At 41.9% G+C, this 144,179-nt stretch overlaps 1 protein-coding gene across 1 annotated transcript; it reads right to left on the bottom strand.

The window, feature by feature from the left end:
• Nucleotides 1–31,499: 31,499 nt before the first annotated feature.
• On the bottom strand, nt 31,500–139,220 carry LRGUK (leucine rich repeats and guanylate kinase domain containing). Its single transcript, XM_043589553.1, is given in 21 exon segments — nt 31,500–31,798; nt 35,644–35,795; nt 43,025–43,147; nt 45,472–45,560; nt 57,184–57,323; nt 77,098–77,193; nt 78,052–78,253; nt 81,113–81,226; nt 84,992–85,088; nt 90,718–90,837; nt 96,510–96,588; nt 96,591–96,615; nt 98,380–98,466; nt 100,078–100,158; nt 106,202–106,345; nt 110,571–110,695; nt 121,158–121,239; nt 124,843–124,943; nt 128,570–128,651; nt 131,170–131,277; nt 138,481–139,220. Coding segments are annotated over 21 exon segments (2,490 nt in total). The 5' UTR covers nt 138,778–139,220; the 3' UTR covers nt 31,500–31,652.
• Between the last annotated feature and the right edge of the window lie 4,959 nt (nt 139,221–144,179).

Below are 144,179 nucleotides of genomic sequence, written 5' to 3'. Positions count from 1 at the left end.
GCACAGAGGAGCTCATTAATGCCTCAGTTAATCTGTATGTGTCGGAGCTGGGATTCGAACCCATGAACACAGACTCCAGAATCTACATTCTTAATCACAGCACTATGCCAGCTCCAAAATCTTAGTAAGAGCCTGTTTGGTGTAGATCTCTGTACGCTAACAGCAATTAGTGTTGAATCAGTTTGGCCGCCGATAATGTTAACACGTGTCTTTGAATTCGTATCTCGTTCTCTACCTTTCCTCTGAGAGCTTATGAACGTTCTGTGATGCAAGCAAGAAAACAAAAACCAGAAAGTTAGTAGCAAAACAGGACTCTGAAACCGTTCTGGTTCATCAGAATGTCTCCGTTATTCCCGGTATCTGAACCACAGGACTTTCAGGTTAATCAATAATATCAAACATGCAGTATGGAACCTTAGGTCATTAAATCACAAGGCCTTTATCAACAATTTGCTTCAGTAGCTATAATTTATAGAATGCTTAATGTGTGCATTAACCATTCTAGTGTCTCCAAGTTCTGTATCAGAAAGCATTTAAATTATGTTATCTCATCTACCTGGATACATGCCATCCCTGAATTATACTTTGATAATAAACCTGCAACCATTATGCAAGGATCATTACAAGAGTGTTCGTTTTCAGTGATGCACTATCTTTGGCACAAATGGAGTAACGCGCCATTCACTATCCACGGGATTGTCTAATATGCCCCTCTCAAACAAGAATCGGTGTTTCAGTATCGCTCACATTTGAATTCCAGAAAACACCGGTCTCTGCAGATGTGTTTGCACGTGTAATTTTAGCAGAAAATGGAACCTGTCATCCTTTTTATTCAAATTTTATCAGGATTAGGTTTAACTGCGTGTAATAGAGACCCAAACCACAGAAGCTTAACCTGATGGCTTATCTTTCCCAGGAGGTAGGCAGCCCGGGGCTGCTTCAGCCACTCAAGGAAGGCAAAGTGGAGGCTGCTATGCAATGGCACATGTGGATTCCAAGACCCCCAAACCCTCTGGTACCGGGGAGAGATCAGAATGAGAGGGGGGAACGGCTGCATTGCTCACAGGGGACCCAGCACAGTCTGCCCCACGGCCAGACTGTAAACTAGTAATATTTAACTTGCAGGCAAACAGTCGAGCGAAGCAGCCCGCTTCTGCCTAACATGATGGGCCATCTCATCCAAAGGTGCCATCTCCAGTTCAGCTACAGTTCCCTTCCCTGTCCTCTAACCTGAAACCAAAGATCAAGCTAACCGCCCCGTCTTATGTAAACCACGGAAAGGGGGAGGGATTTGTCGCCGAGGAGAAAACGAATTCGCTAATGTTGATGCACTAATATATTCCTAACAGGGCAAAGAGCAAAACAGGCGGGCTGGGGAAAGTCTTCATTTCAGAAACTGTTCTCGAGGCCACAGTTGACGTTTACAACTTTCTTATTCCGCCTCCTGTGCTGTGTCCCCTCTGCCTGCTCCCCAGCTTCTCAAGGGTCTGTACTGTGTCGGAACGACCCAAACCTCACTCCCGCAGTGCCTACACTTTGGGGGCTGCCTTCCATTAACGTGAACCTCCGGACACGTGAGTCCCAAGGAAGTTTCCCAGGGGGCGCCCCGAGTTGCCAACATTTATTTCTTACCCTCGTGGTGTGGCAGGACCTTGTTTCCCCTTCGTACTCAGGATCCAGATTCCCCCAAACAATGATCGCAGTCCTTTCGCCCACTGCCCCGGGGACCTAAGAAGCCAAAGGCGACCAGGTGGCATTCTCGACTTCCTCCCCAACTGGACCTCTGTTGCATCCCTCGGGAAAAGGTTTCCTCCCTGGGAATCTCTAACTTCTAGACCAGCGGCCCTTAAAGCTGTGGACACAAGAAACAAACATTTCACAAGTTTTGTGAGGGGGTAAAGGGGTGGGCCCCCATCGCATCTGTCCCAATTTTTGGTCCCGCGGTGTCTCTCCGCGGGCGAAAAGGGACCATATGTTGGTTATTGGTACAAGATACTGCATCTTGCAGGACGGTAGGGTTTACGTGCTCCTCCAACACCTGGCGGCTGAACCAGGCAAACCAGGGAGCGTCGACTTCCCTAGATCCTTTTCTTCTGGCTGCCACACAGGCAGCCGGTCTCCCGTGTTTGTTACTGGTTTAGGCCAACGTGAGTGACACAGAGTTGGCCCGGCTCCGTCTGTCTGTCTCTGGCATCTTCATCAAGCGCAGCTTAAACACATGCAAATGAGCGCACACATTTGCAGTGTTTCTGGTGCGAATCCAGAAAGCTACATACTGTCTTTTTCTTTTGAAAGCTCCCCATCCCTCCCCCCGCCCCCACTCTCTTTCTCTGGTGGGCCCGCTTTACATATGTTAAATCTGGGAAAAGATGTCATCAAAGGGAGAAAAACAGGTGGGGAAGGAAGAGATGAACACACTCTTTGACAGTTCACTTCTGTTTTGCAGCTGCGAGGAGAGTCGCGGATTTGAATGACGTCACCTCCCTCAACAAGCTAATTAATTCTCCTTTTAAAACAAAACAAAAAAAAAAGTCTCCTTCCTTCAATCAGTGTCAACAGCCAATTGCAATCTTTCATCACCCGGTGTAATAACACAAATGTTATCAAGGAAGAAAACAGTTGGACCGACAAGATTAGCAATTCACCCCTTCTTTCTTAATCTTGTAATCACACGGGATGCAGTTTACAATAATATACACCCAAGTTTGCCAGTAAATTACCCCATAGAGGCTGTGCGTAAATTCCCCATCATGTCATGTCTACTTTTGGCACAGAAGCACGTGTCTTCCTGTAGGAGACATGGGATAAATTAAGACCAACTCCTCAGAGAGCTTTTTCCTCATCCATTAACCACTGCGGAAGGTTGTTAATTATGTAAAGAGGGGCCTACTTGGGGGAATATATAACCACGGATGACATTTAGGGGCAACAGAAAACTGAGGCATCTGACAGTGACAGAAGGTAGTTCGCCACTGATAAGATTAGCACTTTGCTGTCATGTGCTAGAAGACAAAAGGCTTCTTGCCTTGTTGGGATTAAACATTTGTTGACATGATTTGGGTTTTTTTCCCCCCTGACATTTTGGCTATCACTGCTCAAAAACCATACTCCCTACCACCCCAGGGGTTGTGAGTTTAATGGGTGTGAATTTTAGACCACAAGCTGCATTGTGAAAGCAATGTCGCTTAGAACTGATCTAAAGAAATTGACTTAACTGATTCCCAACCCCATTCCTGTTGGGCTGGTGGGTGTGTCTCATTCTCCATCTTGGTTACGGCTCCTGCATCTTCTTGGGGTTGAACAAAAAGACCCAGGAGGCCCGGGGCGCCTGGGTGGTGCAGTCGGTTAAGCGTACGACTTCAGCCAGGTCACGATCTCACGGTCCGTGAGTTCGAGCCCCGCATCAGGCTCTGGGCTGATGGCCTGGAGCCTGTTTCCGATTCTGTGTCTCCCTCTCTCTCTGCCCCTCCCCCGTTCATGCTCTGTCTCTCTCTGTCCCAAAAATAAATAAACGTTGAAAAAAAAAATTAAAAAAAAAAAAAAAAAAAAGACCCAGGAGGCTTATGTGATGTCTAGAGAATGGATGAGGGGTTCTGATCTCTGTCCATCCTTGGGTGTTGGGGTTCCCAAAGCCCAGTGACCCTGCAGTTCCAGTGCCTGCCCTGGACACACTGTCTTCTTTTCCCCTTGGCTATGTTACTCTTAGTATTTCTCGGGGCCAAATGCCTAGGTTAACCTCAGGCGGGGGAGCACAGGACCTGGAGGGGTAATGAAGGAAAAGACTGGGAAGGCAGAGGCGAACAAGACTCTGCGAAACACTGTGTAAGTGCAGATGCTGTTTCTCCCACCTTAGGAGAAGAAGAGCTCTTGGTTTAGAGCCCTCTGTCTGCCCGATATTCTCCTAGCTTCCAAGAGAACTCTCACCTTCACCGTCACCTCAATCAGAGCAGGGTCCAGCTAGTGCCCGGTGTGGTCCGGAGGCCCCTCGGCTTCTGCTGCTGCATCCGTACTTGACTGTAGACCTTGAAGGAGCATTTCTCCTTCCTGAGCAGCTAGAGGAATTTTAGATCTTTTCTGAGAGCCACACTTCCTTCAGACCCCCTGTATTGGGGAAACTAGAATACAATTCCTACTTTCCCAAAGTCCTCCCCCTCATCATTTCTGCCCAGAAGGACTTGCGATCTGTAACTGTAAAGCCCAGGAACGCAAGAAGCCGACCCCACAACCAGCCACCGTTGGGAGTCACATGCTTTCCACACAGGATCAGATCCCAGTTGTGTGAAAGAAACATCAAAATGGATGGGGCGCCTGGGTGGCTTGGTTGGTTAAGCGTCCGACTTCAGCTCAAGTCACGATCCTGTGGTTCGTGGGTTTGAGCCCCGAGGCGGGCTCTCAGTGCTGACAGCTCAGACTGGAGCCTGTTTCAGATTCTGTGTCCCTCTCTCTCTGCCCCTCCCCTGCTCATGCTCTGTTTCTCTCTGTCTCTCAAAAATATATAAATGTTAAAAAATTAAAAAAAAGAAAAAGGAAACATCAAAATGGAGTCACCATTGCTAAGAGAGCCATTTAAAATGGAGCCAGGAGGCTATTAAGGAAGCCGAGTTTATGCACATCCTCACCTGAAAGAAAAGATAAACTTCAAAATAGAGGTCTCTGCCAAACTACAAAGATCCCAGGGCACCAGAGGCAATGCTGCCATGTCCAGAAATGAACTTTTTTCTTCTACTTAGAAACAGACTTTTTGCTTAGTGATAGCCCTTAGCAACCAACCATGTAGAGATAAGAATAGATTCAGCTTGTCAACACCAATCGGAATTCCTGACATGCAGTTTTACGTGGCTTTAGTGAAAGTCTCCTCGTTGCCTTTATAAGCCCGCCTCTTTTCTCCCTGCTTTGGAACAGATTTTCAACTCCTGCTCATCTGGGTCTCCCAAACTGCAATTCTCGGGCCCCGAATAGAAGCCTTTAGTTTGCCTTCCAGTCTCGTGGCATTTCTTGTTCTACAGCAGTCAACGGGTAATACGACAAAATCAGAATATTTCTTAATGGAAACATATGTCCCCAATCTCCAAATCATCCTTAAGTAGCCAAAACGCCATCACCATAGATAATTTATGGAAGGCATTGCAGAGCTCAGCACGCTTAGTGCCTTGTGTTTGACAATCTCCCACCAGAAATGAATGGAAATATATCTATTTCCAATCAAAGATGCACACGCACCGCATGCTGAGTTCATTTCACACAACTAAGGCATAAATTCCACAAATACACTTTGTGGTGACAGCCTGCAGGCATTCAAAGGCTGGTGAAAAGTATGTTATGGGCCTCTGTGCCTCTGCCATTTCCAGGATCCAAAATGCCTGGGTAGATGTGGCTGGCATGGCCCACCAACCACCTGTCTGCAAGCAGAAATATATGATAAAAAATGAAGTTTAAGAATACGTGATCAATGACAAGTTATTGAAAATGGGCTCCAACGGATTAAGAATTCTTACTGTTTTTAAGTGCATTATTCTAATTAACCGTTGAGTACCATAATTCACAAGTGCAGTGCTTAAACTAGAGCAATACCAAGCTGTTAGAAACTTGGTACTAATTTTAAGGCGTTTACAGTCTAATGCGGTAATCATGCTTTCTGGTGATTCTCACCACCCAAGACAACTACTGAAAAATATTGGTATATTTCTTTCCAGTTTTCTCTATGCCTGCATATCATATACCAAAATGAGGATCACGCTACATATGCAGTTCTGTGTTCTGTGTTATTTACTTAACGCTGTTTTGTATGCATTTCTTGTATTTTTTTGGAAACGTGAGTTTTAATGACATCATGACGTTTTATTATGTGGATGTCCCGTAACTATTTGAACAAAACCCTTATTGTTGAACATTTCACATTTATGTTTCCAAACTTCTCAATAGGGACTGTATAAACATCCTCGTACATAAATCTGCCCGCATTAATCAGACTTCTTTCTTAGGATACATGCCTTGAAGCAGATGTATTGGTTCACAGCCTATGAACAGTTTTAGATTCTAAAAGATAAATGGCCAAATTTTTGTGGATCTAGACTGCACATAGTTGAGTAGGCAAGGATTTTATAAACCAGCTATTATGTGCTGCAGCACGAGGAATACACTAGTGAAAAAAATCAACAGGGTCTCTCTCCTTAGAGAATTTATAGTTCACTGAAAGAGAGTTTAGATCTAACCTGAGAACTGAAAACAAGAATCTTTGTAGATTTCATGTGAAATTTCATGCAGAATTAAGAACTTGGCAGAAGGAAAAATAAGAACAAAATGAAAACCGTGACGCTCAGAATGCCACTTATGCAAATGACTCTAACAAATGTTATTAAAATTTGCTAAGCATTATACAGCTGTCAAATTGCCCAAAAATTATGCAATCACCCGTAAGTTATGTGTTCAGTTAGTTAAGGTTTTAGAGGAGTATTAGAAATTGGTTTAATCCCAAATGGTACTCAGCGAAATAAAAAAATAATTATTTTACTTCCACAATTTAAGAATGAAAATGAATGACTCACACACGTCCAACAAGTTGTCTAGTTTTCCCAAATGTTATCTAGGAAAAGCTGCCCAAAATGCTAGGAATGGGAAAATTTAAGAGGCAGAGTCTACTGGGAATTTCTGTATAATGTGATGGGTTGAGCTGACATGGACTGTTTCCCCTCTTGTTCCAAACCCATAGATATTTTGGGGAACAGTAACAAGGAAGGAAGGGAGGGAGGGAGGAAAGAGGAAAAGGAGAAAAAGTAGGGTAGAAACGAGGAGGACATGTTTGTAATATATTTAACCGATAATGGATTAATATCCAGCATTTATAAAGAGCTCTTGAAATCCGTAAGGAAAACACAAACAACTGAATAGAAGAACAGATGACATGAACGGTATTTCACGGAATAAAAAAACACCCAATGGCCCCTAGACATGAAAGGATGCTCAATCTCATTCCTAATTAGGGTAATGCATCCTAAAAGCAGAGCGATATATCATGTTACATTTATCAGACTGACATTGAAAAGTCAGAAAAAAGCCAGTGTAGACAAGGATTGGTACAGCTGCAAATTGGTACAGCTGACTTGGAAGATAATTTGGCATTCTCTTTTAAATCTGAAAACGTGTCTATACTAGGACCAGAAATCACTCCTGGCTATACCTACAGAGAAACAGAATAGCTTTCCCTGCCTTTACTGTGTTTCTTTTTCTTTCTTTTATCTGGCTTTCTGAATCAAATATTGATTGGGTTTTTAAGAACCTGCCTCATTTACAAGCGAACAGAGTTCTTATTGAGGTAAAATTAGTGGCCCAAGCAAAACCTTTATTTAGCAAAACTCATGGTTAGATCAAGAATTTTGCCACAATTTACAAGGACTGCAATTTCAGGAAAAATTAGATTGGATCTCGGCACCTAATCTCAAAGATCCAGTAAATAAAGAACTTAAATATTCCACAGTGGCAATTGAGGATATTTTTGACTTTGCATGTGGTAGGAATTACTATTTCTTATAGGAGTTAGAGAATTAGAGGTATGCATTAGGGTAACAGAATTTTCAAGAGAACCCTATAAACTAGGATGAAATTAGATTTGGGGCTTTAATGTCTCGGATTCTAATTTAACATGCTGCAGAATTCACCTCAACAAATTGCTGAACTAATCTCTCATGCCAACAACTGCTTGGGTTAATAAAAAACCGAGAGCTTTTCACATGTTAATAAATAAGAGAAAATATAAAATCGGAGACCTTTCTCCTCCTTAAATGCAAGCAAGTGGTACGTGACCTTAGCTGAGCCACTGTGATTTGATGGAGGCATTCTAATTAGTGGATCAAATTGCTCTCATTTACATAGTTCTTGTTCAACAAAACTTGCTGCGTATGCTTTTTTTTTTTTTTAAAAAGCAGTGATACACCATAGATTCTGTCTGGTGCTAGGCTGATTATTATACTGAGGAGTTTTTCTTTATGTGTCAATTTCACCATCTTTGTAAACAACTTCATTATCAACATAGCTTGGGATTGGAGTGCTTGCATTAATCAGACACTTTAGGTTTTTACACACGACAACTTTTCAAAAAAGTCTGAAAACAAAACCATACGATACCTATGCATTTGGAGATCAAAGCAACACAGATTCAAATATGCAGTGTCTCACCAACACCGTTATGAGAAATCTTTAAGATGTTTAATGGGATTGGGGAGAAGAGACCATGTGATTCATGTACAGCCAGGGAATTTTATTCTGCCGACTATGCCAACTTTTGAGGAGGAAGAATTTCCTCTGCGCTTCAAGGTCCTTCCAGCTGGATTAAGTATCAGATTGACATGAGACAGATTAACAGATGAAAATCAAATTTAATTTCCTAAGTGCAGGGAATCCACACCGACATGAGATTCCAAAGGCAGTCAGACAGAATGAGGTATATGTCTCATTGTGAACTAAGGAGAAGGGGGCAGAGGTCTGGGACTTTAAAGGGAAGGAATATAATACATACACAGGAAGATGAAAAAGAATAAATGTTTGATAAACACATGTTTTCTGGGGCATAGACTTTGACCAGACAGGCCTTGCTAGGTTCCTCCCTGTCTGCTATAACCTAGTTTTATATCATAATGTAGTTATCTATGGTCATGGCTGTCTTCCTTGAGCCACTCCTTTTTTTTTTTTTTTTTTTTAATGTTTATTTATCTTAGAGAGAAACAGAGTGCAAGCGGGGTAGGAGCAGAGAAAGAGGGAGACACAGAATCCAAAGCAGGCTCCAGGCTCTGAGCTGTCAGTGCAGAGCCACGCGGGGTGGAACCCATGAACCATGACACCATGACCTGAGCTGAAGTTGGACGTTTAACCCACTGAGCCACCCGGGTGCCCCAGAGCAGGTCCTATTTACCTAAGTTATTTTTAGGCAGTTGAGGGAGAGGTAAAGAGCTTTTGCTGAATCTTCTGGGTTTTGATTGTTTTTAACTCAAAAATAATCTTCATGCCAAAGTGGCCCATCTTGGGGCAGCCTTTCCTTGACCCCTTCAAGAGCCAGGTCATTCTCTGGGTGCCCTCATGCTACTTCTCCCCCACCAGGGACTCTGCTTGGCCCCTGCACTGTGAGAGAGCCCCCCTGACCACAGAGTTGTTTGCTGTTTGCTGACGTCCAGTAATGCCCTAATTTTTATTTTTTCCCCATTCTCTTTTAGTTTTTGGCTTATTCTACTAAAGAGAAAAATATGATGTATATATAAATATATTATAAATATAAATACATATGTGTGTATTATGTACCAAGATATGTATTATTTTAGTGACTTTTTCTGGACCTATTTTTATTGTTTTGTTTTCTATTTATATTCTTACCCTGTTTTACAACTTATTTAATCCTTGGGTACTTTGTCTTTTAATATTTATCATTACATGTCTTAATGTAACACTTTAAAAACACTTATTTTGAAATCTTATTAAAATTTTTTTCTTTTAGTGTCTCAAATGCTTTTCATGTAACAAGTCCAATGTGAAAATTTGTCTACTATGGTATTTATTTATTCTTTTCTTTTCAATTTGTTTTTCTTATTCCCAATTTCCTGGTTTTGAAATTCTTGTTCTTAAACTTTTAAGTATCTTCCTAATTTAATTTTTATCCTTCTATATTTAAATTATTTTATTTCTTACATTGTATTAATGGAAGTGGAAAAACTGACCTCACATAACCCACATGTAGAGTGATCATTTAAATTAGTATCTACACTAGGATGATTTGAGAGTGAAAGTGTGCCCCACTTATAATTTTGCTGGGACAATAGGCATAAAGTGAGACTGCCCCAAGCTGAGACACTTGATCACTCAACCCACAAGGGAATTTTTAGGTCTTCCCCTACCCCAGCACTCCCAGGCACCATGAAACAGAATAGTATTTCTGGTTTTCCATAATAGAGCCTTCCTATCTTCCAAACTGTCTTACCAAAAATACTTCTAGAAGTAAAAATAGCTATGTTTATAGAGCATTTATCATTCGATAGACATTTTACGTGGACAATTCTGGAGGGAACAGGGTGTAAACGTCCCCTGAAGGTAGATATAGCCTCTTTCCAAACTGAGACGGTATAGCTATTCAGTCTGCCCTTCCCCTGCAATGTGGGGTTTTGTGTGCTCCAACACAGTAGTCTCTGATATTCTTCCTGTTTGACTTGGGGCCAGCCTTGCCAACAATGTGATACCACACAAGAGGGAAAAGTCAGAAGAAAAGTCTACTGGCAATGACTTCTCAATAGTCCTGGCTGACTTGACTTTATATATATATACACACACACACACACACACACACACACACATTTATATATATATAAATATATATATACATTTATATATATAAATACATATATATATGTACAAATATATATGTACAAATATATATATGTATTTATATATTTATATATATATAAATACATACACACACACACACACACCACCATAGGGAAGTGGCATTGGAGAGGACCCAAACAGGCTGTCCACTTGCTCTTTACCTTCCTCTAATCACATATTCTTGTGTTTATTTGTGGGTTCACTCTCCTCCCTTGTTGACAAAAGGAGTTTCCTGGTACATGCAATTCCTTCCCTTCATTATGAGGGACTTGGAAAAGATGGACAACAGACGACTTAGCCCCAGCAGGGCTTCTTCATAAAATGGGAGAGCTATGTTTCTGAACACCTTCTCTGACAGAATCCTACCTGGACAGCTGCAGCCCTCTTAGATTGCCAGAAGTGCAGAGGGATCCATTCTACCTCCCCAAACAGATCTTGGCTGCCTCTGAGGCAAAGCTGGTCTCTTACAATAATTATCACTACCATATTTTATTGAATCTAAGATGTTATAAATTATAATATATAACATCATTTTATATTCCACCAAGAAAGAAAAATAATGCTGCCAATTCAACAATGGCATGCCATCAATTTTAAAATGTGCTTTATTTTCAAGATATTAAAATGCAAAAAATGTGCTCCTAGAATCAATACTTTTTTTTCCTTCAATTTTCCACCACCTGATTATTAATTTTCTTCTAAAACCCACCATGGGGGATTGGGGACTTGAGGCTGGAAACCTGCAGAGTTTTGTACAACTGATTCATTACATCCCTTCACCTTGCCCCCATGCCACTCTCAGTTCTGTGAAGTGACATTTCTCTCAGTCCCTCCATGACTGAGCCTAGCAGTTGAAGAAACAGAGTTGAGTAAATTGTCTAAGGTCAAGATGACTTCACAGGTGAAAAGAAGAGTTAATACCTTTTCTTCTCAAAGTATTCCAAAAAATAGAAAGAAAGGAAGCCTTCCAAATTCATTCTATAAGACCGGCAGGACCCTGATACTAAAACCAGACGAAGATACTACAAAAAAGAAAACTACAGGGCAATATCTCTGAATATAGATGCAAAAATCCTCAATAAATTATTAGCAAACTGAATCCAACAACACATTCAAAAAATCATTCACCACAATCAAGTGGGATTTATTCCAGGGTAGCAATGGTGGTTCAAAATTTGCAAAATCAATCAATACAATATATCACATTACAAGAAAAAGGATAAAAACCATATGATCATCTTCATAGATGCAGGCAAAACACTTGACAAGTTACAACATCCATTCATGACAAAAACTCTCAACAAAATAGGTTTAGAGGAAACATATCTCCATTCATACCTACATCCCTTTTCTACAAAAAGAAATACAGAAGTCATCCAAACTGGTAAGGAAGATGTAAAACTTTAGCTATTTGCAGACCACATGATACTATATATAGAAAACCCTAAGAACTTTACTAAAAAACTACTAGAGTAATAAATGAATTCCGTGAAGTAGTGGGATACAAAATTAAAATATATAAATCTATTGTATTTCTATACAGTAATAATGAAATGGCAGAAAGAGAAATTAAGAAAACAATCCCAATTACAATTGAGCCAAAAATAATAAAATACCTAAGAATAAACTTAACCAAGGAAGTGAAATACCTGTACTCCAAAAACTAGAAAGCATTGATGAAAGAAATTGAAAATGACACAAATGGGTATTCCTTATTCATGAATTATAAGAATCAATATTGGTAAAATGTCCATACTACCCAAAAGAATACACAGATTTAATGCAATCCCTATCAAAATAACATTTTTCACAGAGCTAGACCAAATAATAGTAAAATTTGTACGGAACCATAAAAGACACCAAATGAATAGCCAAAGCAATAAAGGAGAACAAAGCTGGAGATATCATTATCCCAAATTTCAATATATCCTACAAAGCAGTAGCAATCAAAACAGTATAGTACTGTCACAAAAACAGACACATAGATCAATGGAACATAATAGAAAGTCTACAAATAAACCTATGCTTTTATGGTCAATTCATCTACGACCACGGAGGCAAGAATATGCAATGGGGAGAAGACAGTCTCTTCAACAAATGGTGTTGGGAAAAGTGCTCAGTTATGTGCAGAAGAATGAAAATGGACCACTTTCTTACATTGTACACAAAAATAAACTCAAAATGGATTAAAAATCTAAGCATGAGACGTGAAACATAGAAATATTTTCCTACATATGTCTCCTTAGGCAAGGGAAACAAAAGCAAAATTAAACTATTGAGACAAGCTTTGTACAGTGAAGGAAACCATCAACAACACCAAGAGATGCCTACTGAATGGGAGAGGATATTTGCAAATGATATATCTGGCAAGGGGTTAATATCCAAAAAACATAAAGAATTTATACAACACTACACCAAAAAGACAATCTGATTAAGAAATGGGCAAAGGACCTGAATAGATATTTTTCTGAGGAAGACATACAGATGACCAACAGACACGTGAAAAGACACTTGACATCACTAATCATTAGGGAAATGCAAACCAAAATCGCAATGAGACATCACTTTACACCTGCCAGAACGGCCAGAATAAAAAAAAAAAATCATAAAAAAAAAAAAAAACGTTGATGAGGATGAGGAGAAAAAGGAACCTTTGTGCACTGTTGGTGGGAATGCAAATTGGTGCAGCCACTTGGAAAACAATATAGAGGTTCTTCAAAACATTAAAAATAGAATCATCGTATGACCTAGTAATTTCACTACTGGGTATTTATACAAAGAAAATGAAAACAAGAAATCAACAAATACAGGTGCCCTATGTTTATTGCAGCATTATTCACAACAGCCAAGATACGGAAGCAGCACAAATATCCATTGATAGATGAATGAAGAAAATGTGGTAATATACATACATATATATGTATATACATATACATACGTATATATGTATATACATATACATACATATATATGTATATACATATACATACACACACATATTACACACACACAACACTCAAATACAGAGCACAGAGCACAAACTGGTGGTTGCCTAAGGGGAGCTAGGTGAGGGAATGGGTGAAATAGATTAAAGGAGATTAAGAGTACACTTATCATGATGAGCACTGAAAAATGTATAGAATTGTTGAATGATATTGTACACCTGAAACTAATATAATGCTGTATGGTAATTGTAATACAGTAAAAATATTGCCTGAGGTCAGAACCTAGCAAATGGCCGAATCAGAATTTGAACTCAGGAATTCTGACCGCAGTCTCCCATCACTGTGCCAGAGTGCTTCCCTACATATTTAGACAACGCTTCTAAAAATATGTTTTTGTTTGAAGGGGAGGGTGGCACGCGGGCATTATGATTCTGTATTACATAGTCTACACTGGAGGATACCACAAGAAATAGCTGCGTCACATTCAAGACTATTTAATGCCTGGAAATCTGGAGGATGTGGCCCACGTTTACACAGTGCCCCCTTTGGGAGAAGTGGGGAGAAATGTCTCTGAAGTCTCACTGTACAGAAAAGCTGTGCTCCCCCAGGCAACCATTTGACTTCATCTCAAGGTCACTGCGAATCCTGACACTATGGAAGTGATCAGGCTTCCTTTTTCACAGTGACTACTGGGAAGCTTACTTTTGTGACCCATCTCTAATAATGTGGGCTTGCATTTGATACGTTAAACACAGTCTCTTTTTCTCTTTGCCCTAATATCCTTACTTTTTCATGTTCTGTTGATGGAGTTGCATGGACCACAATTTTCATGGCCTCAAACCTTTTTGGAATGCGGTGGTATACAATACCGACATACATTTTCATGAGCTCTTTAAAAAGGTAATGCTTTCTAGAAATGGAGGTGCAGGTGTCCAGGTTAATATGGCAGCATATAAGCAGCTACCTATTCTAACTTCGCATTCAATGGATTCTGAAAGACAACCCCCTTATAAAATCCAAACAAAACAACAATAACAAAGGTAACTGGCACTAGGAATGAAATCTAAAGGTAAGCCCATATGCCCAAGTCCTGTTCTTATCCACTGCATGCAGCATCCTGGGGAGACCAGAAAGAAAAGAGAAGAGAAAATATACCCTGGGAATAGAATAAATGTTAGCAAAATGTTAACAAGTTCAGTCACCTGTCACCTCTCATTTCTTCTACTGGAATACAGAAATCAAGCAGATTCTTCCATTACTGTAGGACTATTTTCTGAAATATTCCCCTTCCCTCACTTTCCCTTTGGGCTTTTAGTGTAAGAATTCGACAAGGAGAAAATCATCATATACATCAACTGGTAGTAAATACTGAAACTACTGAAAAATCCAGAGAGAAATGAAAGAACATAAATACTGAATATAAGGCCGAAACAGCTCTTGAAGATTTATTTGGCAAAAAGAGGGGTCATCGCCTGTAAACTGAGTCCTAATTAAATTTATAATTATGGGGATAGTAAAGGATGGGGCGAGGGGAATAAAAACATTTTAAATTCCACGAATCACATCAGAGTAGTGGAAAACATACCTTCCAAATCACTGTAAACGGAAAGAGCAAAATAAATAGCAAAAGACAGAAACCCACAAGTGAAACAGCAAAAACGCACAGTCTCAAACTCACCATAAAACATATAAAATGAAGTGACAGAAATAGGACTGCATTTATCTGCATTAAAAAGAAATAAAAATAGCTTTGCTTCATAACTGAAGAGGCAGAGACTCCGAATGAGTTAAAGAACATCCAACTGTATGGTTCTTACAACAGTGAGACTAAAATCAAATTACATAGAAAAAAATTAAAAAGTGGAATAAAATGTATCAGGCCAACAAAAATAAGAGGTGGCACCAATATTGTCAAAGGAAAGTTCAAAGCAAAAAGGATTCAATGAAACAAACAAGGATCCCTATATACTGTAACAAGTTGAAACCCGTAATAACATAATAATCCTGAGCGTTTATGAGTTGATAAACATAACCTCAAAATTTACGTAGCAAAAAACTATTTGCTAAGAAGAGACAGAAATAAAACTACAGTGACATGCTAAAATGCCAGTATCATCTATGACAGAGCAAGTTAATAAAGAAGATATATCTTAGTATAAATAATGTAATTAGTAAAATTGAATGTGTAAAGGTAGCAAAGTTTTATACCACGGACTTTCTATTCGATGCCATTGATGATTTCTTAATAATATGTTTACTTATTTTTTAATTTACATCCAAGTTAGTTAGCACATAGTGCAATAATGATTTCAGGAGCAGAATCCAGTGATTCATCCCCTACACGTAACACCCAGTGCTCTACCCAACAAATGTCCTCCTTAATGCCCCTTGCCCATTTAGCCCATCCCTCCACCCACAACTCCTCTAGCAACCCTCAGTTTGTTCTCTATATTTAAGAGTCTCTTATGTTTTGTCCCCCCCCCACCGTTTGTATATTATTTTTGCTTTGTGTATATATATATATATATATGTATATATATATATATATATATATATATACACACACCACATCTTTATCTATTCATCCATCGATGGACATTTGGGCTCTTTCCTTACTTTGGCTATTGTCAATAGTGCTGCTATAAACATTGGGGTGCATGTGCCCCTTTGAAACAGCACACCTGTATCCTTTGAATAAATACCTGGTGGTGTAATTGCTGGGTCATAGGGTAGTCTTAGTTTTAATTTTTTGAGGAACTTCCATACTGTTTTCCAGAGTGGCTGTACCAGTTTGCATTCCCACCAGCAGTGCCAGAGAGATCCTCTTTCTCCGCATCCTCACCAACATCTGTTGTTGCCTGAGTTTAATTTTAGCCATTCTGACTGGTGTGAGGTGGTATCTCATTGTGGTTTTGATTTGTATTTCCCTGATGATGAGTGATGTGGAGCATTTTTTCATGTGTCTGTTAGCCATCTGGATGTTTTCTTTTGAAAACTGTCTACTCATGTCTTTTGCCCACTTCTTCACTGGATTATTTGTTTTTTGGGTGTTGAGTTTGATAAGTTCTTTATAAATTTTGGATACTAGCCCTTTATCTGATATGTCATTTGCAAATATCTTCTCCCATTCCGTTGATTGCCTTTTAGTTTTGCTGATTGTTTCCTTCACTGTGCAGAAGGTTTTTATCTTGATGAGGTCTCAATAGTTCATTTTTGCGTTTGTTTCCCTTGCCTCTGGAGATGGAGATATGTGTTGAGTAACAAGTTGCTGCGGCCAAGGTCAAAGTGGTTTTTGCCTGCTTTCTCCTCGGGGATTTTGATGGCTTCCTGTCTTACATTTAGGTCTTTCATCCATTTTGAGTTTATTTTTGTGTATGGTGTAAGGAAGTGGTCCGGGTTAATTTTTCTGCATGTCGCTGTCCAGTTTTCCCAACACCATTTGCTGAAGAGACTGTCTTTATTCCAGTGGATATTCTTTCCTGTTTTGTCAAAGATTAGTTGGTCATACATTTGTGGGCCCATTTCTGGGTTCTCTATTCTGTTCCATTGATCTGAGTGTGTTTTTGTGCCAGTACCATACTGTCTTGATGATTACAGCTTTGTAATACAGCTTGAAGTCCAGGACTGTGATGCCTCCAGCTTTTTCTTTTTTAGGATTGCTTTGGCTATTTGGGGGCTTTTCTGGTTCTATGCAAATTTTAGGATTGTTTGTTCTGGCTCTGTGAAGAATGTTGGTGTTATTTGATAGGGATTGCATTGAATATGTAGATTGCTTTGGGTAGCATTGGCATTTTAACAATATTTGTTCTTCCTATCCAGGAGCATAGAATCTTTTTCCATTTTTTGTGTCTCCTTCAATTTCTTTCATAAGCTTTCTATACTTGTCAGTGTGTAGGTTTTTTACCTCTTTGGTTAGGTTTGTTCCTAGGTATTTTATGGCTTCAGATGCAATTATAAATGGGATCAATTCCTTGATTTCTCTTTTTGCTGCTTCATTATTGGTGTATAGAAATGCAACGGATTTCTGTGCACTGATTTTATATCCTGCAACTTTGCTGAATTCATGGATCAGTTCTAGAAGTTTTTTGGTGGAATCTTTTGGGTTTTCCATATAGAGTATCATGTCATCTGCAAAGAGTGAAAGTTTGACTTCTTTCTTGCTTATTTGGATACCTTTTATTTCTTTGTGTTTTCTGATTGCTGAGGCTAGGACTTCCAGTACTATGGTGAATAACAGTGGCGATAGTGGATATCCCTGTTGTGTTCCTAACCTTAGTAGGGGGAAAGCTCTCAGTTTTTACCCATTGAGGATAATATTAGTGGTGAGTCTTTCATGTATGGCTTTTACGAACTTGAGGTGTGATCTTTCTATCCCTACTTTTTTTGAGGGTTTTATCAAGAAAGGATGCTGCATTTTGTAAAATGCTTTCTGTGTCTACTGAGAGGATCATGTGGTTCTTGTCCTTTCTTTTATCACTGTGATGTATCACACTAATTGATTTGTGGATATTGAACCAGCCATGCATCCCAGGTATGAATCCCAATTGATCACAGTGAATAATTCTTTTAATTCATTGTTGGATCTGGTTGGCTATTATCTTGTTGAGAATTTTTCATCCATGCTCATCAGGTAAATTGGTCTATAGTTCTCCTTTTTAGTGGGGACTTTGTCTGGTTTTGGAATCAAGGTAATGCTGGCCTCATAGAATGAGTTTGAAAGTTTTCTTCCATTTCTATTTTTTAGAACAGCTTCAAAAGAATAGGAGTTAACTCTTTTTTAAATGTTTAGTAGAATTCCCCTGGAAAGCCATCTGGCCCTGGACTCTTGTTTTTTTGGGAGATTTTTGATTACTAATTCAATTTCTTTACTGGTTATGGGTCTGTTAAAATTCTCTATCTCTTCCTGTTTCAGTTTTGGTAGTTTATATGTTTCTAGGAATTTGTCCATTTCTTCCAGATTGCCCAATTTATTGGCATATAGTTGCTCATAATATTCTCTTATTATTTTTGTATTTCTGCAGTGGTGGTTGTGATCTCCCTCTTTCATTCTTGATTTTATTTATTTGGGTCCTTTCCTTTTTCTTTTTCATCAAACTGGCTAGGGGTTTATCGATTTTAATTCTTTCAAAGAACCAGCTCCTGGTTTCATTGGTCTGTTCTACTGTGTGTGTGTGTGTGTGTGTGTGTGTGTGTGTGTGTGTGTGTGTTTTATTTCGATATCATTGATTTCTGCTCTAATCTTTATTATTTCCTGTCTTCTGGTTTTGGGTTTTATTTGCTGTTCATTTTCAAGTTCTTTAAGGTATAAGGTTAGGTTGTGTGTCTGAGACCTTTCTTCCTTCTGAAGGAAGGCCTGTATTGTTATATACTTCCCTCTTATGACTGCCTTTGCTGTGTCCCAGAGGTTTTGGGCTGCCGTGTTATCATCTTCATTGGCTTCCATGTACTTTTTAATTTCCTCTTTAATTTCTTGGTTAACCCATTCATTCTTTAGTAGGATATTCTTTAAGTTCCAAGTGTTTGTTGTTTTTCCAAATTTTTTCTTGTGGTTTTCAGTTTCATAGCGTCTAAAAATACACATGGTATGATCTTGATCTTTTTGAACCTGTTGAGGGTTGATTGGTGACCCAGTATGTGATCTATTCTGGAGAATGTTCCATGTGCACTCGAGAAGAATGTGTATTCTGCTGCTTTAGGATGAAATGTTCTGAATATATCTGTTAAGTCCATCTGGTCCAGTGTGTCATTCAAAGTCATCGTTTCCTTATTGATTTTCTGTTTAGATAATCTGTCCATTGCTGTAAGTGGGGTGTTGAAGTCCTCTACTATTATGGTATCATTATCAATGAGTTCCTTTATGTTTGTGATTAATTGATTTATATATTTGGACGTTTCACGTTGGGAGCATAAATGTTTATAACTGTTAGATTTTCTTGGTGGATAGACCCCTCAATTATGATATAATGCCCTTTTTCATCTCTTGTTAGTCTTTATTTTAAAATCTAGATTGTCTGATACAAGTATGACTACTCCGGCTTTCTTTTGGTAACCATTAGCATGATAGTTCTCCATCCCCTTACTTTCAATCTTAAGGTGACTTTAGGTCTAAAATGGGTCCCTTATGAAGAGCATATAGACAGATCTTGTTTTATTATCCATTCTGTTAACCTATGCCTTTTGATTGGAACATTTAGGTCATTGACATTTACAGTGAGTATTGAAAGATATGAATTTATTGCCATTGTGTTGCCTGTAGAGTTGGAGTTTCTGGTAGTGTTCTCTGGTCCTTGCTTTTGGTCTTTTTTGTTTTGTTTCATCTTTTCTCCTCTCAGAGAGTCCCCCTTAAAATTTCTTGCAGGGCTGACTTAGTGGTCACAAACTCCTTTAGTTTTTGTCTGGGAAACTTTATTTCTCCTTCTAGTCTTAATGACAGTCTTGCTGGATAAAGAATTCTTGGCTGCATATTTTTCCATTTCAGCACATTGAATATGTCCTGCCACTCCTTTCTGGCCGGCCAAGTTTCTGTGGATAGGTCTGCTGCAAACCTGATCTGTCTTCCCTTATAGGTTAAGGACTTTTTTTCTCTTGCTGTTTTCATAATTCTTTCCTTGTCTGTGTATTTTGTGAATTTGACAATGATATGCCTTGTTGATGGTTGGTTTTGGTGAATCTAATAGAAGTTCTCTGTGCTTCTTGGATTTTGATGTCTGTGTCTTTCCCCAGGTTAGGAAAGTTTTTCACTATGATTTGCTCACATAAACCTTCCACTCCTTTTCCTTTCTCTTCATCTCCTGGTAGTCCTATGCTTTGGATGTTATCTCTTTTTAGTGAGTCACTGAGTTCTCTAATTCTTATATTGTGCTCTTTGCCTTAGTTTCCCTCTTTTTTTCTGATTCTTTATTCACCATAATTTTGTCTTCCATATCACTGATTTGCTGCTCTGCTTCATCTATCCTTGCCACTGTGGCATTGATTGAAGATTGCATTTCAGTTATGCCATTTTTAATTTTGTCCTGACTAGATTTTACTTTTTTTAAAATTTCTGCATAAAGGGATTCTATGCTTTTTTAAACCCTAGCTAGTATTCTTATTATGATTCTGAATTCTAGTTTAGACATCTTGTTTATATCTGTGTTGATTAAGTCCCTGGCTGTCATTTCTTCTGTTCTTTCTTTTGGAGAGAAGTTCTTCATTTTGTCATTTTGGAGGAAGAAAAGTAATTAATAAAATAAAAAATGAAATTTAAAAAGATTAAAAACAACAAAAAAATCAAATCAAATACCTAGATCCTAGGTATATTTTGGTCTGGTTGTTAGAAGAAGTTCAACTGAATAGAGAAAAAAGGCAAAGAAAAGAAAATGAAAAAAAGGTAAGAAAACATTTAAAAATTAAGAAAATGTATACAATAAAACAGAATGAAATGAATTGGAGAAGGTAAAATAACATAAAAAATAAATTTCCAAAAAATATAGTAAAAACATTTTTAAAAATTTTATATAAAAAAAGAAAGTAAAAATAATTTTTCTCTTTCTGTATCAAAAAATAAGAAAAGAAAAAAAAACACAAAACAAACAAAAAACCCCAAATAGATGGCCCAGTGAACAGAATGAAATCTGAATGAAATTACATCCAGTTTTCCCTAGAAGTCAAACTATGAAGCACTTTATAGTCTATACACTAAGCAGACGGAGAGACTTGTGGTGGTCCTCTAGGGCTTGGTTGGTGCAGGTGGATGAGGCGTGGTGTAATGGCTCTGTTCTCCATTAGGTGGTGCTGCTTAGCTTGCTGGGACAGATGGGTGTGGTGCACATGTGCATGTGTGCACATCTGCAGTAGAGGTGAAAATGGCGTCTCCCAGCTTCTCAGTCTCTAGCATGAGAACTCTGTGGTCTCTCCCACAGCAATCAAGCACCCCTTCTGTTTATCTGGCTTCCGTCCACTCCCCACTTTTACACTGTCTGCCTCTAAGCAGTCAGCCTGTCAGGTGGCACCTCCCTTCTGAATTTTATCTCAGATGGGGCTGTGTTTCCAAACTCTTCACTTCTGAGGGCTGTGCAACTTGGGCTCGCTCCAACCCTCTTGGGAAGGGACTCGCTGAGCAATGATGGGACAGGATGCTGCTGGCTTGCCCCCAGGAACATTCCTGCAATCACGCTGCTGTAGAGGCTCAGAGGTTGTGGCTGGATGCTTGCCCCAGAATAAGTTCATGAGATCGTGTAGTGGCAGAATTTCAGGGATTAGGGTAAATCACAACACACAACTCAGGTTAAGTTTCACTGCACCCTGGCGTTTTTGTTCCAATACCAGCAATCGTGTTCTCAAGGGTCCACTGGGAGCTTTGCCTGTGGGGAGGCCATAAGGCCTCCACTATCTGCCCTCCTAGCAGGGTAGCAGGGTAGCAGGGGAACTGCTTCTCCCTGTGTGGCCAGTGGGCCCCTCAGACCTCACTTTCAGCTCCTGGGGATTTGCCTCTCCCACCAGAGCCCTGCCAGGTATTGGGCTGTGGATTTTCTGATGATATGCCCTGTTTATAGAGTCCTAATGATATTGAAACCCTCTCCTTTCCCCTTTCTCCCTTTCTTGTTCAGGCACTTGTGGGTGCTTCCACTCTTTCTCTCCAGCTACTTTTGGGGGGAGTACTTTTCCTGTACTCTCCCCCCTTCTCTGTCCTCCTTCTGCAAATACTGCTCCCCACCCTCCGCAGTTTCTCTCTCTCCCCATTTCTGTGCCATGTACCTGCCAAGTTCTGGGGCTCAAGTTATGCAGATTATTGTGTTAATACTCAGATCAGTTTTCTAGGTGTGCAATATGGCTTGATGCTGATCTAGCTGCATTTCAGGGATGAGAGAATCAGAGAACTTCCATGCTGCTCTGCCATCTTGCCTCCCCCCCTCCCCCCGCCAGGCTCATTGATGATTTTTAAAAATTGAGTACATGCCAAGGCATAATGAACATGGATAAAGTTTGTAAAATATAGTAACATAAAACATATTTTCATTTCTTCATTATAATTCACTGAAACTACAACTTCTAAGGGAAAAAAACCTCTCAAAATAACTGTCAGGCCAATAAAACCCCAAAATGTGATGATAGACCCTTTTGAACTGTACTATTCCATATGATAACCACTAGTCACATGTGGTTATTTACATCTAGATTAACTAAAAGTAAAATTAAAAATTCAGTTCCTTAATCACACTAGCCACATTTTGGTCTTTAACCATATCTTAGTCACTCCATAGCCACATGGAGCAGTGGCTACCATATGGGACAATGTATATATTTCTGTGCCTTTCCATCATCACAGAAATGCTTTTAGAAAACAGAATTTATGATAATTAATGGAGACCAAATAGTTAATATTTAATAGACATAGCTCTCACAAGAATATAAAACACTAACATCTCAGGATAAAAATGTAACAAAGGCATGAACAATAATTCATAACAAGGAAATACTAAACAAAAATAAGCATACGAAGAATATTAAACATAATCCAAATAACAAATCATTTGGCAATTATCCAATGAGTAGTGATAAAAAATTATAACACACTTTATACTAATTAGAGTGTGGTAAAACAGTCACTCGTAAATGGATGAAGGCAAATAAAAACTTTTGAGAAAATCATTCCAGAAAGCACCCCCCCCCCCCATACTCCTCAGTCATTCTAGAAATTATCACTCTAGGAGCAGTGGTTCTGAAATCTGGCTCTACCTTAGAACCACTCTGGGGACTAAAAAAAAAAAAAAAAAAAAAAAAAAAACACAATGCCTGAGCTTCCATACCCACAAATCCTTATTTAAATGACTTGAGATGGAGCCTGGGCATGAGAGGTTTTCAAGCTTATGGCGAGTAAGCAGACCATGGTGTAGAGTTATAGAGATATAGAGTTATATAGAGATATAACCTCAGGGTCTGGGATGTAATAAAAATCTCATTTGAGTGCGAGGCACTTATGCCCACTGTTTGGTTTCCCATTATGAGCTGTACCAGGTAGCCTGTCCATGGAGTCTCTAGTATCCCCATGTGGTGGGAGCTCATCAGGAAAAAAAGACTGTGTGAATGTCAAGGCAGAGAAGGCCTGAGACAATCCTCTAGCCCCGGAATGACACAAGGAAGAAGCTGGTTTATTACGTGCTTTCATGAACACAACAACGTTACATAAAAAAAGACGGCTGACATACCTGGAGCGGCCAGAATGAAGGGTTTCAGCAGGAGATACAGGCATGGATGCTGGAGAGCAGGTAACAACCAAGGCTTTCATATTAATGCAGGAAACAGACGCCTCCTCCCATGTCTTGAAACTCTGTAACGTCTGGAAGTGGGATGCAATCCCAGGTTAAAAAAATAAATAAAGGGGCGCCTGGGTGGCTCAGTCGGTTAAGCGTCAGACTTCAGCTCATTATCTCATAGTTCGTGGGTTCAAGCCCCACTTCAGGCTCCGTGCTGATGGCTCAGAGCCTGGAGCCTGCTTCAGATTCTGTGTCTGCCTCTCTCTCTGCCCCTCCCGTGCTCATGCTGTCTCAAAAATAAATAAAAAAACATTAAAGAAAAGTTTAAAATGTTTTAAAATAAATAAATTTTAAAAAAGCAAAAGAGGAGAAATGGAAGTGATTGACAGTGTTCTGATCTGACTGAGAATAAAATAAAATTTCTTTCGCTTTGGATGTGGGCTTAAAATGAAAAGTTTATGGTCTGAGATATTCTTACTCACTACACATTATCTAGTTTACTCATCACAAGAATCCCAAACAGGCGCTCCTGCTTTAAGATGATAATGGTTTGATTCAGATAGAAAATAACTTACATTTCTAACACTTTTTGCTTTATATACTTTGATGTTATGTGATTCAGTTCATAAGGACTCCTGACTGTTATATCTTAGTAATGGGATGCACCTGGTTTAATGTAAAGGGTGTTTTATGTATCATTTAATGATTTTTATCCTGACTTCTTACTTTGATTATAATATATATATTCTGATTATTTTTTTATTTGTGGGATCTTACTTTTGATGCTTCTATAAGCATTTCTTTTATGTACCACTAATTTTTTTTTTTATAGTCAGCAGGTAATCCAGGAAGGGAAGGAGGGAGGGAAGGAAGCGACAGAAACCCAATCACTGTAGGTTTTTTTTTTTTTTTTAACATCTCAGTAGGAGTAGAAAAAAACTAAAAGGAAATAAATGGTTTGAATAATTAATATCATTAAATTATTAAATCATTAAATGGTTTGAATAATTAATATCATTAAATTAATACATATCTCATTTTTTATACTCTAAAAAGAAAACTTCTTTTCTATACTTCTTCATGGTAAAATTCATAGTAAACCAGGAATTAAATGAGGAATTAAATGAAACATTTTTTCCAAAAAAGTTTATCTGCCAAAAATCTAAAGCAAATCTCATACTTAATTGTGAAACATTAGAAATATATATATTTTAAAACCAGAAGTGAGATTAGAATGCTCACTATCACTGTCTTGTATTCAACATTGTATTGAAGATCCTCTCCAGTGCAGTTTTTTAGAAGAAAAAAGAAAAAGAAAGAAGAGAATAATAATAGGAATAGAAAGAAAGGGGGGACAAATGTCATTTTTGATGATGCTATGTGGATGGAAATCCTGAAATAATCTACAAAAGTGTTGTTAGAATAAATACCCATGATTTCTATACACCGTTCACAGAAAATATAATCAAAGGATATTCGAATTACAATAACCAGAAAAAAAAAAGGTACCTAGGAATAAATCTCAATCTCACTAAAGATACATGTGTCCTTTAAAGAGAAAATGATACAACTTAAAGAAATTAAAGAAAACCTACACAAATGGAGCATGTTTATAGACAGAGATATCCAATATCATAAAGAAGACAAGCTTCCTCAAATTTATGAATGAAGTGTAATCAACTCCAAGCCAGGGCATTTGCAGACTTTGAAAAACAAATTCTAAAATTACTTGGAAAAGCAAAATGCAAAGAACAGCCAAGATAATTTTAAAGAATATGAATATTCTTATTGTCCTACCATGTTGTAAGCCTTATTACAAATATATAGTAAATACAAGAGTAAGTTAGAGCAGCGAGCCCAAAAAGAGACCCAAGCATTTATGAAAACAATATATGAAAGAAATGGTTTTACAGATTAGAGAGAAAAAGGGATGGGACAACTGGGAAAAAAAAATTCAATCCTACCTCATATCATACACAAAAATCCACTCCATGGAAAGTATAGACCTAAATGGGAAAAGCAAAATTAAAACAAAAAGAATTTAGAAGAATATCTGGGAGATTATGACTATGGGATTGGGAAGGAATCCATAAGATATAAAAATTAAACATGCAAGCCATATAGAAAAACACTGACAAATTCAACCATATTAAAAACCTTTATTCATTAAAAGATACTATTTTAAAATGAAAAGACGAGACATAGCTTTGGAAAAAGACACCTGTAATACACATAGTTAACAGAGAATGAATAACCAGAATTCTGAAATAAATCTTGTAAATTGATAAGAAAAACATAGTAATCCAATTTAAAACAGGCAAAACATAAATAGGCAATTCACAGAAGAGGAGCCATATGGGGCCACTAAACTTACAAAAAATGTTCAACTTCATTAGTAATTGGAGAAATTCAAATTATATACAAAAATGAGTTGACATTAACAGTCAATGGACTAGCAATAAAAAGACTGTAAATTCTACTTACTAGTGAAGATGCAGGAAAATAGGAACTCTCTTAGATGTTGGGGAAGGTGCATTAGAGTAACCAACATGGGAGTATCTGGTAAAGTTAAAGATTTGCATGCCATCATTCAGCAACTCACCTCCTAGACAAGAATGTTTTTAGCAGCATCTTTTGTAATACGGGGGAAAAAAAGAAAAGAAAAGGAAGCAAATTTAGCATTAATAGGGAAATGGATAAACTGGTGTAGTCTTACAGTGGGATATTATACAACAGTCAGAAAAAAATTAAAACTAAAACAATACAATCTACATGGATTAATTCCACACATATGATGTTGAGTAAAAAGTTAATTGCTGAATATTACAGTATAATATGAAGTGTAAAATCTTAGTGAACAAAAGTATATATTGTTCAGGATAAATACATATGTACAAAAGTCTTTATCAAGTTGAGGAAGGCCTCCTTGATTTCTAGATTTTTACCATAAGAAGGTGCTAGACTTCGTGAAACTTGATTTTTCTCATTTAGCCTCTTATTACAGTAGATTCCATTGGTTGCTTTCAACTACTGAACCAAGCTTGCATTCTTGGGATAAACCCCACTTGGTCACGGTGTATCATTCCTTTTATGAATTGCTGAATTTTATTTGCTAATATTTTGTTAAGGATTTTTTCATCTATATTCATGAATATTAGTCTGTGGTTTTCTTTCTTTGTACTGCCTGTCTGATTTGGTACCAGGGTAATAATAGCCTCATAAGATAAGTTGGAAGCCTCCCTTCCTTTTCTTTTTTCTAGAAAAGATTGCAAAGAATTTGTATGAATTCTTCTGTAAATATTTGGTGGAATTCTCCAATGAAACCCATCTCCAATGAAGCCTGGAGATTTCTCTTTCAAAATTTAATTATAATTCCTCAATTCAGATTAATCCTTCAATTTCTTTAATGTATTTTTAGGGTTATTCAAATAATCTATCTCCTAGTGTGTGAGCTGTGGTTTGAGGAATTGGTCTGTTTCATTTAAGTTGCCAAATTTATGTCTGTAGAGTTGTTTGTAGTATTATCCTTTTGATGTCTGCAAAGTCTGTGGTTTCATCCCATTTTACTTCCAATATTGGTAATGTGTGTGTGTGTGTGTGTGTGTGTGTGTGTGTGTGTGTGTGTTTTGTCAGTTTGACAAGAGTGGGGCTGTCAATTTTACTAATCTTTTCAAAGAACCACCTTTTTATTTTACTAATTTTTCTCTATTGTTTTCTGCTTTCATTTTCAATTATTTCTGCTCTTATCTTCATTATTTTCTCCTGCTTACTTTGGGTTTATTTTGCTTTTTCTAGATTCTTGAGGTAGGGTATCCTTGATTTGAAAATCTTCCTCTTTTCTAATGTATGCATTCAGTGTCATCAATTTCCCTTTCAGCACTGTCTTAGCTGCATCCCACACATCTCGATATGGTATATTTTCATTTAGTTTGAGGCAGTTTTAAATTTCCTTGAGAGGTTCTCATAGACCCACGGGTTAAAAAGGAGTATGCTGTTTAGTTTCCAGATGTGGGAGATTTTTCTGTTATCTTTCTCTTATTCTAGTTTGATTCTATTGTGATCAGAGAACATACGTTGTAGGATTTCAATTCTTTAAGTTTGTTAAGGTTTCTCTCATTGTTAGGTAATAGACCTCTCTGTCTCTGGTAGAAATCTTTGCTCTGAAGCCTACTTTATGTGATACTAATATCAGCACTCCTGCTTCCCTCTGATTAATACTTGCATGATATACACAAACATCCTTTTACTTTTGACTGACTTACCTTGTTAAGTTTCAAGTGAGTTTCTTGTATAGCATATAATGGGGTGATGTTTTTTTAAATCTATTCTGTCAATCTCTACCTTTAACTGGTTTATTTAGACCATTTACTCTAAAGTTAATTGTTATTATATAAGGGCTTAAGGCTGCTTTTGGTTTTTTGTTTTTGGTTCTCTATTTTCTTTTTCCTACCTTTGTGTTACTAAAATGTCTTAAATTCCATTTTATTTATCTATGGTGCTTCTTGAATGTAACTCACAAAGTAGCTTTATTAGGTAAGTATTAAGTATTACATTATTCATATGACTTACACAGTCTATCAGTGTTAACATTTTAAGACTTCCAGAGAAATGTAGAATGCTTACCTCCATAGGTCCCTTTACTCCTGTTTATAGTTGCCTTAAATTACACATAACTTCTACATATACTGGGAACCACATCAGATGTTATCATTTTTCCTCAATCATCAAACCTAATTTAGACTACTCAAGATGAGAAGAAACTTCTATTGCATCTATCCTTATTTTTACTTTTTCTATTGTTCCTTTTTCCTTCCTGGTGTTCCAACTTTCCTTTTATTATTTTCATTGTTTCAAGAATTTTCTTTAGCTTTTCTTTTAGGATAGGTCTGCTGGCAACATAGTCTCTTCATTTTTCTTCACCTGAGAATGTCTTGATTTCTCTTTCATTCCTAAAGGACATTTTCACTAAATATAGAATTTTAGATTGATGGGTTTTTCCCTTTTAGCACTAGCAAATGTTGATCCACTTCCATGGTTTCTGGTGGTACCATGATTTCTAATGAGAAATCCACTATTATTTGACTTGTTATTTCCCTATAAGTAAGATATGTTTTCTCTCTCATTGCTTTAAGATATTTTCCTTTGTCCTTAGTTTTTAAAAGTTTTATTATGATGTGCCTTGTTGCAAATTTATTTGGGTTTATCCTGTCTGGGTTTCATCATCTTCTAGAATTTGTAGATTTTTAGCTCTTGCCAAATTTGGGGAATTTTCAGTCATTATTTGTTTGAATACTTTTTTAGCCCCATACTCTTTTTTGTTCCTGGATCTCTAATGACATAAACATTAGATCTTTTCATGTAGTCCTACAGGTCCCTGGGGTTCATTGTATCTTTTAGTTTATTTTCTTCCTGTTGTGCAGATCAGGTAACTTCAATTGCTCTGTCTTCAAGTTCACTGAATGTTTTCCACCTCCATCCTTTCAATTTTACTGTTGAGTCCATCCGGTGAGTTACTGTGTTGTTCAGGTATAAAATTTCCATTTGGTTCTTCTTTATACCTTCCATTTATTTGTTAAGATTTTCTATTTCTTTGCTGAAATAGTCTTTTTCATTTTTTCCAATGTTTATAAGTGCTTCCTTCTTGAAGCAGTTACATGGTAGCTGCTTGAAAATCTACCAGATCATTCCAGTGTCTGTTTCACCTTGGCATTCACATATGTTGATTCTCTTTTCTCATTCAGGTTGAAGTTTTCTTGATTCTTGGACATTTGGGACAGTATGTTATGAGAGTCTGGATCCTATTTAAATCTGTCTCAGCAGACCTTCTCTGACACCATGACTCATTCCTGCCAAGTGGACATGGAAGTCTAAACTCTCTAGTTGGCCTCTCTTGACACTTAGGGTGGAAAAGGGGGAATTATGCCTTATTGATACTGGGGGGGGGGGGTAGAAGTTTAGGGTCCCCACTAGGCCTCCAGTGACACCACCTTGGCTTAGAGGAGGAGGGCACTCTTTACTTTTCTCCACATAGCCTCCTCCACTGATGGTGCAAGAAGACAGATCAGTGGTAAAAGTCCTGGATATCCACAGGACCTTCTCTGATACTATCCTCCTGGGAAGGGAAAGAAGTGCCTCATTACTATAATGTAGGGAATGGAAGTCCAGGCCCCTATATGACCTTCAATGACACTGTGGGAGGTGGCTCTCATTAATACTGGGTAGTCATGCAAGGGCTGGCTGCCCAAAAGAACTTCTCTGACATTATCGCAGCAGGGAGGAGAGGAGCCTCATTATAGCCAGAGAAGCCTTTGCTTACAGGGTAGGGAGTAAGGGTGGGGCCACAGTTTTATCCACGGTGTTAGACTAAAGTAGGCAGTTACTGTCTAAAAGTTTTCTGTCTTGCTAGGCTGCCTGTGTCCTAGTCCTTTAGCTAGAGAGCGGAAACTTTTTGCTGGAGCTTTTGTTGTCTTTACCATTAATGTTTTGGGACTGTAGCTTCTCCAGCACCCAGTTCAGGATATTTGAGCTAAAAAAAGAAAAAGAAAAAGAAAAAGAAAAAGAAAAAGAAAAAGAAAAAGGAAAAGGAAAAGGAAAAGGAAAAGGAAAAGGAAAAGGAAAAGGAAAAGGAAAAGGAAAAGGAAAGGAAACAGAAAAAAATAAAAAGAAACCCAAGGAACTCACCACTGTGTGTTACTCACGCCCCAAGCTCCGCAGCTCATCTGCCTTCTTCTATCCACCTCTCCATCTCCTAATGTTTGTTTTAGATACAATTTCTAGGATTTGACCGTACTTTGTGGAAGAAATAGGGACAAGTACATCTCTTCCATGTTGTCTGAAATTGGAACTGTTATTTTTATATCTTCTGGTATGTCTAAAATATTTCATAATAACTTTTTAAAAGGTCAGATGATCCTGGTGAACATTAAAATATCCCACTCTCTGCCTCCTTACTTCTTCAGAGAGGATTGACTCCCTTTTCCTGCTCAGCCTGTCCTTTTCTTCACGTTCTGCCCTTCCCTCCCACCCCACTCCTGTCCCTTCCCGCCAAGCCCAAGAAAAGAACTTCAAGCGGCTTCTGTTGAGACTGCTTAGGGCTAGGTGGAAGACAGATGCCAATAGCAAATCATGTCACATCCAAATGTGATAATGGGAGAAAGGGTTATTAAAAGGGGTTTTGATATTTTTAAAAGGGAAGTCATTAGAGGGGTTTTGGTATCTTAAGTATGTAACAATTAGTATAGTACTATATGAAAGCTCCTGTTCCCATGAATCATCATGTACAGAGGATTCAGAGAGGAGACAATATACCAATCCAAAGATGTGTGTCAATGTTTTACGAACCAGGATAATCTTACTGGCACATATCAGCTGAATACTAGCCTTATCTATAAGTACCCAGTGTTTTTTTGTTGTTGTTTTTCTTTTTTTTCCTTTCTTTCTTTTCGCTGCAAACAGTAGGTAGTGAAACTATACAGATGATGAAAATTGTTTAGAAATATGTCTAATGACGAGAAGCACATAATCAGAGTCAGGAAAGGGTGAACTAAAATAAATATATGATAGTTCTTATTCCTTCATATTGCTAAAGCAAGTCATGAACCATGAACCATGAAAAAGACATGAATTAATTCCCTTTGAGAGATGCAGTCGATATCCTATTGGTCACAAGTTAAATGGAACTCTACAACACTTCCATAATCAGAAGAACAAAATATTTCAGTCCCCCTAGAGTATACACTAATGTTCTAAATGGGCGCATTGAAATTTCAAAAGCAGAATCCCAGTTGGATATATCCAAAAATCACTATGTACATAGCAATGCAGAGATCTTGGGAGATTTTGCCACCTGATGTTTCAGAGCAGGAAGCAGCTGGAGAAATCATTAACAGCTTACGAGAAAAACTAAATTACATTTCTAAAAGCTAAGAATAATTTACATGAAAAAAAAAGACACTACTCAGAGAATCACAAAAGAAATTGATTGAGAGAATTAAGGCCTACAGAACATTCTTTTGTAGGTAATTGGTTGAGTGGGAAACAGGATCCATGGCCAGGTAAGACAAAGGGATTGGACATGATCAGAACAAGTTTTACGTGTTAAGATCAAATGTCAACCATTGGTCCACTTGCAGCCCTGAGGGATTGGAGGGAGGATGAGTTTGGTGTTGAGACCTGGTTGACTGACAACTGAAGTCATCATGTGTCTTCTGTGTTTGACAGACACTTTTTCATGTGGAAATGACTGTTTACGTAGAACTGTAAAACATTAAGAAAAAAAGACAGTACATGTAGTTAACCTCTTGGTACACTAAACAAAAGAAAATAAACATTGCAATGTTGTAAGCACCACAATATTGTTTAGAGTTAATTCAAAACAAACTACAGGGAACAAATGATATCCAAGCAATAAAAAAATCAGAGTTTTAACATATACCCTGTGCATGGTTAGACGAGACTGGGGTTGTGTAGACTTGCCCAATGATCAGAAGGTTGCAAAAGTAAGTAATTCCTATGCTACTCTTGTATCCTGCTCATACCCTCTGTAACACTGCCTGGCATCATATTCTTTTACAATCATTCTTAACCAGACTTGGCACAGACATACAAATGCAGACATGCACCTATATACCCTGAAGTCCTTCCTAGTAAAATCTCATATACTGTGCTCTAAGGTTGGTCTGTTCACCAAGGATGAAGACAGCAAGGATGGGCCACGGAGCTAGGTTCCATTGGACACTGTGGGAAGCAAGAGGACTTTGGAAGATAGAGACTGAAGGTTGAGCATGGCAGCTGCTGGCTGAGGAAGTCGAATTTTCACTGGGGAGAAGCAGCATAGTGGGGATTGAGAAAGGGAAGCACGGTATTCTACAGAGTGAGAAAAATGGTGTGATCTATACCAAAAGATCAGGAAGACTATCTAGGGGGCATATGGAAGCAATCTGAATCACTGAAGGGAAATGGGCCTTTTTAAGGTATATTCAGAGCAAGAATGGCATGCTCCCTGAGATATTATGTTAGCAGAGGACCAAAAAAAAAAAAAAAAAAAAACAAAACCAAAAACAAACAAACAAACAAACAAAAAAAAACGGAAACCTCTCCCCTTGTTTGCTGTTTTTTCTTCTTCCCCACATACCGCTGCCCCCTCTCCGCCTACGTGGAGGTATTTTTTTAAACTGGAAAGGGTGACAAAAACATCTTAAGAGAAGAAAGGCCCTGAAGAAGAAAGAAGACAGTAGAAGAAGCCTCCTTTCTAAATCAGTTCACACTTCTACACGCAGGTAAGTTGTATCCCACGGTGCTGAAATAACTCCAGAAGTGCTTTTGGAGTGTTTGGTCTCAAAGAATGCACGAACAGTGAGAAAAGTACTGGAGACAAATAACATTGCCATTTTTAAAATGGGAACCAAGATTTATAAACCAGTACACTTGACTTTAAACCTTAAGCAAATTCAAGTTTATGCAAGAAATGGTTGGTGCATTTAGAGAATACCAGAGTGAGTGGTAAGTGTTGGAAGGGATTTGCAAAAAAAAAAAAATTATTTCAAATTAACTTAATTTCCCTTTTACTTGGGCAGGGGTCAATATATTTATAGCCCATAGGTCTGCAGTGTGTTTTAGCAAATAAAGTTATTGGAACCCAGCCCATGACCATTAGTTTGGTCCATACTGTCCATGGCTGCTCTCACACCACAATGGGAGGGTTTAGTACTTGCAGAAAAGTCTGATCCTTTACAGAAAACTTGCTGACCTCTGAGTTAGAAAACACCACTGAGATAGTCTGTCTTAATTTCTGCAAGGCATATATCAAAGTTTCTCACATAAAGACACTAGAGAGATATGATTAGGAATCACATGCCAAGTAGAATTGAGTCTCCAGACACTTGTCACAGGGCACTATCCTTGGCCAAGTCCTGGATCCTATTGTTGACAGTGACTATGACAAAGGCATAGATAGCAAACATGCTGGTTTTACAGAAACCCATAAAGTAATAAATATGGAAGATGAATCAATATCCAAAATGATCGAATTAAACTAAAATGTGGGACTGAGACCAAGATTATAAAAAGATGAAAATAAAAGTTGCATCCACGGAAGAAAAAAATAGATTAGATAGATAGATTAGATGAAGGAAACCTGGTTTGGCAGTTCGTGTGGAAAAGATATGAGAGCTTAAGTGACCCAGAACCAGTCGTGTGATGTAGTGCTAAGAAAACCACCCCAGAGAGACAATGGCAAGATGGCAGACGGGGAAGCTCCTGGCCCTTGTTCCCCCATGCAAACACTGACCGACAAGACGAACGAAAACAACTCTGTAAGAGCTCTGGAAATCAGTGGAAGAGCCGTAGCAAGCAAGTGAATGCCCAATCAAGAAAAAAGCCGCATTAAAAGCAGGAGGCGGGCACCTAGGTGGCTTATTCGGTTAAGTGTCTGACTCTTACTTTCAGCTCAGGTCATGATCTCAAGTTTTGTGGGATTCTGCTCCGACTTGGGTTCCATGTTGACACCACAGAGCCTGCTTGGGATTCTCTCTCTCCCCCTCTCTTTCTCTCTGCCTGCCCCCACCCAACACACACACACACACACACACACACACACACACACACACCTCAGTAGGAAATTTCAAGGTTGGTCTGTTTGTTTTAATTCACCTTTGTCCCACCCTCCTCCTGCGAAAAAGAGAGAGTAGAGCAATGTTCTGACCTGTCTGGGTCACCTAACTCGGGTTTCAGAGGGCCAAAAGTGGCACAGCTGGGATCTCACACAGGTGAAGCCACAGGAAGCAGTGGGCATGGCTAGTGAAAACCCACAAGGTGGTCGTGGGGAAGACAGACCCACGTACGCCTAGCGTAAGAAATTACTACTTGAAGAATGTAATAGAACGTCTTCATTAGGCCCCAAGAAGAAGCTGGGGTGAGACTATTAGGGAAATTAAGACTTGAAACAGTACCTGTGTACAGCGGAGAATTGGAAAAAAAGTACACACAGTGGTCTGGGAAAGGTACATGCCCGGAAAAGGACCGGAAAGACCATAAGCCTTCACACTGGGCTGACCCCGGGCTCAGAACACCCCCTGCTAATAATTAGTGACGGTCTTCTCCGGCCCTCAGTGCAAGGTGCAGAGTTGGAGAGGTGGCTGTTTTTTCAAATGCTCAGTTTTCAACCGAAGATCACATGGCACATAAAGAAAGAGGAAAACATGGCCCGTTCAAAGGAACAAAAGAAATCTCCAGAAACCATCCTGCAGAAAATTACCACAATCTTCTGCTCGTGTGTGTACAACGTTATAATCATAATGCCTGGTATCTAGCACTTTACTTCTTTCTCACACCACATCCAGAGGGCTTTCTTCTGGGCTCAGGCAGAACTTGGCCACCTACCCCAGGCTACAAATGGCGGCCCCGTGCCAGCTTGCAGGTCCTCCAGAATCCCCCAGTGTACTCACCGCCCTATCCGCTACTCACAGAGTATAGCCTTCTATCCCAACACTGGGTTACTCTCTCCCTTTTTCACATCCCCTCTAGCCCTTCAGTCTCCTCGCACTGTTCAGGGTCTTTACTCGCTGTCATTCATGAACATTGCTATGCCCACAGACAAAAAGGCAATGCCCGTCTTGTTGGTGCCTGGAGATACCCGTTCACATGTGTGTTGAGGAACAAGGGGGCACAGACGGGGTGATGTGGGTAGGCCAGAGCCTTAAAATCTAAAACCGTCAGGATTCTGCCAGGTTCCCAGAGCAGGAGATGGGCCAGCAATCTGAAATCTTCCAGGTTTTTCTTCACCTTCACTGAAAGGGGCCTAAGTCACCAAAGCCCTGCCGCAGAGAGCACAGGCCCCTTGGCCCCAGAAGACCCTTGCAGGCAGTGTATTCTAAGCCCATTCTGAGTAGCCTAAGTAAGTGACCCTGGACATATTCCCGACCTTTCTGAACTTTGTTTCTCATCTCTAACAATGGGAGACAAAAACCCCGTCCACCTCAGAGGAGAGATTCTGGCTTAAAACACTCATTTAATTTAAAAAAAAAAAAGCAGGAAACAATGGGAAACAGATATAATTATAACATTAATATTTCTATGAGAACCATATGTAAAATGACTCATACCTTTTAGGGTCTCATCTGCCTCACTTTCGCTTATTCCTGATCCTACGTATGAACAAATGCTGCCCTCTGGAGGCTGAAAAGACATTTTTTTGGACCACGGAGAGGCATGAAATAATGTAGAATAGCTCTTGATGATGTGGGACTCCTTGCCACTGGAAAATGAAAAGTGAATGATACCTTTGAGATGAGAAACTACCAAGGGCCAGACAGTCTATGCCTGTGGCTTCACTGGGTTACCGTTACTGGGTCCTTTCAGTAGTCGGTGCACATCCCTGTCGAGCTAAAGTTTTCAGCGGTATCTGTAGTAGGAGGAGCTAGATGGCAGCGGACAGGGGAAACACCGTGCGTAGTAGCATAAACTTCCCCTACAATCTACAAACATAACCGAACACCTGTTAAGAGCAAGGCATCGTGATGGATGCTGGGGTGTTCACAAGATGAGCAAGACACAGATACTAATTCCTAGGGCTTCGGAATCAAGTGCAGTTTGTATACGGCGGCTCCTGCTACTTCAAGGATAGAGGAAAGGAAAGTGTATTAGGGGGGCCTGATCTGGATCATGCAATGGGCACACCCAATGCTAGTTTTGGGGGGGGGGTTGTGATTTCGTTGCCCTTTCCGGGATAAGGTTGGGTGGGATTGGGGTGTCCGATGTTCCTGTCTTTGGGCCAGTGCCCATCCTGCCACCAGGTTACCCCCCTTTGGGGTTCACCTGCTTCTCAGCTTCCTCCCAGGGGAGGCAGGTCCATGGAGGGGAGGGGAGGGGCTCAACATGCAGAGCACTGGGACGTAGCTGGGCTTTGCTGCTTTGTTCCCACCAAGATTCACCAGTCTTTCTGAATTTTAAAATTTATCCATTTGTGAATTAGCTTGTCTCCTGTCATTTGTAAACTGTCTTCTCCTCATTGATCTTTGGAGGATCTATCTTCCTGTTTGCCATATCGATTTGCGTGAATTCTACAGATCGAATGTTAACGCTTGTGTTATATTTTAAAGAGTTTGCTCTTTCCCTTTTACATGTGTTTTGGACTTAGAGAAACTTGAAATGTTTATAAAGTCAAAACGTACTCATCTTGTCCTCATATTTTTTCTTATTTCTCCAAACACGTTTCCTTAACATTTTAAGCAACTTACTACAGCTGACCCTTGAACAATGTGAGGGTTAGGGGTGCTGACCCTCAGTGAAGTCGAAAATCCATGCATAACTTTTAACGCCACAAAAACTTAACTACTCACAGCTTACTGTTGACTGGAAACCTTACTGATAACACCAACAGTTGATGAGCACATAATTTGTAGTTTTTATGTATTATGAACTGCGTTCTTACTCTTCCGATAAAGGAACATAGAGTAAAGGTTATCAAGAAAATTATGGGGTGGGGCGCCTGGGTGGCGCAGTCGGTTAAGCGTCCGACTTCAGCCAGGTCACGATCTCGCACTCCGTGAGTTCGAGCCCCGCGTCGGGCTCTGGGCTGATGGCTCGGAGCCTGGAGCCTGTTTCCGATTCTGTGTCTCCCTCTCTCTCTGCCCCTCCCCGTTCATGCTCTGTCTCTCTCTGTCCCAAAAATAAAAACGTTGAAAAAAAAATTAAAAAAAAAAAAAAAAAAGAAAATTATGGGGCGCCCGGGATGGCTCGGTCGGTTAAACGTCCGACTTCGGCTCAGGTCATGATCCGCGGTCTGTGAGTTCAAGCCCCACGTCCGGCTCTGTGATGACAGCTCGGAGCCTGAAGCCCGCTTCAAATTCTGTGTCTCCCTCTCTTTCTACCTCTCCCTTGCTCACGTTCTCTCTTAAAAATAAATATTGAAAAAAATTAAAAAGAAACTAGTAAGAAAGAGAAAACACATTTACAGTGCAGTATACTGTACTGCAAATAATCCATATATAAATGGGCCCATGTAGTTCAAACCTGTGTTGTTCATGGGTCAACTGTATATTCATATAATTAAAACTAAGTGATATCATATAGAAGGACTTATAATAAAAAGCGACAATCCAAGCCTTACCTCTCCCGATATCACTTTTACTCTCCTGAGGGCCAACCATTTCTAACCATGTCTGTTTTTAGATATTCTGACAATAATCTTATTGCTAAATGTTACTGACCTCTTTTGACTTACTGGTTTTAAGCTTATCTTTGGCAGATATGGATTTCTGCTATGATCGGAAAGGATTCAGCTCACTTACTAACACTTCCCCTATTTTCCCCCCAAATAGCTCTATCACTATTTTCACTTCTCCCGTCTGTCAGAACTACATCTCCATGTACTGAATTTAAAATCCCCATTTTCTTGTTCCATCAACGACAGATGATGCATATTAACTTTCCACCCCACCTCCTCAACTGTCATTTGAGCTCTAGGTTTCACTGCCAATGTTAATGAGATGAAGTTTTGTATTCATAGTTTTGTATTTTTATGATTTAGCCAAAGAACAATTTAAAATGTTGAGGGGAGCCTGGATGGCTCAGTCGGTTAAGCTTCAGACTCTTGATTTCGGCTCAGGTCACGAGTTCATGGTTTGTGGGTTCAAGCCCTGGGTCGATCTCCATGCCGAAAGCATAAGCCTGCTTGGGATTCTCTCTCTCTCCCTCTCTCTGCCCCTCCCCAGCTCATGCTCACACACACACACACACACACACACACACACACACACACACTCTCTCTCTCTCTCTCTCTCTCTCTCAAAATAAAATAAACTTTAGAAAAAACCCTAAAAAATAAATAAATAAAATGTTGAAAACTAGTAGGTAATTATTCACTGCAGAGCCTGGTAGTTGGCCATGATTATGCTTTCTTCTCTGCAGTTCCAATGTGATAACTACTCTCTTAGCACAGAAGTACATTTCTAGGATCAAATGTCAAATTCAGGGTGACCTCCACTCATTCACACGTCACATTTAACTTACGTTCACATCTGGCAGTAGCAAAGGCTGACGCAAATTGGGTCTATTCAGGACAAAGCTTGTCATTTAATGAGGGTGTCTCTGTCTACCAGGGTGATATTATGATGGTAGCAGAGATCAAAACTGTAGAAGCGAGTTTTAATGAGGTGTCCCCAGGAGTTCAAGGCCCCCTTCCTAGGAAGCGCAGTCCAATTAGTTGCCTGGGTGTGTCCTTGACCCAGGAGGAAATGTAGTGGGTGACGTAGGCATACTGAGGGACACATCCAATGTGAGGACACTCATGCTGTCTGTGTTATGTTTGAATGGCAAGCAGAGGCTGTAGCACTTGGGTGGTAGTCCACGGCTGGAATCCAAAATCAGCTTTCCCACCCTGGGCACAGACACCTGCCTTCTGCTTAACCTTTCAAACCACAGCTGGGGCTAGATGGCCCCAACGTTCCCAGGCAGAGACAGTCCAGGACGGAGCAATGTACCTGCAGCCAGAGTTCTGCTTAGAAGTGTTGGGTACTTGTTATCAACAGATGGAAAAGCTGAACTTTTTGTTTGAAGGAGCAGGTCCCTCTTATCAGCTTGGACCGAGTTCTTGGGTTTGTCTTTTTTTGTTAGACAACAGTTTTTGGAATCCCTTCACAGAATACTAGTCCCCCTTCAGGTAGATACCCATGCTCCTACAAGACTTTGTTTTCCAATCTCTTGCTCCCACATAAGGTAACTGAGCTTATCTAAGAAGCACTCCCTAAAGAATTGAGATCAATACTTTTGGATTTCCCAGTGACTGAGCAATTCTTTCCTCTTGCAGTGGGCAAGTGCCAGTATTAACCCTGTTTGGGCGCTTCTGTCTAGAAGTATAATAAACTGAGTATTGTTCTCCTAAATACAATGTTAGATGCATTTATGTTTTATAGGCTAGATCTTCTATTCCAAACTATAGAAGCATAAAGATATTCTTCCTTCTTTTAGGAAAAAACACAATAATCCATAGATCTTATGGCCAAATCACTAAAGTAATACAAATGTAGTATGTTGAAGGAAGCACAGAAAGAAAATATCAAGAAACACAACACATGGATTTTTAATACATATCATATTAGTTTGTTAGGGCTGTTGTAACAACATACTGTGAACTGAGTGGCTGAAATGCATTGTCTCACAGTCCTGGAGTCTAAAAGTCTCAAGATCAAGGTATCAATAGGACTGGTTCCTTCTGAGGGCTGTGACAAAGAATTCTAGGCCTTTCTTCTAGCTTCTGGTGGTTTTCTGGCAATCTGGTGTTCCTGGGCTTCTACATCACCCAAGCACTCTTCTGTGTGTATGTCTGTGTCCAAATTTCTCCTTTTTATGTGGCCGTATTGCATTAGGGGTCTATCTTACTCTAGTATGACCTTATCTTAACTAATTACATCTTCAACAACCATATTTCCAAGTAAGGTCACATTCTGAGGGGGTTAGGAATCCAGCAGGTAAATTTGGTGGGAGGCAGGATACAATTCAACCCATAACACATGTTTTGGTCTCTTATTTTTGAAAAAGAGTATGTGTGCATTTAAAGCACACACCAGGGGCACCTGGGTGGCTCAGTTGGTTAAGCGTCCGACTCTTGATCTCAGCTCAGGTCTTGAGTTGTAAGTTCAACTTACAGGGTTGTAAGTTCAAGCCCCACATTGGGCTCCATGCTGGGCTCCATGTTGGCCATGGAGCTTACTTAAACACAAGTAAACCTTTTTTTGAAAAAAAAAAAAGGGGGGGGGGTTACAGAGCAAGTTCTGTCTCTCAACAATTACTCTTCCTTTGTATCAAAGAAAGCATTAAATGAAAATGCTTTGAAAGACAGATGTAAAAGAAGTATAAAGAAATATCAGAGTTGAAAGACAACGTCTATTACAAGTGAACATTCAGACTTGAGGGTAGGCCTGACCCACCCTTTTCACCTGGGGGACAGACGATGAATAAGCCCAGTGCAGCCTGTTAAGTACTCTTTTTCTCTCTCTGTCATGGTCTGAACGTGTCCACTCCCCTCCCTTTAATTCAAATGTTGAAATCCTAATGCCAATAAGATGATATTGGGGTGGGGTGGGGGTGGGACCTGCCGGAGTTTGTGAGGAATTGGATCAGAGCCCTTATAAGAAGAGACACAAGAGCTCTTGCTTCCTCTCTCTGCTCTCCACCACGTAAGGAAGAGGCAAGACGGTGGCCATCTGCAAACCAGGAAGAGGACCCTTACCAGAATGTGACGATACTGGTCCCCAATCTCAGACTGCTTAGCACCCAGAAGTGTGAGAAATGGATGTCTGTTGTTCAAGCAACCCAGTCTACAGTAATTTGTTACAGCCGCCTGAACTAAGACCTTCTCTTTCTCACTGGATTCTCATCAACCTAGTGCACTAAAACTTCAGAGCTTGAATAAATCCTCACAGATCCACAGTTTCAACACTATCAAAGAAAGTTAACTTGCTAATCATAATACTAGGTCCCCAGTATCTGGCGAAATGTATAGGCTTGGAGGAACCATTTAGAAGGGATAGTTGTTTTTCATCATCAAGCTTATGAAAGGACATCCAAATGGTACAACAATAGAACTCAGAAATAAAGGAAAACATCACTCATTCTTTAAACTGTCATTCTTATCATGATACATTCCCTTATAAAATATCCTTTGCTGTGGGCAGAGTTTTAAAATAACTTTTTAAAGTTATATTAATACTTCAAAATTGATTAAATGTTCACCATTGAAAATAAGGGAGAAGAACAAAGAAAATAAAAATTGGTCATAATCTCATCACCAGAAGATACTATTCGGATATTTTCAGTATTTTTTTTCCTATACATATGCATGAATATCTTTAAACCTAATTATGTTGGATATACATATGCATTTCAATTTCAACACTTATTATATCATAGGCATTGATTTGTATTTAACTCCTTATACCTTAACTAACATTTGTTTTCACATGTGAGAAACTTAATTGTGTGTAATGGGCCAATTTTTTCCACTGACGAAATATTTCATCAAATCATCATGGATTCTTTTTTTTTTTTTTTTAATTTTTTTTTCAACGTTTATTTATTTTTGGGACAGAGAGAGACAGAGCATGAACGGGGGAGGGTCAGAGAGAGGGAGACACAGAATCGGAAACAGGCTCCAGGCTCCGAGCCATCAGCCCAGAGCCCAAGGCGGGGCTCGAACTCACGGACCGCGAGATCGTGACCTGGCTGAAGTCGGACGCTTAACCGACTGCGCCACCCAGGCGCCCCTCATCATGGATTCTTAATAGTCTTTTTAGGATATAAATATAAAATACATATCCAGTGCACACAATTTAGAAGGTACAGAAAAAGGATAAGAAGAAAATAAAAATAACTGATAATCTTAGAGAAATATCCACTGTTAATATTTTAGTGCACTTCGTTCCCATCACATTTCTTGTCTATACATTGCCATGTATTCAGACACTCCAGAGAGACTGCCAAACCCACACACCCCGTCTGAAGAGTTCTCTACTTGGTTCTCTGTCATTGGTCTGTCTGGCCTGGCCACAGATAATCGGATAAAGGGTGGGTGCTTGATATAGGTGCAACCAATGTGAAAACCAGCTTATTTCCTACAGATCTCTATTCAAGGTTGGCACCCCTGCCAGGTGGTTATTGACCCAACCAGGCAGATCTTTGCTTGGGAAGTTTGGATTCAAGACCGAAGGAGAGATGGTCAATTGTAGAAATAGACGTGGCTGAAGCAGCAGCTTTATTCTGTCTATTACAGAATATAATAGAACGCTTGCTAAGGCCAAGCATTGAATTCAGTGGGGGAGTGTCTGCTGTGGTCTATATGTAGTCTTCACCTTAACACATATTCAGCTTTTGAACCACACTTTGACACATTAAGCAATGGAACCCTGAAATGCCCCCCTTTTCCTTTAATGTTAGACATCGGCTGGTAAACATTTAGAAACACAGCACTACATTAATCAGAGATGTTGATTGCAGATTACAAATACCAACTCTGGCTAATTTTAATATTTAAAAGAGAGTTATTGAAAAGCTATTGCATAGTTTATAGACTTAATGGAAAACGGAGAAATCACACCTAAAACCCAGGCAGGAACCAAGGTAAGCCAGGTACCAAGCTCACAGCCAGGTCTCAATATGGGAAGAGATTGGTAGATCATCACTGCTTGCACTCCACAATGGATGCTTGATCTTCCACGACTGGTGTCTTGAATGATCTCTAACTGCCCTGCATCTTTGTGTCACTCCCTTAAGATTTAAAATCCCAGAAAGAAGCTTTTAACCATATGAACACAGGTTATATGCCTGTGTCCTCCCTAGAGGGCCAGGATCTACTCCTCTGAAATTCCAGAGTGGACGGTGGGGCCCTGCTTCCCAGTTTTAGGATTTCTCTGAAGCTTAGGGATGAGTGCCATGATTTTAACTAATCATCAGAAAAGAGCCAATTATATCCAACAAAACTCAACTCACCTCTTTTCAGAATACGGTCCAAAGGGGGTTTTAAAATAATCTTCAGAAAGGTCAAAATTTTTCTGTAATTCGAAAGCTGTAAAATAATGTAGACCATTGATAATAGGTGCTGGTACCAGACCCCTGAAATCAGAAAAAGAAAACCTGCAAGAATTTTGTAATGATACCAAACATATACACATGTAATACCTAAATACTGACCAATGTTATCCACATGAATGCAAATGCTAATAAAATCTATTTGGAACAATGTACTATACCAACTGCAACATTTACTCCAGAGCTTGTCTTAAAACACTAACGTTATTACATTCTAATTTGTAGATTAAGCAAATTTGTATTGTTTTGAATCTTCCTTATCCATTAAGTCACTAATATAGGCAAATTATCTTCCTACTGATAGGACGTATTCTACGTATTCTATTATAAATCCTAGTCCATTTGTTATGTGAGGCCCAGCAATGTATCAACTGCTATTAAAACTGAAATAGATATTTTTGAATTTTGTTTACAATCCAATGCTTTGAAATGATACCAGAATAAAATATCTCTAAAAATGCTAATGTTATAATCTCAACTGAACTTTAGCGAAAAATATTTTTTCATCTCTACTAGCCTGTCTCCCCAGAGTGACTTGAAAGAATCATTAACCATTTTCAGCAAAAAAAATCCCGTCTCTATTCCCCTCAGACTTGCTAAATAGAGTTGCTGTGTGCAAAGTAGGCCAATTGCACATAAATGCATGCAAATTCAAAGCATCTCTCTGTCCTAGTATGACCCATTTGGAGCTCATATTTCAAACTGCTTAGTTGTCTATCCCCAGTGTTTTCATAAGCATGGTCCTGCTGCTGGTCAGAGGTCACACAGACCCCGGTTTTGATGCTTTGGAGGACACTGCCTACCTCCTGGCCATCACCCCCCTGGCCCTTCAGTAGAACTCCATATATACGGCACAGCCAATCTTTTGAACCAGATTATCCAAAGATAGCCTACTAAGATGGAGAAAATTCATCACACTTTTTGGATAGGTAACAAATAGACAAAACTTGGTTTCATTTATATTGGTTGAAGACTTTCCACAGCTTAAAATTATAGACAATGAAAAGAGCTGAAATTGAAAAAAAAAATTTTTTTAATGGCTTCTTTATTCTGCTTCCTTGAATCACTGCATTCTAAAAAGCTTTTTTAAATGCTATAATTAAGGTCTTGTCAATGTTCTTACTAACTTTCTGAAAACAGGGACTTCACTTTATTTCTCAAATTTTCTAAAGTGACATAGAAAAGAGAATTCAGAATATCAAAACCTGTAACATTAAGGGGCGCCTGGTAGCTCAGTAGGTCAAGTGTTGGACTTTGGTTCAGGTCATGATCTCAGGCTTGTGAGTTTGAGTTCCTCGTCAGGCTCTGTGCTGACAGCTCAGAGCCTGGAGCTGCTACAGATTCTGTGTCTCCCTCTCTCTTTTCCCTACCCAGCTCATGCTCTGTCTTTCTCTTTCTCTCAAAAATAAACAAACATTAAAAAATTTTTTTTTAATTTTTTTTTCAACGTTTATTTATTTTTGGGACAGAGAGAGACAGAGCATGAACGGGGGAGGGGCAGAGAGAGAGGGAGACACAGAATCGGAAACAGGCTCCAGGCTCTGAGCCATCAGCCCAGAGCCCGACGCGGGGCTCGAACTCACGGACCGCGAGATCGTGACCTGGCTGAAGTCGGACGCTTAACCGACTGCGCCACCCAGGCACCCCTAAAAAAATTTTTTAAATGAGACTGCCATTACTTAAAAAAAAAAAACCCTGTAACATTAATGAGAAAATTGCAAACATTTTGTAGCCATCATATGACCTAGTTATTCATTTTGAGCAAATATTAAAGCCTAAATACGCCTCTTAATACACAACAATTAGTAGTACAGTAATTACTATAGCCGTAACATCACAAAGACTACTATGCAGAATGAACTAAATAAAACCTTTCATATTAAGAACTGAGAATTCATAGATTAATAGAGACAATAATTCCCACCCTCATGGAATTTGCAGTTTAATATGGGGAGGATGCATTAAATAAATGACTTCACAAATAATTAACTACTATTGTTTTGAGAATCGTGATGGACAAGAACAAGATATTCAGCAAGATATAATTAACCTTCAGTCATGAACAGCTTTGGTGAAGGCTGATATATGTATTCAATTCCACCTGAAATACCATTTTTTTAAAAAACCATCAGTTTCTAGGAGCTATGAACATATTACATCTTTTATAAAAATATATAAATGAAAGGAAAATACCACTTATAGAACCAGGTTTACTACTCATTCACCGGATCTACTTTAGTACAGAGGCCCCCCGTTAGGTTGATGATCTGGGATTCATGGGGTCTATTTGGATCCTAGAGAATCAATGTAAAGATGCCCAGGTGTAAATAAATCTGATAAATCACTACCTTTGAAACAAAACGGTGTGATGAGGAGGTATCTTTCCCATCAGGGCCTGCCGGGCTGTCTCATATTGTCTCTCCATAGAATCTCTTTCCTAGGCAAGAAATATGATGAGAAAAAAATTATACTGCTGGTAAAAATACGTCAGATGGTAAAAGTACCCATAATCACTGTCTTCTTACAAGAGATTGTCAAATATGTGGAAAGAAAAAGGGAAAGAAGGCCTAAATAAACAACCGGTATTGGTTCAGTGGAAAGAAAAAAAAGTTATAAATAAAAAATAGTTTTATGAAGACCACAGTTTAATGTATTGACTTTATTTGATATCTAAATAATAGTGTAGCAATTTCTTATTAATGTTTATACATATTTTTTTTTATCTTTCCCATGAGATTATCTCTCAAGGATATATATTATTATTGTCTCTTTAGTCTTCCCAGATCTTGGCACACAGAGTAGTTAGCAGATGGGCTAAATACGACCCTGAAATAGGACAAAGCGAGAGCTCTTTCTCCCATGTTTCACCATCACATCACCATCATTACATGCTTAACCATTGGATGGGAATACAAAAACATAAAAGACACAATCTCCACATTCAAAAGATTTATACTTTGGTGGCAAAAGGGGATTTAAAAAGATGGAGAAAAGGGGCTCTTGGGCGGCTCAGTTGGTTAAGTGTCTCACTCTTGATTTTGGCTCCGGTCATGATCTCACGGTTCATGAGTTCAAGCCCTGCGTGGGGCCCTCTGCTGACAGTGTGGGTACTGCTTGGGATTCTTTCTCTCCCTCTCTCTCTGCCTCTCCCCCGCTCATGCTCTCTTTCTCTCCCTGTCAAAATAAACTTTATTAAAAATATTAAAAAATTAAAAATGAAATAAAAATAAAAAGATGGAGAAAAAAGTTAGCAATGCTGTTTTATAAATAGTACATGTATCTACATACAGAGCATCTAACAGAGTGCGATCTTTTTAGCAACTGTCCGTTTACAGGATTTGCTCACTTAAAGCAAATCTGACATATAAAATTCTTAATTTACAGGAAAGATAGATTAGCAGGTGCTTATTTGTTTTACATAAAAGACCCATTTGTAAAGGGATTTATAATAGCATTTGTTTAAACAGCAATCTTCGCTTGCAGAAACTTAACATGAAATAAACCTGTTTTGACTTTAATGTCACTCCCAGCCTCCTCTCTACCTTGATATTTAGTTAAAATCCCATAGGAAATGACAACAAACCAGTATTCCAGTGGAAGAATAATGCCAAAGGCATGGTCGTGAGCCCACACCTCCAGGCTAACACCTAGTTTAGCCTTGGGGGCTAGCATCATATCAAGTGGTTGCATGTGTTTGGGGGAATTCTTCAAGAATTGATTTTTAGGGGTTAAGTTGATGTGATTCTAAAAACACCCTTGAAAACTGTTTAAATAACTCCATAAATACACCTAAATTGTTTCATACTACTATAAAATTACTATATATTGACCAACTTTGCTGCACTATTCACTCTCAGGTTATTTTGTTATTATTTTTCCTCAAATTATCTCTATAGCAGCACATATATTTTCTATTGTGGTTTTGCTTTATACCATCTTTATTTTTTCTATATTAATTAGTGATTTAAATTATATCATGACTAGGAAGATGACGTACCAGTGGAAGCACAGTTTGGATCTTTCAGAATTCCCACACAAAAACTAGTTACAGCAAGCAGACAGCAAACTAAAAAATATATCAAAATATTTACAAGAAAATTAGGTGGCAAGATATCCCCTACAACCCCTAAATAAAGGTGATCATAGCCACAACACCGCACGGTACCAGTGTCCATGTGAGAGGAAGCCAAAGGAAGCAACAGGGGGACTAAAAGAGCTGAGAACAGGAGAACTTCAAAATGGTCAAAAGTATTCACTGGAAAGAAAAGCAGCACCATTGGGCATCACAGCTGGAATACAGGGGGGCCCGTTCTCACTCCAGTAGTGGGTAAGGATAAAGGGTCCACAGTGAGTCCTGTAGGAGCTGGATGAACTGTGACTTTTTTGTAATGTTTTTATATGTTTGTGTATTTTTGAGAGAGACAGAGCAAGAGTGGGGGAGGGCAGAAGAGACGGAGACACAGACTCTGAAGCAGGCTCTGGGCTCTGAGCTGTCAGCACAGAGCCCGAAGGGGTGCTCGAACTCACAAATCGTGAGATCATGACCGGAGCCAAAGTCAGATGCTTAACCAACTGAGCCACCCAGGTGCCCTTCAACTGTGACTTCTTTTTTTTTTTTTTTTTTTTTAATTTTTTTTTTCAACGTTTATTTATTTTTGGGACAGAGAGAGAGCATGAACGGGGGAGGGGCAGAGAGAGAGGGAGACACAGAATCGGAAGCAGGCTCCAGGCTCTGAGCCGTCAGCCCAGAGCCCGATGCGGGGCTCGAACTCACAGACCGCGAGATCGTGACCTGGCTGAAGTCGGACGCTTAACCGACTGCGCCACCCAGGCGCCCCTCAACTGTGACTTCTTGACACTGACCCACTATGGTTCTTTTCTAAGACAGGACCCTACACTAAAGAAAAACTGATGGGAGCAGAATAAAAATCAGTTAGGACAGAGGAAACAGAGACAAAGAAAAGAGAACATCTAGACCAAAGTGGTGGAGGGGAACAGAGCCAGGAAACCCCTAAAAGAAGACTGCTGTATATTTTAACACAACTTTAAAGAACCATGCTTCCTTATAAATGTTTGAGAGAAGTAATTTCCCATAAAAATGAGAAACTTTTGGGACGCCTGGGTGGCTCAGTCAGTTAAGCGTCTGACTTCGGCTCAGGTCATGATCTCGTGGTTGGTGGATTCGAGCCCCATGTCAGGCTCTGTGCTGACAACTCAGAGCCTGAAGCCTGCTTTGGATTCTGTGTCTCCCCCTCTCTCTGCCCCTCCCCTGCTCTAGCTCTGTCTCTCTCAAAATAAATAAACGTTAACAAATTTTTTTTTAAACTTTCTAGTAAAATCCCAAAGCTATTATTTTAAAAAAGAGAAAATGGAGAATAACACTTCTACATACAAGGAAAGCATGCTCACGAAACAGATAAAGTCTGTAATCTACCATTTCAAAATTAACTAAAAGACATTAAGGAAATGACACAAAACATTAAGGAACAAATAACTTACAAATTTTAAAAATGTTTATTTTGAGGGAGAGGGGCAGAGCAGAGCCTGACGCAGGCCTCGATCTCACGAACCAGAAGACCATGACCTGAGCCAAACCATGAGTTGGACACCTAACTGACTGAGCCAGCCAAGAGCCCCACAATTTTTAAAACTTCTAAGTGAGGTGACAGAACTCAAGAAAGAACTAGAAATAGGGGGGGGAAAAGAGTCACCTAAGAAATGAAAACTAAACCAGAAGGAATATAAGAGTGAATAACACGCACACATAATGCCTTCAGAGGAACAGAAAGTGAATGAAGGAAATTTTTTAAACTCAAAAAGAAATGAAGAAAGAGGTAAAAAGATTCAAGAGAAGATGACAAATATTAAAGACAGGCAAAAAAGATCCAACATACACACAGTAAGAGCCCTTGAGAAATAAACCAAAACAAGGAAACCCGTTAGGTCGTAAAAACTACAATTCAAGTCTAAAGTATGACAGATGCTCATCGGCAGGCAATGCTGTCCCCACAGCCCTTTCTGGATCTAGCAGAGAATAAGCCTCGACAACAAAACTAGTAAAGACACTGGCCTGAGGCCTAATGGTAAGTATCAAGTGTGCGCATACTTGAGAACTAATACAAAATGAGAATTAAAAGGGAGCGAGCACATGACTGTGCATGAGAGTGTCGCTGTAGCCCCGCCATAAACAAACTGGGGTGGAGAACATTTGCAAACAAAATACTTTTAACCGTTTTCTGTTTTTATACTGGGGGCTAGTAGCATTGGCATTGTCATCCTGAGATGCTTCTATACGTGATCTAGAAAAAACAAGGGAGAAGTTTAGTGACATTGGAGTTCTATCATCTCCCACGTCTTTCAGAATCAGGATTCTCAGTGTGGAAGAAAGATATGTCATAGAGGAGAAGATGAGTAAAAATCCTCACGTCTTGAATCTGAATTGGAAATACTAAGTTGAACTCATGAAATATTTTATCTATCCACAGAAAAGGGCTAGAAACAATGACCACCCCAATAGCAATGAGCACTCTGTTCTTAGCGACTTGCATTACCATCTTCTGCTTAAAGGAACCAGAGCTTCTTGGAGAATAGGGGGGGTTACGGGTTGGAGTAGGTAATGAACAAAAGAGCGTAGAATATCTGGTCCCAACAGAAAGCAGGACGGCAACCCAAGTCGACATAGGTCATGTTAAAGGACACAGGAGCCAACCTGAAGAGGCTCACACTGGCCAAAGGGAGGATAATTTGAGTTTCAATAAGGTTACAAAATGCAGTGGGTAGATACCGTTCAATATGCACAAATCAAGAACAGAATGATCACAAATAATATTTAAAAATTAATTGGTCACCTCCAGAGACTAATTAATAGGAAACCATTATCTTGAAAAAAGCACTTAGACTGCTGATCCTATCTGACCTGTGTCACTTGGTGACCAGGTGGCAGAAGAGAGTAGCATCTCTTTGTAGTACTATTGCATCTAATAAATCCGGTGGACGTAGAAAGCGCTCTTCTTTTGGAGTCAAAACAGACATTGCTAAGCTGCGTGATCTTGGACAAGCTCCCTGAGCTGAGCTTCCTCCCAGTCTCGAAAGGAAGTGGTGCTTAGTGGATGCTGGTGCCCAATATTTTGCCACCACAGATTCCCCTTGTCAATGGCTTTCATACAGTCGGGTACTTTGTAGGACTGGACTGGCCTCGTCTGCCCCACGTGTACATTTGCTAAATGGGCTTTGAGTGAATCAATCATTCAGCAACTTCTTTTCTGGAGAATCGGCTCTCAGTAAGCCGGCCTGCCCCACGAGTGAGGGTGTTCCCTAAGAGAGTCAGAAGACCCGGCTGAAGAAACGCACAAGTGAAGGCCAAGTGAAGGTTGAAAATCGAGCTGCTTCTTTCTGGAAGGCAAAGATGTCACCACAGTTCCAGAGCAGAAAGTGTTCACCAAGCCATCATAACCTTCACGTATGCGTTCCAGGGAGCCAGCCATTGAAAAAGGGGTTGTGTCAGCGAGGGAAAATGAGGTATAGTGTTATCTGACAAAACGCAAGAACTCTGACTTCTGTAATCAATAGTACTAAAGTGAGTCTTGTATAAACAAAAACCTCTCACTGCATAGGGTTTGTTATGTACTTTTTGCAGCAGTAAGAAAAGAGCTGTGCACCTTTTTTTTTTTTTTTTTGTACTCAAACCTTAAACGAAAATTGTGTTTAAGAAGTAAGGTTGATCAAAATTTTATTTACAGTTCTCCAGGAATCTTTCAGAGAAGTTCAAATTAATATGCTCTGGGAGTCACTCGGAAAAGTAAGTACCATTTAAGCTGAGAAGAGAGAAGAAATAAGGCAACAAGGATTGTATAAGCAAGGAATAAGGAAATAAACTGAATACTTTATTACCATTTAAACTCCTGTGAAATTATGGTTATATTCACTGAAAGCATTTTATATTGATAAGCTATGTAGAGTCACAAGCAAGAAAAATGATGTTAGCAGATGTTTTTCAGACTTGAAGAACAAAGAATACTATTCTTCGACATTTCTTTTCTAACAAAGACAAGCCATTTGGGTCCCAGGGATCCCAGAGATGAGGAACAAAAAACAGCTGTCAATATATTAAGCAGAGGTAATACTGAGACTATCTCCATGCTCCATTGGCCCATTTTCTACTCAGAGAAAGAAGGCAGTAGAAGGGCTAGAGATACACTGACGAGAAGAGACTAGAGGGGTCTCTACCAGATGGAACATTCGGTAAGCACAGGGATGAGTTCTACTTCATTCTAGTGTCTAGAACAGGGTCTGTTCAAGCAAATACCTGATATGTACTGAAAAGCAAATCCTGATCCTATATACATGGTAGGAATTCAACAGATTCAAGACGTGTGAGAAGAACAGAAGATATATCAGTGAGAAGGAAGGCAGGGGAAGGGAACGCATTAGGGCAGGAAAGGGGAAGGGAAGGGAGCCTTCTGCAAATGGGAACGGATTGGATGGCTAGGACAGCAAAGGCTCTTCCCAGGCTTGCTAAATTCGCAATGACAGACTGAACTCAGACTCCAACAACTATCACTCAGACTATGGACACTACTTGCACACATGGCCACACTTCCCTCAGCTCATTATTCCCCTTCTCCCAGATCTACATCCAGTGGGACAGGAAAGTAAATCTCAGGTCTTAACCACTCCCACCCTACTGTGGCCTACTGCTGTGGTCTGGATTCCTCACTCTCTTCAAACCCTTCAGCCCGATTGTGCAGTTGGACCTTTGGTTTTGATTGCAGCATCACCCTCGGACTACCCCCTTGTAGACTGCCCTTGATTTTTCAAGCTGCAGGAAATCCCACTCACCCCCAGAGAGGTTAAGTAACTCACAGGCTGGTCCAGCTAATGAACAAACAAATGACATTCATTCTACTGCACCAGGTGCCCTCCTAAACCCCACAAGTGCCAGCATCCCTCACATCTTTTTCAACCTTTACCACCTTCTTCCCCCTCCCTAGATAAGCACTCTCCCGACTTTATGGTATCCGATTTTTTGTTATACTTTTGTCACCTAAACACCCTAAGTATTATGGTTTACTATTGCCAATTTTTTTTCAAAAAATTTTTTTAATGTTTATTTATTTTTGAGAGACAGAAAGAGCATGAGCAGGGGAGGAGCAGGAAAGAGCGGAAGACACAGAATCTAAAGCAGGCTCCAGGCTCTGAGCTGTTAGCACAGAGCCCAATGCAGGGCTCAAACTCAAGGACCACGAGAACATGATCTGAGCTGAAGTCGGATGCTTAACCAACTGAGCCACTCAGGCACCCCTAGTATTGCCAATTTTTAAACTATGTATTAATAGAATCATACAGTATGTATTCTTTAGAGTCAACGATTCGTTGGCTCAACAGCATGTTAGCAAGATACATCCATGGAGCAAAGTTGGATCACTTTCATTACTGCACATATTTCACTCTATGAATATTCAAAATTTTATTCGGCCAATCTACTGCTAACGGACACTTGAGCTTCCAGTTTGGACACTGCTGTGCACAAGGGTACCATAAACATTCTTGCACACATCTTCCGGTGCCCATAGGCACACATTTCTTTTGGAATACCACTGCCGAGGCATAGGGTACAAATGTCCACCTATTCTCTAAAGCGTACAAAGTGAACCTTCTATCAGTTGTCTTACAAGCATTTCCACTGCTCCACATCTCAACAGTCAGCTCATAATTTCAGCACTTCTGGTTTATGCATAGTGGTATCTCACTGTGGCTATAATTTGCATTTCCTGATAATGAGGTTGCCTATCTCTTCACCTGATTATTGGCCATCTAGATACTATCCTTTGTGAAGAGATTCTTCCCTGAGCCATTTTTTCTTAATAGTTTATAAAAGTTCTTTATAGATCCTAAGTAAAAGTCTTTGGCCAGTTTTGGTTATTGCAAATATCATCTCCCTCTGTGTCGTTTGTCTTTTTTTCTCTTTAATACTGTTTTTTTTTTTAATTAACAAAAGTTTCTAATTTTAATGGTCCTCAACATTTTAAACGTTTAAACTCTTCCTTCGTAATTAGTATTACGTTTAAGGAATCTACACCTGCCTCAAAGTCATAAATATCTTCTTACCTTATCTTCTAGCAATATTATTGCTTTGTCTTTCACATTAACATAGATCATCCACCTTAAATTTTGTAATCACACCTTGCAGTTAGAAACTGTGCTCAAGAAAAGGTGGAGTACTTGAATACAGGGATGAGACAGAAAGGCGTCGTGTGCACGGAGAGTTTGGGTGGGTATGAGCACAGAGGAAGACCACCGTCTTCAACATGAGAGGGAAGGAGCTTCAGAGAAACAGGACCCAGAAAGGAAATTTCCACCTATCCATTACTGTCAAATGGCTCCCTTGACAGTTTCTAAAGGCGAATATGAACACATTATATCTACAGTTAAGAGACACCAAAAAAGCACAAAAATTTCTACTTTTTTTTTTTGAACAATTTACGATACAGGTTTTTGACAGGAAGTTGCAATTACTTTCTTCAATCCACTAAAAAAGGCTTCAGAAATACATGGAAACTTATGTTGGGAAAGTAAAATGAGGAAAAACAACATCTTCTCCAAAAGGTTACAGTGAAAGGTATGGGAGATCATTTACATGAAAGCCCTTTCCAAATTACAAATGTGTGTAGGGGCTACTTCTGTTCTCTAACATAACATGGTAACATCTCTATAGGCTTCTGCTGTCATGTTGCTCCTTTTGCATTGTTAACAGCCGTGCAAAAGGTTAATAACCTAAAATCTGATAAATGCTTACAATTTAAAAATAGCATTGAATTCATAAGCTTTAAAAGAAAATAAGGCACTAAAAATAACTTTAAGCACATTCGCCCCATATATATGACAGCGTAGTTTAGTATTTTGCTAGTATTTTGTGTGTATTTCTGAAGAATGTAGCTGTTGGCTGTGGGGGGATGTGATTTGCTTCTTTGTGAAGCTATTGTTACATTGTATCTCTACCAGCTCCCACGGAAAAGATACCAGAACCTCCAGGCTGCAAGGGGTTTGAGCGATGTTACCATCCTGGATCGGTCACTGCCAACCCTCTAACACCATACATGTTCCAGACCAGACCACGGATGCTCTAGATTACAGGGCTGAATGATTTCTCAGGGAGGTGACTGCAGGTAAGGAACGACCTGGCTAAAAGTTCACGAGGCTCCTTTTGACCACAAGTGGTAGGTAACACCCCACCCCTTCTCCATGTACCACCACCAAGGTGGCCCCTTCTACCCTCGCATTGCCTTTTTATCATATCCTTCCCTCTCCAGTTTCTCCATACTGTTCGTTAATTTCATACTGACATGTTGGCCAGGAATTATAGCTAAGAACACATAGCGTGGGGGGAGGGGGGTTCCCCCGCTCTGTTCTTCTTATCCTTTCTTCTCACTCCTAAATACCTGAGTGCCCCTGACCAGACAAAAGCTATCTTTAATGAAGCCTGAAAGTTTTCTAACAGGTAAAATTCAGACTGGTCGTGTTGAAATAAATCATGAATACCCACTAACTGGCAGAGGGGTGTGAGTTTCTCCTCCGTGTGGGGGGGGGTTGTTATGGCAGGACAGCAGAACTGGGATGCGAGCTGGTTGGTGACGCTGCCAGGACATGGACCCATCATGAAGGACTAAGTATGGCCAAGGATTTGTGTTCTAGAGTTTACACTATGGATACGCCATGTCCTGGGGACACAAAGGAGAATATACATTTGAAAATCTAAGCCCCAGGGGCGCCTGGGTGGCTCAGTTGGTTGGGCGTCCAACTTCGGCTCAGGTCATGATCTCGCGGATCGTGGGTTCAAGCCCCGCGTCGGGCTCTGTGCTGACAGTTCAGAGCCTGGAGCCTGCTTCAGATTCTGTGTCTCCCTCTCTCTCTCCCCCTCCCCTGTTCGAGCTCTCTCTCTCTCAAAAATAAACATTAAAAAAAAGAAAAGAAAATCTAAGCCCCAACAAGCATAAAATCATACTATCCAAGGACAGGATAACAAGGGCAGAGAGAAAGGGGTAGACTGAGCTGAAAGGAGCTGGATTTCCCAGGATGGAAGGATCGAGGCTGGTAGGCTCCTCGTGGAGAGAGAGGAGGCAACTCCTCTTCCCCAATTTTCCAGGATGGGGTAAACCTCAAGATCCTTGAACTTGATCCAAAGAATGGGAGTGATCCTGGCTGCTAATGACTGATATTTGACTTCCCACAGATCCTGGTGAATGGGAACGATTCCAGATCTAATCTATTTTGGATAAATATGATGTTTCCTGCACTTAAGTCTCATGACACGAATTCCTTTTTTTTTTTTAACTTATTTATTTTTGAGAGACAGAGAGAGACAGAGCACAAGTGGGGGGAGGGGCAGAGAAAGAAGCAGACACAGAATCTGAAGCAGGCTCCAGGCTCCGAGCTGTCAGCACAGAGCCCGACGCGGGGCTCCAGCTCATGAACTGTGAGATCACGACCTGAGCCAAAGTCGGATGCTTAACCGACTGAGCCACCCAGGCGCCCCAACGAATTCCTATCATTTATAAATGTTTGGAGTGCACCCACCCTCTGTGCCTTTTAAGAAGCCCTCATCCATACCTGTGCCTTTTGCCCCGCCCCAGGTGACTGGACAGTTAGGTTCTCTTGCCTTCTACAATACGAATTCAAGAGACAGAGAGAAGTGGCCAGGAATTGTGAGCACACAGCCAAGAGGCCATGGAGAGTCAGGGCTGGTGTGCGTGAGAATGAGTTCATGTTATGTGCGAGGGAAGCCTGAGTGAGTGGAGGAGGGTGGCCAGGAGAGAGAAGACAAAAGGAGAGAGAAATAGGGGCAGAGATGACAGGAACTTGATGCCTCTGGAAGGCGGAGGAACCCCAGCACCTCACTTTCTAATCCTAGCGCTGGTCGGCTCCTGTGAGGTCTATACCTCATCTATGCTCGTGACGCACTGTGAATCCACTCGTTCATGTGTTTTATATGGAACGACCTCTTACTGAAGCTGACTTGAATGGATATCTGTGTCTTGTACCCGCAACACTGTCATTTTATGACTTAATCCAAGTAGGCTGCAGAGGTACACCTGTATACACTGCAGCCCGAGACTTTTCGTCTGAAGTAACCAGTCTGATTCTCTTGACCTGCCCGCGCCTCTGACTTTAGAACGTGATATAATTATTTGCTTAGAACAGCCTAGCCTTGGGGCACTTGGGTGGCTCAGTCAGCTGAGACTCTGACTCTTGATTTTGGCTCAGGTCATGCATGATCTCACGGTTTGTGAGATCGAGCCCTGTGTCGGGCTCTGCGCTACATACAGCCTGCTTGGGATTCTCTGCCTCTGTCTCTCTCTCTCTCTCTCAAAAGTAAATAAGCAAACACTAAAAAGAGGAAGAGGAAGAACATTTTAGCCTTAAGGAAAAACAAAGTAGGACCTGACAACCAAAAGCCAAGTCCTGTGGAATCGGTGATGACGGCAGTGGCCATGATCTAGGCCTCTTCAGATTCCCAGACTGTCCTATGAAACTATTAGGTGGAAAATGAGCACAACCTAATTTCCATGCAGAGCCAACAATGCACTCCATACTCCCGCACACACTGATTTTTCTGAGTTGTCAAAGAACTGAACTGGGGCAGAGTCACATGACGGGCTTGTGTGCTGCAAACTTCTACACCGTGGCCTCTGAGCGGGCTCGCTCTGAAGGCTTGGCACGACAACACTCAGAAACTTACCGCAACAAGAAAGCGAATTTTCTCTCAAAATGCGTATTTTACCGCGTTTATTCTGTTGCAGCACTTTTTCTATTCTTGTAACTAGGAGAGCTGAGTTTTGCCTGGGAAGCTGGGAAAAGGTAGTCACCAAAGCCACACTGGATGCCCTTTGTAGAGCCCACGTCTATTCTCACAAGTGTAGAAAGAGGCCAAAAATTTGTCTTCAGCCGATACCAGAGAAGAACTTTGGCAAAAGTTGGTCTCAAAATGCCAAATCTCCTCCGGGCCCGACCCGTGTAGTGTTCAGTAGGGGCCCAGCCCCCTCCACCCCTCCACCCCTCCTTACCACTGGGGTTTTTTTGGCTGAAAGTTTGGCCCACAGTTTCACAAAGTAGTTTCTGTCTGTAGCATCCAGGAAATCACACAAACTGGTGGCAGTGAGCTTGCTAGAAGCCTCTTCAGATTTCAGCTGGGGTGTCTCCACATCTGGGAGAGAAGGAACCAAGGTTTAAAAATCAAAAGGCATGAAGATAAGGGAACTTTCTGAAGGAAGAGAAATGCCTTATCTCTGGATGGGTCTAAAACACAGCAAAACTGAATATTGAAAGTCTGTGCGTTTCAACCTGAAAAGTGAGATAATTACAGATATGTCTTAGAAAACAAGGTAATAGTTATCGCTGATTATAATAAAGTCAGGCCACAGCACCTAGTAGACGTGCCCGGGAGTATACTTAGTGCTCATCAATGCAGGCATATAAAGGGCATTGAAGTAAACCTTGGCTCATACAATACCTTCCAGATATGTAACTGAGAAGTCACACTGATAATTACTTTCCATTCAACAAAATTCTTCTAAAGGGCTAGAAGAAAATAAAGCATGCAATGCTGAAAAGAAACTTAAAAAAAAGAATGCAATGGATACTGATGTGGTCACCACTTAACAGAATTTACTCATAAATAATGCTGAAAGTTTCCTTTAAAACATTAGAATGTCCAGCGACCTAGAATATAAAGCTAAAATTTTATTACCATTCATCTATAGAGAGCCTTAGTGTAAGTGCCTTTGGATATATACAAACATTAAAACTTTCAGGAATATTGCCTTAAAAATGCTAAAATAGGGGCACCTGGGTGGCCCAGTTGGTGAAGCATCTCGACTCTTGGTTTCGGCTCAGGTCATGATCCCACAGTTCATGAGATTGAGCCTCGTGTTGGGCTCTGTGCTGACAGCTCAGAGCCTGCTTGGGATTCTCTCTCTCCCTTCCTCTCTGCCCCTCCCCCACTCATGCTAGCTCGGGCCTGCTCTCTTTCAAAATAGATAAACTTAAAAAAAAAAAGAAAAGAAAAAGCATTAATTTTTTTTTTAATCCTAAAATAAATGATTTCCACATGTCCACCGTCTGCTCTGAGCAGACGTGGGAAGTTCTCCTCACCCAGAGACAACAAAACACTAGATGATGTGCAACAAGAGACTTGTTTTGTACACATAGCGAAGCTGAGAAGCCAAGGAAGAAAAATTTCCTCGTGCTGGAGGTAAAGGTCCCAAGTCAAAAGAGTGGGAATCAATGTCAAGAAGTCGGAGTGCTTCGGGGACTGAGGGAGGCCGGTCCGTGTTCTTGGTGCAGAAGACCTGGGCTCTTTGATAAGGGGGGGGAGCTGGAAAGGGGGCATCTGGAAGTTTCGGCCCACAGACCCAGGGACTGTGCTCGGACAGAGAGTCTCGCCTGGACCAGTGTCACCTGGACCGAGGGTGGAAACACCTGGGGGAAATCAGGCCTCTGATCGTGTGTTGTGTTGCATGCTGGTATGGAATCTGAACTCGAACTCCTACCAAATTGTGTGGCTATCGTGTGCCAATAAAATAAGGAAAAAGCTGTTGCAGATGAGTGCAAGTAATCACGTAGGGGACGCTCAAGGTCCACACCCCAGCCCCTGCCTCGAGTGAGAGACTCAGGAGGTGCAATGAATGAGCAAGTCTACGCCCGAAGGATTCGAGTCTTCTTCATTAAATCTTCATGATGGAAAAGCCGTTCGATCCATATTTGTTGAGCATGTACCAGACAGTGCTCTGGAGGCTGGGGATATAACAGTAGACAGAAGGTCCTGACCTGTGGGAATTACATTCTAATATTGGACACAAATAACACATCAGATAACGTCAGGTGCTAAGAAGTGCAACGAAGCAATGGGAAGCCAGATAAGGGGATGGAGTGAGAGATGGCACGATGGTCATAGAAGTCCTCTCTAGAGGAGCGACATCTGGACAGCGATCTAAAATCACAGGAAAATCATTCAAGTAGCTGAGGCAAAACCATCTCACATAGAAAGAGGTGCTTTGTATAAGGACCCAGAAGCGTGTTTAACATAACTGAATAACAGTAAAAAAAAAAAATCGACATGGCTGAAGCAAGAGGGAGAAAGTGAGGTGGAGAGGTTGGATTCTGTGTTCATTTAAAAGAAAGAGAGCCAGAGCCAGAGAGAGAGAGAGAGAAAGAGAGAGCGAGTGAGTGAGCTTGTTCCCTGACGGGACCCTAAGAACAGAGAGCATTGTGGAAAAGACCAGATGAATTTGAGAAAAGTTAAGATAAAAATTAAATAGAAGCTATATTCGTTGAGGTAATTTCCACAAAATTACCATATGTATGTGTGTGTGTGTGTGTGTGCGCGCGCGAGAGTGTGTACACACATACACACAACATACACACAGGCACTTGCTCAAAATACAGTATTAGTGTCAGGGTTCCTTTTTCTACCTTTCTGAGAGGGAAGCAATCTGTATTATGGTGTGTGAACAAGTTAAGTTCAATCCGATGATACAATGTAGCTACAATTCAACAATATAATGGCTTTATGGTTTCTCAATAATCAAACATTTTGGGTAACGATAATGTGTTTACATTCCTATTAAACTACATTGTAATGCCACCACTTTAATGACTTGGAACTCCCATAATGAAGAGTTCCATACAGTTCTTAAAGGAGTTTCTAATGTCTTAAGAGATCCTGCTTCTCAATTTAATATCTATGTGTATATTACCAATGTCATAACACCTTGCAACAACTCTTCTTAACATAATCTTCCTCAAAGTATCTAAATTAAAGACAACCTTGAGGCAACATTAAATCTATATATACAGTCCATAAAAACAACCAAGTTCTTCAGTATAAAGGTTAATTTTAACACCTACAATGAAGCACAACTGAATTCAATGATGCATGACAGATTTTAAAGTTATTTTATGGATTAGTATCATTATTAAATGCAGGAAAATATAAATGAATTACCCGGAACAACCAGAAGTACATCTCAAATTAATTCTAAGTGGCTTAGACCTTGTATTTAGACTTCTATCCCTTTGCAGTCAAGTGAATTAAAATAATTTGCATAAATTTTAAAAGAAGCATAGAAGCCAACCTAAATAACAAATGCGATTGGAGCCATGTACCTCAGAATAAAGCATTTTGAGTATATATTTAGTATCATATCATCCCATAGACTAAACAAGGGCTTTTACTGCATAAAAGAGAAAATTAAAAATGTTGATGATCTGACATTACTGGCACAGAGCCATGTCAAGAGTAATAAAATTAGAATGTGGGGATCAGACAGTGAATATTTTGAGAAACAAAAATCCCTATTTTAATGGCCAATTTTTCTACATTCATAAGATTACTTATAGAGCAAAACAACTAAGTCCTTTTCCTGTTCAAAAATATGAGACTAAACACTTTAAATTATAAAGGTTTTAACATTTAAACGAGACCTTGGGGAGAAAATGAATCAACACTAGAATTTGTCTCCTTTTGGAAACAATTAGAAATGCATGTCTTGGAGGGGTGCCTGGGTGGCTCAGTTGGCTGAGCATCTGACTTCGGCTCAGGTCATGATCTTGTGGTTTGTGGGTTCGAGCCCCGCATTGGGCTCTGTGCTGACAGCTCAGAGCCTGGAGCCTGCTTCAGATTCTGTGTCTCCCTCTCTCTCTGCCCCTCCCCTGCTCATACTCTGTCTCTCCCTCTCTCTCAAAAATAAATAAACATTAAAAAAAATTAAAAAAAAAAAAAAGAAATGTATGTCTTGGAAATAGGCTTTTTTTTTTCTAAAAAAATTGTTTTAAATGTTTATTTATTTTTGAGACAGAGACAGAGCATGAACAGGGGAAGGGCAGAGAGAGAGGGAGAACCAGAATCTGAAACAGACTCCAGGCTCTGAGCTGAAAGCACAGAGCCTGACACGGGGCTCGAACTCACGAACCGTGAGATCATGACCTGAGCCGAAGTCGGATGCTTAACTGACTGAGCCACCCAGGTGCCCTGATAGGCTTTAATTTTTCAAACAAAAGTTCTCAGCCAGATTTCAGTATCATTCATCTTTTCCCCCCACTCAAATGGGTTTTTAAAAAATGTTTATTTAGTAACAGTGAGGGTATTTTTTAACAAGAATAATATATCCCTACCATGATTAAATACATACACATACATAAAATATAAATACTTGTAAAATCACTGTAACAGAGTCTCAATACATAAATATGTAACCATTAAAAAGGCCAAAACCAAATTAAAGCAAAGTAACCTGTGATACAGTATTTATTTTTAATGAGACAGTTACATAATTTGTAGCAGAAAATTAAAGAAAATCTCAGTTCATTAGGAAGTATTATCACAAAAGTAAATGTTCTGAAAAAAGCGATTTTTCTAGGACAGAATTAAATCTTGAAAGTCTTGTCTATCTGTGCTTCCAAGAAAGGAATAAAAGCAACCAAAAGAAAGTCATTTCACACGGTACCCATAATAATTTTCCATAGCAAAATAAGGTTTTATAGTAGGAAGCTACCATCCCAGTCTAAGGAAGTAGAGTAATAATGTTCATGTAAAATGAATATACTTATTAAGATATTCTAACAGTCAAGTGCTCTTTTTTTCAGTTTCCAATCAAAGGAATAATCAGTGACTTAAACAGGGAATGGCTTCTGTATCAGGACAAAGCAAAGTATGTGAATGTGTATATTCACTCAGAGAGAACAAGGTACAAAATAAAATGTTTCCTTACATTGAACTTCACACTTTCAAACCTCCTCAGTACAGCTGAACTAATGGACTCAGTACTTGCATCCTGTATTTAGAATGTCCTGATTAGAACATAAAACTGGGGTGCCTGACTGGCTCAGTGGGAAGAGCATGGAACTCTTGATCTCAAGGTTTTGAGCTCCACGTTGGGTGTAGAGCTTACTGAAAGGTAAGTAAATAAACTTAAAATAAAACATAGGACAATAGTACCCTGAATTTCAGGGTTGTTTTTTTTTTTTAATTTTTTAATGTTTATTTATTTTTGACAGAGAGAGAGACAGACAGGGCATGAGTGGGGGAGGGGTAGAGAGAGAGGGAGACACAGAATCCGAAACAGGCTCCAGGCTCCGAGCTGTCAGCACAGAGCCTGACGCGGGGCTTGAACCCACAAACTGTGAGATCGTGACCTGAGCTGAAGTTGGGCTCTTAACCAGCTGAGCCACTCAGGTGCCCCAGGGGTTTTTTGTTTTTGTTTTTATTGGACGAGTTTATTGTGGTAAGTTTCAAGAGTGGAAACATGATACGTAAGATCTGCATGTGTATAGCATTTGGGCAAGAGGAAGGAGAATCAGGAAATAGGAAAGAAACCTTCAGGGAGCTTGAATACACACGAAAGACTTCTTCTCCTTTAAGTATGATGTTTGATGATGAGGCTGATGATGAGGCTGGTGATGGGATTCCACCCAACTCCATGCTCTAGCTCCTGTTAAGTGCGAGGTACTTCCTGAAGGCTCATCCTTGAAGAACAACTCTTTCAAAGATGTTACTTCATTGGTCAATTCCTCTAGGAAAGACTTTTTTTGGGGGGGAGGGGTTTCTTCACTTTACTTTTCTTTGTCCAGGGAAACTGAAGGTCTTTGGATGGAGTAGCTTGTAGAAGTCAGTCTTTGTCTCAACCCACTACAAAAGGCAAACAAAACGCCTACAGTCTGGTAGTCCATTTCTGAGTCAAATAACGTGACAGCATTTACTGTCTAACCAAACTGAAACATAGAATATAAATGGCTTTGATTTTACCAATAAGGAAATAACAATAGTAAAGATAATAGATAACATTTATTAGCAGTGGGTGTTGTATGGAAGCTAATTTGACAATAAAGTGTTTTTTTTTTTTTTAAGTTCATATCTGATACGAAAAAAACATTTATTGAGCATGTACGATGGGCCAGGTGCTATGAAAAGTGTTTCATGTGTCTATCACAAGTAAATTTCATAATAAGCTCAGAACTGGTGTTTCCCTCAACTCACTTCTCCAAGCTGCGTGTTAACGCCCATGAATCTCTTGATCTCAGTTACATTTTGCTTCTTCCCAATATTATTCTAATTCTGTTTAAGCTCCTTAATTCGATCAAGGTTGTTTAAAGTTTTTTGTTTTTAAAGGATTTTCAGAGAAGACCATCCTTTTTGCCAAGTATTTCTGCCTACTTTGAACAGTGTTGTTAAATCCAATTCATGATAAAATGCTATTTAAAATGTTCTTCCCGCTTCCATGTTAACACTAACACTCATACACACTCTTACTATAAGCCAGATGTTGGTTTTCAATATATGAACTCATTCAATACCCACAATAATCTTGAGGTAGGTAGCGTTACTGTCCCTACACGAGAACTTTGTAACTTACCCAAGGTCACAACGCTAGATTGTATTAGTGCTGGAATTTCCAACGATTGACTGCTAGTGTCGATTTATGAATTCCTAAGGTTACAAACTTAAAAAAAAAAAAAAAAGGCCTCCAGCTTTTGCTTATCTTTCCTGCACTCTCAAAACCAGATTTGGTGGTCTGACATCATTGATCTATCATCAACACAAGGAAATGGTTAGGCTTTTCTCCTCTTTTTTGAATGTCTGGTCAATAAAGAAAAGTGATTTCCAGAATTATGTCTTTCACATTGAACTAAGCTATTAATTAAATTCATTTATGAACACATTGTGCTAGGTAGTATATAAATAGTGCAATTATCTAAAGTGGAATTCGGGGCATCTTTTATGTTAACAAGATGATTTCAGGGTTGTCATGGAGCAAAAGGAAAGGGAGTCAGCTAAGTCCTTAGTGCAGAAAACACTATTGATCGAGATTTTTTTGGAGGTTTTTTTTTTTTTAAACTTTACCTAAGAATTTATTTTTTTGCACATGAAGTTTGGATAACATTTTCTCTGGGGTCTACCACTGACAAAGACCAAAACTGCCAATACACTGGATCCTTGCTATTGTCCCAGAGAGAATTCCGCAGAAATCATGTCAACCCATCCCACTTCACGGGGAAGCATCTGGTCAACAGCCTCCAGGAACAGCAGCGGAGCAGAGCTCCAGAGACCTCAGGGTTTTCAAAGTGCAGGTTGCAGCCTGAATATAGAATCTATTTAGTAGGTTACGTATGACCAGCAGTTTGAAAAGTGAAGACTGAGGAGAACAGAAAATATCAGGGTGTATCACTGTAGTGAGGATGTTTTATACTTCTGTCTCCTACGTGCGTCTGTGTGTAGGTCATGATATTGTAAAATCTATTCCCGGTTATGGATTTTGGATCTGAAAGTTTGAAAGCCACTGTTCTAATGAGTACTAACTGCGTGTGATTTCCTAGTAGTAAGCGCTGTATTCAATAAGAGACTGCTGGGTTCTTCAGAGCCAGCCAGAAGAGCCAGTTGTAGTAAATGGATCATATCAAAAAGGGAACCTTAGATTTTATCCAGTGCAACTAATCAACCAACATACGGAGGCTTCCTGTACAATTCCCAGCACAGAGCCTGTAAGTTCTACAGAAAGCCTGTTTGTTCCTTTGCGCATGACTTCTAACTTCTAGAAAGTTCTTCATTACGCCAGATTGAAATAGAACATAAGGTTGCTCTTTCACACAACAGATTTTCATATGTGTGAATTTAATTCTATATAACCTTTTCCGAATAAACACAGGTTCATAGACAATTTAGAAAATAGTAAACAGCATAAATGAGAAAATAAAGGTGACCACTAATCCAACAACCCAGAGCTAACAACTGGAACCATACTGGCTATACCTCCTTAACCTTTCTCCGTAATCTTGGAACAAATATTGCACTCTTCTCTATATTCTTCTACAACATGATTATGATGGCAAATAGCATCCTCGCATAAGGCTATTCCAGAACTTTTTTCCATAACTTATTTTTACAAATCTCAAATGACTAGACTATTTCCAGATTTTAATATAAAGACTATTTCCAGATCTCATTATAAAGACATTAACGATGCTTCTACATCAATTTCTTCCTGATGGTAAGTCTTAGATTAGAATTACGAAGTTAAAGACAGTCAAAATTTAAAGGCTCTGAGGGGCACCGGGGTGGCTCAATTGGTTAAGTGTCCCGACTTTGGCTCAGGTCATGATCTCATAGTTTGCAAGTTTGGGCCCCGCATCAGGCTCTGTGCTGACAGCTCAGAGCCTGCAGCCTGCTTCAGATTCTGTGTCTCCCTCTCTCTACCCATCCCCCATTCACATGCTGTCTGTCTCTCTCTCTCAAAAATAAACATTAAAAAAAATTAAAGGCTCTGACAGATATTGTAAAACTGCCCCCCCCCAAAAAGTTGCACCCATTTACTTTCTCCGTTATGATATGGAAAGTGTGTTTACCCTGTATTTCACCAAGAACAGGCATTAATTTGCTTTCCATCTTTGCCAGTTTGGTATTCCCCCAAAACTTTGTTTTAACTTCTAGAAGGAGTGGAAGTTATATACTTTTTGACATTTATTTTGGCCATTTTTCTTTCCTCTTTTCTGAACTACCCAGTCATACCCTTTGCCCAATTCTCTTTTGAGGCTTGAAAATAACTGATTTAGTTCCTTACATATTCGCAGACGGTTCTTATGCCCAATGGAACTATTATCTCTGTTGATCTGAATACTAGGTCCCAGACTTCCCTGAAAAAGCTAAAGACTGTATTAGCTAATAGTGACTAATGCTTGCGATGCTTTTGTTTTCCCACAGAGATCATTTTGCCGAGGAATATAGCAAATAGAAGTGATACGAGCTCTGTAAATGTAGATGGAACATGACAATTCTTAGACAACTAAAAACCAGAGGTTTCCATTACACTGAGAAAGTCAATACACGCAGTAAAAACCGCTCACCGCTCACCACGGAGGAGTTGATGATCTTTTTGACTCCCTTCCTCGGACTACAAACGCAATGCTGCCCAGCTGCATTGAACTGGGGACACTTTTATATACTAAAAAAACAGAAAACTGAAACCATCATGAACCCCGCAAAGGGAGCTAGAGCTTCCTGTAAGTCAAACAAAGGGAAACTTGGCTTCTCATTTCCCTTTAGAACACTAATAAAAATGCAACCCCAGGGGTGCCTGGGTGGCTCAGTCAGTTGAGCGTCTGACTTCGGCTCAGATTATGATCTCACGATTCGTGAGCTGGAGCCCCGTGTCGGGCTCTGTGCTGACAGCTCGGAGCCTGGAGCCTGCTTTGGATTCGGTGTCTCCCTCTCTCTTTCTGCTCCTCTCCTGCTCACACTCTGTCTCTCTCTCAAAAATAAAGATTTAAAAAAATAAGAAAAAAAAAATGCAACCCCAAATGCTTAACGAGCCTCAGAACCAGTTGCCCAAGGAGGAAACCTAGTATTTTTCTCAAGTTCTCACCTAAGTGAGGTATTGGTGGGTGTCTCTGAAATGCCCCACTCACAGCTCATTAAAAAAGGGGTAATTATCCTTTTTTCTCTACCTCCCTTTTACCATCTGTCCTCCTCCTGGGTCCAATCCAAATACTTCCTCAATCTGTCCATTCCTGCCACAGTGCCTTATTTCAGGCCCTTACCACCCTGTTAGGACTATTGCAATAGCTTCCCAGCCGTGCTTCCTACCCTCTGTATTGACTACCTTAAATTTATCCTCTATACCAAGTCTAGACACATGCCTCTAAGATAAAAATTTAACTATTCAACGGCTCCCCCTTGTTAGAAGATCAAGTTTCCAAGCTCATTAGCATAGCGCAAAATGCCCTTTGGATCTACCAATACCTACCGCCCTCCTGACATCCAGGTCCTTATAAGAAACGCTGTGCCTGCTCTTACCACCATGCTTAAGCACACGCTGTTCCCTCTTCTAAGAAACCATCGCTCTGTCCCATCAGTCTAATTTTGCAACCTTGATGACTTAGCTGAAAGAGGACCTCCTCTTGGAAGTGTTTTCTGATCCAATTCTCACGTCCCAGGCTGAATCCAGTGTCCTTTCTTGATATCCTTATGACATTCTGGAAAAGTTAATAAATGGGTTTGCCTGTCTATTGGACCCTAAACCTAGCCCAGCATGCTGCGAGGCCTCCTAGTGTCCGGATCACATGGTGTTGTCATTGACCCTCTTAGGTCTCCCTTGACAAAAGAGCTCCTTGAAGTGTCCTTATCATCCCACTATGTCTAGCAACTATCATAGTGTCTGGCACATAGTAGATGCTCAATCAACGTTTTGGATAACTGAACTAAATAAAAGTTATGACATGTTAAAAAAATTCCTTATTACTGTCATCTTTGACAAACCAGATAAATCAAACGGTAATTATTGGTATAACAGAGGCTTTTCCAAGAGGATTTCTGCATCCTGGATTTTACATATTGAGGGCATTTCGTCCTCAAATTTTTGTATTTTCTAAATACAGGATGCCAAACACAGTTTAGGATGCTGCTACACACATAGTAAGCGCTCGTTAAATATCTTTGCAACTTTTTAGGAGCTAAACCTTGGGTTGGCTGCTTTGGTCGCAATTACCGTCTTCTGGGAATGTAGCCTCCGTATACCTGACAGGGGGCGGGAGTGCCTGACGGTTACATGTATGTGACCCTGTCTCTGGCCAGAGTAGATTAATTTAAGAATATTTAATTTAATTCAAGCCAGGCCCATCTGTCTTTCGCTGAATTTTTTTTTAAATTTCAGGATTAAGGAACATGTAAATTAATCCTTTTCTAGTAGTGGGAGCTGCCAGATGTAAAACCAGATGTAAAATTTGAAAGGTATTGGCAGCTATGTTCCCAGCCATGAAACAGAAATGAGAAATGACGAGTCCAGTCGGTGACAGAAAATACCGGAGATGACAGGAGTCCGGGTTTTTCGATAACTTGTCCCCACTCGAAGGCTCTGGTGCACCTCTGTTCTCCCCACGGTCTGCTGGTAGGAGATATTCCACTCCCTTCCAGTAGATTCCCGTAAGCTGGCTCAGGCTGGATTCCTGTCCCTTGCTGATGGTATGAGTCGTTAAAGAAAAAGTGATTCCCCTGAATCTTCTCCCCAGGAACCCTTTTAACTGATTCAACCGGGTGGTTTGGCATAATGAAGGCAGGGGCTAATTTACATGAGGTTCCTGTTCAGGGAGAGAAGGAAGGTATTCATTTTGAAATACATTTCAAGCAAAAGTAAGTTTCAGGTAACACAAGCCAACGCAAATCTGAAGCTCTCATCTATCACGGTGTCATATGCGTAAAGAACTTGCCCCTCTGCCCTTTCGAAGACGTTCACAAATTAACTGTGGGTTTGGAATCTTTGCGGAAGTGACAAAGACCCAGAAAGTGCGAAGGCTCTCTTTCTTGGAGCTCTCCTCCCGGACCCCTCGAATATGCAAGCGGCATGCGAGAATGTTCTCGTCTAGAAGTGAAGTTTCCTAATGAGTAACACAAAACGTAATGGCCACAGGACGTTGCTTCAGCCAGAGTCGGCACGCATATTGCAGTTCATAGGAGTGTAGACACAAGGGCTCCCCACTGACCCTAACCTTCAGGACCAGCTCTCCGGCTGGCACAGGGACACGACTGGCTGGTGGATCCCACTCTAGGGGCTGCCCTTCTGGACTACAACGGCAAGCCACAGGAAAGGCACACAAACGCACAGACTAAAAACCCAGTGGCTGGGACGGTGCTGGAGCCCACCCCCACGCTTACTGAGTGGCTCCGGAGATGGCTTAAACCTTGCTGCTCTGACTGCCCCGAGCTCGCAGCCTCCCCTTCCGGCTGCCCGGCTCCTCGGCAGACACCTGATTCTGGGCTGCGGCAGAGCTTCGGTCCTTGGGTGCTCCCCCGTGTTTCTCGGTGTGTTTCTCCTTGGCTTGCCGCCTGGAGGCACCATCCCTTTGGACAGAACTCTCTCTGGTCTGACTGGGCCTTCGATGGGCTTGGGTCTCTCTGACAGGCTGCTGGGTGGGGGCCTGCTCTGGGGAGTCCAAAGGCGATTCTCTCTTCTGAAATCTTCCCCTCGTATGAACCTCTTCTCTTCTCCCTGGATGCTCCCTGGGAGCAGAATCATCTGGTCTTGACTCTACAGAGGACATTGCACTCCGGAGAGGACCCCTGTGCAGTTGCCTGCCACTGAGGGTGGCTTTATTTCCTTGAGATGATCCTTCAGAATTCTTTTTCAACAATGGCCCTTTTTTGGACCCAGCTACCTTCTGAACCGGGTCATCTGGGGGGAGGCTGGCATGGGCCTTTTCCCTGGAATGATGCACCCTTCCCTGTTTCTCTTCTTGGAACTGGGGATCCGTAGGCAATGGTTCAGCATGGGGTGGCTCAGGAATTTCTGGCGCGTTGAATTTTCTTCTCTGGGTCCCCTGAGGACTCTGAGGAGGGCTAGGGTTCGGGTGATGGGGTACCTTTGGGGGAGTCGGCTTACTCTGGGATTCTGGCTGCAAGGCTGTCTGATGGCTTCTAGGAGGTACCTTTTTCGGATGCCCTGGTCCTTTAATTGTCTCTCTTTGGATAGGGAGTTTTTTTTCCCTAGCTCCTGTCCGCTGCACCGGCTCTTGGTTTGGGGGTAAGGCCTGCACATCTGAAATCTTCTTGCTGGAGGAGCGGCCTGCTTTGGGGGCCTGCCTTTCCTTTGCAGGCCTCAAATCACGGTGAGCCCCCGTGTTGTGCGGCAGCTGCTGTTCGGAGAAGGGGGTGGGAATGTGCGGGAGCCTAACCGCCCGAGTCCCCTCTTCCTCAGGGGGATCGGGGGCGGGATGCGGTGCATGCTCCTGGACGGGGGGACTGATAAGAGGGAGTTTCACCTCCCTGACCTTTTCTTCCTGGACTTGCTGAGGGCTGTGGTCCTGATGGGGACTCAGACTTTGTGGTGGTTTGGAATGAGGAGGGCTGATGGGAGGAAGTTTACTGGGGTCTCCTTCCTGAGCTAGTGGAGGCCTCGACGAGGGAGTCACGGTTTGGTCTGAGGCTGTTCCGAAAGCTTCCTCCCTGCTGGGTGAGAGGAGTCTGGGTGTGGGCCTCCGACTCTGGAGCGGGGCGAGGACCCGAGGCTGGGGCAGCCTGGTGGGAGCCAGCCGGCTTCTGGGGAGCAAAGTCATTGGGTTGTCCCTGCCCTGGGTCTGTTCGATGTCTGTTGAGTCCTGAGGATGTGGCACTTCTGGGTAAGGAGTGCTGACCTGAACAAATTCTTCCTTTGGGGATCCCTCCACTGGAGGTTGCTGAGAATCTTCCAGAGGTGGTCCCGGTATTTTGGCCCCGTTAGGGTGGGAAGGGTCTCTCGGAGGCTCATGATGGGCACCGTTGGGTGGCAGATTGGCTGACTCAGTTTCCTCACCCTGGGTTCTCTGGGGGCTGAGGGATGTTGGGTCAGACTCCTGTAGAGCCTCAGATGGTGGAGGGAGAGCGAGGGTGCCCTCGGCCTCCCCTGACTCCTCATCCTGGTCTGGCGGAGCTCTGTGCGCTGCAGACGGCTCAGGGTGCCGACCCTGGTCAGGGCGCCCTAGGGAAGGAGTGATGGAAGCCTGCCCTATGTTACCTGCTTTCACCTCAGATGTCCGAGACTCGTTTTCAGGGAGATTTGTAGTTACGATTTGTGAAGAAGGATCCAATTGTTGAACACCCCCTCCCCTCTGGTCTGGGGATAAGTCTCGGGCCTGCGGGGGAGGCTCGGCACTGACACGGCTGCTGGGAGAGAGCGCTTGGTGGGCGGCTCCCTCCTGAGTCGGCGCTTGGTCCTGGGAGGGAGCTGCGCTCTGATTTTCGGGGGCCTGTGCACGAATCTGCATTCCAGAGTGATGCTCGGTTAACTGGCCATCTGCCTGCAGCTTTGCCAAGCGCCTTGGGGATGGGACCAGGTGGGCGGGCACCCCAGAGGGGGTCTTCTTGCTAGAGGGAGCTCCTGCTTTAATACAAAAAGAAGTTAGCTAAAGGCATCTGAACACATACTAAGTAACCATGCAGCTTTAGAAAGAACAAAGAATATCTTTTCCTTCTCGGATGCGCATAGGCCCTTGAAAAGAATAAAATGACACATCCAGGAGCACTGTCACCGTGCCTTCCCCTTGGGGATACTAGGTGCCTAGACTCCTCTTACTTAGAACTTGGAACCACCGTAGTCAATCGAAATCATGAGCTTCAATAAATAAACATAAAGAGGCTCATCCACAGAACCAAACCTTACATCCAGGGCTGAGAGTGGCAAGAACAATCTTTAAGTGAATGGGATTTAAAATTTTCACCACCTTACGTGCCACTGCTGCTTGTGGGGGTAGAAACTAGAGGATGGACATCTGAGCTGGGTGAAGTCCCGCTTGTGTCCTTGTTTAATGGCAGTCCCCTTCAGGAAACTGAGCTCCAGGAAGAATGATGTCAGTTTACCAATACCTAGGAGGCACGGGAAGCTGGACGGGCACTTACTTATGACGGAAGCCCTGCCATATTCTGGTGGCCCCTGTAACATCCTAGCCCGGTCCCAAGGACATGGCTCCGAAAGGCCACTGGTCAGAGGTGGCACACCAGTGTGGAACAGCTTTGAAGAAACTAGTCCCCGCTCACTCTGGGGGGAGACCTGATACTCAGAGGCTGCAAACCAAGTCAGACCTCCAAGGTCACCCAGGGTGGTCCATCCCCAGAAGCGAACCAGGCTCCTGGCCACTGTTCCCCTCTCCTCCAAGAAGCAGGATGACAGCTTGGAATACTCTGGGCCCTCACTGAACCTCCTAGTCTGGGCATGTACCCTGTGGCTCCAGTCGAACCACATCGTCTCTGGAGAGGGGCTGGGGAAGAGTGGGGACAAGGAAAAGCTTGCTTCTTGGTGGGGTTTCTGTGGGGCTGCCCTGCTCATCATTCCCGTCTCCCTATGACAGTTATAAGTTAAACACAAATTTAGTCAAGAAACAAGGTCAAAAAAATAGAAGAACAGTGGAAATATCTAGAGTTGGCAAAGTCACAGAGACGGAAACAGATTAGAGGTTACCAGGGGCTGGAGACAAGTCATTGCTTAATGGGAATAGACTTTCTGTTCGGGAGGAATGAAAACTTTTGGAAACAAGTAGCCGTGATGGTGGTTATGAAACACTGTGAATGTAGTCGAGGCCATTAAGTCATACACTTAAAGTGGCTAAAATGGCTAATTTTATGTGTTTTGGGGTTTTTTTTTTACCACAAAAAAGTAATTAAAAAAAACCAGAAAGATGTGAGAACAGCAAAATCCAATGCTAAAGGCTCTTTCCATTTGTAAGCCCTCCCGGTTTCCCAGGATCAGACATACAAGGATTTTTCCCCCATTTTTACAATTTAACAACTCACATCATTTGGCAAATGATACCCTGCTCTTTATTAGAGATAAAGGCACCACTTACAGACTAGTAAATTGCTCAATTTCCCCGTTTGACTCATCATCACCATCATCATTTTCCTCCATCATTAGTCGGAATTCTGAATAATGATTTGTAAATATAATTTTACTTTATGATCTCTATAGCAAGAACTCAGGGTGGCTTTTTAAAAGCTTTATTGGAAGCACCAAATAAATATTCCAGAAATAGGTTGTACAAAGACAAACGGAGGAGAAAGACATCCCTGATACTGAAATGTGAATAGAGTGAGTTTTTTTCTTTTTACAAAAACTGTATTGTTTGCTCGGGATTTTTTTAGTCTTCATGCTTTAGAAATGAATATTATCTGAATTACTATAGGGGAAAAAATAAGATACTCTGTACCATGGTTGATAAACATTTTTAATTAACGGTATATCTCAATACCTTGAGGTTTTATAATCACTCTGTAGCTCAAGTTTCTATTTTGTACGTGCATCTAATGGAGAAGCAATGTATTATTGCAATTATCTAAAAATATTTTTCAACTGGTACGATACAGGATTCCTGCTTCCTTGAAAAAAATGCCACTGGCCACCAAATTTCTATTTGTACTGAAGTCTAACATAAAGACAGTCTAAGCTAACTGGGAAAAACCTCAGCAAATTCTAAAATATTCCATAATATTTTACGGAGCTGGCTTTGTTTTTTAGAAATGGGAATTCGGGGCACCTGCGTGGCTCAGTCAGTTGAGCATCCGGCTACTGATTTTGACTCAGGTCACAATCTCATATTCATGAGAACCAAGTCCCTGTCGGGCTTTGCACTGACAGCATCTCCGCCCCTCTCTCTGCTCGCTCGCTCGCTCTCCCTCTCAAGATAAATAAATCTAAAAAAAAGAAATGGGAGTTCGAAGTGATTTCTCTAATCAAATTAATGATCACTGGCAAAATTTTGAATACAAAACTAAGTCTTCCCATTTCTGGTGCAATTTTCTAATCGCTTGGACTGTCTTTCAAAGAATTCTTTTTATTTTCTTACCTTTGGCAGCTCAATTATATATTGAAAACTATTCCACTCTACTAAAATGATCTTTTCTTGTAGGGGTCCCATTTACATCCACGTAAGTAATGTATGTCTTTACGTAAACCTACCTAAACTACAGAACTTAAAATCAGAGTGACCCAGCTCAGAGCGGAAGCAAGATAGAGGGGTGATCCAGGCCTGTGGCGGTGACCCTGCTGGGGCTCTGGTCCTTCTCAGGGAGTCCTGACGTCATTTCCAGGAGGTTATGGTTGGGCCCCGCTTTCCTGTGGGGAACCTGTGAATGTCTGGCCCGTCTCCACGGCACATACTTCAGAGCCCAGAAACTCAAAGAGGCCACTGGCTCTCCTCTTGAACCACTAGAGATCCTTTAACAGGTGACTCCTCATTAGAATCTTTAAATACTCACTTGAATAATGTCCGGACTTCACGAAGTCACTTTATGTGCAAGTTTATCCTTTTTTTTTTTTTTAAAGCTTATTTTTGAGAGAGTGTGCTAGCAGGGGAGGAGCCAAGAAAGAGAGAAGGACAGGGGGTATGAAGCAGGCTCTGCACTGACATCAGAGAGTCCGATGTGGGGCTCGAACTCATGAAACATGAGAGCATGACCTGAGCCGAAGTCAGGTGCTTAACTGACTGAGCCACCGGGCGCTCTATGTGCAAATCTATCCTTAAACCACAAAGTGAAAAAGGTAACTTCCTCCACAGATTAACTATTTAAATAAAATGAGGTGTCCGGCTTCTTGACACATTATTTTCCAAAACGCTAAACCTGCCAGGAAAACGGGGGTCTACTGAGGCCAGTGAATTGATACATTAATTATAAACCCTCCCATCTACACTTCATTTAAAAAAAATTTTTTTTAATCTTATTTTTGAGAGAGAGGGAGAGACAGAGCACGAGCAGGGGAGGAACAGAGAGAGAGGAAGACCCAGAATCAGAAGCAGGCTCTAGGCTCTGAGCTGTCAGCACAGAGCCCAATGCGGGGCTCGAACCCATGAACCGAGAGATCATGACCTGAGCCGAAGTCAGACGCTCAACCGACTGAGCCACCCAGGCGCCCCTCTCCCATCTACTCTTTAAAGCTGAGGCTCTATTAGTTGATAACTGAGAGACTCAGTTTCCGTTATTAAATGTATCGGAGAGGGATAACGTTTTAACAAGCTCTGTAATTCATACTTCTCATGAAATCGGACAGGCCTAACCTAATTGGTCCAAATAAATGAAGTTTCATTATACCCTCTACAATGGGAGTCTGTCTTCCCATGCACATATGATCTGGTCCACTGATCCGCAAGCGGCACCTGTCCCCGAGAACCGGCGTCCTGGTGGGTGCAGAGATGGGAGCGCTGGAGCCCCACTGGCTGTAGAGGCAGAGTCCCGATCAAGCACCACAGCTCAGAGACGCCCTCCGTGCGAATGACTGACAAACACCCTCCCTCAGGTACTCAGAACCGGTCGGGCCAGGGAATGATTCCTGCTTATCTAAATCCCCGAGGGGCTGATTTCAAAGCCAGAACACCAACTTATTAATTTACAATGGGAGATGGGTCTGGCTCCGAGATGGGTCTGGCTCCGGGATGGGGTGGGGGTGGGGGGGTTCCAACATAGGAGACAGCCCCTCGACAGGGACAGGTCCACCCGGGGGACCAAATTAAAGATCAGAAGGTTGCTGGGTTAGCAAAGATTTAAAGCTGAGAGTATGATTTCCCCAGGAGAAACCTCCAATCCGGCTACCAAAGCCTCACGAGATGTAACGTGCACCTTGCCGGGCACAGCTTTCTAAAGGACCGGTGCCCGATGCCCGATGCCCGATGCGGAGATGGGAGCAGTGCTGGGTGAGCACGCCGACGTGCTCCTAACCGAATGTCCCCTCTTCTAGCCTGGGCACAGAACCTCCGCTCCCCCACTAATGCCTGTCTGCACACAGGGCACACTTCACTCAGGTTTTCTCCAGGCAGTAAGTTGTCCCCTGGTCACCTGTCTCCTATGAGACACGCGGAGGGACAGCCTCGCTCTGTTTGTTACCTGCCGTTGTTACCAGTTTCACACTGACCTCATTCCAGAATTCCAGGGGATACCTGACCTGAAATGAGTGTGTAAGATTGCAAAACAGCACAATTAGTTTGAACTCTGGCAAAATCACGGCCTGGCCTGCCTCAACCTGGCCAGGATACAACGTAGCCAGCAAAATCCTAACTGGGCAAAGAGTCACAAAGGCTACAGCACGTGAACACAAAAAGTTGCAGAGTATCTGCCCAGCAAGCAAGGGTCTCACATTAACATTTTACAGTATTTGCTCTGTGAATGCTCCTCAGTCCACTGGGGGAACTTTTTTAATTATTATCACTATGGTGGTACAAACACACAGACATAAAGTTTGCCATCTCAACCATTCGTACCTGTACAGTTCAGCAGTGTTAAGTATATTCACATCGTTGTGCAACCAATCCCCAGAATTCTTTTCATCTTGTAATTGTGAAACTGTGTAGCCGTTCAGCAAGGACACTCCGTTCTCCTCCCTCTCCTGGCCCCTGGCAACCATTCCATTTTCTGTCCTGATGGATTTGACTAGTCTAGGTCCCTCATAAAAGTGACATCAGATAATATTTGTGGTTTTCTGTGACTGGGTTATTGCGCTTATCAGACTGTTCTCAAGATTCATCTCTGTTGTAACAGCTGTCAGAATTTCCTTCTTTTTGAGGGCTGAATAGTATTCCATTGTATGTATAAACCACACCGAAGATAGACCCAGAAGTGGAACAGCTACGTCATACGGTAATTCTATTTTCAATGTGTTGAGGAACCATGACATTGTTTTCCATAGGAGCTGTACCATTTTACATTCCCAGTTTCTCCACACCGTTGCCAAGACTTACTTTTCTATCATCTTTTCCTAGTAGCCATCTTGGTGCGGGTGAGGTGGATTAGGGAGAACCTTCCAAATGCACCTCAAAATACTCATGCATCAAAATTCTAAGTTAGGGCTTTAGAATTGCTGATTCCAAGGAATCGTACTCCTCTATAGCTTATGTCGTTCGCTGCACGTGCTCCGTGAGGCAGGTGGGGAGCATCCACTCCATCCAGCAAGACAGTCCGCCGGAGCTCAGAACAGTGAACCAGCTTGCCCAAGGGAGTGGGCGACCAGCCTCACCCCCTCTGACCACACGCGTCCACCACACTCTCTGGTACGACATTTTGAGGACCGTGGCAACGCAAAGGAAAGGGGAAAGAAATCGACCAGATTGCCACAACGCTCAATACGAACCTGCCGAGCAGAACACCGCCTCAGCTCCCTAAGGGAGCCAAACTTCTGGAAGGCTGAGTTCTGAACCCGGAGGCTGGTCCTCATGTACCATGAACCTCTAAGTCACTGGCCAGCATGTCCCTGAAGGACAGTCCCCTGAGTTCCACTATGGCCACTGAGACAAGTAGAGGGACAGACCCGGAGGGCTGATCCACACAGCTCGTTTGTGGGGACAATCACACCGCAGGAAGTGTAGGGACTCAAGAGTTAGAACCAGCTTTAGCCTGGGCAATGAGCACCCACAGAGCAACTCACAGATTTGTTCTCCTCTTCACGAAAACAAAAAGTTCTGGCACAAAAGGGACAGGGTAGTACCTGCGGTTGGAGCCAAATCCTTGGACGTTTCCTCGGACAACCCAAGGTACTCTCTGATGAGACGACTCAGCTTTTGGTAGGCAGCATCCAGGTCATCTACAGAAAATGAGAGAAGGTACTTTTAAAGCAACAGAATCATATCTAAACACAGTCAATTTGCCACTGTTGGTGGTAATGATTTTTCAAGCTCCCTCTAACTTTATGACTATTGTCGTAGGCAGGATTCTAAGCCCCTAATGACACGTCCCCTTCATATAAGTGCCTCCCGTGAGCAAGGGCAGAACCTGTGAACATGAAGAGTTATTACTCCCGTGGTCATGTCGTGTTAAACGGCAAAACAGATTTTTGCAAATGGGATGAAGGTTACTTATCATCTGAGTTTGGACTAGTCAGAAGGAAGACTACCCAGGTGGACCCACTCTTTTTTTTTTTTTTTAATGTTTATTCATTTCTCAAAGACAGAGAGAGCACAAGCAGGGGTGGGGCAGAGAGAGAAGGGGACACAGAATCCGAAGCAGGCTCCAGGCTCTGAGCTGTCAGCACAGAGCCCGATGAGGGGCTCGAACTCACACACCATGAGATCATGACCTGAGCTGAAGTGGGCCGCTTAACCGACTGAGCCACCCAGGCACCCCGGGCCTACTCTTAATCACATGAGCCTCATAAAGGAAGCCAGTTTCCTAGTAGTAGAAGAGGAAGGCAGAGGCTAGAAGCATGAGGAGAGTTTGATGTGTCATCACTGGCTTGACGACAGAGAGGCCCCATGTGTAGGACGTGGGAGCAGCCTCGAGGGTGGAGGGCAACCCCTGGCAGAGAGCCAACAAAAGCAGCAGGGCCCCCAGCCCCACGGCCACAAGGAACGGCAGTCAGCCAGCAGTGAGATTATATTCTGGAGCAGATCCTCCCCCAGTGACCTTACATTTCAAAAATAAAACCTCGCTGAAAGTCACTGACCTGCATTGATCACTGCGTCGAAATATCCTGGAAACTGCTGATTGATTTTAACATAAAGGTCCACTCTGGAGACAGCAAATTCAATCTCTAAACGACTGAATAATCCTTTTCTCCGCAAGTATCCTTCATATTTTTCCTTGTTCATGGGCACCACCAGGATATATCGAGGCTCAAAATAGGAATATTTCAAACTTCTGACACCCTGTTTGTTTAAAGAAAAGGTAATAAATTAGAAACGGATATACAATTTAGGTATCATTTTGGAGACATCTGACAACGTTGGCATAATAAGTAGTCTTACATTGAAGGACTTATTTGTATTATTAGCTATTATTTTCCTGTAAATGTCTCAAAGTCAGATTATTCCCCTTTGTTCATCAGGGGATGATGTATTGTTATTGGAAATAAAACAGCTCATTCTACCCAATTATCCTTTAACTAACCACCCTAATATACATGATGGTTCAAAAAGAAAATGGCTAGATACAAACAGGTGCATTCACAGCACTGTCGCATCCTCATTTTTTTAAAGATTTCATTTTGAAGTAATCTCCATTCCTAACGTGGGGCTTGAACTTACAACTCTTGAAGATCGAGAGTCACACGCTCTAGAGCCTGGGCCAGCCAGGAGCCCCTCTGAAATGTATTTCGAGTCTACATTTCCAAGAGCAGCCTTTCAGCGCCAGGAGATAAAGATCTTACTGAGAAAAAAAAAAACAAAAACGCTACTCTGTTACCTGTGCCTTCGCCTTGGGACCCTTCCTATTCCTAAACCAGCAACCTGGTTGGCTGGTTCCTATTGCATCTCACAGCTTCTACCCAGAGCAAGGGACAGCCAAGCTCAAGCCACCGTGCAGCCAGCAGGTCCCAGGGAGAAGCAGGGCTGGATGGTGACTGCGGCTCCCCGGCTCCAGCAGACTGCGAGCAAATCCTGCAAACTCCCTGAGCACCAGTTTCCTCACAGGTGCAACACAAGAGCCGTTCCAAATGAACTCTGAACTTCCTCCCCCCTCGATCCCATCATCAGTAGTTTAACTCAACGTTCAAAATCTTGGCTTTTAAACATTCAGTGGGGGAAGCAATACAGGCTCTTTAAAAAAACAGTTTCTGTAAGCGTCAGTGACAAGAGCAGTTTGGAAAAATGCTTTCCCTCGGGAGCATCAGGGAAATGAGACCTGGTTTATATAGAGTCGACCTCTTGGAAATGAGTCGGGGAAAGCTCGCAGGGAGGAAGAGGACAACACAGAAGCCAGTGCCCAGAGAAGAAGGTAAAGGTCAGCAAGAGGTGCCAGGGAGTTTCTGCCTTGCCCGAGGAAGATATTTTTGGGAAAAGAGGTCTTTTTTTTTGCTTATTAGCATTGAAAGAAAGAAAACCTCCTTCAGGATGCAGAAGCAATCAACTGCGGAGAGGTCAGGACTGCAGGCTTTTGCAGCTAGAAAAATTAAAGGGCTGGAAGAAACGTGACCAGTCTCACTGAAGCGAGGCTACACACCAACACCAGGAGCCAAGAAGGAATCACAGTCCCCCGCTTGGCCAAGTCACAAAGGAAACCAGTTCTAGAGGAGGCTCAGCATCCACAGGAAAGGGCTGTCAGACCCGCCCAGATTTTGTTTCCCTAAGCTTGATCTAAGGGTATCATTTTTGTAACTTTTTTTTTCCGACTACAAAACTGTTAGACCGCTCAGTGAGCGTACCTTAAATAGACAAGCAATGGCCTTTAAAGATTTCACATGTTTTATAAAGCTATATATACATATTTTTAAAATTAACTAATTTATTTGTTTTTTAATTTACATCCAAGTTAGTTAGCATATAGTGCAACACTGATTTCAGGAGTAGATTCCTCCGTGCCCTTTACCCATTTAGCCCATCCCCCCTCTCACAACCCCTCTAGCAACCCTCTGTTTGTTCTCTATATTTAAGAATCTCTTATGTTTTGGGATGCCTGGGTGGCCCAGTCGGTTAAGCATCCGACTTTGGCTCAGGTCATGATCTCACAGCTCGTGGGTTCGAGCCCCACGTTGGGCTCTGTGCTGACAGCTCAGAGCCTGGAGCCTGCTTCGGATTCCGTGTCTCCCTCTCTCTCCGCCCCTCCCCTGTTCATGCTCTGTCTCTGTCTCAAAAATAAATAAACATTAAAGAAAGAAAGAAAGAAAGAAAGAAAGAAAGAAAGAAAGAAAGAAAGAAAGAAAGAATCTCATGTTTTGTCTCCCTCTCTATTTTAAAGGTATGTATTTTAATTTATTTTTTAATTTTTTTTAACGTTTATTTATTATTGATAGAGAGATAACAGAGCGTGAGCAGGGGAGGGGTACAGAGAGGGGGAGACACAGAATCTTAAGCAGGCTCCAGGCTCCGAGCTGTCAGCACAGAGCCCGACGCGGGGCTCGAACTCACGAACCGCGAGATCTTGACCTGAGCCGAAGTCGGACGCTCAACCGACTGGGCCACCCGGGCGCCCCAAAAGTTATCTATTTTTAAAACAAGTAAGTGAGGTAGTCACGGTTTTACCCTGGATATGGATTGGAAAGAAATTTCTGTATATTCCAATTGCAGAAGATCACTGGGGAAGACAGGGTACGGGGGCAGAATCCTGAAATCTGCAAGTCTAAACTGCTCACAGCCTGGAAAGATCGCCACCAGCGAGCAACTGGAGTCACTGCCGGCATCAGCCACACATCTCCCACAGAGGATCAGAGAGCACGGCCAGCTGCACAGAGCCCCCAGGCAGGTCCGTAGCCTGTGACGGACCCTAATAGCACTTGAGATAAAGAGAGACTGCACCCTAGAATAAAAGGGATACTTTAGTGAGGAAATAACTTAGGAAATAAATCCTGAGGGGCACATCTATTCATAGTCTAAGTGTGCTATGTCTCGTACTATAACTCCTGTCATCGAATTGTTCATGTCTGGTCTCCCCCATACGAACCATAAGCTTCCCCCCACCCCCGCGCCTGGCAAGTGTGCTACCTGCACACCGTAGCCCCCTCCTCAACCCCAAATATATACATACAAACTCACACACACACGTTAAAAGTACAGAGTGAAAAAAACACTTACTTCTATTTCCATGTGAACACAGCTTGCTAACCCGTCTCTTGCAATGGCCTCTATGGTGTCCCTACTTAATCCATAGTTGTGATTCCCATAATTAAATGTTAGAATGAACTTCCCCTGAAATTTGAGAGGTACAAAGATTTTCATGTAACAGCTGCCATACTCAACTTTAATATAACTAACATTATTTGATGCCTTACTTTTATATGCTTCCGTAAAACCTATGAATATTAGCAATTATAGAAGGCTGACGATGGGTTTATGAAATTTAACACCCAAGTGTGGTAGAGAAATTTATACAGAATTCTCAGCTGGCAAAAAAAAAAAAAAAAAAAAATTTAAGTTTCTGGAAATACGGTCATCTGCTGACAAAACATCCAGGGAGAGTAAAGGTCTCACCAAAGCTTACGGTAGAACAGACCATTTTGCTTACTTACCTGCTTCCTTGCCAACTGTGCACCATGAGCTGCTGTTGCTGAGAAAACAAAACTGATAGCCTGCCTTTTGCCTCGGCCACATTGGCTACCGAACATAGCAGGTACCCCAGAAAAAGCTCCCATTCTCCAAAGCCTTGCATTCTCAGATAAGCCTGAAGGCCATGAATTACAGGGACAACCGAAAACCTTTGCATCCTGAGATAAGCCATGAAAAACAGACCCTTTCTGCTTTTCCATATAAAACATAGCTTTGTATTGAAACTGCCCCAAATGTTATTCAACAGAATTGCTGTGTGCCCTCTAGTCATTTGAGGTTTGAAGGCTGCCTTCTATCTGTATACTGGAAGGCCAGTTCTTCCCAAAGCTATATACTCCTTTGCAGAACAGTCCAGGTTAAAAAAAACAAAACATGGCTCTCAAAATTGCCTTTTTTTTCTTTGACAATATTAGATTTATTAAACCACTAGGTCTAATCTAAACTGGAAAGCTCATGACCAAAAAAATAAAAACATGAATGATCTTGGCAACTGTGACTCCTCGTGCACAGGATTTTCATATAAATGATGGAATGAAAATCTGCAAGGCTGAATCCCGTCAATCCAATCCCATCGAAAGGCAGCACCATCAGTAAGAACAGTAGCAGTGAGGGGCGCCTGGGTGGCTCCGTCCGTTAAGCGTCCGACTTCAGCTCAGGTCGCGATCTCATGGTCCCCAAGTTCAAGCCCAGCGTCGGGCTCTGTGCTGACAGCTTGGAGCCTGGAGCTTGCTTCGGATTCTGTGTCTCCCTCTCTCTCTGCCCCTCCCACACTCCTGCTCTGTCTCTCTCTCCTTCAAAAATAAAAAAAGTTACAAAAAAAAAAAGAACAGTAGCAGTAAGGAGTCCTTTACACTCCCTGTGCTTCCTGGGCCCGGAGGTTCTGGAGATTGGGGGGGGATGGGAGACAGGCTATCTGTTGGAAGTGCATGAGACACAGAGTATCTCCTGGGGTGGGTGGGTCTCTAGTGAATGAGTCTGAATGAGTCTGCTATGGGTGATGAGGAAAGTCCATACACCGCATAATCCAAAGAAGTTTATATCATGCAGTCTAAAAGTTTACAACTCAACAGTAAATATCCTTGATATTTTACTCCCTCAATGTCATACCTTCTTTGTTCTTTGAAACAAATACTACGTCATCTTTTAATATATATATTGTTATCCAAATAGATAGGATAGATACCTGAATGTCCCATCAGGTATATACTTTGCCTTGTTTACTGTGACTCACCCTGTTTTCAAAATGTGTTCTTGAATCACTCTTCAGATATATACTATGAATTTGTTTACTTGTGTGTACAAAGGCCTCCCTCTGTGAATCCCAAACGTATTTTCTGGAAAAATGCAGAGTCGGAAGGAAGCCGGCACTGTGCTTTTATATACAAAACAGGCCCTGTCGAACTTGTTTGTAAAGAACTGAGATGAAGTGGTCCTCCAGCTTCTGGATGGTGATCTTCCATTTCTTTCTGCTCGAGGACACCTTCATAAACAGCAACAGTCCTATTGCAGAAGCCTCCTCCAATAATCCTATTTCCACAAGTCAGGGAGTATATCTGCAGGGAAGTGACTGCATTCATGTGTTTAAAAAAGATTCGCGTGTCGGTAGGCATGCGACACGATGACCCTCGTGTCGGTGCTGGGGGATATGCAGCAGTATGTATGTGAGAGGGTGTGCGGCTCTGTAGGTCAGAGTGCGTGGCTGTGACTGGCCACAGCAGGTGTCCAAAGCTGGGGCATGCCACGGTGGGACAGGCTGCGTGGGTGGGCGTGGGGGAGGGTTCTGCGTACAGAAGTCTGCGTGTGTCGGTGTGACTGGCGACGCTGACAATGTGTCACGAGTTTATAACCTGTATGTTTGCCTCTTCATGAAACAGTCTTAAGCTCACTTTCAAGAAAAGGAACTCAGGGGCGCCTGGGGGGCTCAGGTGGTTAAGCATCCAACTTCGGCCCAGGTCCTGATCTCGCGGTCCGTGAGTTTGAGCCCCGCGTCGGGCTCTGTGCTGGCAGCTCCGAACCTGGAGCCTGCTTTGGATTCTGTGCCTCCCTCTCTCTCTGCGCAGCCCCCCCCCCCCAACTCACGCTCTGTCTCTGTCTCTCAAAAATGAATAAACATTAAAAAATGTTTTAAAAATCAAAAAAAAAAAAAGGAGCTCAGAAACAAAATTCAAGTTGAAGAAAATGACGTCATATTGAAGTAATAGATTTTAGCAGAAGCAGTAAAAACGAGTACTTCTCAAACACACGAGGATTTTGCAGAGGGAGTCAAACCGTACGAGCAAATACGGTGTGCAAGTACAGCGATTTCTTAGACTAGGGATTGAACCAGACTTCCTTATTACTGATAGGATAAGGTAATAACGTCAGGGAATAACATAAGGGAATAAGGTATATAAATAAGTTATTTATTTATATACATAAGGTTATAAATAAGGTAATAACATCAGGGAAGCAGACGGGGTACTGAGAACAGGTGAACTGAACCAAGAAAAAAATGTCTCAGACTCTAACAAGAGAAACCAACATGAATTTCATGAACTAGCTGCCTTTCAACCCAAAGAGCCCTAAAAGAATGCTTCTTACTAACGCTACTTACCAATAATGTTTCCTATCTCTATTAAGGCTTTTAGAAACATAAAATCCCAAAGTACTCTTGATACATTAAACTGAATTACCAAAATACAGCCCAAGGAGAGAAGATTATAAAGAATCTCTAGGATGTTCTTTTGACAAGGTTAGAGGGGAAACGGCCTAGGGATTGTAGGACTTAATCACTTGGGTTTCTCTGTGAACACAAGAAAAAAACACACACTGTGTGTAAAGTTGGCCATTCAAAACTAAACTCGTGGAAACGGCAGATCCCGTGCTTACACGGACCACAATTATGTGCACGCAGTATAACGTGGAAGGTCAGGGCTGGATGTGTGCCCTGCCAACTGAATGGGACACACCGTGATGAAATGGTGCTTAGGGCGACGACCACGAGAAAGCCCCAGTTTTAGCAAACAGGAGCGGTCTCTGGACAGAGCACTCCAACGCCGAGGGAGGCTCAATTCACAAGTTTCGCACATCAGATCGGGTCTGTGAGAACTGCCTATCTTCAGTGAAGCCTCATCAATAACAGCAGCACCTGATAAACACAGATCGCGAGAACTTTTCGAAGTGCTCTTGTGTTTCCTTAAAATGCCTACTCATGTAGCTTTATTGAAAAGTTACAATATTCCCTCCAAGATCAAAAAATAAAGCAGCACGTGCACAAGGATGTGGAAGTGGTTTAAGAAAAAAAAAAAAAACAATCCAAGAATACCTCTCTCAACAGACACAAAGCGTTTCTTGATTTTATCGCTAGTTCCTAATATTTCTAGCAGAGAACATGCATTTCTTGTGCAGTACAAAGGGGAACATTCTTACCATGTTTACCATTTCATCAAAAACTTCTTGAGAGATAAAATGATAATCGACTCGATCCCCCTCTCCAAAGTAAGGTGGTCTTGTGGTGTGACAGGCCCTGAAAACAGAGGAGATAACCAGTCTACTTCTAGCAGCTTGAGATTCGAAATGGAAAAGGTTTTGGTAAAAGTATGTTTTCAAAAGTTGAAGTTGACCCGTGGATCGTGAATTGGGAAACAACATGGTTGTGAAAACGCTGTGGTTTCGAAGCTCTAGGCTACATTCAGCTGCTCTGACTCTACAGGGATTGTAGAAATGTGAGATCATCAACACCCGATGTTTACTTGTTGTTTACCACCTTGGAACCAGCCCCTCTGCTGTCACACTACTTTCGGCAATAGAACGATGTCTACTGCTCATATATTTCCACCCAAGTGTTTTCGTGTCCTCTCTGTTCTGTGGGCACTTTCCCACGCCCCTCCTCATTCCTCCACCTGGCTAGCCCACTTGTCTTCCAGGACTCAAGTTACATGTCCTCCCCAAGCCCAAAAGCCTTCCCACCCCCTATCGCTGATTACGCACCTCTTCTGTACGCGCCCATTACCCTCATCGTCTGCCATCGATTACATCGCACCCAGGTCCCTGTTCAGGACCCCATCGCCTCCGTGCTGCCAGTACTCGATACCAGGGATGAGCCTCGCACGGGAACCCATGAATGGAGTTCTCAGTTCTCTGATCACTGACTGCAACAGCGCCCCCATCCGGTCCCCAGCTCCCACTTACTCTCTGTCACCAAAACTGCCTTCTTTTATCCACATGTCTGGCTTTTCCCTGTCCTTCCCAGCGGGATGTAGGACTCATGAGGACAGACCTTTTCTTGTCCATCTTACGTGCTATTGTATTCCCCATGCCTGGCTCATAGCAGGCATTCACTAGGTATCCATAACATGAATGAGTAAATGAGACCTGTGGAGTGGATAACAGGTGTGATGAACTCTATTTTGCGGAGGACAATAAAAATGGCCAGTCTAAGGCCACAGAGCAGGCCAGTGTCAGTCCCAGAACTAGATGACAGGGTCCCAGCCAGCCCAGGACTCTCGATTTCCTCCCATTCTGACGTCTCGTGTTAAGTTCTGGGAACGCAGGCTGACTTTTATTATCCCGTGGTTTTAAAAGAGGAGATGAAAATAGCTAGACGTTCAACGTGTTATTTCATTTAGTCCTCACAAGAAAAACCACGAGGCGGGGATTATTGTTTTCATTTTACAGACGATGAAACTGAGGCACAGCAATTAAGTGAGTGACTAAGTAGCAATGCCAGGATGACTCCCTGCCAATTCCTTTTACGATCATGCTAAGTGGGTAAAGTCACAACCCTCAAAAGCCTCTCCATTACAAAGCCAAAGCCAAGTTTTTATAATTCATCCCACTGTTTCCCTTCCATTATAATCAAGAATTAACTAGACTGGTAAATTTTAAGGTCTTAACATTACATTTAAATTATATACCTGGGAAAGAGAATATATTCTAAGACTGTCAAAACACTGCGACATTTGTTTTGTTGTGCGAATACACTGGCATCTCTTCACACACCTCGGCAGGGCCCTGAGACCCTCTGTCTATCGGTGTCCTTGACAGTCAGGAAAGATAAATCAGGGACTTGGCATCCCGTGCTGTACACCCTTAGCATAGCCTTTACGCACCGTGCCAGATTTGCATTTTCCAACAAAGGGATTGAGCGGCAGGAATTTTTTCAGAATTTCTAAAAGGAAGACACGGCAAAGAAGTCATCTGAAGCTTCTAGGCAGGTAAATAAAGAGAAGGCTTCACTGATGTGGAGCATGCGGATGACAGAGCCTGTATCCGCCATGGAAACTTCTATTAAGAAGGACCTAAGATGACCTGTGGGTTTTTGAATCCTGTCATCCAATTTTCACATGCAGAAATGTTCGCTGCGAAGCATGCTCCCCAAATGCGAACGAACATCTGAAAAAGGAAATGCTGCAGAGTGAAAGCACGGTTGCACTAAACTTACTTAGCAAAGAAATGATGCCAAATTTTAGACAAAGAAATTTGCTCGGGCCATCACTTTCAGTAGCCTTCTTCTCCCCTGTCTAAGGGCAATTCTATTCCATGAGTTTATTATTTACTAATGGATTCACTAGTTAAGTCATGGTGAACAGTTAACTCATGGTTTGCAAAGGGAGCCACACGAAAAGAACGGAGTTAGACACTGGTCCTGAGGGTTACGAGTGAGGTTAGACATTCGAAAGGCCTGTTCATGGGCCAGCTGTCGTGAAGGATCCTAACAAACCAAGTCTGTGGAGAGGAGATGATCAGGAGGGGAAGGGATCCGCAAGGTCAGACCCAACAATGGAATGGTAAAATATCCAGGGAAAAGTAATAGGAAGAAAAGATGTCTAAGACGAGCTAGCAGTTGGATGAGGACGTAGAAATGTTTTCAGTTTGATTCAGAAGCACACGGTTTTAGAATCTCAACTCTGGACCAGATTGCCTCAGGAAATAACAAACTTCTTGTTACTGCAAATACTGAGGCAGAGGTTTGGCTCTGAGCACATCTAAACTCAAGCACGTGATAGCATGCCATGTGTTGGTAAGTGAACTCTTTGAAAGGCTACCCACAAAAGCCCAGGTCTCCCTAAGGCATCCGGTAGGAAATTTAAATTGGTCCTAATGCTCAACGCAAATATGCGTCGATTAACTGCTGGACATTTAAAGAGATCATCAGCACATATGATTCCAGCACACGCTGTCTGAGTATCAAATCCCAGGAAGCCACTGTCCCGTCCACTTGCCCGTAACTATACATCACTTCCTAACTCATGCCATCACCGGCCGTTACTGTACCCCAGCTGGTCTCCCTGTATCCAGTCTTCCCTGCCCCACCCTCTGCCAAGCTTCCGGCCGGGCGCACTTTCTGGAACGCAGCGGTCGTCATGACACCCCCTACCTGCAGAGCCTTTACGATCAGACTCCCGTCTACTTTTCTGGTCTTCTCTTCTGCCGTCTCCCTCTGTACTTCCAAGTCTTGCCGTCTTCCAGAGCGTACTTTCAGTTCAGCGAATGCACCCATCGTTCTTTCTGTCTGGAAGGCACCCGTTCAAGTTCCACATCCCATCTACTTTCTACTCTTCCTATCCCAGAGGCTCTTTACTTCCCTCATCAGAGCACCCGCCAAACTCCCTTGTTAGCCAGCATTTACCTGTCAGAATCCCATGCTAGACTGTAAGCTCCCAGGGCAAGACCACGTCTGTTTGTTTTACAGCTTACAGCCTGCACATGGCCCGTGCTCAATAAACAAAGATTAGATGAATAAATGAGCCATTCTACTAGTATGTCACATCTGTATAAATAGACATCAGACTAGACTGAATTTAGGTAACTGTAGCTCATAGATCTCACGTAGCTAAGTAGCTATGGTCTTTTACTTGACTGCACTCCAGTGCTAAATAAAAATAAAATAAACTTGGTAGTCAACATCATGAAAAAGGTTACAAAAATGGAGATTGCTGTAAATTAGAGGTCTAAGAAAGAAAATAAGGTTTTCCTTTCGTGACTATTCATATCACTTTCAAGGCTTAAATCTGGAAGGTGCCCAGGTGTACTGGCATCATTTTATGTTTCTCTCGTTATTCACTACTCGTCCAGGGAGCCACTGATTTGTGTGGTGATATTAAGGTTGGAAAGAGAGGGATTTTGAAGCCAGTCAATTCATATCTCCAGGCCACGTGTAACTAATACAGGAAAAGAAGGAACATCCAACCTATTTCTAAAACCAAGAACAAACGGAAAAATCAAAACCTAAAACAAGTCCAGAATCTCTCAGCCACACCAACACTTGTTATATCACGATGTTTTCCTTTTCATATTTTTATATCTGGACATGCAACCTGGTGTGTGAGAATTTCATTGAATGTCTCCGTCATGGGTCAATGTAATGGAAAAAGGAAGACAAAATACCAAGAGACAATGAAATAGAAGGGAAAGAAAAGATTCAGGCAAATGGCAGAGAAAGTGCCTTTGTGAATACTTACGTGTTTCATGATGAAACTGTATTCGTGCCTTTTTTTCCCATGTAATTAAAAATCAATAAAAAATTATGTTGGGTAAAGAATAAAAAGATCTACACAAGAGCAATGACTTGCCCCTGAGGATGTGCTTTGGTTTTATCATTTGGTTTAATTAGAAAGTTGTTGCATATAAAGTAGTACTATCTTACTTTCCCAACAGATAAGATTTCTAGCTATCTACTATCTCTTTTTTTGTAATCCAATGATATGATCTTTGATCCATGCCTGGATGGAATTCTTACAACGATGGGCCATTGAGCGAATGGAAAACAAACATTAAATCAGTCACAAACATGATGGATAAGTATCCTAATAAGTGGAAAACCAGGATTTAATAAAAATGAATAATTAGAAGGCCCACCCAGGCGAGAACACAGAAGCAGACTGGATCACAATCTTGATGAGGAGTTAACGAACACCTCCAAGAACACATCCGATCCAGCACGACCCACAACGTGTATCACAGACAAATATGAAGGACCTGGCTCCCAACATTCACCACATAATTAAAAGGAAATCTAATCAGAGAAAGCCTTGGTTCCTGGTATTGGGGTTTGATAAAAGGTTCCAGGTTTCATATTGGCACAACAGTCAGGATACATCTTTTCTGCCCTCGTTTGACCTTCCATTCATTGTGTTCCACTTATCATTTAAAACAGGTTCGGCACCTCTCTACAGGCAGAATGGTACACTATGCTTTTTTTTTTTCCCTACCGTTAAGTTTTAATTTATTTTTGTTACTTCAGGGTGCTTAAAATATATTAATGAATAAATCATCCTATATATTTGAATCCTCGAGTTGTTCAAATGAGGCATGTAATTTTAGATATCTAAATAAATGGACCTGTTTAAAATAGTATTTACATTGTTCGAACATGTATAGCTTAAGGGAATGGAAGGCATTAGAAAATAATTTGTATGTATTTCTCTGGCTGTCCTAAATATCTTCGCAGCCACCTCCTCTGGTCACCAACAAACATTACTAATCTAGAAGTAATTGCTTTGCCATATGTCAAAATGAAGAGGAAACCGGTTTAAAAGACCACAGTGGTTAACTCTGACTCCCAGAAACCTTTAAAAAGTCTGTAAAGCCAGCTGAAGACTTTTTGAATGGTCCTTTTTTTTGGGGGGGGGGGGATTGTCCTCTATTTTAACCAGACCATTAGGAATCACAGAGCAAAACATTTGCTCCAGAAAACTGGAGTGTACTGAATGCTGACCCAGGGGAATGGAAAAATGCTGCCCTTTCTCTTTCCTTCCTCCTGAAATATCCCTCCAAAGAGGGAAGCAAGTGGACGGCAGAGGGTGGGAGCGGCGGTCCCAGGTACACACACCAGCCCACACACCTGGCGGCGCGGTCACGTCACGTGGTAACGTGTTCCAACGCCACCAGGCTTCACCAACAATACGTGTGTTTCCAAACCTTGGAGAGTGATTTCAGCTGCCAGGGAATGAAATTAAGCGTCTGGGGAATTGAAGATGCAGGGTGTATGGCGGTGTAATCAACGGCCAAGAAGCTGATACCCCTCCTATAGACCTTTCTGAGCTCACTTAAAATTAACAGCCGAAATGAGCAAAAGCCTTACCAGCCAGTGAACATTACCAGCCAGTGAACATTACCATTTCACAGCCTTACCAGCCCACGAACAAACTCACCCGTATCTGAAGTAAGCGCTGAGCTGTCTGCAGAGGCGGTGAGCGAGCTCTCGTTTGCCACAGGCTTCAGGACCGGCCAGCACCAGCATGGGATAAGGGGCATCCAGGCGAGGAAGAGTGCTGGAACACAGGCAGGCAGTGGGTGAGGGCCTGGGCCAGTCGGATACACACCCAGGGGGCGGGGTCTACACCGCAGTCACACTAAAGTCAATGACTGAGCCCTTGCTGCATGCAGGCGCTGGAGAGAAGCCTCATCCTACACTCCCGAGCAAGTTGATGATAATATGCCCAAAACAGCATTCACAGCGTAGATAACAAACAAAATCCAAATGCATGTCAGTTTACTTGAACATTTTTTTAATGGTCTTTATTTTTTTTATATGTTTATTTATTTATTTTTGAGAGAGAGAGAGTGAAGGCATAAGTAGGGGTTGGGCAGAGAGAGACAAAGAATGTGAAGCAGCCTCTAGGCTTTGCACGATTGGTGCAGAGCCTGATGTGGGGCTCGAACCCACAAACCGTGAGATCATGACCTGAGCCGAAGTCGGACACTTAACCAACTGAGCCACCCAGGCGCCCCAATGATATTCATTTTTGAGATGGGGATGAGCAAGGGATGGGGCAGAGAGGGAGACACAGAATCTGAAGCAGGCTCCAGGCTCTGAGCTGTCAGCACAGAGCCCAATGTAGGGCTCAAACCCAAGAACCGTGAGATCATGACCTGAGCGGAAGTCAGATGCCTAACCAACTGAGCCACCTAGGCACCCTTTGAACAACATTTTTAAAAGGAAAAAATATGGTAAGATGTATTAGTTCTTGGTTGATAAAAGTATTTCCTCAAGAACTTAAAAACGGAAGTTCTGTGAGAAGTTTTAACATCCATACCTACTGAATTAGAACACAGACATGCAATGAAAATGGTAACAATTAAAATTGACCTGAGCAATCACTATGTGCCAGGCACTATTCTAGGAGTCCTACATACATTACCTTCATGTAATTATTACAGGATGATAATGAAGATATTTCTATCAGTATACCCGCTGCACACAGAAGAAACAGAAGTCCAGAGAGGTTAACTTGCTCAAAGTTAGCAGCTAATAGGTAAGAGCTAATACAGGAATCTGGGCATGGCTTCCGGGCCTGAAAGACTAGAATAAGGAAGAAAATCTCCCGCTACCAGCTGGGCTGAAGTGTGTGAATTCCACTCGTGCCACAACTATAGAAATACAGAATAGAATCGACTTTAAAAATACAAGGCACGGGGCGCCTGGGTGGCACAGTCGGTTAAGCGTCCGACTTCAGCCAGGTCACAATCTCGCGGTCCCGGAGTTCGAGCCCCGCGTCAGGCTCTGGGCTGATGGCTCGAAGCCTGGAGCCTGCTTCCGATTCTGTGTCTCCCTCTCTCTCTGCCCCTCCCCCGTTCATGCTCTGTCTCTCTCTGTCCCAAAAATAAATAAACGTTGAAAAAAAAATTAAAAAAAAAATACAAGGCTGAGGTGTGGATTCTATGAAGAAGAATGGAAGTGGTGGCAGCATAATTTTTCAGTGTCTCTGAACATCCACAGAAAAAACAGAAAAAAGCTGAGAGCAAGCACCCATGGCTGACATGTATAATAAAACCCAATGAGGAAGTATCTCCATGCACCACAAACCCACAAGCCTTGCACAGCCCTGGAATCTGTGCGGGATGGGGGGGGGGGGGGGGGCAAAAGGGCAGCAAATTACAGACCTGGAAAAAAGGGAACCCCAAAAGAGCCAGGGGCATCCACTGCAAAGCAAGCAGGCTGAAACTATGTGAACAAAAATCTGTACATCAATGGTCATAATACCTGGATTTGTAATAGTCCCAAAATGGAATCACCCCACGTTTTTCAAGAGATGGAATGGTTAAACTCACTGTGGTACATCCATGCGAGGAATATGACTCAGCAATAAAAAGGGCTGAACTACTGATATATCCAAGAACTTGGATGAATCTCCAGAAAATAAGGCTAAGTAAAAAATTTTTTAAAAAGCCAGTCTCAAAAGGTTATATATATACTACATGATTCTATTTGTATAACATTCTTGAAATGACAACAGTACAGAGATGGAGAATAGACCACCGGTTGCCAGGGGTTGGGGGAGATGAGTAGGGAGGTGGCTGAGGCTCCACAAGGGAAGGACAGGGACCCTTGTGACAAAACTCGTCCTTACTGATGCTCATATGATCGACACAGGTGATAAAATTGCATAGAACTAAATGAACACACGAGTCAATGCAAAGCTGGTGAAATGTGATCAGATTCGTGGACTGCATCAATGTCAATTTCCTGGTTTTGATATTCTACTATAGCTAGGCAAGATACCACCATTGGGGGAAACATACAGAATTTCTCTGTATTATCTCTTACAGAATCATGTGAATCTAAAATGACCTCAAGGTAAAATTTTTGTTAATGATCAAAGGGAAAAAACCTGAAAAAGTGACAAATACTGAATATAGGCAAAGGAGATCTTCTTCCTGAAAGAGAAAACCAAAGCAGAGGAACAGAACAAATATTTAAGACTGTAATTCATGAATGCTTTCCTGAAATAAAAAATAGTAATAATAATTACAAAACTATACATTGAAAAAATACACAGCATACCTGGGAGTATTAGCCCAAAATGACCAGTAACGAATAACACTAAGACCCAGTCTAGTACATGATCAAACTTTAAAGAAAAAGAAACCTATTCAGCTAGAAAAAGAGAATACCTGACTTACAAGGGAAAGAACACCGTGTATCAGATTTTGATGGCTGTTTTGCATCCCCCCAAAAAAGAGTAACATCTTTAATATATTCAAGGAAAATAGTGTGAGCCATGGATTTTAAACATAGCAAAAATGACTTTCAAGTATGAAGGGCAGAGAATATTATCAACATGCAAGAGTTCAAGGGATACCGATCCATCCCATAGTGCATCCTAAGGAGTCTACTGGAGAACAAGCTTCACAAGACCAAATACGGGAGGAGACCTCAAAATAAGGACTGGCAGTGAGCAATATACATGCGGTTATCCATACACCTGAGACCAAATGACAGCAAAGGAGGAACTATGGGGTGTGATGGATATACGTTCTGACAATATAAATACGGTACACTATTTTTAAAGCAGGTGATTGACACTTACATAAAATATATACAGTAGGCAAGTTCATAAGGCTAGAAAATAGATATGAAGTCTCCGGGGACTGGGGGTAGCAGGCAGCGGGCAGCTACTGCTTAGTGGTTATAGCTTCTGTCTGGGGAGATGAAAAAGTTCTGGAAATAGGCAGAGGTAATGGTTGCACAATAGTGTGAATACAATTCATGCCGCTCAACTGTAACTCTAAAATAGCTAAGATGGCAAATTTTGTTATATATACTTTACCACAAAAAAAATAGGGGGGTGATGGGAAGAGTATAGGTGAAGCGAAGTATGATTTCAATGTTTTCAGTAATCGCATTGGTGGTAGTATTAACACTGATACTGCTGTGCTGCAATAGGGGATTTTCAAAAAGTAATTACGGGATATTCTCAATCCATCTTCCTATTGTGTCTCTGGCTTGGGAGGAAAGGATGATACAGATGTGATAGAGAGGAGAGAGGATAAGTAAAAGTTAAATCAGGGGCACCTGGGTGGCTCAGTTGGTGAAGCGTCTTTTGGCTCAGGTTATGATCTTGTGGTTCGTGAGTTTGAGCCCCACGTTGGGCTCTGTGTTGACAGTGAGGAGCCCGAAGCCTGCTTCAAATTCTGTGTCTCCCTCTCTTTGTGCTCCTCCCTTGCTCACGCTCTGTCTCTCTCCCTTTCAAAAATAAATAAAACATTTAAAAATTTTTTGAAAAAAAGCTCAATCAACAATCATCTTGAAATTGGATTGTATCAGTAGGAATTCAAGAGATATTTGTCATCTATCTGTAAATAGATACAGATAGATCTAGTTCGATATAGACTAGATATAAGCAGATTGAATAGATGTAGAGACATATAAATAGATAAACAGGATAGATAGAATACACCAATAGGCGGATGCATAGATGGGTGGGTGGGTGGGTGGAAGGAAGGAAGGAAGGAAGGAAGGATGGAAGGAAGGAAGGAAGGAAGGAAGGAAGGAAGGAAGGAAGGTAGGTAGATGGAAGGAAGGAAGAAGGAAGGAAGGAAGGAAGGAAGGAAGGAAGGAAGGAAGGAAGGAAGGAAGGTAGGTAGATGGAAGGAAGGAAAGAAAGAAGGAATACCTTCCTAGATCTGTCTGCTAAAAAGCCTAACAACAGGCAACTCAGTAGCAGTGATTATCTCTAGCCACCCAGATTGTGACTGAGAAGTATCTTTTCTCACTAAAACAAACCAGGGCTTCTGGGAGAAGTGGTTGATTGCAGAGTTTGGACAGGGCTTGTACAACACGAGCCTGGAGAACTTTGTTGTAGCAGAGAGCAAGAAAGCTATCAGCGACTACAAGCCTAGAGTCAAGATTCTGCCAGGTAACTTTAATGTTGCATCCTCACCCCAGTCATGCCAGGGGAAGGGACAGTGGCTCCCCAATAATGCAGTGTAAAAGTCCTAAGGTCAAGAGTTAGGGTTCCCTACTGGCCCAGCCTGGGAAGGGCAACGGTAGGCCTGACCCTGTCTCCATGAGTTTGTCACAGTGAACTCTGCTCCATTCTGGAGCATCTGGGGCTGCTTGGCCATTTGCTCTTGTCTATTCGAAAGCCAGAAATGATGAAGAAATACGTGTTTTTCAGACAGTGGTGTAAATTTCTTTGATACATATTTTTATATAAATGTACCCGAAAGCATGAAACAACTAGCAATCTCATAAACTAGGAAAGAAATACAACGAAGACATAAATGCCCTTCTTTTAAATCAAATGTGCCTTTCCAGATGTATGCAAATAAATGATAAATCATTTCACCTAGAGGGCTACCATAAATATATAAAACTGTCAATGTCTATATTATTAAATTGCATGTAAAAACTCATGTCCTGGATGCAAAATAAAACATCGTGCTCTCTGTGGGAAACCAACCACGTGAAGTACAGAAGCAAATACCACATAAAGAAGAGAAGCCATGTATAACGAAGGATTGTTACGAGTATTTTTTAAATGCCTTCGGGTATTGACAGAATTTCTACAGTGTACTTATAGCATAAATGGCCAGCTGCTCCAACAGACTGTTTAAAAAGAAGCAGAGAAACTGTGGCAAATCTGTCTTTGAACTCAGAGGTGAGAGATCTGCTCATGTGCTCTAGCAAGCTGGGTGACTCACAAGTACAGTGGAGTCAGTATTAAGTCTATCGCAGGTTTCCCCTCAGCTAGCCGGCTTCCTTCGATGGACCCTCCAATAATCTGCATTCACGGATGTTCTCTGACAGGCGTATCTAGCATTCATTCACTCATAGCTAAGGAAAAATTCACAGTGGATAGAAATCATCACGATTCTCTTTTCGTGACACATAGGTCTGTGGTTCTGTCCGACGGCAGGAAAGGGGACACATTTTGAAACATCTTGTTTCACTGTCCTCGGTCCTAGGCCAGCCACCATTCAAGGGGCTAGCTGAGAAAGGGAAGATGAATGCACTCTTCCGCACACTTGGGACAACACCGATGAGCGAACCCCGTACTCAAGCATATGATGACCATCACTCTAACTGAGTCAGCCAAATAAAGACCCTTCTCTCGGAGATGAGGAAGGGGTGAGTCACAGAACGGAGGGCTAAGGCAGACAAGGACGTTGTCCTGAGCTTTCCGCCCTGAGTTTTACCCCGGGGACCCCAAACAAATACCTGTCAAAGATCCTCTGTGGCTGCATCACGCTGTTGAGGACATGGGTCAGGTGATCCTGGGCTGCGACCACTTCTGGGGAGGGTTGTACCTATTCACTGCCGCAACCTTTTCCAGAATTAGAAATGCAAGAGGAAAAACATGCATTTCTAAAAAGAAGACAAGTCTCCGATTTTAACAAAACATTCTAGACATGCAACCAGGTATGGAAAATAACTCATGCTCACGGACCTTTGTGCTCAGTCTTCACGTCTACTCTAACTTTCCTAAAATCTAAAGAATGACAATTATTTTAAAATATGAAACCAGAGGCGCCTGGCTGGCTCAGTCGGTTGAGTGTCCAGCACTTGGTTTCAGTTCAGGGCATGGTCTCGTGGTTTGTGGGTTCAAGTCCCGCGTCAGGCTCTGCTCTGACAGCCTGCTTGGGATTTTCTCTTTACCCTCTCTGCCCCTCCCTCACTTGTTCGTTCTTTCTCTCTCTCTCTCAAAATACAAAAAATAAATAAATAAACATTTAAAAATAAAATAAAATAAGGAGCTGGAGTCTCTGAGTTCCCTACTTCTTTATGCTTCCTGGTTTGGGAGGGGAGAAAACGAAAACAAAATCTCTAAAGCCTGAGATTACACTTTTAGTGCGAGTTGCAGGAATGAAATACATAGTTCTAGATTCCAGGTCGTGGATACTGCAGGGATGTTTTTCTCATGCCATCTCATCAAGAACTACCTCAAAGATCTCAAATTCTACCCAGATCTCCTCTTCTTTCAGAAAGCGTCCTCGGGGCGCCTGGGTGGCGCAGTCGGTTGAGCGTCCGACTTCGGCCGGGTCACGATCTCGCGGTCCATGAGTTCGAGCCCCACGTCGGGCTCTGGGCTGATGGCTCAGAGCCTGGAGACTGTTTCCGATTCTGTGTCTCCCTCTCTCTCTGCCCCTCCCCCGTTCATGCTCTGTCTCTCTCTGTCCCCAAAATAAGTAAACGTTGAAAAAAAAAAAAGCGTCCTCTGTTCAAAGATAGGGGTCTTTCCCCCTTATAACGTACACGTCTCTATGCTCTGGTCCTTGTCACCCTCAAAATACATTAGGCTCATGTACCACACCTCTACTTAATGCATACTTTCCAACTGCATTCCCTCTGCAAGATGTTAAAGGGAAAATCTAGTAAGTGCTTCTGAGTTTGAGAATAATGATACACTAGCATCCCTAACTATTTTTAACCGCGATTTCAGAAAGGGACTTATGAAATGGAATATCTGCCCCTCTACATATTTATACCTATTTTGATTCTCATCTCAGATTTGCATTTAGTGTAAGAAATCCCTCATTAGTGCAGATTTCAGCTGTCACCAGTCACTAAAGCATGACAAAGTACCACCCCAGGTACGGTGGTGGGGAGGCAGGTGCATAGCATTTAAGGTCTGGTTACTCTGGAACTGCGTGTCTAGGGGGATCATGATTTTAAAGGGCAGAATTAAGGGTTTAAAATATCAGGACAGTGACTCATTTGAGTACCTTTTGATTATACGCAGCAGTATAGAATAAATTTCATCATTAAGTGACTGTTGAGAGCAACATAGAATCACACACTCTCCAAAGACGACTGTTATCCAAATTAAGAGACGGCCATCACGCAGCCACGCGCACACGCGGGGCACGGCGTCTGTCCCCACCGCCAACCTATTCACTGCAATGGCAGGGCCCTGGCCACAGCTGGTCTGATGCTCACAGCTTTGCAGGGGGTGAAACAAGAGAGTAAGGAACCACTCCCTAAATCAACAGTCAATTCACGTATCGTTACGTGTGCCATTTACCGCCGACATTGATCCTGCAGTGGGTAGCAGAGCCGCATAAACACAAGGAATGACATGATTACGTACCTTTTCTTCCACTTTAATTTTCTTCTGATCTAATTCTGTTAATTGTAGGAGCATAAAAATCACGAACAACCAATATTCAGACTTTTCCTATTTAAAATATCAAGAGGAATATTCAGTCGCCTTCCTTTACCACATGAGTTAGCACCAGCACACTGCTCTCCCGAGTAGGTCTTTGGGCTGCTACCCCACCCTCCACACACACACACACACACACACACACACACACACACACGTATCCCTCAAGGTGTCTATAGCTTCACGCTTACCAGTCCCCTTATTAAATGCAGACCGTGCCTTATAGCTTACAAAGCTCTTCAAACGTGCCATCTCATCAATCTCCCTGGGACATAAGCAGGACAGGTATGATCACCTCCATTTCTAGCCAGAAACAAACTAACTAAGCCTCAGAGTGGTGAAGCGTTTCATCTCAGATTTCACGGCCGGAGACTCAAACCCTATCGCCTAACTCCAGGGAGTTTCGTTATTGCAAATGATGAACGTTACTTATGATCACTTTGTCATTTACTTAGTATTATTTTGAATTAATTTATATCATTTGTTATGATTTTGTTTGGCCATCATAAATAATAGTATTTATAGAACAAATTCCTTATTACTCCCAACCATCTGCTGTTAAAACATAATTAAAGTTTCGTATCAAGAAGCTACATCTTTGAAGCAAAAGATATTTGTGGGTCACGCATTTCATAGATAAGAATGCACATGAAATGAATCTACAAAGGTATCTTTTCTGTCCTTCAATGTGTGAGCTGGGAGTGGGAGGGCTGTGTATATAAGTGAGTTAATGTGTGTGAAAGGGTTTGTGGTGTTGATTTATGCACACGAACAAACACTCCCCGTGCCTCTGAAACTGGGGCTTGATGGCCACTCTGGAAGTCCTGCTTGTTTCTTAACCAGAGACGCTTTTAGGTTGCCCGCCACTATTCCCATACCAAGGAGTGGATTTACTTTTTAATCTTATTTTTCATTTTCATTTTTGCTTTTGTTTTATTTTTATTTTTTGCCTGTCTAGACATGTTCAGCATGATACACACAAACGGGAAGGTACTCAGGAGATACATACAAATTCAACAGTCTCTGGAAAGTTCAGTAAAGGGTAGAGGCAGCCAAGTGGAATGAAGTACAAATGGACAAAGAGGGAGGGACAGGAGACCCAGGAGGGAGGATCCATTGATGAAAGAGAGGGGCTTGGAAAATAGCAGTGGAACTTTGAATACCAGAGGGGAAGAATCCCTAGGAAATATAGCATTTCTTCCCATAATCATTTCAGGGCACCACCAACTTCACGACTATATACAGACAAATTACTTTAGGCATCTGGTCTTAGACTTTCTTGCCCCTGTTACAAAGCAGGACCCGGAGCCTGTCTATGCCTCCAGCATCGTGCACTCTATCATGTAAAAGGGCATTGCTCCAATCTTAGTAGGTCTGTCCTGTAACCTTTTATCACCAGCCCGAATGAGTCACATGTGACCACAGCAAGCAAGGAACTAACTCCATGCTCCCCTGTCACTGCCGGTGCTACTTTGCCAAACCCTCCTGTTTCCTGAGCGACAGAGAATGAAGGTAAATGCAGTCTATTCACGTTCCAGATGTTCCTTATCAAAAGTACTTCTTGAAGAATTCCAAGAAGGTCCTCACCCCACCCCACCCCACCCCCATATAAATATCTCTTACCTGAACTGGATTTCTTAGAAAGTTGACAACTCGAAGGAGAGGTAGATTTTCAAGGTAATCTATCTCACCCAGCTCAGCAATCTGTGTAATCAAAGAAACAAAATATTATCAAGAGACTAAGTGTAGAACCAATAATATAAAACTGTGTAAGAGAGCTAGTATGGATCCTCTAAATTCAACTCACTTTAGAAACTGCTCTGTTGCTGATCCAATTTCCTAATGCAGAACGAGAAAATTCCTGCAGGCCCCATTCACTAAATGTGAACGCACAGGGCCACATTTTCTTTTTTCCTCTCTGGCTACAGAATAGTGTGCTGCTCCTCATCTCCGCCATTATTTATTCTAAGGCAGAAATCACTGAGTAGGCAAAATCAGAGGAACAGTACCAAAAATGCATGCAAGGGCTCCCTGGTTCTCCTCACCCCTACTCCTCCCCAGCCCTCCCTCCCTAGGGCTGCCTCTGCTAGACCGGCCATTTGTGACTGGTGAAGCCTTCTTACTGAATGTGCCCATGTAGCCAGCTCCATTATTTTTCCAATAAGAGAGAGTTATTTTAAGGAAAGATAGAAACAGAAAACCGTAAGACACATTTCTCCACATGGGTGTTGACCTTAAAATTTTTTGTTTAAACTGCACCCTTAGGTTTTATACTCTTTTCTGTGTGGGTTACGTTTCACCACTTTAAAAAGTGAGAGGAAAGGGGTACTTGGATGGCTCAGTCGGTTGAGCGTCCAACTTTGGCTCAGGTCAAGAACTCGCAGTTCTTGAGTTCCAGCCCTACGTCGGGCTCTGTGCTAACAATTCGGAGCCTGGAGCCTGCTTCGGATTCTGTGTCTCCCTCTCTCTCTATTGCTCCCCTGCTTGTTCTTTCTCTCTCTCTCAAAAATAAAAAATAAAGATTAAAAAAAAATTTTTTTAAGTGAGGGGGGGAAAAAGATTGCTTGACAATCCCTTAATTTGACCAAAGTAGAGCACAGATTGCAGAATTCCTGAATTTCCCACTAAAGACAAAGAGTTTTACTTAAATTTCCCGTAATTAGCATAATTACAATTTTATTTCAAATGTAAACATTAAACTTTAAAAATTACTTAAAAAATTAATAATCACATTTTCATTTCTATTTCTCCCCAAGCCATTTCTGCGTGTACGTGAAAGCACTCCAAAGGCAGTCACCAATAATTCCTGAGCTCTCCAAACACAAAATGCTAAAATTAAACTACTCCCAAAGCTAAGTCGGGGGAAAAAACATAGGCACCATGTTCAAAGGATGCCGTTTTGAAAGACATAATATGAAAGGTAAAATCCGAGTTACCATACAGAAGCCACACACACTAATCTGCTGACAGCAGTGTTATGCTATTGGACACAACTCTGTCAATACAATGACTAGATCCATTAGATTGGCATCTGGATCATCTACAAGACAAAAGGATCATTTTCTAAATATTGTGATATTCAGGAAGGTGGAAAAATACAACTGGTTCACCCTGCTCGGTCAGAACTGTGGAACAGTTGGATTGATTTTCCCGTAGCACACGGCTCTTATGCTTGGACCCGACACAAATGTTAGGTGGAGATGTTTTCCTGCAGTGAACGTGTCTCACTAACACGTGCACTTAACACGCACTGCTGATGGGAGTGGAAATTGACATGTTCTTCTTAAAAAGGCAAGCTGATATGTTTCACGTGCATAAGCCATGAACCAGCTATCCCACCTCAAGAGGTTTACAGTGAAGATCATCAGACAGGCAAAAATTAGATACAAGAACGTTCAGTCTAACGTTTTTTTAGTAAAAGTTCAAAATTTTCTAAATTCCTAAAAACACTATCATTATGCAATTAAATGAGTCACAGTACAGTCCCATAATGGGAACGCTGTGCACCCACTTGAGATGATGGTGACATCTACGGTGATTGACATGCAAAGATCTTGAAAGGTTGCCAACAACATGAACACCATGATCATGGACTACATAAAATTATATTATAACTGAACTGTCAGACCAGGGATCACCTGGTCTTCTGAGAGTCAAAGGACAGGGATCCAGCTTCCCCCCTGGTCCTAGGAAGAGGTTGTTAAGGGCACGGGACAGCAAGTATGCAGCAGCCTGTTCCCACACATGCTGAATTAGCAACGTGCAACCGACACTGGTGGTCCTGATGTGCCCTCCCTCTCTCAATGACCTCACCCCAGAGCAGAACCACCCTCATGTCTTCTCAAATGCCAAGACCCAAGGTTGTGTGTATCATAGACCATTACAGAAGGTGTAGGGTACATCACTCCAAACGACTTAAAGTGAAACATTGCCAGAAAGATTCTATTGTTAAAGGAACATTACCCATCTGCTGCTAAGAATGTCCTATCAGCACGGTTGATCCCCAGATTCCAGATGCCCCTCTTCTCCTCGGCCCTGTTGGTTACTCCCCACCCTTAACAGCCTGTCAACTTTGAATTCCAAGGGAAATCAGTTTAATTAATTCCCATTTGGCCATAGCCTTCTAGGCTATGCTTTCCAAATCCAAGCATCCAGACCTAAAGCCACCTGTTCAGGTTTTTCATAGGTAGATAGATAGACTTGTGAAATAATGACACAAAGACTCAGAGAAGTAAAACAGCATTCCCTACGTAACTCCAAGACCAATGTCTTGCTTCTAGAAGAAAGGACTGAGGTTATAATAGAGTTGACATTTTGGGGATAAGTTTTAAATGGTAGAAATGACATCAAATCTAACAAGGACTAGAGAGAGTGATAAGGGTCCCCCAAGTAACCAGCTGATTATAAACACTGGCAAAGAAAGTTAAAAGAGATGTTGAAATGATCGTGTGAGGGTTTAGCAATGTGTTAGCAGCTAAAACCAAGTAAATAATACTGATGAAAGTGTTAAGGTACAACATCAAATGAATCATATGAGAAGCAACAGCTATGTTATGTTTCTGTCAAATGATAAATTTTCCATCCCTGACATGGTATTCTCAGTAGTCCTGGAGAAATCTCTGAGGAAATCTTTGGAAGCCTCACAGAACATTTCAGAGCACTGTTGGTTGCTCCCCAACCTGCCTGTGGGGAGCCAGGGAATTGTGTTATTGTTACGGACTCCTTCGTTGCCAAAGGGTTTCCCGCTTTGGGACACATGGCCATTTTTTCTTTAATGGGAGGCTCTCTAACATTTGAAAATTATAAACTCCTTTACTTGCTAAATGATGCCCCCTTTTTTCCTTCAACTTTTTCAAATGTAACTTGAAATGTCTCTTGAAATAGAAGAGAACAATATATTTATTCATGAGGTCGTTCTAGACCAGCACTTTCCAATATGGAAGTTAGTAGCCACACCCGGCTATTTAACACTTGGAAGATGGCTGGGACGAACTGAACTGGGCTGTGAGTATAGTATACACACCCGACGTCAAAAACTTGGTATGAAGCAAGGGGTTATAAAACGTCTCATCGATGATTTTTTTCTTTTGTAGATTACATGCTGACACGATAATATTTTAGAAAAACTGGGCTAAATAACAAATTATTAAAATTACTTTCACCTGTTTCTTCTTACTTTTTTAGTGTGGCTACTAGAAAATTTAAAATTGCTTGTGTGACTCACATTTATGGCTTGAATTATATTTCTATCAGAAAGCCCCCTTCCAGAGCACTACACTACGTGCTTTTCTGAAGGAAGGGACGTTAGCATTTCATTTACTGTATTATCTGTCAGGGTTGAGAACACTGAGTCTGGACTCAAACTATTCTATATTTGCATCCTGGCTCTGCTATTTGCTAGATATAGAACGTTGGGCACGTTATTTAACTTCTTTGTGCCCCAGTTTGTTCATCTGTAACATAGTGACAACGATAGGGTTATAATAAGGATTACATGAGATTATATACGAAAAGTGCTTAGAACAGTGCCTTGTGCACAAGTACTCGACAAGTATCTCTAGATTATTTTAGGACTGCAGGATTACTGTTATTACCATTAACCATTACTCCTTTTTCCCGAAGTCTGAGATGCATTCAGTTGGAATTCGATGAATGCATTCCAGCTTTGTAACACTCCTTGGACATACATATGGGAGAGCCATTTTCACGGCAAGTTGATGAAAAGATACTAGAACCGTACGAGACAGAGATTGTGCTGATTTCATAAGATATACGGCATCATGAACAAAAGTGGAATTAACTTTAGAAGTTGACCAAACAGTTCAATATACAAATCAGGTAAAAATAAGGAGGAACGGTTTTGTCAGTGATTAAAAATCCGCCTTTGCCCAGATCTAAAGATGGCCTTTTCTTGCTGTTTAAACTAACAAGTGATGCAAATTCATCAGACACAACTGGTAAGCACTATCACACCTGAAGACAGCAACGTCTCCACAGCATCACATCTCACCCCAGGAAAGAACAATGTCCTTTCCAGGGTCAGCCAAAGTTTGCATTTTCAAGAAGAAATAAACATTCAACTTCCTTAGGAAGTCTTTCCAAAAAATATGATGAAGTACTCAGTTAAGAATAAAATTGTTTCATAGACCTTACTGCATAAGTGGTCAGATATACCGGTATTACAAGCACAAATGCTTTACTGAAAATAAAGTGTAATTAATTAAGAGGGAAAGCCAATTTACATAACCTGTGAAATAAAGTGGGTGTTCAGCCAGATATGGAAATTTGAGTAAGTCCAATCCTCAACTCCTACAGATTAGGAACATACACTATTGTTACCAATAGAAGATAGGAATTCACTTCCTGTGCCTCTTCTATTTAAATGACAGGCCCGGGCAACACCAGCCTGAGGCTCTTCTCCTTAATTTTTGTTGATGTTGTTGTTTATTTTTGAAAGAGAGAGAGAGCACTAGCGGGGGAGGGGTAGGGAGACGGAGGATCCAAAGCAGGTTCCACACTAACAGCAGAGAGCCTGATGCGGGGCTGGAACCCACAAACTGCGAGATCATGACCTGGCCTGAAATGGGACACTCGACCGACTGAGCCACCCAGGCGCCCCCTGAGGCTCCTCTCTCGTCCCCAATTTCTCTGCTCTGACATTTCAGACATTCCCACTGGCGTCCTTCCACACAAAATTTTACACAAACATCTCTGCTTCAGAAAGTCATGTCCACTTGGTTGCAGCTTAAACCCTTAAAACAATGTAATTAGGAATCATCGGATTTTCAAAAATTAAGAATTGTATTTATTACAAACAAACAAAACAGTCCTGCAACTACTGCTCCAGGAGACTTTATAGAATAACTTTTTTTTTAAATATGAAATTTATTGTCAAATTGGTTTCCATACAACACCCAGTGCTCATCCCAACAGGTGCCCTCCTCAATTCCCATCACCCTTACCCCTCCCTCCCACCCCCATCAACCCTCAGTTTATTCTCAGTTTTTAAGAGTCTCTTATGGCTTGGCTCCCTCTCTCTCTCTTTTTTTTTCCCCCTTCCCCTCCCCCGTGGTCTTAAGTTTCTCAGGATCCACTTAAGAGTGAAAACACATGGTATCTGTCTTTCTCTGCCTGACTTATTTCACTTAGCGTAACACTCTCCAGTTCCATCCACGTTGCTACAAAAGGCCATATTGCATTCTTTCTCATTGCCAAGTAGTATTCCATTGTGTATATAAACCACAATTTCTTTATCCATCCATCAGCTGATGGACATTTAGGTTCTTTCCATAATTTGGCTATTGTTGAGAGTGCTGCTATAAACACTGGGGTACAAGTGCCCCTATGCATCAGCACCCCTGTATCCCTTGGGTAAATTCCTAGCAGTGCTACTGCTGGGTCATAGGGTAGGTCTATTTTTAATTTTCTGAGGAACTTCCACACTGCTTTCCAGAGTGGCTGCACCAATTTGCATTCCCACCAACAGTGCAAGAGGGTTCCCGTTTCTCCACATCCTCTCCAGCATCTATAGTCTCCTGATTTGTTCATTTTGGCCCCTCTGACTGGCGTGAGGTGATATCTCAGTGTGGTTTTGATGTGTATTTCCCTGATGAGCAGTGACGTTGAGCATCTTTTAATTTCTAAGCCGGCATTTAAAGTAACAGCCCCTTGAGAAACCAATAACGGGTCCTAATGTGTCCTCTGACACATAGACACTGAAACCGTGACAGTTCAAGTGTGACATTACCTTATTATCCTCGAGGTTGATCACTTCCAGGAAGTCATGGTTTTCTAAGCCCTGGAGGCTACTGATCTGATTGTGGGACAGATCCACGACCTGCAAGGCTTTTAGTTCCTCCAAACCGGTCATCTTCTCAATCTGGTTATTGCTCTAAAATTGGTAAAATACATTCAGTGCCTTAAAAGCTTCAAGTAGGAAAAAGTGCAAGGCCAAGTTTTCATTCTGGATACCGCCTAAATGTCTTAAAGTCAGCAAGCCGTGCTTGTTCCCTTGCCCTCCACCGTTTCTACCAAACACTTCCCTGAACACAGAGGCAAACGCCCCAGAAAGAAATCCCAGTTTTTCAGCTGGAAGATTCAGAGTGCAATATTTTCACTAAAGTTAATGAAAGATGAATGTTCAAAGCAGTAGGAAAGGCAAAAACCTAGGTGGTGTAAGCTTTTAACATTGTTCGCCTAAAGCCTAATGACAGCGTAACTCCATGTTTATCTTCAGAAACAAAATACAGTGCAAATCTCTCATTGCCATCACGTGAAACCACCTGGATAGCCCGATTCCCCCATATACTTGGTTTTCAGAAACATTCTAAATATAATCACTTCATACCACGAGGGCTGTGGTAGTCCGATTCATGCCTTGAGTTATTCATGCTCTCGTGCTGTGTCCCTCCCCTTGAGTCTAGGCTGGAGCTCTGACTTGCCTTAACCAAAAGAATACAGCAGAAGGGTGCCAGTGCCCAGTTTAAGAATTAAGAAGGCCTGGCCACATCTCCCCGTGTGTCTTGGAAACTGACATGTAGGGACCCCGCTCTGTTTGGGAAAGAATGTGTGGAGAGGTCACATGGAGAAGAAGCCGTCACACGGAGAGGGGCCCGAAGACTAAACAGAGAGGAAAATTCCAGCCATCCCAGCATCCCAGCTGAGCCCAGCCCCCAGCCAACCTGCCAGCTGAATGGGGCAAGCAGCAGCAGCAGCAGCAAAAGCACCCTGCTGAACCCAGCTCAGCTTGTAGAACTGTTAGCTAATAAAATTTCTACAGGCCACTACACTGGGGGTGGCTTGTTATCCAGTAATAGATAACTAAACCTAGTTCTTCAATGATTCACACACAGGCATCTTCCCAGACAGTGAGCGTAAAACAAAGCAAGATTCAAAGATCCTCTTTCCCAACCCGCATGCCCCCGTAACAACACATTACAGTGGCAACAGTAGTTTGCATTTTCGTGAGCATTTTCCAACACACGATTCCTTGGGTTCCCTAGCCTTAAAGAACATGCCACAGTAAAATTACACTTTTAGTTTGAGAATCATAAAGACAATTTTGAGGTTTCAATTAATACCATAGAATGCCCATCTTTAAACTCTTAATACTTTTAACAAGTACATAACTGAAAAATTAAATTATAGCATTCTCTTCCATCTACAATATGTTTCCTGGTACATTTAATAGCAAGAGCTCATTTTCATCCTATCTTTCATAACATTTTACTTCAATAATGAGCAAGATTTGCATTCATTAGTTTAATTCTGTAGCTCTTTATAATATGTTCAGAGAATGTTGATAATCTACAAAGCTGGGTGATAATACACGGGGGGCTCATTAAACTATTCCCCTTTTTCATATATGTTTGAGAAATTCCATAATAAGAAGGGGAAAATACTCATACCCCCATTTGCCTAAGTTAAGCAAAATTTCCTACTGTTCAGAGTTCAAAAAAAGTTCCAGGAAGTGTAACAGAAAAGGAAAAGAAAAAATTGCACTGAAGTTAGCATAATATCCATACTAATTTAATGTATTGAAATAGGACCTCAATATCCTATTTAAAATATGCCCACATATAAAATTTATATACAATACACTTCTTCCCGAAGAACTTTGAAGTTCTGTAGCTGTGGAAGACAGACTGTGATAATTCTTCACAGCACCTCTGATGGCTTTCAAAGTGGTAAATGCATGGGCACAGGGTAAGGCAGAGAAACGTTTAATTAGCTAGCCTACGGCCACAAAGGAAAGCAGAACTGAGAAATATTCAGGATCACAGAATTTCTGAGTTTAAAGTCGTCTAGTCAAACCCTTTCTCCCATGCTGAAAACAGATACGTCGCCCCTCAAAGTGGACATCCAGTTTTAGCACACGCAGTTCCTTTCGCCTTTTTTTTTTTTTAATCGTGATTAGCAGCGGAAAGGGGGCCTTTAGAGAGAAGCTATTTCCTTTAAAAGACGAAATGAGAAATATTCCTCATCTCCCCGGTTTGGAAAGGAAGAAATAAGCGGCTCTTACTAAGACAAAGTGAATTCTAAAGTGTGGAATGCATCGCCCTTACTTGCTAAAAGAAATGGTTGATTGCACAGCCCATAAGTGAACCACATTTTCCCCTTACATTTAGTATAAAAGCTGATGGTAGAGAATTAACAACTGGTTTGTATAGCAAGTTGTTCTTTTCTCTCTCTCTAAAAAACAAACAAACAAACGTAAAATGAATTTTTGCCGTAGTAAAGCAACGGTTTTCTCATTCCACAAATTAAAAAAGCATTAACAAACTGTTGAAACAAATGTGTATCGTTTTATTTTACATATTTTGTTAACATTTGTAAAAAGAACCCTTGCTATTCTCAAAAATTTTAAGGAAAATGAATGAGGGCATAATTTGTACTTTCTGATTCATCTTGGGTGATGGGGGCGGCAGGGATTGGGAACAATCCCCTTAATTTATTTGTAGAAAAAGTAAGTCTTTTATGTTTTTTTCTAAAAAGTGCTTGAGATGGAATTGTCAAGGTGGATTACTTTACTTGTTGAAACAAACTCTTATGATAAAATTGCTATGTGTTGTTTTGCTTAATCATGGGTTCAGCTCTCCTCCCCTTAAGCACGCCCCCATATCTCTTTCCACATGGCAAGCTCCACTCAAAGTTAACGAGAATGCGGATACACAGAGAGATGTACAGAAAGGCTAAGGTTCTTTTTTTTTTTTAATCTTTTTTTAATGTTTTTATTTATTTTTGAGACAGAGATAGACAGAGCATGAGCAGGGGAGGGGCAGAGAGAGGGAGACACAGAATCCGAAACAGGCTCCAGGCTCTGAGTTGTCAGCACAGAGTCCGACGCGGGGCTCGAACTCACGAACCGCGAGATCATGACCTGAGCCAAGTCAGACGCTTAACAGACTAAGCCACCCAGGAGCTCCTCAAATTCATTTTCTTTCATGCTTTGCTAACATGCCTCAGGGGGACATAAAACATAAAATCTTAGGGAAATTATTAAAACTCTCCATGCCTCTGGTCCATTGGTACTAGAACCAGTCCTTGGCCTTCACCTACCTCGCTGTAAGGAGTGAAGGCTCTTGAAAAAGCACTTCATGCTCCAAGCTCGGGGAAAGAAAATTAACACTAGCCAACATCCGCTATCTCTGGTTAAATAAGACAGGTATAGTATATTTTAAATGTCGCAGATAACCCAAGATGTCATTTCAAACAGCAGTTCAACACTCTCCTGTGGGATAGTTCATGTAAGAAATTAATAAGCTACCAGCCTCGTGGCTTAAAATCCTCCCTTGCCCACCAAGGGCAAGATATAATAAAAAATAGCAAAGCCATCCAAGGGTAAGAAATAGGAGAGAGGAAGAAAGGAAGAAGGATCCTAAATAATCCACAAACTGTATTATCAGCTCCCAAATTAGTGAGCTATAGCGTGATTTCAAAAACACTATATGTATCTTTGGAACTCTTATAATTTTGATTTTTAAATACACTATCTGCATTTTCATTCATAGTCACAGAGCACATCATAGAGCTTAAGAAGAATGCTCTCTATGGGAAAACACTTAACAATTTCCAAGTTCTGACTGGAACTGTTCCTTTATTCTCAGCACCAGTTCTGGTCTCCTAGAATGGCCAACTAGCATATATTAGTACAAAAGGGTTGCCAAAATTCAGTGCCCAGAGAACATCTTGTGGTTCATTTGAGAGCACTCAAGTATTAATAGCAATAAATATTATGCTTGAATGTGCTTAAATGTTATTTCTTCATGGAGACATTATAAAATGTGTTTTTAAAAGTTGTTCCAAGTATTCCTTTCTTTGTCAGCGTAAAACGTGAATCCTTTAAGAAACTGACTTTGGATGCCAAATTAGAAAATCATTTTACCATAGCATGAAATATTGACCCTACACACATACACAACCACACATAACACACACACACACACACACACACACACACACACACACACACAGCATGGAAAGGAACACTGAAGACAGTAACATTTCCTGAAGTGATTAGCTCTTTATACATTCGAAAAACCCGAGGTATCATTCATATACTTAACTGAAACATTAACTAGAACCTTCCATTAAGAACGACTTTTGCTTAGACTCACCAGACAAAGAATTTTGATGGGCAACATGCCTAAGCCATTAATTGACGTGATCTTGTTCTTGGCCAGACTCAGGTGCATCAGGCCACTGCACATCTCCAGCCCGCTGATTTCCTCTATCTCGTTGCCTATGCACCGTGACTCCGTTTAAGGAAAATGTTATTAGAAACATTTTGAAGACAAGAATAATCAGTGTCAGTCCATCATTAGAAAAATCAGACAACAGCATGAATAAAGCAGTAACGTATGCTCTATACAGGATGAACACCATATCTTGAAATATATTTTTTCATGATAGAAGTGAATACTGGCACTTTTTTTTTTAAGACACAGCTTTTGAGTGTGCTCAGTTACATTTGCATTCACGCGTGACTCATTTAATCAGTGAGCAAAAACATTTCAGGGTGCTTCGAAGCTGCCTTGTTGGCAGTGTTTGCCCTTGGTTCCTAAGTGGTCTCCATGAGAAACTCATGTGCTTTCCCACAGGCAGGACTTCTGAATACAGGGCACCCTGTGGGCAACACACACCAAGTTATCATCCTCATAACCAGGGTACCAGCCAGAGAGAGGTCATCTGTGGCAAAGGGGTGATAAAGGAACCAGTATCCTGATGCCGACAGGAACAGCCTTTTCTATCCATACTGGCTTCTCCTCTCCCTTTAAAATAAATGAGGCCTAAACTTAGTCTTTATTCCCTCATGTTAAGTTTCTAGTCATTTTAAAGTTTACTTATTTTGAGAGAGAGAGAGAGAGAGTGAGCAAACAGAAGGAGAGAGAGAATCTCAAGCAGGCTCCCCATTGTCAGCACAGAGCCGGACATGGGGCTCGATCTCACAAACCATGAGATCATGACCTGAGCCAAGATCAAGAGTTGGATACTCAACCGACTGAGCCATCCAGGCGCTGCCCCGCCCCACCCCCCAGTCATTTTAAAATTTAATTTCTTTTCTTGTATTCCATCTTTATAGTCACCTAAAATTGCAGTCTCAACGTCACCAATTCTATTCACCTCTCTCTGGTCTCTATTTGGCAAAGTTCCAGGATTTGGTATCATCTCCCCATCAAAGCTCCTCTGTCCCTTCCCAAGTAGCCAAAGACATCACCACTCTCTCAGCCACCTATAATCTTCAGGGCATCCAATCAATCAGCAAGACTTGGCATGTTTTGCTTTTAAACACCTCTTTAATTATCTCCTTCCTTTTCATTCACTCCTCTGCCAACTTAATTCAGCTTTAGCACCGATGGGTACTTCTAACATCCATTTCTTCCGGCCTCAAATCGCTTTACACGCTGTAGTCAGGTTAATTTTTTCAAAATATCGATTGGAAATCTTGTTGCAATCAAATTCTCACAGGACAAATTCCAAATTCCTCCCTCTGGCATCTAACACCCCTGACTTTAAGCAAAGCCTATTCCTCCAGTTTCATCTCCATTATAATCCAGTGAGGATTCCCCATTTCTGCCAGGTCGGTCTTGTCAGTAGTTCTGGAATGTATACCAAGGACTTTCTGACATAGTAGTGTATCTTCTTTTCACATTGCTTTCCTACCCTTTCTAAATCCTGCCCATTCTTCAGGACTTAATTTCAAATTCCACTTCTTTTCTTCCTTTAACATTTACCTCTTTAGTTTTTTAAAGATTTTTTTTTAATGTTTATTCATTTTTGAGAGACAGAGCATGAGTGGGGGAGGGGCAGAGAGAGAGAGAGAGAGAGAGAGAGAGAGAGAGAGAGAGAGTCACAGAATCTGAAGCAGGCTCCAGGCTCCAAGCTGTCAGCACAGAGCCCGATGTGGGGCTTGAACCCACAAACTGTGAGATCATGACCTGATCTGAAGTCAGACACTGACTGAGCCACCCAGGCGCCCCTTAAGTATTTCTTTTTGAAAGATCACCTTATCTTCTTATTTCTTACATAGGTACAAATGATAGGCTAGGAGAATATATTTGCAACATGTATAGTAGATGAAGGATTACTATTCAGAATACATAAAGAATGACAGTAACTTAATAGAAAGAGAGAAAAAGACAGAACCACCCAATAGAAAATGAGAAAGAATACGTTGGGAAAATTCCCAACAGAGCATATCCAAGTGGCTGATAAACACGGGAAAAGACACTCTGCTTCACCCTTAATCAGGAGAATGCAATTCAAGATGCCGTTTTCACCTATCAGTTTAGCCAGGATTTGAAAGGTTCTCAAGAACAGATTCTTTCCTACTCCTGAGGCTTTATTATGCTAGAGCCACTTTGGAAGAAACCTGGGAGTATTGCTGCAATTGTAAAGTTGTCACAGTAATTTCAATTCTTGACAGCCACTCTAGACAGACCATTTCTTCCTCGAAGCCTCTTCTGGTCAACTTCCAACCCCTCCCCCCCCCCCAAGTATCTCCTTCCATTAACTGAAGAATCAAAGAATTTTTTAAAGGGGAAGGAAGGGGTCCTTAAGTATCCAAAAAACACTATTTTGCCTCATAATTCTTTGTAGTTATCTTAACTCTACTAGTTACTCGTTATGTGACTTCTCTATGCTCAGAGTTTTCATCGGTAATGTGGGAATAACACCAGGTTGCTAGGAAAACCAAAAGTTTGATTACGGGAAAAAATCAGAAAGTATATATGAATGAAGTTCACAAACCATAAAGTATCTCATAATTATAAGGCATTGTTATCATTGCCAAATTATAAGCACATGAGACCAAGGAATCACATCCTCTACTCGTTGGCCAATGGCACAAAATGGAAGATTCAAGGCCAGGATCTTTTCTGAAAAGACCTAGGCTAGAGAAAGAGGCAAATCGGAAACTAGAAGCAATGGGGAGAAAATATTGCCAAATGAACCAGAAATTCCTAATTTTTCTTCATTGGTTCCAGATTCAATCCTTGGGCTGAAGTGTAGTTTTGCTGGTCATCAAATAGGCATTTTCAAATCTTTCATAAAGCTTCCTGCCAGAATAGCTCCACAAATAAACATTTATGCTCCCAAACACCATGCCCTTTCTGCTTCCATGTTCTTTGGGCTGTTTAATCATTCTAGAGCTAGAACAAAGCCCAGATTTTCACACATACAGATGGTAACAAAGGATGTGAAATGGGGAAACAAGAGATTATACTGACACACAGCTATAAATGAAATAAAATATCCTCGGAGTAGTGATCTTTGGCAAGAACAATTAGGCAAGGAAAACTTCAAATGACCATCTGTCTCAGTTTAGCAGAGGAAGCAATATAGTCTTTAAGTCCTATGTCAGGGGCACTGGTGTCCTGGTAGCTCTGCTCCAACCAAAATGAAGATACTCTAAATGATGGGGAAGAGTAAAACAAATGCTTGTGGGTAGCTGGGTCAGGAAGCATTCCCGCGGGAAGGAGGCAAGGATCAGAAAAGGAGGAAATGGGAATCCTGAAGCCATCAAGAGATGGGGGATCGAAAAGGAAAGCTCGATTATTGTATATACAGTAATTTTCCAAGACACTGGAGACTATCCCCAGTTCTCTTGGTATCATCCGGCTTACTCTCTAGCTTTGACTAACACAACAAATCAATTTTATGAAGTTAGTACTGCAAGGGCCCAAAGGAGGAGGAACATAGATGCCTCACTGCAAATGTGGCCCTGGCTTCTGCAGCTACCGTTGCCGTCACTCACAGCCCTGGGACCAAGGCTTGAGGAACTGACTGCATGTCTCTGTTGAAAAATAAGTTCATTTCAGAAAAACTGTCTATTTCCCAACTCTTTAAATTTCAAGGAATTTCAATCACTATAAATTAATCAGGTTCTTGAGTGAAGAGTAGTTTTTACAGTGGCCCAACAGCTCTCCCCACCCCACCTCCATAATACCACGGTCACATCATCTGTGACCACCAGCAGGGATAATGGTCAATCTATAGGCCTGGTCCCTACATAGCTCTGAGTTCGCAGCTTGTTTTCAGGAATATCTTTATCTCTCTAATCTCTCACTTTCTTATTTTAAGGACCTTCGCGAAATGTTACTTTTCCTTCCTCTGAACATTATTCTTTTGTATTCTTTCATGTAGGTCTTGGGACTTTCCAATAAGAAATATAATCTGGTAAGTCACTAAGCCATTACAATGAATTAGCTTACTGGCTTTACCCTCTGAGGGATGTTTTAATTTCCAAGGGCCACTATCAAGAGAAAGGGACTCAAAGAACTCAAAATCATTATACTGCATTCCAGCTCTAAAGTTTTACATTTCTGTGAATAAATCTTTTACAGTGGAATTTTAGGTCCTCAGAAACTGAGTGAAGAAACCCAAAGGCACGTAAGCGTAACTTTACAGTGAGGGAAAGGCCCCACAATCTATTTTTACATTTTGGTGATGATGTCAGCAGTTTGCAGGGCTTGACATGAATTATTCACCAGTTCAGTATTCGCTCTCATGCATTTGTCTACAATCATAAAATATGGTTCTGGTGTACAGAAAACAGTTACTGAGAAATAAGTAGGAAATCCATCACAATTCGCTTAGTAGAGAGAACCGCAATGATGGCTTCGATCAAAACCAATCCTGAAAGATCTATATCACCTTACCACGTGAAAAATATTCTTCACTATAGGAGTGAATCTCTCTGTGAAACACACATACACATTAAATGGCTAGAGGATAAAAGTAGTAATTACTCAATGAATTGTAGCCTGGGGGAAACAACGGAATTCAGAAGACTAGTGTCAGTTCGACCACTGACCAAATGATCTGGGACAAGTCACTGAGCCTCCCTGGGTCTCAGGAAGGGGAACAAGGCACTTGTGCTTAAAACAAAAACTTCCGTAAAAGAACAGTTAGTAAGAATCTCTAAAGTCAGTCTGGATCTTAAGATTCTGTGATCACTTTTTAAAAATTCCATGGTTCTACAATCATAAGACAAATTCCAATGAACAATCAGTATTTATAGGTAAAGAACACAGAGCATTCTTTCTCAAGACTGAATACATTGACTTATACCTGCCAACGTTTACCTCTTCTGATTGAGACGATTGGCAATCAACCATCAGTTCACCACATAGGGAATGACAAAAATTAGCATAAGATAAACTAAAAAGTTGAGGTCTTACAGTTAATAATCCATCTTGAGGCATTAGTATGTTGGCATTACCAGCTTTAGTAACTGATTTGTTATTATTTTTTTAATGTTTATTTATTTTTGAGAGAGAGAGAGAGAGAGAGAGAGCAGGGAGGAGCAGAGAGAGAGGGAGAGACAGAATCTGAAGCAGGCTCCAGGCTCTCAACTGTCAGCACAGAGCCCGACGCGGGGCTCGAACCCACAAACCGCGAGATCATAACCTGAGCTGAAGTCGGCCACTCAACCGACTGAGCCACCCAGGCACCCCTGATTTGTTCTTATTTTAAATAAGTGCTTTTTAATGTTGGTAATTACAATTTTATTTACGTTTTAAACAAAAGCATGCTTGTTCCCCTCAAATAGAAAAGACACATTCTCACTAAGGAAGGCTCGAACAAATATAAAAAGCACAAAAAAGAGAAGAGCCAAACTTCTAAAAAGGGCACACGGAATGGCAGCAGGTTAGGAGAGCCTGCCCTGCGGGATACAGCAGGGAGCACTGGCTAGCTCAAAGCTGGGGGTCTTCGAGGGCATTCCTCAGTCCAGCAATAGCAGCATCACCTGAGAAGTGGTTAGAAATGCAAATTCTCGGGGCGCCTGGGTGGCTCAGTCGGTTAAGCGGCCGACTTCAGCTCAGGTCACAATCTCGCGGTCCGTGAGTTCGAGCCCCGCGTCAGGCTCTGGGCTGATGGCTCAGAGCCTGGAGCCTGCTTCCGATTCTGTGTCTCCCTCTCTCTCTGCCCCTCCCCCGTTCATGCTGTGTCTCTCTCTGTCTCAAAAATAAATTTAAAAAGTTAAAAAAAAAATTAAAAAAAAAAAAGAAATGCAAATTCTCAGCCACCACCCCAGACCCCCTCAGCCAGAAGTTCTGAGGGTGCAGGCCAGCAAGAGGTGCTTTAACAAGCCCTCCAAGGGATGCCGATACAGCTCGGGCTTGAAGCTTGGCAAATAGCTATTTTCAAAGAAATTAATAATCTTCAGATTTAAAACATGTTTGATGGACACAGGTACAGCATTTGCCCCCACATGGCCTGTTTATATTTATTTTTAAAAATCTAATGAACACTTTTTTTTTGAGAGTGAGTGATCAGGGGAGGGGCAGAGGGAGAGGAAGAGGAAGAGAGAATCTCCAGCAGGCTCCAAGCTCAGCGAGGAGCCCCGATGCAGGGCTTGATCTCACAAACTGTGAGATCGTGACCTGAGCTGAAATCAAGAGATGCTTGACTCACTGAGCCATCCAGGCGCCCCAAAAATCTAATGAACACTCTTGAAATCACCCCCACCCCCACCTCCAGCCCAAGAAGTAGAACATGAGCCATAATCTCCCTCTGCATGCCTCTCCTGTTGTACCCGCTGCCCCCCTCTTGGAGACCACCACTGTGCAAACTATTTCCTCTTCCTTTTCCCCTTTGGTTTTACACGAAAATTGTACTTAATTTTATTAAGATGCATCCCTATTGCTGCATGGAGATCTATTTCATTTTCAGTACTATATGATATGCTAGGATGAGTATAACATGATTTGTACTTTCTCTTATCAATGAGCATCTGGGCTGTTTCCATTTTTTGCTATTGCAAGCAGTGTTGCTCTGAGCCTTCTTATTCAAGCCTCCAGATACTCCCGTGCTCAACTGCCCACATGTAGGATTGAAAGCGCCAGGCCATGGGGAATTGGGATGTTCAACTTTATAAAAAGAGCATAAAATTGCTTTCCAAAGCAGAACTAATTTCATACCCAAAGGAAGAAAAAAAAAAAAGATCCTTTTGACCTACATGTTCTCCAACACTTGATATTTTTAGATTTCTTAAATTTTATCAATTGAATGAATATGGTATCTCAGGTGGTCTTGGGATGCATTTCTCTGAACACAAATGAGGCTGACAACTAGTCATATGTTTATTAGCCTTATCTGATTCATTTTCTGTAAAGTTCTTTTTACACATCTTCTCCAGTCTTCCGATCTGGAAACATGGAATATATTTCTCTTTAGTTAGGTCTTCAATGCTCTTCAATAAAGTTTTATTATATTTCCCCCCCACAGGTCTCAGTCATTGTTAATAAGATTCATTTTTATTGCTCTTGTAAATGGCGTCTCTCTTTTAAGCTGTGTTTTCTAATTGCTTGCGATGTAGAGAAATGCAATTCACTTCTGTCTATTGAAGTCACATCCAACTGCTTTGCTGAACTCTCGAAACTATTATTTCTAGTAGTTTATTACCAGTTAGTTTTGATATTCTCTATGGACAATCATATCATTTGCCAAAAAACATGACTTTAATCTTCTCCTTCCAATCTTTACACTTTCAGGTTTTTTCCTCTTGCTTTAGAGTGCTAACTAAAACCTCCAAAACAATGATGGATAGAAGTGGCGACGGTGGTGATCTTTGCCTTGCTCCCAATTTTAGAGAATGCTTAGAACATGTCCCCAGTCAGGACAAAGTTTGTTTCAAATATTTTTGTAGACATTACCAAGTTGAGGAAACTCCCCATTATTAGCTTACTAAGAGCTTTTTTATTGCAAATTAGATTTTATTAAATTTTCTGTATCTATTGGAGTTTCTATATCTACTGATCATATGGTTTATTTCTCTTAATCTGTTAATGTAGTTACTGACATTTATGGCCTCTCTAATATTAAACTATCCTTATATTCATGAGGTAAACCAAACTTGGTCATGGTATATTAACTTTTCTCAAATACTGTCAGATTCAGTTGCCAGCATTTGTTCAGGATTTTTATATCTAGATCATGAGTGAAAAGAGCCTGCCATTTTCCTTTCCCTTATTCTTCTTTGTCTGCTTTTGGATATCAAAGTAATCTCATTAGAATCAATTGTGAAAATGCCTTCTATCCTTAACCTTGAAAGAAGGTGTTCATTATTGGAAGATCGGTTCTTAAAAATTTGGGTCTGGTGGATTTTTTTAATATGAGGGTTTTAATTTAGTTAATTTATAATGAACTGCATTTATAATTACAGGACTATTTCCAAATCAGCATTTTGGTGATTTTTCTAGAAATTTTTCCACTACATCTAATATTCAAATGTACTGGCATTAAAAAAGTTGTTTAACAATTCTTTTTTATTGTAAGGCTTTTCATTCTTTTCAAAACTCTAATCACATACACAGTATGACACATTTGAACAGAACAAAAGAGGCATATTTGGTACTGTTTAAAAAACCAGCTTGTCTTTTCAAAATGGTAAGCTAAAAAGTTTATTTCATTAATAGTTTACAAAGAGTAGCTTGTTTTGATTACTTGCATTTGCATTTCAAAAAACACAGGTGAGGGGTGCCTGGGTGGCTCAGTCAGTCAAATGTTCGACTCTTGATTTCAGCTCAGGTCACGATCTCATGGTTCAGTTTGTGGGATTGAGCCCCGCATCGGGCTCCATGCTGACAGCACAGAGCCAGCTTGGGATTCTCTCCCTCCCTCTCTGCTGCTCGCTCTCAAAATAAATATATAAACTTAAAAAACCCACAGGTGAGAAATGACACCATGTGACATTTTAATTATGTGTCCATGTTCTGAATTCCAATTGGTTCTAATGTAATAATTACAGCTTTTTATACTTTGGAGATAAGCCTGAATTGCTACATCTAAAGTCAAGTTTAAAGAACAAAAAACAAAAAACAAACTCTAATTCCTTTCTTCTAATTCCTTTCTTCATCAGTTTTAGGTTCGTCATAATAGTTTAATAGTTTAGTTTTTTACAAGGAAAGATAAATGTATATAGAACTTAAGACTTTCATGATAGAAATGTTTCAAACTGCACCCTCTATTTTGAGCCCACAGAGCCCAGACTGTCAACTGACAGAGCTCATTCAGGGTACCCTGAAGATTAGACAGAACTCTGGAAGCTCACTCCCTTCTGGCTGGGATGAGTTTGGGGGGAAGCCGGCTTCTAGACCAGTCCTTCCCAACGTTAATGTGCACTCACATCACCTGGGGGTCTTGTTAAAAATGCAGAGTCTCATTTCCGGGGTCTGGGGCAGAGTCCCAGAGCCTGCATTTCTAAGAAGTTCCAGGCAATGCTGATTTTGAGGCCACCAGTCTTCCTGGAGCAGTGTTCTTCGAGGTGGCCTGAGTGGATTTCTGAGCCAGGCGGCTTCTGGACCGTCTGCCTCTACCTCCCTGCAAATTCAGTATGTACGACTGTCATACGTCAAATGGAAGTTCTACGGCCAGGTGCTGCTCGTGTGTACTACTTGTAGTTTGCCATCAAAACATTTCATTTTGATCATTTTCTCATTAGGCTACATTCAAGAGAACTTGCCCTCGTCAAGAGCACCATCTAAATGCCCACTAACAGTTCATTCTCACACCCCAGTTCTAAAGAGCGTGGCGCTACATTTTAAGTGTCCCATCATACGTGAAAAAGGGTTTTGTTTTTGTTTCCAACAAAATACGTCTTCAAGAAAACACATCTTCTGTTCTCCCCACGTCTCGGTCTCATTACAAGTCTAGTGTTCTAACTGCTGCCCTGTCCCTGGAATGAGGCACCCAAGGGCAATCAATCCATTCCCCGCTCGACCCTGAAAAATCCTCAGGTGGCTAGAAAGATACTGAGAAAGAGAAGGCGCTGCTCCCTTCTCAGAAAACATCAGTCTCTGGTGTAAAGAGGCTGAAGCTCATTAAACTCACAGATCCCCAATTAACCCCTTAGGCTCTTGAGGCTGGAGTGGGCCTGCTTTAAGGTATTTGCTCTGTTTGCACGGGAGCCTGACTCAAGCAAAAGAGACGTTCCTGAGGCTGTTTGCTCATCAAAAGTTGTTGGTTTTGCTTTTTTTAAAAAAAAATGAAAGTATATTTTAAATGCACTAGAGAAGCTTGCTATTCAAAGGGAGCTTACTATAAATGCTTTCGTAAAATAAAAAATCATTTATATTCCTTTTGGTCATGGCTGGATTTTCAGATATTGAATTTAAATAAATGAGGGCCCAAGTTTAAGTAAATTTGAAGAGTTAGTTAAAACAGAACTTCTTGGAGCGCCTGGGTGGCTCCGTCAGTTGAGCATCCGACTTTGGCTCAGCTCATGACCTCATGGTTCATGGGTTCGAGCCCCACATTGGGCTCTGTGCTGACCGCTCAGAGCCTGGAGCCTGCTTCAGATTCTGTGTCCCCCTTGCTCTCTGCCCCTCCCCTGCTCGCGTGCACGCGAGTGCACGCACGCTCATGCTCTCTCTCTCTCTCTCAAGAATAGACAAACATTAAAAAAGCAAAAAAACCCCAGAACTTATCTGGTTCTACAAATAAAAATCAACCTATGTTTATCAGAAGAATGACTGTCTTACTTAGCTTTTTGGGTGTAAGATGCTCCTGACAAGCCTGGCTTACGATCTTACTCCTTGGTAAATACACTATCTTTCTTCCTTTTGCGAATATCAATTCTTAACCACTCAGGTGCGTCAGCCATCTCTAGCAAATTCTGCCACCACTTCACGTCATCCAAGTATACGCTTATTAATGGGCCTATGACGCCCGAATTTCCCCTTTGTACATTCAAAGGATACTGTCCAAAATGAGTTTAGTGAGAGCCTGGTAAGCCGACAAATCACACATTTCAGAAATTTGGTTGCAGGAAAAATCCACCTTCTGATGAGAAAAAGAGAACAGGATGTCAAAGTTTTTTTTTTCATTCACTTAACCACAACAATTCATCGCACAAGAAAAACACCCTTCTGGGTGCGGGGTTAGAGTTTAGAACTGAAAATACGCCACGGCTAACACAGCTATTTCCTTACCAGATCCTCGTCTGCTCACTCTGAGGGGTACTGGGGAGGAGCCCCTTCCCTGTGGCCGGTGCAGACACCGCGACAACTCAGACGTTTTCGATTCCTGACGTTCCTCTCTCCCTTTCCAGCAGTTACTTCAAACTTTCTTAATCTCCCTTGAAGACGCCCCTCGATTTCACTCTTACCACCTCGTCTTTCATTTTGTCTACTGCCCAGGAAGCTGAGCTCACTGAGCTCACATTCTTAGCTTCCCTGTGCCTTTTCTACTCCGCGCAAGTGCCAGAAAAATCTTTCCCATTCATCCCTCAGGGCTACATCTCATCCACTTAACACCCTTTCTCAGAATTGACTATTTTAGGAAAGCATTTTCCGCAACATCAGTCGTTCCTATTCAAAAACCAGGAGACTGAAAAAAACGTGCAAGGACTTTGTTTAACTTCTCACCCACTAGCAAAAGATGAACAAAAATGATTAAGAAATAAAACTTTTCAAAACACTGATCCCACCCCCAAACAAGTACTAAGATTATTTTATCAATGTATTAAATACGAAATACTTGAAATATTAAAACTTTTCCATACTGAATACTAACAAACATGTTGGAAACACAAGTGGCAGAAGAAAACGGATCAAGTCAATTACAGGCACTATGGCAACAGGACCACATAGTCAGTAAAACACAAATGTGCGGACCACGTGAAGAAATAGTAACGTGCAAACAAAATGCTGTTAGTATGAAAAAACAAACAAGCAATGGGAACACCACGTTTTATGCATCCATACATTCCAACTAGGTAAAAGGCAGACCATGACCAAAGCAAGAAGTCAGTGTGGCATGATAGAATGAAGTTCCATATTCACTTTTGTCTTCTGTCTAGTTGTGATGGACTTGACATAAACATAATGATCTAGGCTTTCTTGTAATTAACGCTTTTTATTAACACCGTTCTTCTCGTGCCACAGCTGCGCCTGCTCATCTCTAACTCTACCCCTGTGGGGGTGATACGCCAATATTGTGCCCTCTATGCGGCTATGATGCCAGCCTGGCTGAGAGACCTTAAAGGGCCCTGAGATCGCGGACTCCCCCTGGGAGTTCCAATGGACCTGAAGTCTTGCCTAAAGTCCCATCCGTCAAATGAACCTTGTGTACCTGCTAAAAGCAAAAGCATTCTGGGAAATACCAAGAGCGTTTGAGAACAAGCCTCCGTTCTTCAGAGGTATGCCTTCTTGGCTGGTGGCACAAGGCTCACAGATATTAAGTGGAAAGGAAGCAGAGCTTTTCAAGGCGGTGGCCTGTTGAACACAGGCCTGACTTACTGGGAAAGCACAGGGAGGATTACATAAGATAATGTACTGAAAACACAGGAAGGCCGTGGTCATTGTCCCCAGGCTCACGCAGAGTTCGTGTGGGGCTGAAGCACCCCGCCAGGGCAGTCTGGCAATTTGCAGGCACTTCCGTAAAGTTACCAATAGATTAGCTCGTTGCTCTTGGGGAGCTCAGGACCTTACAGATGGGGTATCTGAGATGCTTTTGTTCATTCGTGAAGCCTCCTTGGGGGAGGAGGCGGTAAGGATGTGAATGGAAGAACTTCCAAGGAAGTTTTTCTCAGGGATGGGGTCACGCTGTTGCCATGACTAAGTGGCCTGGGGCTTAGGACAAAGCAGAAGGGGGCAGCAAAGGAGGGAAAAGAAAACAGCCCTGCAAATACAATTCGTGATCACCTGGAGACCATGTGGCCCCACACCGAGTACAAACAGGTACCTCGTGTGGCTTATTTGGACAAAGGAATGTCACCTTGGCAATCACTCTAATTTCGAAGGAGGAAAAAAAAAAAAACCCCACTACTGACAAAAATGGAGTGAACAGAAGAAAAATTAAGAAAAGTGTCTCACTGGCAATACAGGTGATGTGAGGTTCTTGATTTCACACAAATTTTCATATTTGTGCAAGCTCCGGCAGAATACTTGGGATCTAAGGCAATTCGGTTTGTAAATAAAATAAAATAGATAATAAAAGGCAATAATTGATGCCTATTTCTTAAACTACTTAATGAAATATTTTAGTCTACTAGATTATTAATCCCAAGCTTGTGGCAATGGTTCCCAAATTTGCCGGCACATTAGAGCCTCCTGGGGTTGTTTTAAAAATTCCACGTCCGGGGGGCACCTGGGTGGCTCTGTCAGTCAAGCATCCCACTCTCAATTTTGGCTCAGGCCTTGAGATAGAGCCCTGACTGGAACCTCATGTTGAGCTCAGAGCTGAGGGTGGAGCCTGCTTGGGGTTCTCTCTCTGCCCCTCCCCTGCTCATTTTCTCCTTCTCTCTCTCAAAAATAAACATTAAAAAATAATAATAATAATAAAGTTTACTTATTTTGAGAGAGAGAGAGACAGAGCATAAGTGGGGGAGGGGCAGAGAGAGAGGGAGACACAGAATCCGAAGCAGGCTCCAGGCTCCGAGCAGTCGGCTCGAACCCATGAACCGTGAGATCATGACCTGAGCCAAAGTTGGACGCTTCACTGACTGAGCCATGCAGGCCCCCAAATAAACTTAAAAAAAAAACAATAAAATAAAATTGGTGACAGTTAATAATTAAAAAAAACAAAAAAAAAAAATTCCAGGCCTGGGCCTTACCTTGGACCTCTTGAATCAGACTCTCTGGCACTGAGATCCAGCCATTAGTTTTGAGAAGTCCCCACGGGACTGCAATGTGCAGAAAAGTCTGGGAACCACCAGTCTATAACCTCTCTGCTGAAGTGTGGCCCATGGACCCCCAGCAGGGGCATCGCCTGAGGCGGTTGTTAAACACCCCAGTCTCAGGTCTGACTTGGGATGTCCTGGCTCAGAATCCCTAGTTTCACGAGAGCCCCAGGTGGTCTGTGTGCACATGAATGCACGAGACACGGCACGGAACAGGCTGCTCACAGGGGTAAGTTCAGTGTCAGATGCAGGAGCAACCTCAGAGACGGATGCAGATCTGAAATCATTGCTCAAAAAAAAAAGAAGAAGAAGAAGAAAAGAGAAAAAGAAAACGAGGGGGGGGGGGGAAGGTTGGATCAATAAGGAGGCAAAATTGAGCTCCCAAGGAAATTTTTACAGATTTTCCAGGTATAAAATTTTATACTGTGTTAAAAATACACAAATAATTGCCAGTATTTGAATGTGGGGGAGAGACCGAAGGAAGTCCGTTGCTTCAGCCTGAACACTATGCTTTAGCAAAGCTTCCTAAAGAGATTATCTGCAGACAGACCACCTTCCTTTTCCATAAACAAGTGATACACACATCCCCTTTTATTTCATTTCAGGCCTTTATACGATTTACTCCCATATCTTATGCTCTCAAAATTCCCGATTTACTCCCGTATCTTATGCTCTCAAAATTCCCTATTTTAGTGCTGTTTTGCTTGTGAATGCCCTTTGCAGACCGGTTAACGTATGTAATTAATGTATTGATAAAACTCTACCTTGAGATTTTTGGGCGGCTTGAAATTGAAGAACGTAGTCAGTTTGTTGTGAGAAGCATTAAGTTCTAGAAGGTAAGGCATACAACTCACACAGGACAAATCTGAGGGGAAAAACAAATACAGAACAAGATAAGCCAATAGAATAAAAATTAGACTAAGCCGTTAAAAACAGCATGTGTTACATCAGAACATTTTTTAACTACACCAGTTGCAGGCACTAAATTATTCCAAACAAGTGAGATGGAGAAAAATAGGAATGTGTGAAACACACCAAGGGTAGAAAGCTCTCCATGAGCTCCTAATTTGAACCTTCCTCCCCAGGGCCTCCCCACCACTCCCATCCCTCTTTTCAAGTGACCAGTGCACCTCCCATGTCCCAGCCCGCTCTCCCGTGCACTAACAGCCAAATGCTTCAAAAAGTACCAGCCTTGGAGCCAAGGACAAGAAACGAAAGCCTTAGATAATCCTCTTGATATTAGCCCCTAAGTAACTGAATTAAGTCTTTTCAGAAAGACCGAAAATGCCCCAGTTAGAGAACTTTCTTTGATATAAATTCAATTTTGTTGTAGTTGGACTGAATCCTAAACCTCATTAATTATTTGAAGTGATTTCAATTATTGCTATTATTTTACTTGGACTCTGGCTTGGTTTGGAAGCAGGTCAGAGTTTTCCATTTGATCCCAAGCAAAGACTCTAAACCTCGAATACCAAGTAAAGGGTTGGGCTCCGAGGCTGGTACATATAAAACACAAAAACGGTGACGTGCTCTGCGGCCTTTCCCTGCCCCTTTAGGGCAGAGGCTCGCTTCTGGGCAGCAGGAGTTAGAAAAAGACACAGAAGACTCCTAGGAGGAGGATTTAGCAGGAACACCTGTTTCCACCTGAAAACAGTCATCATAACAGCATCCCCTGCTCTTTCTCTCTTTTCATTCTATGTCACAGGAGCAGCTATTAGGATCCCTCAGAGGAAGGCCCCTGGTGGGAGGATGGAGCCCCCACACCTGAAGCTGAGCCCACTGCTTCGCCCTGTCACCAGGTGGCAGACACACCCAGAGAAGGGGGCAAGGCCAGCAGCGAGGGCCCTGCCCAGGAGCAGGTGAAGCAGGCACCATGAGCGACAGCCACCCAGCCCGCCCCTTTCTCAAGATCCCCACCAAATTCTACTTCATTCCTCTAAGTCACACCCTTTGTTAGCCTGTCTTTATGGAATTGTTCTCGGACAGACAAATACACTGAGACTTTAACACTTTGGTGGCAATTGATGCCGTGAAGGAAGGCCGCCTGGAAAAGGACACCGGAGAAACGGCCATTACTTCACAAGTCTTGCCCATTTGTCCTTCTGAGCTCAGCTCCATGTCTAGCAGTCAGTAGTGGCCTCGACACTATTACGGTCCAGCAGCCCCCGAACCTCCCTGGAGCTGATCTTTCTGTGGGCAGGTAGGTGCCGCACGGAGGAGCTGTCTTAAGCAGAAGCAGCAGCTACCACGCAGATGGAGATAAGGAAACGGCGAGTACGTCTCACGCCTTATGCACCACCAAAGCCTTCAAATCACTCTGACAGGGAAAAAAATGCATCGTCTAGGTTGCTGGGCTTCTGACCCACGCAGGCCCAATGATCCCCACTCGGTGCAGTGACCCCCGTGTCCACCAGATGGCAGGAGTTCCTTGCGTCTACGACGGTGGTTCTCAAAGTGTGGTCGCGGACGGGGAAACATCCGCTTCCCCAGGGAACTAATTTAGAAATGCAAATCCTCAAGTCCCACCCCAGAGCTACAGAATCAGAAACTGAGGGTGGGGCACAGCCATTGGCGTTTTAACAGGCCCCCCAGGTGACTCTGATGCAAGTTGAAATCTGGTCTACATCATAACGGTTCAGAAAGCTGCGCCTTACAGTTGGTTCTCAAACACTTGATGAGCTACAAAAATGGGCCGTAAAAGATTAAAGAAGACTGATGGGAGGAAAGCGCCACTCGCAACTGTCGATGCCAGGGTATGAAGCCCCCATGGCTACACGGGGCAATTCCTTATCCAGGAAAGGAAACCAACCTTGGAGTGGTGGGGGGCGGGGCAGCTCCTGCCAGAAGGAACGCCGAGAACTGTTGCCCAAGATTGGATACTTAGATTTGCTTTAAGATAACCCTGGGGAGGGACCCCTAGGGTGGCTCAGCCGACCCCTCCTGATCTCTGCTCAGGTCCTGCTCTTTGCTTCAGGGAAGGAGCCCTGGCCAGGCACTTCACTGACAGTGGGGAGCCTGCTTGAGATTCTCTCTCTCCTCTCTCTCTCTGCCCCTCCCCTGTTGGTGCACGTACGTGCAGGCTCGCGCTCTCTCTCTCTCTCAAAATAAATAAATAGGGGCGCCTGGGTGGCGCAGTCGGTTAAGCGTCCGACTTCAGCCAGGTCACGATCTCGCGGTCCGTGAGTTCGAGCCCCGCGTCAGGCTCTGGGCTGATGGCTCGGAGCCTGGAGCCTGTTTCCGATTCTGTGTCTCCCTCTCTCTCTGCCCCTCCCCCGTTCATGCTCTGTCTCTCTCTGTCCCAAAAATAAATAAACGTTGAAAAAAAAAATTTTAAAAATAAATAAATAAATAAATAAATAAACAAACATTTAAGAAATAAATAAAACATTAAAAAAAAACTAAAATAGCCCCGGGGAAGGTGGAGAGAGAGGTATAGGTGAAACCAGACGGGCCATGAGCCAATAAGTGTGGAATCTTGAATGTTCATTACAATAGTCTCCGATTGCACTTTTGTTAATTTTCCATTAAAAAAAAAAGATTTAAAACAACTAGAAAAAAAGTAATAAGTCTTTCAAAACAGTAGCATTTGAGGAATAAACAATGCTGGAATACTTCTTAGCCACTGAAAAGCAAGGCTGAATTTTAATTATTGCTGTCATAGGAGGGGAAGAAATCAGACACGAGCCAGGGAAAACCGCATCAGCAACATTTAACTGTCACAATAAAGGCCAAAGAAGCGAGTGGAAAGACGATCAGTGAAGAAAACAGGTTCGAAGTAACAACTGCTGACTTCCATCGAAGTGTAAGCAACAGACACTGGCCACTTCGGCTTCCAATAAGACCCGAGAATTAGAAATAAGAATCAAGTTCCGAAGAAGATGTGACTAATTTCATTAAATGTGAGCAAGAGGTCACAACAAATACGTGACAGGGAGCTACAAATGGTGGGAGTTGAGTCAACCACATGTATAGAGACAGCAGAAAAAGAGAGGAAAAAATAAATGTGTGAATCCCTGGTGCTCAAATAAGAACAGAGGTAACTGGCCAGAATTAAAACGTAGAAAGGCAAAATAAAGAATCCATTACAGGGGGAAAAAAAGGGGGGGGGGACGGTGGGACCAATCATCTGCATTGAATAAACTAATAGTGGGAAAGACAAGGGAATCATCAAATATTCAGGAAGCATTTAAGAAGTAATGAGCCATCTCTTTCAAGGAAAAAACAAAGCAAACATTCAGGGGGCTACTCTTCAACATCACTGAGTGCATTTCAACGGTAGCATAACGTAATGTTTGCTGACCGGTGCCTCTTTCTTTACTCATCAGTCATGGTGACTTTTTTTTATATGCCAAGTAGAGCATCAATATGCAAATGGCTCCACAATAGCATTTACATCAAGTTTGGTGGAATTAAACCATATCAGGTACCGCAAAGTTTACATTTGGAAATAACTGAATCATCCATCAATCTACTAGAATGAAAATTACATACCTTCAATTTTATTTAGCGAAAGATCCAACTTTTGTAGGTGAACATATTCACAGAGAATGCTAATGTCAATTAAACCACAACCCTGAGAAAAGAAAAGGAAAAACGCTTTAATGTTGCTTTAACAGGTTAGTCTTCAGCCTTCTCATAACACGTAGAAATAATAGATGACAGAAAGAAATCCAGAATTTCTTTCAAAAGTGTAGTAATTAAATGAAAGAACTAAATCTGAAGCCGACTACTAACAGGATCTCAAAGCAGACTACAGACTCCTTTTAAAAATGCATTTCTCTGAAGCAGAACGTAGCTTGGAAAATTAGTGGTATTAGCAAGAACAAATACAACATGAAAAGGCAAATTAAAGCAGTGTCACATAGACCTTTAGAGCAGTTTTATTATTAAAAAACAGAAACAAAACCAAACCAAAAAAACACATCACGTAATAGCAGTAAGGCCAAAGCCTTTCTCTAGTAGAAGGCAGATGCCTGGAATTTAAATGAAATGCTAAAGAGATCTCCTGAGTAATCAGGAGATCATTAATGACATTATCACCTACACTTAGGGTCCTCCTATTCAAAGCTCCTCCTTCACAGTGATCTCCTCTGTTCAAATATAACTGAGATCCATAGGGCAGACTATTCCCAATTTGGAGATGAGGAATATGAGGGACAGAGAGGGATGGAAATAATCTAAAATCACACAGCAAGTTAGCATCAAAGTAGCTGATCCAAGTCTCCTGAATCCTTCTCCAGGATTCTTTCCACAAAATCTTGCTTCTAGAGAACTTCAAGATGGAGTGGAGGGGAATGTGGTCCCTTGGAACAGACTCTTATTACTGGTTTATGTTGCAGTGTCAGAATCAGAAAAGGCCAGCCAGTGAAGTATCCTGATAAGCAAGTTCTCTAATAGAATGATAAAAATGTTCAATGAAGGTGTAATAAATATGTACTGAAGGGGCGCCTGGGTGGCTTAGTCGGCTGAGCGTCCGACTTCGGCCCAGGTCATGATCTCACGATTCGTGGGTTCAAGCCCCGCATCGGGCTCTGTGCTGACAGCTCAGAGCCTGGAGCCTGCTTTGGATTCTGTGTCTCCCTCTTTCTCTGCCTCTCCCCTACTTGTTCTCTCTCTCTCCCATGCTCTGTCTCTGAAAAATCAATAAAAACATTTTTAAAAATTTTTAAAAAAATATGTACTGAAAACCTACCAGGTACAAGGCATTGTGCACTATGAGAAATACAGTGCAATGGTGGAGTAGACCTATACGGTGCCCCTAAGAAACTCAGGACTTTGGGAGGAAAGCCTATGTACATAAGTAATAAGAAAAATTAAAAAATAACATGTAACTTAAGATATAAGGCGGGGGGGGAATCACTAAACCAGGAAACCCTAAAAAAGTGTATTCGGTGAGACAGGTTATGAAGGCAAAGTAATTCAACATGTAATATCTCAAATGTAAGGAGGTCAGCGGCAAAGTAAGTTAAGTGTCAGTCCATCTTGCTGAAATAAATTTCAAAGGATTGCTTTTTTTTTTTTTTTTTTTTGGTAGATCAATTTAAGTCAGCACTACATACATAAGTAGAATACTGATTGAAATGGACTCGTATGGGGATATATTGGATACTGGAATGATCTACCACCCCGATGCCTAACATAGGGCAATGCACATAGGGTGCTCCCTGTAAGTTATTGCCTAACTGTCTGAGTCATCCACAAAATGTTATAAAGTGAAAAGAGTAAAAGATTACAGCCTTAATAGGCTATCCTTGAAGGATAGGCAATAGAACCGGCACAGAAGAAACGAGCTTAACATTTCTTGGATAGTTTACTAGTTCAAATCCAAGACAGAACAAGATTGCGACCGTATATGCTTTGTTTGCTGTGAATTATACTTAGCCAAATTATGGTACAATAGCAAAATTTCAATGTGCTTTTTTCCACCTATATATCTGCATTTATTGTGTGGATCTCCAAGGAATATTTAATACTTTACAATATAAGGAAGCAAAAAGAGTTAAATTATTTCTCTAGGATTATAAAGAAACAAAAGGAAGAGTCTGTACTTTGCTCTTACAGCTTCTCTTATGATAAAAGTGCCAAGATTATGTGTTAGTATTGATATCTTGAAAATTGATGAATAACAGTATGTCTGGAAAGTGAGTTATAGCTCAAAGCTACTTGTTTCTTGATATGCTTGGGAGTGGGAGCGGAAAGTCAATACCAAAATACTTTGTTCTCTTGGATTTAGATATTAATTTTAGTCCTGGCACTGATCAGAGAGAAAATTCTTAAAGAATTTTTGATTGGTTTCACAGAGTTAAATTCAACTTCTGGAAAGAAAGCATTGATTACTATAATATAGACTACTTAAGATAAAAGCAAGAGTCTAAAGGGAATGGAAACAAAGGAATTCAGGGCCTGATTACTGGATTGCCCAGGGCTCTTTGATGCCTAACATTACAGAAATAACTCTTCTTGTCAGTCTCCATCAAATGCAAGACTCTGAGATCTAGGGCCACCCCAAAAGCTATGAGTATCAGGAAAAATAGATATGGTCCAACCAGTATCAAGACGTAGCCAACCCATGGTGATCTTGTCATACTCACTGATAAAGTTAGATTGAGGTAGACCTGCTCAGTGCCAGAACCTGAGCGCCCCAACTGGTGAAGGGCGTTGGCCACGACCTCCTCTCTCAGGACCCCATCAAATTCCTCCTGCAAAAAAACCCACAGACAAACAAACACCAGAGAGGACAAAGGACTTCCATTAGAAAAGAACAATCCACGTCCTTATAGACAGCACTTACCTTGTATATTACATACTCAGGAGGTGACCCCTCCAAAATTTACCAGCCCTGAAGAAAATTCTGTGTTGAGGACACATACATAGGACATATGATTAAATAAATATCTATCTAATCCGTGCTTTCATTGCCACTGCATTTTCAGGCGATCAGTTGCTTTAGGTATTCACAGTGAATGAACACGATGGCAGTGGAAGCGTCAGCATTAGTGGTGATAGCTACGTTGATTGCTTCTCTGTTCCAGGCGCTAAGAGCTCTCAGTAAGCAACTCATTGTATCCTCTTGACAACCCTGAAGTAGGTACTCTTAGTTCCATTTTACAGATGAAGAAACTAAGGCTTCCAGGGGTTAACTTGCCTGAAACCACATAGCTAGTATATGACAGAAACAGAGGACAAACTTGAATCTGTCTGACTCCAGGGCAATTCCAACCGCTGTACTAGACTGCTTGCCTACACCCAAAAGGATAGTTACATCCAAATTAAGGCAATTACTTTAAAAAAAATTTTTTTTTATGTTTATTTTTGAGAGAGAGAGAACGAGGGAGCGCGAGCGCATGTGAGACACAGAATCCGAAGCAGGTTCCAGGCTCTGCAGAGCCTGACTCAGGGCTCAAACCCAGGAGCTGTGAGATTATGACCTGAGCCAAAGTTGGATGCTTAACCAACTGAGCCACCCAGGCACCCCAAGGCAATTACTCTTCTAAATTTGGTATTCTTGCTGGAAAAAATAGGTTCTTGATTTGCTTTCTATTAGCTAATTTTGCCAGATTCATACAATTTACAAGATTTATTCAAAGGGTAATAATCATTTCCATAAGGAGGTTGGCCCTTGGTCCATAGAAAGCCGTGAACCAGTGGTGACTCCACATGCCCTCTCCCCCGCACCCCCCCCCAAAAGAAAAACAGAAGAGACAACAGATAGATCAGTACTGTGTTTGAACTGACTTCGACTCTACAATGACTAACACTTTAACACTAACACCAGCATGAGGACACAAAATCCAGTAATCCCATCAATCACACCAAGATAACTAACCATGACCAGCATGGGGACCATGATGGCAAAACACCCTTTCCAGCTCTGTACTCATTCAGGAATCAACAATGATGCTCAGGCTGCTGGTACCGAGGTGCAACTACATAGGTGTATGCTACTAAAAAGAGTTTCTCCCCTGCCCCCAGCCCATTTCCACTAGCCCAGAGGAGCAAATATCGCTCATATGGAGATAGGGCACAGGCTTTGGGGCTGGGCAGGCTTGGCTTGAACCCCAGATCTGCCATTTTGAATTTACAACTTTGCCCATATTCTTCATCTATAAATAGGAAATTGTATTACCTTCTCTCAATGTTTTAGGGACAATGAAAAAAAAAAATAGTGCATATAAAGCTCTTAGTGCCTTGCCTAGAACTGTAGAAGTGTTCCCAATAAATGAGTTGTTTCTACTAATTGATGAAGTTAGAAATTCCACATCTTCATGTTTCATTCTTCCTTACCCATCAACCTGTTTACAAATGGAGGAGAGACTCACTTTTCTTTTTTTTAATGTAAATTTTAGATAGTTAACATACCGTGCAATAGTGGTTTCAGGAGAATTCAGTGATTCATCACTTGCATATAACACCCAGTGCTCGTCAAAACAGACACTCACTTTTCTAAATAAAGTTCCAACTTCTTATATAAAGCCTGAGTAGGATTAGAGGTGGGGGTGTTACCTTCCCTCCAAAACTTTCCATCTAAACCTCTTATGTTTACCTGACCCACCCCTCTTTTTCCTGGATGTGAAAAGATCATACACCTCTGACTGATAGGAGGTAAATGTCTGTTTTTCAACATAGCCACTGATACGGAGACTGGCCACACCGTCAGCATGTTCCCAGATTCCCATAGCAAGCCTCCCCATGGCAACCCCCTCACACCTTCTTTGAGGTTCCTGCCATTTATCAGTATCACACCTTTCCCTTCTGATCTTGGGTCATTTTCAGACCTTTACAAGCCCTACCTTTATCTTGGATGGCTTCAGAATGCCTGAGGATGGCCATTCACCCCTACTACTCCCAAGCACATGCATGTTACACATGTTTCTTTCTCAACTCCAGGCACTTTAAATGATCTCTACTCAAATTCCACCACTCACTCCCATGGCCATGCCCCAGACTGGGCGATGCCCAGTTAGTCATCATGCTAAACTGTTCCACCTTAGAAACCTCAGACCCTAGTATCCTACTCTGTGATCCTACAACTGCCTGTCTTTCCACCTTTCCAACACCCACTCCCCCTGTTCTGTGAGGATGTCAAGATCTCCAGTTTGTTCCTCTTTCCCTTTCTCAGAGTCTATCTGTCCCCTCCTCCTCCCTTCTCTACTTGGTATGCCATGGGCAATTTCAGTGTCTCTCTACCCTCAAGTCTCTGACTGCTTGTCCCTTGACTGAAACTACCGCGTACACGCCCAAACCTGAATCAAGTTCACAATCAACTACTGCGCTGAGGCGGGACGGTGTCATGTTCATCATTCATTTGGGATAAAAATCTTTATAGCAGGCCAGGCACATGCCAGCCAGGATGCTGGGCTCAGTGGACAGAATTATGAATAAGACATAGTGCCTATCCTTAAGGGATTTACAATTCAATCTGGGAGCCAGACAAGTACACAAGCAATTTCAATAGTTTGATAAATATTACAAGTGAGCGGGGTGCTTTGACTATAAGCAGGGCATCCATTTTATGTCAGTTCTAGTGGGGATTAGGAGGTTAGCAAAGGCTTGCTGGGGGAGAAAGCAATGAGGTTGAGACCCAAGTAACTGAGTTGTTCTGGCGAAGGGGAAGAAAGGGCAGGAAGGAGGACCAGGAAGGGTACTGCAGGCAAAAGGGGCAACGTGTACAAACTTCCAAAGGCGAAGGTGTGCATGGCCCACTGGGAAACGACGAGCAGCTCAAAACAGCTGAAGCATAAAGTGGGAGGGGGAATACAGTGCGTGGTAGCTGGTGGGCGCTCAAACATGGCTAAGTGAATTCATAAACCTCTCCTGCCTTTGAGCTGAGTGGGCTGGGAGAGGCCTCACAACCATGCATGCTGGTACCCCTGCAGAGTCAACTTTTAGCTTGGCCTGGTGCTGTTCCAGTCCCCTGCTCTGTATCAGCTGCCTTCTACCTCTGACCTTGGCAACCGAGTCTTCATCCACTCCTCCAGCCTTCAGGTGCCTCTACTCCTTAGTCCTTGCTCTCAGCAGGTGCACTTGCTTCCAAGGCAAAGCAGAAGCAGTCAGGCATCAACCCCCTGAGCGTTCTGCACCTGTTCCTGGGCAGTGTTCTGCCCTTCACTGGGGTCTCAGAGGCAGACTGCTTTCTTGTCCACACTCAGGGCCCCCGCCTCCTGTTTCCTCAGGGACCTGGCTCAGGGACCAGCCACTTACCTGGGCCCGGGCCCTGTCACTTCTCCAGCTGTACAAGTCTGTGAGTCTCTTCAATCCTACACACTGCTTTAGCTACAGTTTCCCTAAATAACCAAGCTAGAGCAGAATTGCTTTTTCATCCTTTGGTGCCCCCTTGCTCCTCCCCCCCCCCATCACTCTTCAACTCCCTTCAGGTGGGCTTCTGCCTTCACCACATTACAAAACCACATGAGCCAAGGTCTCCAACTGCCCTCAAATGGGCAAAGCCAATGAGCACTTGTTAGACCCCTTCCCACTTCACCTACTGGCAGCACAACTCATTTCCACGGTCTTGAGACTGTTTCTTGCCTTGGTTTCCCATCACACAGCTCTTCTCTTCTTCTTCTCCTTCTCCTTCTCTTACCATTTCTTTCCAGCTTCCTTCCCTGATTCCTCTTCATCTGCTGGCGAAATACCTATACCCCCTGGGGGTCTTCCCTTGGCCCTCATCTCCTCTTTCTGATTGGCCTCACAGACTCCAGTGCTGAGTATCTCAGGTCTCCTACCCTTAGGCCCCCTCCCCTGATTTCCAGACTCATGTGATTCATAAAACCAACTCATTCATGCACAGCTGCACCTGTCCCCGTTTCCTATTGTGGTCAGTGGCCTTAACACACCCCCAGACCATGCCATAGACCTAACAGTCATCCTAGACTCACAATATTTAATAACTTAAATATTTTAAATGTCTTCATTTTAAGCTCCCTTTCCATCCCCACTCCCACTGCTTTGATCCAGACTCTTGTTTCTCCTCCATAGACATTGCTAGAGCCTTCTCATTGACATCCCTGTCTCCAGTCCTACCATCAGGGCAGTTCTAATCAATCTAATCTAATCTAATCAGGGAGGCTCCACTCTGCTCAGACACCCAAGTCTACAGTCTGTAAAACAGCATAAAACCCTCCACAATCTGACCCCCACCTCAGCTGCTCTCACCTGTAAATCATCAGTAGGAACAGCTGCCATCTCGCTGCCCATACAACCCCATCCACCAAGACAAGGGTCTGCTTCCCTCGAAGTCTCCCATGATCCCTGCCATCCAGCTGTCATCGGTACACAGCTCTGTGGATAACGCTTGAGATGCTGAAGAGCTGTGACTTACATTCTTATCTGACCTTGAGGGGAGGGACCACGAATGTCCTCAATTATGTTCTCATCTTCTGTCTTTACTATTGCTATTATGCATTACCTCTATAATTTTTAGGAACCTACTCTTCATCAGACACTGTATCAAGAGTTTTAACAGACTTTCTTATTCAATTTGCTATTTATAACTGCCCCATGAGTAGGTATCATTTACCCACAGTTACTAGCAGAGTGCTTTCCATGCATCAGACACCTGTCGTGGGCCCAGATGCTTCTGCCCTATATAGTCAAAGTGTGCTTCCTACGTAGCAATCTTTCAGTGAATGTGTGTTCAAAGTCAGCTAAATTAACCAAATCACTTAATGAGCTATACTTAGCAGATAAAAAACATGTGCATTATGACTTGTATCGGTAACAGTAAAAATAATGTATTTTTAAGTATTTACACACATAGGTTCTTGTTTAATTCTCACATCTCCTGTGAGGTAGGTATTATTAGAATTCCCAGATTACAGATGAGACATAGAGGTGAAATAAATTGCTCAAAATCTCAAAACCAACCGAAGGCTGTACATAAATCTTTGATTGCAAAGGCAGTATTCTGAACAGCCTGTCTGGGCTACCTCCTTAAGTTCACCAGGGCTCTGGAGACTAATCACATTATAGGCACTCAAGAACCACTGGGACCATCACAGCATTATAAACCTTAACCAGGCTAGAAGATGGACATAAATCTCTGAACATGAAAGTCTAAATCTTTGCTTTTATAAGCTTTCAGTTTATTCGGCATATTAAAACTTATTCGATACCATAAAATGCTAAAACAGGATGTAAGAACACAAAATAAATATTAATACTTAGAATATGAGTGGAGGAAATAATAAACTTTTCCACACACAGCCTACAAGCCAGGAATAACCAGTTCAAGTCAACCCCCACTATGGTTTGTTAATGGCATACTGAAGACAGATGAACACCGGCACTAATGAACCCCACAGCCCAAGAGCATGCGTTAATTAGAATAATAAAGTAAACCGGTGATCCACCTGCGAATTCCTTTGGGGGAAGCTGGTAGAAACCATGCAAACATCTCAAAGTTGTAAAAACACTGCTACAGTTTTGCAACAGACACGGTGAAGGGTAGCGAAGTACATCACCAAAGGATGAATAAAATAAGAAATAATTTTCTATTGCCCACTTTAAGAAAAACTAATTGTGTAACAAGCCCATATAGGTGGAGGTAGAAGAGGAGAGTCTAAATGGGAGGTAAGGGCAGGAAAATGAGCCAAATGTTGAAAGTGGGCAAAAGGATGTTACAAAAGAAGGGCGCCTAAGTAGGAAAAGAGTGTAGTTCATTAATGGCAGGACTGGAATAACACGGGACCGCGCAAATTACAGAGGCGTGAATAGGAAGAAAGAGGACAAATGGGAAAAGGAGTCTGTGAAAGAGAACAGGAATAACAAAGAAACACATGCTAAGAAAATGGGCAAAGATGAGAAGTGGTGAAGCCAGAACGTCACATAATGTCACAGGGGATACTGGAAACATTCTATTTCTCTGTATTCTATCTACTTTGGAAAAGAATTTGGAGCAGTTTAGACTATGAAGGAAGAGGAAAGGGGAGAGGAAAAACCTAAAAAAAAAAAACTATTAAAATTATGAAAAATACTGATTCTGAGTTTCCTGGCAGCCAAGACAAAGAGGAAAATCCAATCGTTTATTCAAAGCAAGCCAATCAATTTGTGTTTTTCAAGGAAAGCAAACAATGTATTAGAGACCAAGGGAAGGAAGTGAGAAGAGGTAGGAAGGGACCAACTCCCCACTCCTCCCACCCCTGCAAAAAACCCCAAAACCTAGGCCAGGGGGTAAAAAAGAGAGAGGAGGATGATGAGTGTAGGAAAGAAGTAGAATTGGGTAATGTTTAGAAAAGGTATTGTAGAAAAGAGAGAATTTATATTAAGGTGAAGGCAATTAATGTGAACGTCAGGCAACACAGATGGGAATTTAAGAAACATTCCCCACCTGTGAAAATACTACCACAGTGAGCCAGCTGCTCGAACATTCTAAGGGTCTTTCTCTGGTGGGTGGATGGGTGGGTGTGTGGGTGTGCGTGTCTTGCATAATGCATTATATACCCCTGGCAGAAGCAATACATTAAACTTCTAAGTCACTTAATGTTTGAGTTCGCGCTTATCAGATTACATCACGAGAGTAATTTGTTGTTTCCTCGAGGAAGGAGGGTGAAGGGACTGCAAGCTGGAGAGTGTTGGAGCACCTCACAAAAGTCACAGAAAAGGGTGTAGGGGATGCCAAACACGAACTCTGCCTCTTCACCATACTGTCGAAGCACAACTTTTAAAAGCTAAATGTAGAACTCCCATACAAATAGGTGGAAACTTTTCCATGAGGACGCTGTGTAACTTGACTCTTAAGAAACCAAAGGTGCTACTGAGAAATAAAGGAGACGCGGGGAAATATTCCAGGCCAAGGGTGAGGAGGGAAGAAAGGGGCGGGAGCCTAGGCGCGGGACATTGCCGCCTGAGTAGCAGGGTCGGACGCCTGGAGAAGGGAGCGGGGGGGGGGGGGAAAGGCACACCTCCAAATTCAGCATCTCGGACTCTGAGGACTCCTCGGATTCCACTTCGCCCTCGCCCTCGTCCCCGCAGTCCTGTCCGTCCGCGTCCGACTCCACAGAGCGGTGGACGAGCTGCGGGAGCAGGTAGGACGAGGCTCTGTGGAAAGTACCTTTCCGTCTCTGCCCCATGGGGGAAGAAGACCAGCAAGACTGACGCTCTTTTTCTGAGCGCGACAGTATCGACTGGGCTCCACGTGGTGAACTCCCCTGGAGAGAGGAAGGCATCGGCCACTGGGGATCGCTCCCGGCGGTCGCCATCTTGTTTACCGGGTTGCCTAGGAGACTGCCGCCAGGGGAGGAGGAGCCGCAAGGGATTCTGGGCTGTAATCTCCGCTCCTCCGCGCGTCCTCGCTTAAGGTCTGCGCCGTCCCTGGAGCTTGACTTTTTCTTTGGTTTTTGTTTAGTTCGTTCGGTCGCTGGCTTTGTTTCTTTTTGCTTGTCTTCCTCATTTTCACCTTTTTTCTCCGCACCCCTTTGGTCTCCAGTTGTTTTCTCCTGGCCTGGTGGCCCCTCTTAGGGAATTTTCATCCCCCCCTAAGATCACCTGTGAGCCTCCTTCCCGCACCTGCCTCATTCACAAAGGCTCTTTCCGCGGAGTGGTACTTTGAAAGTGTTAGTCTGATGCTCTCTGTTGGAAAGCTAATGAACACTGAAATTTTACTCTATGCGGACCGCGGTGTTAGGAGACGAGGTCGTGCATAAATGAAATACAAGACATGGTTCCTGTCCTTCTTACTTAATTGCGGGTAATAAAGAGAAACTACCAGACGAGGACTGAGGGATGATTTGCAATTAATTTACATTACCCGCCCCTCTTCCCCCAAATGATAAACCATGTCCTTGGGGAGAAACACGGGTTATGGTCTAACAATCCAAAGAAGAAAAAAAAACGATTGTCAAATTGACACTGTATCTGAAAGCCTCTGAAAAGCTATTAGCATCCCATAAATAATTGTATTAGTCAAGTGACCTGCATTGGTAATTATTTTTATCTTGTTGCATAGGTTCCCTGTGCAGTTTCATAAAATACTCTTGCAAGATTACAAAGCATGATTTTATGCTAGTGTGATTTTATGTGACCCAAATCCCATAGCCTTGAGCTCCACAAAGTAGACACTCTATGGAAAAGCAGAATGAAAATTATAGTAACTATTATTGCCATAGCGATGACAATAGAAATCCTTGCAGGCAAGTCGCCCTCATCTTCCTGGCCTTACAGGGCCTTTTCTCCATGCTTCAGTGAAAGCAGTTGCAAATACAAAATGATCCTGTCAATGGCTGTCAGGGGAGAAGGCGAAAAAATCCTTATGGACACCATCCATTGACTATTATCTTTCTCAGTGCTTGAGGGACCGTTAAAACTGACATAAAGCTTTCAGAATTACCTTCCTTCATTATCTTGCTAGTCATAAATGTAAAGGCCACAATGAAAGTATCTCTTTTTGCTTGGCTCATCTCGCTGCTTGCTTATTTCTTTTTCCAGGGGGTAGAGACTCCTCCAAGGGATTTTTTCTTCACTGTCACCCCCGCAGGACCTGGCTCTAGATAACTGACATAGGGAAGAAGGGGGCAGAAAGTATAAAAATGGAAACCCAGTGTAGTTTTGGTTTCTTAAAATAACTTAATCAGCATTTCTAGCAAAGCAAGATTTGCCAGTGTTAATCTATTGAGGACAATGCCTTAAGACAGAGTTAGGACCTGTCAAAGAATAACATAATTCTCATACAAAAAACTGAATGAAACAGGGGAAAGATTTTATTCAGCTCATTAAGTAATGAGAAAACCAGTATGATGGTTACAGGGTATTCAGAATACACAAAGAAAGGCATTCTGAAATAAGTTCACTAAGTTAAAGGGGGGAAAAAACTGGTTAATGCCCTGCAGGATATAAGACTATACCTTTGGAATCAGGTATTTCTAAGTGCTTTCTTTTCACCTTCACATTTACCCTATGTCTATCCCCATTTGACAGATGAGGTAACTGAGGCCCAGAGAAGTTAAGTGACTGGCCCAAATTCAAGTGGTGGTGCTAAGATCCAAACCCAGAATGTTCAATTACCATTAGTGCAGATGGATAATGTGAGTCAAGGTAAAGGGACACAAGAGGTGTCAGAAGCATCAGTTAATGTTCTTAAGGATAAATAAAATAATTCACTCGAATGACCCTTTCATATATAATCATAGCATGTCAGAACTAAAAATAATTTTAAAGCTTATTGAATTTTCCCTTTTACAGAAGAAGGAATTGATGGTCCACCAGAGACAAAAACTTGCCCCAAATCACCTGACTTGTTAGCAGCTGAGCAGGAATTTGCACTTCTCATTGAGTTTGGACTTCTCGTTGCTCAATCTTTGCTCTTGCTACTTCACCAAAATGCTCCCTAAGCTGGAATTGTATGAAAAGAATCCCTACTTTGGGATTCTGGGCATCAAAAAAGAAGGCATGGGGCACCTGGGTGGCTCAGTCGGTTAAGTGTCCGACTTCAGCTCAGGTAACGATCTTGCAGTCCATGAGTTCGAGCCCCGTGTCGGGCTCCGGGCTGATGGCTCAGAGCCTGGAGCCTGTTTCCGATTCTGTGTCTCCCTCTCTCTCTGACCCTCCCCCATTCATGCTCTGTCTCTCTCTGTCTCAAAAATAAATAAAAAACGTTAAAAAATTAAAAAAAAAAAAAAGAAGGCATTATCTCCATAAAAGTTGTGTTACCAGGTAGAGAAGACAGAATTAGGCAGAGGGAGAAGAGGTGAGGGCGGGGAGTATTTTGTCTAATCTCTTACTAGCATAAAACATCAGTAAGTGCTTCCATTTATGCAGGGCTTATGGTAAACGAGGCCTATGCTCCGTGCCGTACATATCTCAGTTTATTATTCCAATTGCTCTCTGGAATAGGAATAGATACCCCCTTTTTACAAGGGGAAGAATGATGCTCCAAAACGCCAAGCAAATTGCACAGTCACACGGCTTGTGTCTACACCAAGATTCCAACTCAAGTCTTACTGGATCCCAAGCCTCTGATCTTAACCATTAGTATTCTGCCTTCTCGGAAGTATGAATTAGTTTCTCAGGAAGTAATTGTCAGGTACAGAGAGCCTGGCCTTGGTGAGATACTGAAAATTTTAGTGCATGCGCATACGTGTGTGTGTTGGGGGCCAGGCAGGAAGACCCTAGGGTTCTGGGACCAGGGAAGTAGAGTGGGGTGGGCAGGAAATGGGATATAATAATCCAGGAGAGGAGGGTCTTCTGTGATAGCCCTGGATCCTTTCCACTGTGGATGAGAGGAAGGAGAAAGTGGAGTAGTATCACCATGGTGCTGAACGGCACCTCTCTTGAGGACATACAGAATAGGCTACTGGGAGGGCAGAATCAAAGCGGTCAAGAGCTGTAGTCTGAAAGAAGGTGCTAATTAGAGCTTTAGCTACTAGGTAGCTTTGCCCCAATAATATTATTTACCCTTACTCTTAACTTTTCTGTGTGGCACAGGGGTCTCCCCCAGTCTGGAGCCAGCATGCTAACGTAATTGACAATGGGAAGAAAAGGCAGGGACAGACTCTCTGTTTCCTGTATTTAGGGAGAGTACATTCCCAGGAGTACAGATGTCAGACAAAGCAAGGAATGTGTGCCTCTATCCCCTTCATGTACCCAATTTTGCACCCCCTTCCCCATTTTGTGTGACGAAAAACAGGCTGGACAGTGCTCCTCAGGAATCTGAGATGGCAGCACCTTGAACTCATGGTGCTTTTTATGGAATACTTAAATTCTTACAGAATATCATGAAATGGGAGGATAGGCCATAGGAGGCACCATTGCTATGACAATAACAATGAAAACATAAGCACAACGAATGTTTATGAGTACTTACTATGTGCCAGGTATCCTTATAAGTGCTTTATATATATTAGCTCATTAAATCCCTGTAAGGACCTTACAAAGCAGAGATTAATATTATCCCCATATTATAGATGAGTAATATAGGCTAGAGAGGTTATAACTCACTCAACCTACTTTGTCACGCAGTTGCAAAGCTAGGACTCCAAAGGACACAGCTTGGTTTCCCAGCCCACATCCTTAATCAAAACACTATACTTCCATTCAACCACTTTAGTAAAAGCTTGTGGGGATGTTATGGATTGAATTCTTGTGCCCTCCCCTTCCCCCACCCAGATTCAAATGTTGAAATCTGATCTCCAATGTGATGGTATAACGAGGTGCGGGGTCTCAGAGGTGATTAGGTCATAAAAGTGGAGTTCTCTTGAATGGGATTATAAGAGGCCAGAGAGCTAGCTTCCACTGTCTGCCATCTGAGGGTACAAGGGGAAGGTGGCAGTCTGCAAGCTGGAAGGTCCTCACCAGAACCTGAACGTGGCACCGTGGGCATCAAGATAAAAGGCACTATCTCTATAAAAGTTATGTTACCAGGTAGAGAAGACAGAATTACGTAGAGGGAGAAGAGGCAAGGGGAGGAAGTATTTTGTCTCAACCCTTATTAGCATAAAACATCAGTAATTGCTTCCTTTTATGCACTTGCAGCCTTCAGAACTGGGAGAAGTAAATTTCTGTTGCCTATAAATCACCCAGTCTATGGTACTCTATTACAGCAGCTCAAATTGACTAAGACAGGGGAGACCCTTGAAGTTGAGATAATTTAATTCATTAACATCATACCCTTTTATGTTCTCTTATCCCTTTCTAAGAAGAAGAGACGATTCTTCATAAGGAAGTTCATTATCTAATAACAGCCTAGTGGGACTATAGACATTAAACAAATAATTACACAAATAAGCATTTAATTTCAATTGCCATAAGGCCTAAAGAGGGAAAACACAGGAGCCATGAGAATATAACCTGGGGCCTTGACACAATATGGTGAGGAAGGATCCTTCAAAATGTTAGACACTTTGTACCTCATCATGATTATGAAGAAGGTTGGGGAGAGACAGTACAACACATGAGGGACTTCATTTGTTGTCTTTGCAGAAATCAATGGCATCCAGATTATGATGGTAGTAATTAATTGGGCCGGTAGAGCCTGGTAAAGTCCAGGTAGGACTTGACTAAGCCAAATAATATCTGTTCTAAGTAAATATCAAAGGGATTTCGGGGGGTGCCCCACTAATAGGTACCCTGTATTAAAAACTGGTGTTGAGATCAAAGGTAAAAATTGCAGTCTGGGAAGAGATCATCTCAAAAGCTCACAGGCAAGGGCAGACAAATCAAGCCAATGAAAAAATTGTTTGAAAAGGAATTGTAAGCATCAGGTCATGAATAAAATCTGAGCAGGGGGCTAGACAAGGGTTACTGAGAACTTCTAGCTCGGATTACCTTTGCAGACAGAACGGTGGATCTCGTCAGGGCAGTTACAACGACATAAGATCACAATGATTAAAATGTTCAAATGACAACCAGATGGGACTGTGTGAAATCTTTTGGAAGAAGACACGAGGACTCACAAGTCCTGTTATACCAGGACGTTCAGAAGAAGATCAAAGAAGACCAGAAGGAATTCAGGAAGACATCATGTCAGGAGGTAGCAGAAAGGAAATAGAGTTTGAGAGACATGAGGTTTAATAACCAAAGCATCTCAATGGCACTGAATAATAAAACAGAAGGACGAGCAAACAGGAGACGGGTGAATGAACAGTGCAAGAAATCCCTCCATAAGCCA

The sequence above is a fragment of the Prionailurus bengalensis genome, chromosome A2, assembly GCF_016509475.1.
Source record: "Prionailurus bengalensis isolate Pbe53 chromosome A2, Fcat_Pben_1.1_paternal_pri, whole genome shotgun sequence".
Classification (NCBI taxonomy): domain Eukaryota; kingdom Metazoa; phylum Chordata; class Mammalia; order Carnivora; family Felidae; genus Prionailurus; species Prionailurus bengalensis.
The sequence above is the reverse complement of the archived record's forward strand: the minus strand, read 5'-3'. Positions and strand labels throughout refer to the sequence as shown.